General features: G+C 44.0%; 1 protein-coding gene and 1 long non-coding RNA gene across 5 annotated transcripts; both read right to left on the bottom strand.

The window, feature by feature from the left end:
- Positions 1–23,078: 23,078 nt before the first annotated feature.
- On the bottom strand, positions 23,079–24,729 carry LOC147891406 (uncharacterized). Its single transcript, XR_015542551.1, has 5 exons — positions 24,652–24,729; positions 24,391–24,479; positions 24,041–24,186; positions 23,831–23,955; positions 23,079–23,172 (listed from the first exon to the last, which is right to left on the bottom strand). It is a non-coding gene; the product is annotated as an uncharacterized LOC147891406 (long non-coding RNA).
- Positions 24,730–38,950: 14,221 nt separating this feature from the next.
- Positions 38,951–109,136, bottom strand: LOC147891405 (uncharacterized). 4 transcript variants are annotated; one of them, XM_087389566.1, is made up of 5 exons: positions 108,904–109,136; positions 93,080–96,280; positions 78,142–78,216; positions 49,202–49,369; positions 38,951–39,944 (listed from the first exon to the last, which is right to left on the bottom strand). In XM_087389566.1, the coding sequence occupies exons 1-5, from the start codon at positions 109,126–109,128 to the stop codon at positions 39,759–39,761; spliced, it is 3,855 nt and encodes a 1,284-aa protein (XP_087245692.1). In that variant the 5' UTR covers positions 109,129–109,136; the 3' UTR covers positions 38,951–39,758. The 4 variants fall into 4 exon arrangements, 3 of the variants coding, with proteins under 3 accessions (XP_087245692.1, XP_087245693.1, XP_087245694.1); XM_087389567.1 differs by having other exon boundaries at positions 93,080–96,220; positions 108,933–109,027; XM_087389568.1 differs by lacking the exon at positions 38,951–39,944 and having other exon boundaries at positions 49,226–49,365.
- Between the last annotated feature and the right edge of the window lie 534 nt (positions 109,137–109,670).

Below are 109,670 nucleotides of genomic sequence, written 5' to 3'. Positions count from 1 at the left end.
TAAGATTCCACTGCAGTGGCCTCCTGTAATTAATATGGATGGAACCCCGGACTCCAACAACCACGGTGGCTCAAATTTTATAATATATACACGTGCGAGTTAACATACGCACATGCAACAAGATTGCTTTGTTGAATAGCAGGATCATCTTATCACCTATCAATCTTGAAGCCAATATCAACCTTGTTGTGCATCTACTTTCAGCTAAACAGCGACTGTAATAGCTTTACTTAAGGGTTGGCTTTGCAAGAAAAAGGTAGGAACAGCAAGGTTGAGCACGGAATACAGAACTGTGAGTTTAAGATACTAAAGTGTATGTCAGCCTTGTTTGCTTGATATGGCTTTGCTTTACTTTGAGAACAAGCATGCAGCCATGCTTTGCCCACCATGTCTTACAATTCTGAAGCCTCCGCCCAACGGCTCAATCATTTATTATAAAGAGTTGAACAATTGCTATCATAACATAGGAAGACCAAAACTTTGCACATAGAAAGACCAAAACTTTGCACTTTAGAAATGAAATAATCACCTTTCATGACTACACTTCTGCTTTGAATAGCATATTGTACATAGTAATGGAAACCTAACTACCACCAGTCTCCAAAATTCCCACAAAATCAGCCATCTCCTCTCATACATTCAGGGAACTGTATCCCAGCTAACACAGAATAGCTGTATCAGCTCAGTTTCTTTTTCATTTTCTCCTCCTGCTGAGCAGCATTGAGAGTATTTTAAGTACACCATGTCACTAACTTCATTTATTACCTGCACACATTAGACTGATGCCAATGCTTAGAGGACTAGCACATTAAAAAAAGAGACAGACGTGTTACTGGAAGGCCATTGTCAATGAGATGAATGGCATTGTAGTAATCAGTATAGACGTACAAAATTCAAATGCTGAAATTAATCCAAATTAGGCAAGCCGATATCACTGGTGAAACTGTGTTGACAAAACAGAGCCGTGTGAAACAAACCCTTGCAAAATTATATCATTGTACCCCTACCAGAGGGTTCCAAAACCTTTTAGCAACCTATAGGACACTATCACATGCAGAATCTGGACAAAAAAACTACTGCCAAGATTCTCTCTCTCTCTCCCTCTCTCTCTCTCCAAGCCTGCCTCCTATGCGCTCCAGCACAATCAAGAGCCCGCCTGTGCCTGCATCCATATAACCATCCTGCCTCCCTCCAGCCTTCCCCCCCTGCCTCACTCCAGCCGGCCCCCGCTTTGTTGCTCCAGCCCACCCTCCCTTGATCCATTCCTCCTCGCTCCAGCCTCCTTTGCTGTAATCTCTACTCCTCCAACCGGTCTCCCCTGGTCCCCAGCCCCTTACACCTCCAGGCCCCTTCCACTAGCTCAACTTATCCCTAGCCCTTTCGGGCCTTGCAGCCTTGCTCCCTATAGCTGCATTCTCTCTTTCTCCCTCACTGCCCGAGAAACGGACAAGTGGACATTCTCCCCTCCACTTTATCCATGGACTTGGACTCTCCCACAATGGAAAAAGAAAAGGGAAAAAGAGAAGCCTAAGGACGAAAGACAAAGACAAAGAAAGGTACAGGGTAGGGATAGTACCAAGACCAGTACAACATGAGGTTGACTTGTAGAGCAGGGGAAAGCGCCACCACATACCATGATATGGCGCTCTGGAGTTCCAATATGCCATCTCAGCCCACCCACCTCCTGACGATTCCCCTAGTCCTAGGGCCCCTCAGAAGGGCCCTCCTCGCTCACCCAGACTCCAACTCTGTCCCCTCGCCCACTCACACAATGTGTCTCAGATGCCACCACTTTTGCAACCTCCACCCTTGGGGTACAAAGCATCACATTGAAGGGGCATGGCAGGTTGGACGAGATCTCACCAACCCCTAGTGATACGTTTCAGAGACACACAAGCTCAACTGGCGAGATTACCCACACGTTCACATGAATGAGGATCTTATTGCTCTACAAGTAGAGGAGAGATGAGTCATCCTAAAGCAGCAGGTTGCCACCCGCATAGAGGGAAAGTGAGCAGCGGTACATGAGGGACACCTCTTCACTGATCCTAGATAAAGGCCCTTGACGCACCTGCCTCGAGAGTCGATGTCTATGACATTTACACAAAGACTCATCAAAACCCAAAGCCTAGTCATCTCATTGGGATATCATTGTGGAGCAAGGCGACCCACGTGGCAAATTCGCACATCCTCGTGCGATACCTTCATCGTCACACTCTGCTACTTTCCTCGGACTTTGCCAAGGAGCTCTGAGAGGAGGTAGAGGCACCTCCGTTCTATGTATAGATATCAGGGACTTCTCCATTCAAGAGAAATTTCCTATTCTTAGAGACTTCAACAACAGGACCGCAAACTGCAAGGTACTGATCACACTGATTCAAGCACGGCACAATCCCAATGCATGACATTCACTTAGATGTGGTACACATCTCTCGAGTTTCCAGACTAACGATACCCAATCATCTCATATGGGCAGACCTTCATAAACATGGTCACGATGCATGATCTGATTATCTATAATGTGTCTCCGATGGGCTCACTTGCTTCCCACATGGAGGGTCTAATCGAGTTGACTATCATGGGATCCACTGCCTTTGTGTCTCACATCACAGACTTTTCCATCCCAATTCCCGTGCCTTTTTTGACATCCAAGCTATTATTCATGTGTGATCTACCCCCCTCCCATCAGCTCATTGATAGCCTCTACATGTTGCCCCGGGAGTTGATCATACCTACCTATTCTTTAGCTTATCCATCTCACTCCCACCACCAAGCACATCCCATCCCACATATACCACTCATCAAGAATCAAGAGCCAACCCCCGCCTATACTGCCTGCCTCTCTACTATGCTTGCTTACTTCCATGATATCCCCTATTAGAGGATAGAGCCACTACTATCACCCGCTACCTCCATGATGCCACCAAATCCACCTGCCCAGCACGCCACCGTTGGATCAGTCCCCTGCAATAGCTGCTATGATGAGTGTATAGTCTTGCATTGTTAGCTTTGATTCGAGACCAAGCATCCCTTCCAACTGGGAAGAAGGACTTCATTGCAACCAGCTTATGTTAAAATACGGACAGTAAAAACAAAGCTTAGCAAGTATTATCCCACTGGCAACACACCCACAGCAAACACAATAGCACAAGGGAGCTAAAATGCTCCTGCTCAAAACACGGCACATCGATTGGTCCCAAATCAGCTAGTGCCCCTTGCGGTATTCCTTTATTATTTATTCCACTAAAAACAAATTACAACAAATTCTGAATCCTTCCTACACACGTCGAGATAACAGTGTAACCTCTGCTTCCAGCAAACTCAGCCAACCATTACAATATGGGCATCCAATCCTAGGGCAAAACCCTTCTGACAACCTGCCTCCAGCTCTCACAGTAGAGATTGCCCAACAATCTCAACCCCGGCAAGCTGTTATTACTGCATCAATCCCTTGGAATGCAAGGCTGGCACTCAGCCCTTAGCTTTTACCGTGCCCCTCGACTAACAACCAATGGATTGCAATGTGCAGCAAGGCTCCATAGCCAACCAATTGTGAGTAACCTCACCGCACAATCACCTAAGTGCAAGGATTGATCTGCACTCAGCCCTTAGCTTTTACCATTCCCCTCGACTAACAACCAATGGACTGCAATGTGCAGCAAGGCTCCATAGCCGACCAATTGTGAGTAACCTCTCCGCACAATCACTTAAGTGCAAGGATTGATCTTGTAGCAATCTTTTTCAAGATGATTGGTCTTCCACAATGCTTGCATGCCTTGTACTTGCTCTTTAATGAAAACTTCACTGCAAGTGCTTGTGTGTGCTCTTCACCCGACACTTGCCTTCCCTTTACCTTTGGTTGTGGTGTATTCACCTTCTTGTGATGATTGATTCCCTGGCTTGACCAAGTCCCACAAATTCTTCCTCATAAGCACAAATTTGATTTTCATTTGCCAAGGGTGAAAACCTTGGCCATTGAACTCGTCTATCTTAAAGATCGCCATGAGAGGGTCTTACCTTTATAATCAGGCAGTGTCTACTCTCTTACAGATGGTCAATCTTTCTGAACAAAGAAGTCTTCCTCACAATACAAATGCAAGTTATTTGCTAAAATCCTAAATTCTTGGTGTAGAAATATCTAGTAGGCTTTTCCCAAAGTCTCTTGGAAGGAGTTTTCTTTACCTTGATCTTTTCCCTTCTTGTTGACTTGGACTTCTTCACATAGTTCTCATTAGAAGAACCACAAGAACAACTTGGTCTTTAACACCTCACGCGTAGTGCTCCGTCGACTCAGCTTCACTTACCGTGGTGAGCCATTGGAGATAGTGCAATCCTACACATATTTGGAAGTAGTCTTCACAAGACCCATTTTCACAATGACCCATGCAGCCCAAGCACGACTCACACGGGGCGGAGTGCTTTGGCTCGCCTGCTTCCAGGCACACTTCTAGGACCCACCAACAAAGAGCTGGCTTTTCGATATACTAGTGTGACCTACTGCCATGTATGCCGCACCCTTCTGAAGAAGCGATCTACTGATGATAGAGCGGAGGAAATTTGAGCGGCTACAGATGATTATGGAGTCCACGATGATTCGGAGTAAGCCCTCAGTTCCACATCAGATAGTACATGCAAAGTTTGCCATGACACCTCCACATTGTGATGGCATCTTTCAGACAGTGACATTCATATGGGTCCGGAAAAGACGACCCCAAGATAAGGATATGATGAAACTACCTCAACAGGGGACCCATCAAATGCAAAATGCTCATCACGCATGATGGCTCGGGATGTATTAAAGATCATAACCTTGGTTTTACGCAAGTTGACCTTCAAATCATGAGACTCACAAAAGGGCTGTAGTGCGTCAAGGTGTATGTGCCCCTCTGCTGAGGAAGACAAGAGAGCCACGTCATCTACGTAAAGCAATATCCGGATCAGCGTGTCCGCGAGAGAGCAACCTACCCCACCATGTGCCCGCATCATTGTCTCGAGCTCGTCGATGTAGAGGCCAAACAAGGTAGGCGATAATGGGCACCCTTGTTTGACCCTGATAGTGCTCATGATCTCGTATGTACATCCAGATCCTATCCGGACTATGGCTTAAACTCACTCATAAAGTGCCAAGACAGCCCAAATGATCTCATGGTCGTAACCCTTTTAAATTTAAGCTTTCAACCTCCTTTCTCAAGTTCGGATAGGTTTCGAAATGTTCTTGAATATATACAAGGATAGGGGCAAATGAGATATATTAGATTCCAGCTTACAGTGAACAAATAGAAATACAAGTCAAGATACCTAAAAAGAAAATTCAAGACACAAACACATTCTTCAAATTTATTTAAATTCAAGCTTCCGTTCTCCTTTCTCAAGTTTCAACGTTAGATCATTTAATATTTATGGAGTCAAAACTTAAAAGAATATGGATTCTAGAAAAAACGGGGCTTTTCATCGTGTCGAGGTCCAACAGATGTGACTATGGTTACTTTGTCTCCCTGCATCTATCATCCGAGCTATTTGACAATTTGGATAGGTAATGATCTGCTACATCTATGGGAAAGGATCTTGCCGCAAACTCTACTAGGATGTACAAATTGGACTCAATTTTTGCACAAGGCCCTTGTGCCTCAGGGTTAATTTCAGGTTATTTCAGCTTCTGCATTGTGCAGGATGCACATATTCATATATAGAAGGTAGTTGCTCCTTGAGCTTGGATCAATGAGATCCTTTCTGACCTCTTCATCATGCTTGCTCCTGAAGACAAGCTTGATGGCACCAAGTGGTCATACATGATCCATCATGTGTTGGTGGCCAAGAACTTCTAGAATAGCTGAAACCAGCCTTCACTAATCAAAGGGTGGTAGAATCCACTTTAACCATAGCATACACGGTAAATAATCAAATTATTAATCACCAGAGATTAAATCACACGAAGCTAGAGCGCTCCTACTCAAAAACAAAGACACCGATTGGCCCCAAACTCTGGCGCCCCTTGCAGTATTTCTATAAGATTCATGAGGTTGATTACAAGGTCTCCTCAAAGCTGCACCATAGGCAAACCACTACCCGCAGACTCCCAAAATGTTGCACACCCTGTAACTCCTACTCAACTTTATATGGCGAATATGCATCCAATCACTAGCAATCACACACTCTTCCTGCGTGCAACAGATCCCAAAGGCATCAACTATCTCTCTGTCCTCTGCACCCGCACAACCAAGTGCCCAACCAGCCAAGCATGGCTAAACAGTTGCAGAAAAGACAAGGACGTCCAAAATCTGGCACAACCGACCAAGGAAACCCTTCCAAAACAGTTCGCCCCAATCTGTAGCCATTGCTTAACAGCATAAATCAGCCTTTCGCTGCCTGAAAACAATACCAAACGCAATAACCATCCCACAACCAGTCCGGGAACGGCAATATTAGGCGAAGACCAGCTTCCTCTGCCAGGAACCCTCAAAAAACAAGTCTCGAAAACCCTTAATCCAGCAAGGCACTGAAGATTCACCCCTGGAACAACATGAAAGCAACACAGAATAGGTTGCCCCACCTAGAAAAGGTCCCAAAATCAGCAGCAATTAGAAGGAATCAGCCATAAGGTATTTCGCCCCATCTTCTAATGCCTGTCTGCAACCCAGGAAGCCACCAGATGAATCGCCTCTCCTCCTGGTGCCCAAAAATCAGTGAAAACTGCACGTAGGAGAAATCGCCACGACCCTGGAACCCAAAAATAGCAGAATCCAGCCAGTGTCCTTCCTGGTCAGCTTCCAGCAGCAGAAATAGCATCCAAACAGGTCGCCCACCAGCCTGGAGGTCACCAGTAGCAGCAGAAGTCCAGAATCTAGCCTAAAAACAAGTCGCTTAGGAAGGCTCCATGGAAAATTGCGAATTTTCTTCTCTCTTTCTACCCTTCTTTTCGGCCTCTTGCATGCCCAACAGGTGTCATGTGCTGATTTTGGAGCCCTATGCCAATAATAGCAATTAATTACACCACTTTTTTGCCCCATTGTTGCACACTAGTCCTAGGAATTAATTGCCTAGTAATTGGCTTGCACATTCACAATTTCCAAGGGCCCGCTAGGAATTTTAATTTCCCAAGTCCCGCACACGTGGCCAGACTTCTGCGCCCCAGAGGCCCAAGGCAGTCACACGTAAATTATGGGAGTCACAAACCAAAATTCCCATAAATTCAATGCAATGAAGGAAGCAGGGGCTGAATTTGTGAAGGCCAGAGATGGCAGGAAAGGGGGAAGAGGAGAGGGGAGAGGAGAGAGAGAGAGAGAGAGAGAGAGAGAGGAGGGAAAGAGGTAGAGGGAGAGGAAGAGAGAGAAAGAGAGTGATGGGAAGAGAGATAGACAGAGGTTGGGAGAGAGAGTGTAGGCAGCACATAGGTGGGAGTAGATAGGATTAGATGTCACATCAAAAAGTACACAAATAGTGGTGGTGGGGACTTATATAGTCCCTCCACATTTCCCACCTGAGAGGTCTCTAAAGGTCCTCTAAATTGCCCTTTTTTCCCCATCATTACAGCCATCTCTTCCCATACAACTTTGCCCTCAAAATTTCACAGCATGGCTGTCCCAAAAGAGTGCAACAAACAGCAACTACTAATCAGCCTGGTAGGAGATAGGGGTGGTCCTAGACAATGCTTTCTAGCTGCCATGAATTTCATCCTTGGGGAGTCCCCGCCACTTGATAAGATACTCTATGTAGACATTGTTGCGGAGTACATGGTCTCTAAGACCCACAATGCGCTCCTCATCCATACCTGGCAACTCGGAAAGAACATTGACATGCTGTCCCACATGTCGTTTCAGCAAAGACACATGGAAAACATCATGGATCTTGGAGGTACTAGGTAGCTCCAACTGATATGCTACCTCTCCAACCTTGCGGGATGATCCTGTAAGGAACGTACTACCTATGAGCAAGCTTTGTGCATATTTCTTCTACTTGGCTTGGGCATCCTGCATATTCTTTTTTGCCAACTGCATAAGGGCATCCATCCTCTCCAAGTCATTCCGTGCTTGCTGATTTTTCACAGCCATGTCAGAAATTGAAGAAGGCATCCCTACCTTGCATCCGTACATTGCCTCAAACGGGCTCATACCAATGGAGAGATGCTTGGTACTGTTGTAGCAAAATTCAGGAAGTGCCAACCATTTATCCCACGACTTCTGAGTATCATGACAAAAGTGCCTCAATTATTCCTCCACCCATTTATTCGCCCTTTCCGACTGTCCATCAGTCTCAGGATGGTAAGCAATGCTTGGTACTGTTGTAGCAAAATTCAGCAAGTGCCAACCATTTATCCCAAGACTTCTGAGTATCATGACAAAAGTGCCTCAATTATTCCTCCACCCATTTGTTCGCCCTTTCCGACTGTCCATCAGTCTCAGGATGGTAAGCAATGCTAGGTGTGAGTAACATACCCACTGCTGTAAATAACTCCTGCCAAAAGTGACCCATACATTTTGCATCTCTGTCACTGACAATTTCCTAAGGGAAACCACGATGCTTAAAGACATGCTCAATGAATTGCCAAGCAACTTGTGATGCTGAATACCGGGTCTTAGTGGGTATGAAATGGGCTTGCTTTGTCATCCTATCCACTACAACGAAGATGCTGTCCCATCCCCTCTCTGTAGAAGGCAATCCTGTGATGAAATCCATTGCTATGTTCATCCATTTGCCCTCTGGAATGGGTAATGGCTGCAAGAGACCTGCTGCTAACTTGCTGTCCACTTTATCCTATTGGCAAGGCAAGCATTCAGCCATGTATTTAACCACATCCCTCCACATTCCTTCCCAGGTAAAGCTCTTCTTGATTTTCGTGGCACCTATATGTCCAGCCATGGGAGAGGAGTGCATTTCTTGCAAAACCAGCTGTCTATATTTTGAGTCTGGCACTAAATAAATTATGTCCTAGCACCACCACAACCCATTACGCAATTTGAATTCCGGATGACCCTAAGTAGAAGGCTTCAGCAAATCTGAAAATATGGGAGCTACCTTAGAATTCTGCATATCCTCTTCTTGAATGCCATGAATCCACTCCTGATATATGGTAGAGATAGCTGATAAATTGCATGCCCACATCCTGGATAAGGCATCTACAACCACATTTTCCTTCCCTTTTCTGTACTCAATGTCAAAATCATAGCATTGGATTGCAGCCAACCACCTCTTCGACAAATTTGACTGGATAAGGAAGAATATGAGTGTCCTATGATCTGTTTTCACCTTAATTTTACTCCCGTACAAATAGTGGTGCCAGTTCTTGAAAGCATGCAAGATAGCCAACGACCACCGAAAAGCATCCTTCTTCAAGAGTCAGTAAGAGGAGCTGCCCTCTTGGCAAATTTGCGAATAAAGCATCTGTAGAAGTAAGCAAGACCTTAAAATCCTTTCAACAACTAGGTGGGGTTTTGTGGTTATGGCCAATCTTTGATGCATTTCACCTTTGCGAGATCCACCCGAATGCCACATCCACTCACAATATGCCCAAGGTACTCAACCTCCTTTGCCATAAAAGTGCATTTGCCGGCTTTTGCATTGCATCCTCAAAATTTCCAGCACCTGCTTTGCATGCTCAATGTGCTCCTAAATGAGGATATCATCAAAGAAAACCAGCACACATCTGAAAAGAAGTGGCTGCAATATCTTGTTCATCAGCGCCTAGAAGGTGGCCGGTGCATTAGTTAATCCAAAAGGCTTCACCTTGAATTCATACAAGCCTCGTTCTATGCGGAAGGCCGCCTTGTGCTCATCTCCTTCTCTCACCTTGATTTGATGGTAACCAGACCTCAAATCTATCTTCGTGAGAAACTGAGCACCCTTGAGTTCATCCAACAGGTCATCTATGTTGGGGATCGAAAACCTTTCCTTGATAGTGGCCTTATTTAGATCCCTGTAATCAATGCACATGCAGTGCGATCCATCTTTCTTCTTCACCAGAAGCACTAGGGAGGCAAAAGGAGAACTACGAGAGATGACATTCTTCTCAATCAATTCCTACACATGTACTACCACTTCCTCCCGCTCAACCTTAGAGAGACAGTATGGGGCTTTGTTTATGGGCTTAGTGCCAAGCTCTAGAACAATGGCATGACCCACATCCCTCTTGGGAGACAATTGGGATGGCATATCAGCGAATTCCGACAGCAATTGCTGCATATCACAATCCTCAACACAACGAATGCTACCCCCCTGAGATACCGACACATTAAATGCATAGAGGGCATGCTCCTTCGTGAGCTCTCTTGCCAACTGCTTTGCTGAAATGACCTGCAATTTAGGAGTCGCAATGCCATGCAATGCTATAATTCTACCCTTGTGGACAAAGCTGGGTGATAAGGGCATTCAAATCCATGCTTATTTTCCCCAAAGGTTTTAGCCAATCGTAGCCCAGGACAGCATGGCTGGTTGCTTGCTCATCCTTGAGCTTTTGTCTGCCCACATCCGTGGATGAATATATATCTGAGTTTTGCCATCTTTCTCTCCCCTTCTCTTTGAGTGTTGTTTGAGCTGCGACCGGGAGTGTGAGGAGTGAGTGATTCTATATATATATATACCTTTGTAAGACTAGAATAAGTCCAATCATACAAATTTAGAATTTTTGTTGTTCTAAAGACCAAAAATCTACACAAAAAATAAAAGAGAAAATGAAAGAGAAGAAAAAATACCAAAAATCTACACAAAAAATAAAAGAGAATGAAAGAGAAGAAAAAAGAGGTAAACAAAAACTTTTATAAAAAACAAAAGAAAGACATACTTAACAAGAGAAGCAACACTTACGTTGTCATCAGTGCCCAAGCATAAGCTGCTATACTGGGTTTCTAAAGACCCACGGAGTCTCTTGCGCAAACCTAGTGCTTACTAAAATACGTCAAATAAACAAAAGAGAAAGAAAACAAGATATAAAAGAGAAAAGGAAGAAGGTGACTAAGCAAAAATAAACAAGCAAGTCAAGAAACAAGATCTTCCAAAAAACTAGAAAAAGCTCTCTCTCTCTCTCTCTCTCTCACTCAAAACATAAAAAGTTAAATGGACCCTTTACACTTATGTAATGCTTCCTACAAAGAGGCAAAATTACAATCCTAACTTAGAAAGCACAAGCATACTCAATCAAACTCTCTTTTGAAACTAAAAGAAAAACGGGCTATTCAACTCCCCGCTTTTTGTTTTCAGCTTATGTTCAATCATTCTAAACATACCTAAGGTCGATACACCATAGATAAAAGACTTCATATCTAATATTGTGCGTACTTTTCTGCCGCCCCGGAGGTGCTGAGTATGGAAAAAACCCAGAAAAGGCTGAAAGAAAGAAACTGGCCTGTTCCAGAGAAACCCGGCTCACTGCCCAGGGAATCTCTAGAACTGGGGCTAGCAGCCAAGTGGGAGGACTATACAGCCAGCGAATCCCTCGCGGAGTGAAGATGTAGAAAACACCTACAAGCCAAGCCTTGCAGAAACGAGTAGACCTCTCAATAGTCGCCTTGGAGCCTGGAGTCGCACGCTCCCAGGTGGACCGTGGAGTATAGATGATATCCTGCCAAATGGCAACTAAGGTAGCCGAGGGTGGAACCGGGTGTTCTCCCATCACAAGACCGTAGAGCCACCCAAATGTTCCAAGCCGTGATGCTGGCTACCACCTCCCAAACACATATATCAACCTCTAATCCTATGGTAGATTTAGAAAGTCTAAGATTTAATAAAACACAAGAATCCCCTCTTGAAGTGCAGTTGAGTTCACAAGAATCACAAGGATAGATTCCTTCTCCAAAAGCACAAGCGTCTTTGTACATAAAGTCTTGAAAGTCAGGAACGTATGGTACAAATAAATCATTATAAAACGCCTAACATGACTAAGCTTATGTAAAATTATAAGGTAGGGGCAGGTATTGATAGAAGTAAGGCGTTGCATAAACTCAAATTCATAAGTGAAAAGATAAAAGTTTGCTAAAAAGACGGCACAATTAGTGCCCATGGGGATTCTTATAATTTGTTGAAACAAAGAATCACCTATTGTGATGTAAAGAGTATCTAAAAGAAAACCTATCCAAGAGCAAACATCTTCAATACTTACTTCCTTTGTGTATCTTTTCTTTTTAGAACCGATGTCATGATCTTTATTATTTACCCACAAAAAGTCAAAGAATAAAGCTATTTTCTCAACTTTTAGCACTTTGCATCTATCTTTGTCAAATCTCAGCTTGAAAAACTTCAGCCACTAGCTTTTTGATTCTAAACTTCAGGTCTTCCAGCTCGATCATTATGTAAAGCGTGGTGAAATCAAAGGTTTGAAGGAGAATAGGAGACTCTTTTTCCTGAATGCTTTGAGAGGAATTTAAAAATTTTACAACAGGATTCACTCCTACAGAGTCATTTAAAATCCAGCTCGAGTGCGAGGGGACATTTGCCTCCTTTAATAAGTCCCTCCAAAGTTCATGGACACTAGCCATTTAGAGACATCCATCAAAGTAGTCTAACAAGCAGCTGCAAAAAGTGGATTTTTTAGAGTTTTGTGGAACTTCCAAGCAGCACAAAGAAAAGGGATACTTAGATTCAAATCCAGAAGACTTGCAAAAACTCGGGTGTTTTGAGATCAAATCCTTTTGAGAAACTAAGGTTGGTTTTGACAGACGAGTTCACTTCTCTCAAAAGACATTCTAAGTGAAACTTTTTGCAAATAGAAACAAAGTTATTGGATCCCCTAATTCCAACGCAAGGAGTCGAGGAGCATAAGCTATATCGGCTCAATGCTCTGTTGATGCACGAGAACCATGGCAGATTCAAATTGTGGCATGAGCGGTTCGGTCACGTCAATTATGGCACTCTCGCCAAGATGCAGAAGTCAAAGATGGTGGATGGACTTCCACCGATTGCAGGCAATGATCGTGTTTGCAGGTACTTGGAGGGCAAGCAACATAGGGACAAGTTCCTATAGGAGGCCTCATCACGGGCCAAGAAGCCGCTCGAGTTGATTCATGCCGACATCTGACACCCAATGTCGACTTCGCAGGTTTGCGGTATTCTCTTTTATTAGTGGATGATTTCAGTCACATGATGTGGGTATTCTGCCTGGCCAAGAAGTCCTAGGCTTATGAGAAATTCAAAGACTGGAAGGCCCAAGTAGAGAAGGAGAGCGGGGAGATAATCAAAGCCTTCCGCACCGACAGAGGAGGAGAGTTCACTTCTACCAAGTTTGCAAGAAGCACCGGATCAAGAGACAGCTCGCACATCTCAGCAGAATGGAGTTGCTGAGAGGAAGCACAAGACCGTCACAGAGACAGGTTTGACCATGTTACGAGTGAGGAATCTCTCGAAAGCTTACTGGGGTGAAGCCGTGAACACTGCCGTTCACATCCTCAACAGAACCAAGACCAAGGTTGTTGATGACAAAACTCCATATGAAGCTTACTATGGTAAGAAGCCCACGATATCTCATTTACGGGTTTTCGGTTTTCATGCATTTGTTCATGTGCATAAAGATTAGCGGACGAAGCTTGATTCCCATAGGCGTAGATGTCTCTTTGTGGGATACAGTGAAGAATCCAAGGCCTATCGTCTTTTTAACCCGGAAAAGAAGAAGATCCTTATCAGCAGGGACGTGATTTTTTAGGAGTCAAAGCCACAGCCACAGCCTGCAGAAGAGGTTCCTGAACTTCCGTCATTACCCCGCCCAAGGTCACCATCCAAGAGGTGGAGACAGCTAAAGACCCCGAGGAGGAGGAGGAGAAGCATGATGTTCTAGAGCCGGCTCCCAAGGCGACTCCAGCAAAGGCACCTCCATCAGAGAAGAAGCAACCTCAATGATATTTGAAGACCAACCAAGCGGAAGGTCATTGGGACTAAATGGGTGTACAAGCTAAAGTTCAAGTCAGATGAGAAATTGGACTAGTACAAAGCGAGATTGGTGGTGAAAGGCTATGCACAGTCAGAAGGACTTGACTTCGACGAGACCTTCGCCCCCACAGCTAGGATGGTGACCATTCGAACAGTCATTGCCTTGGCTGTTGGTATGATGCCATCATGCATGGGCCATGAGCATGCTGGCCTATTTTTCAGATGGATGTCAAGTCTGCATTTTCGAATGGAACCCTGGAGGAGGATTGTGGCACAGCCACCAGGATTTCAAATTCCAGGATCCCAATCAAAAGTCTGCAAACTGAAGAAGGCCTTATATGGGCTGAAGCAGGCCCCCAGAGCTTGGTACTTTCTTTCAGAAGATCAAGCTTCAGCGGAGTCCATCAGAGGTAAATCTTTATCTCAACACAGAGGGGGATTTGCGGCCGGTATTGATTCTCTATGTGGATGACCTCATTGTTACAAGGGATCATACAAAGAAGATTCTGCGGGTCAAGAGACTTCTCATGGAGAAGTTCGAGATGACTGACTTAGGCATACTTCACTACTTTCTTGAGATTGAGGTGAAGCAGGGAAAGAGCTATATCTTTATTTCACAGGAGAAATATTAGGAACTACTCAAACGCTTTCAGATGGAAAATTGCAAAGCAGCAGTGACTCCCATGGAAACTGATATGAAGCTGAGTGTGCGTGATCCATCTCAGCCGGTTGATTTATCACTGTATCGACGCATGGTGGGGAGTTTGCTTTACCTCACCAATAAAGACGAGATGCAGGGTAGGTGATAAAGGACACCCTTGTTTGACCCCAATAGTGCTCATGATCTCGTCTGTCCACCCAAATCCTGCCCAGAGTCTCCCTGAGACTCTCTCATAAAGTGCATGACAGGTGTCATGTGCACGGATTGGTATCCGACGTGTACTGGGTACACAAGACTAGCTCATGTAGCCTGGGGAGGCTTAGAGCTAGGCAGGCTTGATTCTCGGGTTGAGTGGCAAGGGTACGAACCAGTTAGAGGTCTTTGCTATTTTTGGCGCTTGGGGCCCGAGTCTATATAAGGGGCCCAGAGGTTCAGTTCTCAGGGAGCCGATGGGAGCAAGTTTTGTTCCCAGGTGCTAGGTCTGATCCTGGATTGAGTCGCGGACGCGCGCCTGCATCATAGTGTAGCCCAAGGCCCAGCAGCAGATCCCAGGCTTCACAGCGCCACTTGGTGGTACGGGACACCAGGCTAGTTAGGATCTGATTGGGAGTTCGTGCTAGTAGCTCAGCTCGTGGCTCGGAGGGGACATCTCCTAATTCGGGATCACATCTCGTAGATGTCATGGTTGGGTGGTGAGCAACCTGCTTAGCTTCCTCATGTTGGTGTATTCTTGTGTTTGCTTGCAGTTTGCTTGCAGATTAGAGGTTTCAGGAGTGCTGGGGACGTGTTAGTTGGTATCAGAGCCAACTCCTGAGGTAGGAACTTCTGTTGCAAAAATTTTGGACGATTTTTTTTCCTCCAGGTATGCCCTAATTTCGAAATTCATGTTCATTACCCTGCAAGTGCTTGTTTGGTTCATCGGTTTTGGGAAGTGGTTAAGACTAGGGGAAGAAGGCAGGAGAAAGCAGAGGGTGAGTGAATTCGAAGTTGAACTGAGGCGTTAGGTGAGAGAGAGAACGAGGTGTAGCTTGGAGGGCCAGAGAACAATTGCAGGGGAGAGAGATTGTAGGTGAGAAGCGCTCGTAGGAGTGACAATATGGGCTGATCATTGGTAAGCGATGGGCTGAGGCGGAGCTTCAGTTGCACCTAGGTATGGTCGGACTAAGCAAAGACCCGGAGTGTGCCATAGGCTGGAGCAATTCGTTAGAGCAGTTCGCAGCCAAGGGGTGAGATGTGGGGTGCGCCATGGATGGGAGCAGGTCGCAGGCAAGGCTGTGCTGATTCGGGGGGGTCTGGATACTAAAAAAAGCACCACCCCTCCAACTTAGGAGGGTGGGCTTTTTTTGCTAAAAAAAGCACCACCCCTTCAACTTAGGAGGGTGAGCTTTTTTGCTAAAAAAAGCACCACCCCTCCAACTTAGGAGCGTGGGTTTTTTTTTGGCAGCTGAACTCTCTAAGAGTTGCGCCCACCTATTCTAGAGCATAGCGCAGCAGCAGCTCCTCCCCTTATCATGACCCGTGCGCAAGTCTCTACCCCTCTCCGCCCCTCTTGATGATTCCACTCTCAGGTACCGCCTGCTGCCGATTTCTGTGCAGGCCAGCAAGGAGCTCGGCTCCTGGATTGACAGCCCCCGCCAGCCCCTTCTTCTTTCGACCAGCCAGCCTCTTTCTCTCATCCCCCTCTGTTTCGTCAGATTTTCTCTCTGTTCCAGTCTCCTAGTTTCAAGCCCACCTGTCCCTTCTCTTCTCTCAGCTTATTTTCTTCTTTCCAGATCAGATTTCAGTTATGGCTGATTATGTAGACCCTGAGCTTGCAATGGGAGACCAGGATACGAACTACCATGCGGAGGATGACCAGGGTCTCTACGATGATCTGATTACGAAAAAAGCCTTCAGTGAATTCACCACTGCTCTAGATGGAAAGTTTGAGCAAGTTAACATGAATCAAACGGGGTCGACACAGCAACTCCAAGGGATTCAGACTACACTCACACTTTTGACTAGCGTTGTTCACGCGCTCACGCATGTGGATGCCATGGCTTCAGTGTTAGGTCCGAACATCACTCCAGATCCTTTTCCCAGAGACCAGAAGTCTCGTACCAAGGAGGTTGTTGACACTTGGTTGCACAAGTGGCAAGTACACTTCCAGTTTCACCCTTATCCCGATGACAAGAAAATACAGCTCGCAGCCGGGTTTATGTCAAGAAAGGCTTTATTGTGGTGGAAGGAACTCCAACCCAAGCCTGCAACATGGATAGAATTCGAAGGGGTCTTCAGGAAAGAGTTTCTGAAGAAGAAGGAAGATTACAATATCGTAGGCAACAAGCTCAAAGCCCTCGATATGTCCAAGCTGAGTTTGACTTTTGAGGTTTATCTTCAAAGGTTTCGGGATTTGCAGACCAGAGCTACAAAGATGGATCCAGTGACCTTATTAGGTTTCTTTGTGGATGGTTTGCCTGACTCGTACAAGTTACAGATCAAGAACAACAAGTGTACCACGTTGCAAAAGGCCATGAATTACGCACGCATTTATGATGATACCATGGCCAGTGCAAAGGGAACCACAGTTGCCGACACGGGTGGGAAGAACAAGAGAAAGTTCTTCCAGTCTACCACTGGTACCGGGGAGTCGAAGTCTATAGACAACGCCTCCAAGAAACATTTGACTCAGGCAAAGAATGGTCGTGCCCATTTCCTTCGTACCTTGAAACTAAAGAAAGAGGGACGTTGTTTCATCTGCGAGGAGCAGGGCCACACTAAGAATGATTGTCCTAAGCGCAAGAACCAGAAGCAAGCGCCGGGACCGAAGCTCCAACGGGTCCGCATACCAAAGCTAAGGGAGCTAATTAAGTTTCTTTTTTTTTTCAAGAAAGAGACTTCTATTAAGTAAGAGAAAAAACCCGCGAGAGCAAGCTCAAAGCGGAATACATCATGAAATCATGAGCATAAATAAAACCCCTTCAGAGTGAGGTGGAAAACAACCAAGGCTAAGGCTGAAAGTGCCACCTCAACCCTATAGTAGTCTCAGAGAAGAAAGAAGAATCCTTCCATTCCCTGAAGAAAGAAGCCCTCCTAGCTGAGGCTGCACGGGAGTCTCCCTGCATACTCGTCCATACGGCCATTAAAGTATGTACGGTGTCTGTCCAGATACTAGCCAATGTGTGCGAGGGATGAACCTGAGTACCCTCCAAAGTCTCTGTGCATCTGGCTCTCCAGATATGCCAGGATGCTATGCTCGCTAGAATCTCCCAAGAAGTATCCACAGAGGCATGTACAGCTGTAAAAGGAAGGTGTGGTACCACATCCAACGAACAGGACTCAATTTGATGACGTCGAACCGAAATGGCTAAAGAGAAGTCAAATCTCTCATAGAATACCTGAGGCCCTGTAAGAGAAAGCCAAGCCACTGAGCCCCATGTCATAAAGAATGGGGAGTGGGCAAAGTGACTGAAAATCTTGGCTACCCCCATCCAAATCATCCTCGCCTGTCTGCAATCCCATAAGCAATGCTGAATAGTCTCCAAAGCAGAGAGGCAACGAGCGCAAGTAGGGTCGGCTCCGAACTTGGATCTCCAAAGGTTCACTGCAATCCCGCCATGGATAGAGAGCCAAAAGAAGATAGTGATCTTTCTATTCCTGTGGGATTTCCAGAGTCTCCTCCAGAAGCACCTCTGTAGATCCACAATGATATCAAATGTCTCCCAATGAGGAACTCTAGAAGGTCTCCAACCTCTACTACTGAGCTGAAATCTCCTGGCATTATTGACCGTGTAACAAAAGAAGGGGATGCTCTTCTCTCGATGCCCTGCATCAATCCACTCCCACTCTCCGGGGTCCCACTGCAAATACCTGATGGGAACTCCCCCATAGAGCCAAAGCCTCTAAGACCCAGTGGAGAGTAGCCGGGAGTCTGGGTCTAGGAACCACTCTGAATCTGATCCCTGCACCAAAAGACCTACAACCCTGATAGGCTGAAAAGCAGACTCAAGCAAGATGTCCTCTGTGGACCTGAGCAATCTGCCACCATCCTGCACACTAAAAACTAAAGCATCCTCATGTGCATCTCGAAAGGCCAAAACCTGAAGCGGAACACCACCTCTTGTAAAAGTACCTGCCCAAGTGGAGCAAGTGAGTGGCATATCATCTGTGTCTACCCAAACCTCTGGAAGGGCTGCCTCAATCTACAAGATCCTCCTTGCACTCCCTCTGAGATGTCCTGTCAACCTTGATTTGGTCTCCTCTGGAAGCCTGCAGAAAGCTTTCCAAGACCCCATAGATGATGCAGGTCCCCTCTCCCACCTGAACCACTGCATGTAGAGTGAGGCACCCAGTGGTCTGCCATGATCATCTAAAATATTGTCATTCCACATGATGGGTTGCCTATCAATCTCTTCACAAGAGGAAGGAGGAATCCTCCAAAGAGTGCTCCTCAAACGGGCCCAAGCTTTCAGAATGGCAACCATGAGAGGGGACAAAGGTGATCTGAGGTGTGCTATGGTGAAGATCCACCTAATACTGCTCATCCAGTCTCTTCCTGAAGAAGGTGTGCACCTCTGTATGCTGCTAATAAGAAAGTCCTTCCACGGTTCCTGCCCTGGCATAAGTCTCCGCATCACCATCTTGCATAATAAAGCTCTGCACTGTAAATCTGGATCAATAATACTCCTAATCAAGTTTCGATGACAGGTATTTCTGTAAATGTCATTACTTGCCCACTTTCTTGTAATTGCACTTTTAATACTTTGTTATTTGGTTCCCATGATCTTTTCCGAGTTTATGGAGAAGTTAGGGACCAAAGAGTTCACATTCTTTTTGACCCGGGCAGCTCTCACAACTTTGTTGATTACAAACTTGTGCAGAAGATGGGGCTGTCCACGATACCTAGCGATCACACCTATGAGGTGCAGCTTTCAGCTGGGAAGCAGTTTTGGGATCGCAAGATTGAAGTGCTTTCTATCGGATTCAAGAATACACAGCGGCTCTTACGTGCTATGTCATGCACTTGGAGCATGTGGACTTGTTAATCGGAATAGAGTGGTTTAAAACCCACAATATTCGGATTGGATGGAAGGACCATACTCTTTCTTTTTTGGATAAGGATACCCAATTTTGTATTCAGTGTGATAATATTCCCTCTTCTTAAGGACCTATTGTATCTGCGATGCCACTTCGGAATATATTAAACACTTCTCATTATGATGTCTATCAGTGTGTTTCGATTCCGCTTTCTTCATTTGTTGTCTCTGTAAATAACAAGAATGATTTAAGTGTGTTTGAACATCGAGAATTGAGAACGTTGTTAGATGATTTCATGGATGTATTCCCTACTCAACTGCCGGAAGGTTTACCTCCAGAACGGGCAGTAGACCATCGCATAGATTTAGTACCTGGGGCTCAACCTATTAGTGTTCCACCTTATAGGATGAGCCAGCTTGAGGAGGATGAGTTAGCTTCACAGCTACAGGATTATTTGAATATGGGCTATATTCGCCCAAGTAAATCACCTTGGGGAGCACCTGTCCTCTTAAGAAAGACGAACGATACTTCATGGAGAATGTGTATAGATTATAAACGATTGAATAAAGTGACAATTAAGAATCGATACCCTCTACCCCGTTCCGATGATCTAATAGACCGTTTAGCCGTAGCGAAGTATTTCACTAAGATTGATTTGCATACGGGTTATCACCAAATCCGTATCTATGCTAAACACATAGATAGAACCGCATTCCGAACTAGGTATGGCCACTACGAGTTTCTTGTATTACCTTTTGGTTTGACCAATGCTCCTGCCACCTTCCAGCAAATGATGAACGATTTGTTCCGAGATTTTCTGGGCAAATTTGTTGTAGTGTTCTTAGATGACATCTTGGTATATAGCCGAACGCTAGAGGATCACATAGGACACCTCCGGATTGTCTTAGTTATTCTAAGACAGCATAAGCTCTATGCCTGGTTTGCCTCGAACGCGCAAGGGTCATGACTCCATTTGGGTCATAGTCGACCGACTGACAAAAATGGCTAGATTCTTACCTACAAGAACAAAAGTATTTCCATGGATTTTATTACTGGTTTGCCTCGAACGCGCAAGGGTCATGACTCCATTTGGGTCATAGTCGACCGACTGACAAAAATGGCTAGATTCTTACCTACTAGAACAACTATTTCAGCTGTTCAGCTGGCTCACAAGTTTGTGGACCACTTGTTTAAGCTATATGGTTTGCCCTCTGATATTGTCAGTGACAGGGACTCAAATTTTACAAGTACCTTTTGGACACTTGTTTTTGAGAAGTTAGATACTACTCTAAGTATGAGTTCCTCAGATCATGCACAATCCGATGATAGTACCGAGAAGATCAACCAATTGGTTGAAGATATGCTTCGGGCATATGTTTCTAAGAGACAGTCTTCATGGAAAGATTATCTACCTATGATAGAATTTGCTTATAACAGTGCAAAGCATTCGAGTACTGGTTACAGTCCTTTTATGCTTATGTACGGGTTTCAACCTAATTCACCAGTTATGGCTGGGTTAAAGGGAATCCAAAATGATGCTGCAAAGACCTTCTTGCTAGACATGTAGGAAATGTTGCAGTTTGCCAAGGAGTCTATTAGAAGTGCCCAAGATCGGGACAGATTTTATGCTAATAGACATCGTTCACCTAGAGAGTTCTCTGAAGGAACGATGGTATATTTGCGAATCCCAAGGAGTCCAAGAGCCTAAGTACTAGTTTGGTTCCGAAGTTATCCCCCAGATACTGTGGTCCGTTCAAGGTTATTAAAAGAATTGGACCAATTGCATATAGACTAGAATTGCCTCCTGATGTTAAAATACATCCAGTATTTCATGTCAGTAGACTGAAAGAAGTATTGGGTGCAGATGATCAACTTGTTTCTCCTCAAGAAATAATAGAAGTTACAGATTTGACTTTTATTCCACACGAACCTGAGTGCATTCTTGAATTTCGTGAAAGACAGATTCGTAATAGAACTATCACGGAATACAAGATCACGTGGAAGGATCGTTTTGAGGAGGATGCAACATGGGAGACATTACAGAACCTCCAGAAGACATTCTCGGGTTTTTTAGCGAACTCAAGAGTGAGTTCTTAGAGGAGGGGAAGTATGTCATGTGCACGGATTGGTATTTGACGTGTACTGGGTACACAAGACTAGCTCAGGTAGCCTGGGGAGGCTTAGAGCTAGGCAGGCTTGATTCTCGGGTTGAGTGGCAAGGGTACAAAACACGGATTGGTATCCAACGTGTACTGGGTACACAAGTTGAGAGTTCGTGCCAGTAGCTCAGCTCGTGGCTCGGAGGGGACATCTCTTGATTCGGGATCACATCTCGTAGATGTCATGGTTGGGTGGTGAGCAGCTTGCTCAGTTTCCTCATGTCGGTGTGTTCTTGTGTTTGCTTGCAGATCAGAGGTTTCAGGAGTGCTGGGGACCCGTATGAGGTGGGCTCTTGGAACCGTGTCAAATGCCTTGCAGGGAGAGAGAGAGAGAGAGAGAGAGAGAGAGAGAGAGAGAGAGAGCTTGGGAGAGAGAGGCAGCACATAGGAGTAAGGAGGTGGAAGTAGATGCACATCAAAAAGTACACAAATAGTGGTGGATGGGGACTTACATAGTCCCTCCACATTTCCCACCTAAGAGGCCTCTAAAGGTCCTCTAAATTGCCCTATTGTCCCTTGTCCCCTTCACGTCCTCATGACAATATCATTGCAGGTTTTGCATCACATGCACCTGCACCCATCACTAAAGGTGGTGGTAATGCTCTTTTAGCACTATTGCTCCTTTCCCTCCAACTCAAGATCAGTCTAGATGGGATGGCAAAGAGTACAAGTTCATGCTGATAGCAACGTCTATGAAATCCCTTACATCAAATCTTGCAGAACAGCAAGGATGCTTGGGATAAATTTGTCTCTTTGTCAATGAAGCAAGAGTTGCATATTTGCTCTTCCAGACATCAGGAGTGGCCTCTGTGGGGCTGTTCTGAAATCCAAGGCATAACAAATGTGAATGCCTCCGGTGCCTGTTTCAGAATGGACTGACAAGAATTTACCCCACCAAATCCGATGAAAAGTGCTCTGATACCAATCTAGCTAAGCCAGCTAGCAGCCAGCCCTCATTCCACTAAAAAGGCTAACTCTAGAGTGTAGCAGCCATTAGAAATCTGACAGAACAGCAACTACACATGAATCAAAGTGCAAATCATTAGGAAGATACCTGGAAACCCGAGGTATCCAAAGCTTGTGACAAGCAACTGTTTAGGAAAGGGAATCCTAGTTCAGTTTCTTAGAGCGAATAGGCTCAGCTGTAATGACTGTACATTAAGTGGTATTCAAGTATGAGTACAAGGTACAGCAAGGCCCCCTTTTATAGGAATAGGCCTGGGAATATGCTTATAAGGATGCCACGTAGCAATCCTACTATTACAAAGCCATTTAAAGGCTGAAAACTACTAAGTGAATTGGCCTTTGTTACAGAAACACATGAACGACACAAGAATACGACTTGCCAAGGCACACCAAGCAACAAATGATATTAAAGAACAGTTGCTTCTTACTATTGTGCTGGAAAACAAAAACTCTGGCACCTGAACCGTGCGCTCCAGCGACAATTGACGAGTGATTAAGAGAATCACTAATTAAAAGGCCCCCCTGCACCAATATCAATCAATGTAACACATAATCATTTCAAGATCCAAATTTGAGCTTGTGCCAAAACGGGTAACAGGAAAACACTCAGGACAGGTTGAAGCAAAACAAAGCTAGGCCTCCTATAAGGATAAGCAACAACTAATTATGAAATAAGCTTAAGGCCATAATTTCCAGTAATTCTAGAATGTTAAGCAAAGCCGAAAACTTCATCATAATAAAATAATACATGTGACATGAAGATTTTAAGAAACAGACTTGGACTTCGCAGATGAAATTTAGAATTTGGACTTTGAAAAAATAAAAGAGAGGGACAGCTTGTGTCCCATTCTCATGAGATAACACAGGAAGAGTCCTTTTTTTGAGCTAGGCAAAGATCTAAGAGATTAAGGAGAGAGCTCTGATTGCATATGAGAACAAGAAGCCTAGGCACATGCTCCATCAAGGCTCTTACAAAAGTGTATGTGAAATGGCACATATAACTTAAAATTGCTCCCATAGCAGTGTGTATGTTTTAAGGTACACAAAAGATCAACTGACTAAGCACAGGGAACATTACAAAAGTACAATTCTCCACACCCAAAAAAGCTCCACTGCCAGAACATTTGAAAGCGATACATTCTTGAAACATTGAAATGGATTAGAATATGTGCAAGATTACCCTTCCTATCAAAGAAGGCAAAGTTGTTGAGTTGGTAGCAAAACCCATGCCGTAGACCACTGCTGCAGGTTTTCCAACAAATTTTGCTATCAACGCTTCAAGCTCCTCATGCAATATCGTGTTTCCTGTCACGTTTAAACCACATACACATGTGTTGAACATGGATCACACAGAGGTATTTTGACAGTAGCAGTGAATATCTGATATGACCACCATCCACTCGGCTGCTGCATGTGCTCTGAGAGAACGTTTGCAGTGATTGGATCACTCGCGGTGTGCAGTACTCATCAGAAGCAGCAAAACCAAGATAGTTGTACGAACCAAGATTCAAACATTTGCGTGTTCTTTCAGTTCGACTGCGTGGAACACACATTCCAGTTCATTAGCAAGTCACGCGTGGAAAAAGCATGATATGATCTAAAGAAAATCATTTTGATTTTGATTTCTCAACATATGAATTTAGCTGGAATTAACTCCACAGCACCAATAATGGTCATCCAAAACATTTATGTATATAAATTATAATATTTGATACATCCCAAATGAAAAGCATCACTTACATGAGAGTCTTGTTGTTGTCGTTCGAATAACGCTCTACCACATCAATCCATGCATCTGGTGGACTTGCAATGGGCCGATTAAAGCAATCCTACACACAGCAACAAAATGTAATCAAACGGAGAATACTGTATTCCCTGCTGCTAGCACATTGGCTTACAGACAACAAGTTTAACATAACTTTTGTTTGAAGATGGGGTGTAAAATGCAACATTCCCTCCCAGCAATTGAGTCATAATACTACACTCCACACAGAAATCAACCTGCAGGTGTTTGTAATGCCTTCATCAATCTGAGAGCCTTCAAGGCATAAAGAATCCTAACACGTGGCACCAACTGCTCAAGAAAAGCAATAGCATCGTAGAAAAAACAGGTGTTCGTTAATCGAGAAAAGACTGACGGACAACGGTACCCATTTCTAGATATATTCTAGAAATGCATAGCAGTCCTAAAATTACAAATAAACCAAAGTAGCACCCGACTTTAGTGTTTGACTCAGTCGGAGCTTCAGTAGAATAAGTCCAATCATACAAATTTAGATTTTTTGTTGTTCTAAAGATAAAAAATCTACAGAAAATAAAAGAGAAAATGAAGGAGAAGAAAAAAGAGGTAAACAAAAACTTTTATGAAAAACAAAGGGAAGACATACTTAGCAAGCAAAGCAACACTTATGTCATCATCAGTGCCCAAGCATAAGCAGCTATACTAGGTTTTTAAAGACCCGCGGAGTCTCTTGGGCAAACCCAGTGCTTAATAAAATATGTCAAATAAACAAAAGAGGATGAAAACAAGAAATAAAGAAGAAACGAAGCAGGTGACTAAGCAAAAATAAACAAGCAAGTCAAAAAACAAAAACTTCCAAAAAACTCTCTCTCTCTCTCTCTCTCTCTCTCTCTCTTATTTAAAACATAAAAAGCTAAATGGCCCTTTACACTTATGTATCGTTTCTACAAAGAGGCAAAAATACATTTCTAACTTAGAAAGCACAAGCATACTCAAACAAACTCTCTTTTGAAACTAAAAGAAAAACGGGCTATTCAGCTCCCCGCTTGCTATTAGTGCTAAATAAAAGATAAAAGTTTGCTAAAAAGACTGCACAATTAGTGCCCATGGGGTTCCTATAATTTGTTGAAACAAAGAATCACCTATTGTGATGTAAACATTATCTAAAAGAAAATCTATCAAAGAGTAAACATCTTCCACACTTACTACCTTTGTGTATCTTTTCTTTTTGAAACCTACGTCACGATCTTTATTTTTTAGCCACAAAAAGTCAAAGCATAAGGCTGTTTTCTCAACTTTTAGCACTTTGCATCTATCTCTATCAAATCTCAGCTTGAAAACTTCAGCCACTAGCTTTTTTATTCTAAACTTCAGGTCTTCCAGCTCGATCTTTGTATAAAGCGTGGTAAAATTAGCCTATTTGAGTACTTATGACTGCGGAGACCTAAACAAATGACATTTGAATTATGTTAAGCACCAAAGCGTACAACCAGGGTTCAGTCTTTGGATGTATCCCCTACTAGCCCGGCTGTTTCAACTTGGTGGTCCAATAAGCCAACGTGCTAGAAACACATATACTTGTTTCTTCAGGTGAAAGATCGTGAGACATCGGCAGGTGTCGCTGCTTCAAATTTGATAAAGTTTGTTTCCTCTCTCCAGTAATGCTATCTCGAATTGGAGCATTGATACATATCTGATAAGTTGTTTGTTAATGAGATCTATTGTCAGGCATCTAATGTAATTATGCTACAATGATTATAGCTTCATCCCACAAAGGATATTGCAAATGTCATACTCCTCCACCATGGCCCTACTTTCAAAATATATGTATATGTATATGTATATATATAGAAAGATAGATGTCTGTTTGTCTCTCCTCCCCCTTCTCTCTCTCTCTCTCTCTCTCTCTCTCTCTCTCTGCTCTATGCACTGCATGACCTAGTGATATGTGTGTGTGTGTGTGTGTGTGTGTGTGTGTGTGTGTGTGTGTGTGTGTGTGTGTGTATGTATGTATATGTATCTGCACTCGCCATGATGAATTGCATCCAATGGTTCAAATTTCTTGTGTTTAATCCAAGGTCCTCTATTCCTCCCATGGTATGTGAAAAAAGACAGGTGCTTCCATGATGCACCATGGAGTGTGTAAGAGTTAGTGCACACGTACGGCTGCCACGTCCTCTATGTGAGCTAGAGGCACTTAAGTAGAGTCCTAAATGGTAGAATCCTGTTCACCCGATTTATTGCCATGGATGCCTTGATGGGGTTTACCACCGGCTGCTGGTTTGTAGTACAAGTCAAGATCCTCCCCTCCGAATCCCCTCTCCACAAGTGATACTTGAACCACTATGTGCTGCTTCTAGTCAACTTCGAGTGCAGCATTGGTGTTGGAATTCATCTACATGTTTATCTATATGTATATGTATATATATAGAAAGATAGATATCTGTCTGTCTCTCCTCCACCTTCTCTCTCTCTCTCTCTCTCTATATATATATATATATATATATATATATAGAAAGATAGATGTATGTATGTCTCTCCCGCCCTTCTCTCTCAGTCTCTCAGACTCTCTCTCTCTCTATGCACTACCCTCATGGTGCCATGTGGTGCTCCTCCTCTCCTCTCTGTTGTCTCTGCTCTCTAACCTTGTCCTCCATCCTCCAGATCTCCTCTTATCTCCCTGAACCTCCTTCCTCCTCCCCTGAACCTCTAGAATTCTTCCCCAAAACTCTAGGCTCTACTCCACATGGAAGGCTTGGTATTAGTCTCCTTTATATATAGTAATATGTTTATGATTTTATAACTTTTCTATAAATTAATATAAGCTATATATATATACTCTCTCTCTCTCTCTAGGAACACGACGCATTTGATTTATGAATAAGGAAAAAGTGTACAAAAGAATATGATAGAATTGAAGGGAGGGATCCTAGCCAAAAGGATACGCAGGTGAGCAAGCCGACACAAAGGCAAGGATCGAGCCATTTGTGCTATAAAAAGAGTTGAACACTATAATTAGAAACTTTTCCTCAATTTTTATGCCAAATCAAGTTTCTTAAATGCTCGTACGTGTGGATGGAACTAGCAATTGTGACACACGCGTGATTTAATAACGTCTCAACATTTGTGCAATTAGAAGACATAAGAGCCGCATCCTCCCCAACAGATCCTTATCGAACCTTGCCACGTCCATCACTCCATGCACCTGATGCCCGCCACACCATGCCTGCAACCGGTTGGCCACACCATGCCACACTACGCCACACCCTTAAGTGTGCAATGGAGAATGCTACAGAAGGTTCCCCTCTCTCTCTTTCTCTCTCTCTATGATGACAATTGTGTGTACAAAAGAATGTGATTTAACACACCTCCAAATCACGTTCTTTTGTACACATTATTGTTTTGCTAAAAAAGTGATGAGAGTGATAGAGAGAGAGAGAGAGAGAGAGAGGGGGGGGGGGGGAGAGGGGTCATCTTCCATGAGGAGTCAAAATCAAAGAGGAGTGAGGGAAGGGAGGGGGATGGGTTTCTCACTCTCTCTCATGAGAGAGAGAGAGAGAGAAGAAGAAGAAGAAGAATATATTACCATCCTATGGGGGCTGAAATACCGACCCATGGGACCCATAAAAGTCACGATACAAGTGTCTCCTTCCTTTTATGGAAGAGAGAGAGAAAGAGAGAGAGAATCGACTTCAATCTTGCAGGTCTCTAGGTTGGAGGGAGTCTAATCATTGCGGGGTATTTATGAAATGTTGGACTCATCCCCTTCACACGTGCGGGTAATTATGAATGTTGATTCGGTGAAAAAATCAAGGGATGCCTTCTATTTACAACATTTATCACCTTTTATAGGGGCAACGGCTAAATCATCCCTGCGTGTCCTTTGTCCCAATCATACTCTTTGTGTCCCCTCTTCCCCATCAGCCTCTTTGGCTCAATCATCCCTTGTGTGTCCTTGGTATCTGCACACGCTTCCGTGCTATCTGGCCCCACTTGAAAGTTCTGTTTAGATAGGTACCTCACCTCTCTGACCCTCTATGTGTGTGTGTGTGTGTGTGTGTGTGTGAGAGAGAGAGAGAGAGAGAGAGAGAGAGAGGGGGGGGGGGGGGGGGAGGGGTATATGTCACATAGTTGAGGACACCCTTAGTGCAAAAATTGGCAACCGAAGCAGGTGTACAAAAGAATGTGATTTGGAGGGTTGGGCATTTTCGAACCCTCCAAATCGCATTCTTTTGTACATTTATTTATGGAGAGGGTTCTACACAAAAGTGTACAAAAGAATGCAATTTAGAGAGAGAGAGAGAGAGAGAGAGAGAGAGAGAGAGAGAGAGAGAAGGGGGGGGGTATACATCACATAGCTCAGGACACCCTTATTGCAAAAATTGGTGGGCCAAGAAGGTGTACAAAAGAATGCGATTTGGAGGGTTGGGCATTTTTCAACTCTCCAAATCACATTCTTTTGTACATTTATATCTGGTGAGGGTCTACATAAAAGTGTACAAAAGAATGCAATTTAGAGAGAGAGATAAAGAGAGAGAGAGAGAGAGAGAGAGAGATGGGGAGGGAGGGGGGGTATAACACATAGCTCAAGACACCCTTATTCAAAAATTGGTAGGCCAAGAAGGTGTACATAAGAATGCAATTTGGAGGGTTGGGTATTTTCCAACCCTCCAAATAACATTCTTTTGTACTTTATTTTTCCTGGTCAGGGTCTACATAAAAGTATACAAAAGAATGCAATTTAGAGAGAGAGAGAGAGAGAGAGAGAGAGAGAGAGAGAGTTGAGAGTGAGAGAGTAGAGAGTTGAGAGTGAGAGGGAGAGAGAACTGAGAGTGAGAGAGTGAGAGAAAGAGAACAGAGAGAGAGAGAGAGAGAGAGAGAGAGAGAGAGAGAGAGAGAGAGAGAGAGAGAGAGAGAGAGAGAATTAGGACTTATTTTTATGTTCTTCAATGTGCAGATTAGTATCACTTCCAATGGCAAGGATGAAGGCTACTGCTAGGAAGAAGGACAAGGGTCCACCCATAGCAAAATTGCTAGCATCAAAAGGACCAAATGCAAATCCAAGAAAAGGAAAGCAAATGCATCTTCTCTAACAAGCAAAAAAAAAGATTTACACAGAAGGTCAATGTACTAATGGAGATAAGAAGGGCTTAGAAAGCCATGGGAATGTGTATTCCCAAGGCTCCTTATCAAAGGCTAGTTAAGCAAGTTTGTGACGATATGAACTTTGGGGGCCTTGGATACTAGTGGCAAAAAATAGCCATTTGAGCATTGCAGGTGAGTGCTAAAGACTTTTTCATAGAGTTTTTCCAGGATACATTTCTTCTTGCAGCACAGGGTGACAATCATGGCAATGTATGTGACTACTTTAAAGATGGTGAGATGGAGATATGACAAACTCCTCTAGGCTTTAGATATGACAGACATCAAGATGAGAGACATTTTGTTGATACCACCTACACGAATGCCAAAACAAGATGTAGTAAAGATAGAGGAAGTGACTCATAGAAAAGGAACAAGAGCAAAAACAGCCTTTGAAGAATTGCAAATGTTGAAATTGAAGGACACTAGGCCTCTTTGTACGTCTTCCAACAATATAGATACTACAAAGCTAGAATTATAAGTTTTGTGGTGTCTAGATACACTAGGACCTACTATAGATATACATTTTGAGGATGCGGAGTCATTAAGAGAGTTTACCCAACATACGATTGTATGAAAGCAATAAAAAGTAGAGCATGAGAAGTCACCGACACAATCGTCCTTGCAGGACTCTCATAAGTTTTTATTTTTCTATATCACTTTAGACAACCAATTATTTTGAATACTATTCTGAACTACTCTGTTGATTTGCAACTTACTAAAAAAAAGTTACAAGAAGAGATTCAAGGTCTGGTAAATATCGTGGACCCAGCTATCTCCTTCAAGTTAAGGGATCTCAGGGAACCAGTGGACTAGCTTGCGAAGTGGTTCACATTTTGCAATTTTGAATTTGTGTGCCTTATTGTCATCCCTTACCATTCAAAGTAAGTTATTATTCAAGTACATTGCATAAGGAGCTAAATTGTACTTTTCAATCCACAAATTCTAATCTTTATAGGAATTGTCGAATGTAGACGACATTGGAGTTTAGCTACAATATATCTACTAACAAATCATGCTTCTGCTTCAATTCAGTTACACATACTCTTTGAGAGATTGATCTATAAGTGACCCTGCATTGCCCTAAAGAAGTATCTTAATTTTTTGAAATAACATAGGATATATTTTGTAGAAAGCTGTTGACATTGACATATGCAATCTATAATGCTTTGAAGAGACTAGTTTTTGCACTCGATCATTTCCCAACAAATACATCTAAGTTGGATGCAATTCAGTTGATGCACTTGAAGGTAAGACAGAAAATCCTTTGCCGTATCAATACTTTTTTAAAATTAATCTAAAGAGTTTTAAGCTTACAATCTACTAAATATAAACACCAAGTACATTATCGAGTCTTTTTTTTCCAGAGAATACACCGGCTCCCATAAGCACCATTGTTAATTGATTTAAAATTCATAAATAACATTAATCTTAACATTGTAACTTGAAACTAAATTTTTGTTTGTATTTGTGCCAATGACTGAGGATAGATATGATGATCAATATGTGTTCAACTTTAGAGCTAGCATGATCATAGATCTCCTTCGATATGCCTCCATTACACCACAAGCAAAAAGAGGGGAGGAAGGAAAGCTCTAAGAAATTAGATCGGGGACAAAGTTAAAAAATGATGGAAGACATCACTCAGGAGCAGGATGAGGATTCTCAGATCGGACCTAAGGACCCTGAGGCCCTACCTCAGAAGCCTCCACCATCCCCTGAACTTCCTTCTCTAACTATTGAGTTTGGACATGAGGACCCTCATCCAATCCCTCAAACTACTGAGCCTCGACCTGAGGATCTTGAGCCCCTTCCCCATCCAAATACTGAGCTTGGACCTGAGGATCTTGGGCCCCTTCACCATCCAAATATTGAGCTTGAAGCTAAGGATCCTAAGCCCCTTCCCCATCTATATACTGAGCCTGGACCTGAGAATCCTATAACTACTTGAGAGCATCCTATATGAGTTGAGGCAGATTGTACTCTCTTGCAAGTTTGTAATAGATAAAGACATCTTCTAAAATCCATATGTGTATGAGACTCTAGTTTGTGATACATAGAGCGAGAGAGAGAGAGAGAGAGAGAGAGAGAGAGAGAGAGAGAGAGAGAGTTGACTCATGAATATAGATGTATCTATGAAAAACTATTTATGACAAAGTGTATACAGTATGAGAGAAACTGAGTTTCCATTTTTGTTTATAACAAGATAGAGGAAGTGGTGGTGGATGAGAAAAAGGCACATGAGAAGCTTGTTGATCAAACTTCTTCATAGGATCATCTTAGAGCACTGGATGCCGACCCTTCACAACATCAACCATCACTTGAACAACAACCATTGCCTAAGAATCATCCATTTTATTTGACATTATAATGTGTACTTTGCATTCGTTGCCTCACATTTGTATACTATATAAAAAATCATTTTGTAACTATATGCTGTATTAATACAATATCTGTAATCATGAGTTATGAATTATCTCGATAATCCCATTTGGGATGTCTCTACACAGAATTGTCCTTTCCCTTCTTTGCAACACCTATAAACATGTAGTGTTAATCAATGGTGTCCGTTAAAAAGCAAAAACGTCTAGTCTTGCTCTTCTTTGTTCAATTACAAAGAAAAAACATTGAATTACATTAAACTTTTGGTTTACCTTCTTGTTATTTAGAATGAATGAGAATCCTTTAACAACACTGCCCTTTGTCTCCACCTGAACATCCTGGCATAATTGGGTGAGTGTGCAACATTGTCTGAGTGATATAATTTTCATTCTCGTTAATAGTAATATCAAGTGCTTCATTCTCAGGAGCAAAAGAGTTCAAATCTTGATACATTGGAACCAATTGGTTCCCAATCACTCTACTGCATCTATAGTAAAGGAGAATATGAAATTGTGAGTGGCAATCATGTACTTAAGTTTAATGGAGTTGTGCACAACCTCACAATATACTTGGTTGGATGTTATCATGTCCCAACCATAATCCAATAAGTCAAGAATTCTTTCAGCACCCTTTACATTATAAGTGAGCATAGTCTTTCAAATCTTGATAGAAAATTTATTGAATAGCCCTACAAATTACTGGCCAATCAATGGTATTCCATGCTGTGAGAGCTAGTTTCTTCAACACACCATGCGTGTTGGCTTTATGCAATAGTTGGCATAAATGATCGTAGAAAAATGCTCCTGAATGAGCTAATTGTGTTGCAGATCTACCTTGATATTGCAATTCTCCTATGGACCCGTGTAACACATCCATGAATTTAGGCCTAAAATGCATTGGTAGGCTGCCACTGCTCATAAGATGAAGGATATATATCTGAAAATAAAAATCAAACATTGAGGTTCAAGTATAAATCTTAAATTCTCTGATTATGAAATATGAATTCTCAATGAAGTCACTTAAAATTTGGTTGATGTTGTGGAAGATATTTAAATAATTCTCTCACAACACAAGCTCTCTATGCATGTATACATGTTGAACTAATATTTCCTTTATTGATTTCGTACTCTCCTTGGTTCTAAAATATTTCACCCTACCCTTCCAAGATGCCAAAAAGGGATTACTTGAACGTGGCTTCTTCCTTTTGCCTGGTTGCATGAGCACCCAACTTCCTTTTGATATAGTCAATATTTTCCAACAACCATCCACAGTGACCTTGTTGGCAACTTCGATAGAAGATATAGAGGAAAGAGGTCGACGATGGAGGGAGCTCACATCTATAGCTTTGTCCTCGAGAGTCTAATCAACATGAGATTTTGCACAAGAACGGTTATGATTATCGATGGATGCCATTGAAACTAGTATCCGAACTTATGCTCGAACACCTAAAAACTCAATGGACATGTCAAGGAGCACACATTATATTCTAGTATGCATCATTTTGATGTAAACACACCATCTCGCATAAGCACAGTCTTCTAATTGAAAACTTAAAGAATATTATCAAAGAGAGAGATTGACAAAGCAACAAAACTACTGGGTTGCCCTCCCCATGAAACACTTTCAGAAGTTATATTCTAGTGTATAACTTTTTCATAAACACACCATTTCGGAAAAGCACACTCTTATTCATCAAAATCTGAAAGAATATTATCCAACCTAAAACTTTAACTTTTGAAAAATCAAAGAGAGAGATTGACAAAGCAAAGAGCTTGCTCTTGTACCTTGCTCTTTGATATTATGATAAACACATCTTCTCATAGAGCGATGTCCCGTTTTACTGGTTTGTCATCCCCATGAAAAGCTTGCAAAAGTCAAAGAGCTCGCTCTTGTACCTTGCTCCTAGAGGTCCTTTGAGTTACTAATTTGCCATCACCACTGAAACTAGCAAAAGACAACCCAATCAACAGGTTGAAGGAACGCATATGAGGAAGCAACAGAGAGAGAGAGAGAGAGAGAGAGAGAGAGAGAGAGAGAGAGAGAGAGAGAGAGAGAGAGAGGGGGGGGGGGGGGCGTACTTTGGGAGGGGAGAGTAGTTTGGGAGGGAAAGCACATTTTAGTTGATGATATTTTTTGAATAAGACATTGTTAGAGATAGTAGAATCGTGTCAGTACCTTGAAAAAAAGAAGTTATTGTGATAGTTGTACATGCATAAAATATTATTTCTTGCTCTTACATTCCAGAAAATTTTCAAGTTTTTAAAATTACCCCATGTTACAGTGGCCCTATGGCCATTGGTTGAGAGCTATTTTTCATTTTGGCCAAAAGGCCCCAAAATGAGCTCTCTTTTTTCCTAATGCTATTGTCCAAAGTAGAACTGCAAGCTGCTCGGAACCCTGGTAAACTCAAGCTCTCGCCATGGAATCTTGCCCTGCTACTATAATGAGCTACTCCCAAGTGCTCCTCTCCCCAACTGGCATTTTTGCAAAAGAGGCTCCTCCCTGCTTATACTCCATGAACTAACAATCCATGAGTCCACCTCTGACAGGCAATCTATGAGGTGCCGCCAAAAGGTCAGATGATGTTGTCTGTGAGCGGGAGCATACACATTCAGAATACCACTCTCAACCTTGCCTACCTAAAGACTAATCCACATTGCATGACCCAGTGTGAGCTCTCTCCCTATGCAAATATCTCTGGGGCCATCGCATGGGATACCAATATGCACACCCCATTCACTCCTACCAACTATGCGGGACCAAACCTTTGGGCCCCTCCCCAGGAAGAGATGGTGACAACGTGTGATATCTCATGAGAACATGTGCTCCTAAATCAAAAGGGAGTCAACTACCCTACATACCAGAGCCCGTTGCAATTCTTGATGAAGAATTGGGTACTGCGGATGACTATGTGCATGGTCATGAAGCCCATCCATGTTCCAACTCACCACTATCAAGCTCATGGAGATGGGGCAGTGCAGTGAACAAGGCTCACCTATGCATAGGAGCTTGCTCAAGGAAACCAAAATTGCCAACATGCATGCGAAATCCTGAGGACTAAGCATCTCCACCCCCCTGTGGAGGTATAAGAGGAATAGGCTAAACCATGCGTGTCCATAGAGCCAGCCTACTATGGAGGAGAGGTCGGTGGGGTGGCTTTCGACTTGCCCTGTAGAATCGGGGAGGGTGCACGAGAAAGAGGCTCCAGGTGAGGCTGAATCTGGATGAGGAGGAGGAGGGGGGGCAGTTGGTGAGGGTAATCACTGTAGGAGGGGCAGATAGAGGAGACGGGAGCTGGAAAGGTGTGGAGGGGTACTGCGAGAAGGGGACAAGCTGATCTTGGAGGACTAGGGGTGAAGGGTCTGAGGGAGGCAAGGCTGGGTGGTATCTGTCTTGCTACTGAAGTCAAAGGACGCTATGGTGGGGGCATTTGAGACCCTTGAGACTCCTCCTTCGCAGTCGAGGGAGGATGAGTCCTCTTGTGTATGTTCTTGTTGTGATGGAAAATCTAGTGGACCTGAAGACTCACCTACGAAGGGGCCTAGAGAATATCCTGAGGTCGAAGGCCCCCTCTTCGGATCACATGGTATGCATGTTTGCAAGCCTCCAACCTGGTCTCCCTGTGACTCCACGGCCTCCTGTTCTCTCTTCTTACAATTGGTCTATCGTCGATGGTTCTTTCTAGTCCATTTACTCCGCTTCTTCTTCCTCACCTTGGTCCACCTTCCTTCGGAAGGCTCGACCCATGGAGTATGGGACAAACGACCACTAAGGTTGTTTGAGGTTGGCTAAACATCCAATTCCAACCCCTAGGTGCCGGGGGCTTGCTTTGGAGATCACCTTGACACCCAATGAGCCTTCAACACCTCCTTAGTCGAAGCCAGAATGCGAAGAGGATAGCCAACCTATTGGGCGAGCACCAAACAAGGAGTGAAGGTGGTCATCTATCAGTGCCCCCGCATAGAGCTGCAAATGAAACTGATGCCCTGCATGTATGGTGGGTAGGGCCTTAGCGGGCTTTGATCTTCTTTGCAGCGTGAGCAGGGCCTAGTTGGGATGCAGGGGGATCAGACGGGAACGAGGGCTAGAGGTGCCTAGAAGGTGTGATGGGGGGCACACCCTCCATGATTGGCCACTGTTACTTGTAGCTTGCATTACACCATGATTTCATCGCCCTAGAAGAAGGTACTGACCAAATCTGCATGCCTCCTTTGTATGCTCAATGTGAGCTCTTCTGTGCCAAGTGAGAACTCAACATGAGTCACCTATTAACCAGAGGTTAACAGTGTGGCTTTCACCCTTCTATTTAGATTATTCTTTGGCTCTAAATGGGAGCTAAAATTAACACTTCTAAGAAAAAAGCTATTGACTAAAGATAAGCTTCTATAGCAAAAGAGCTACCCTCAAGCTATCACATTTACATTTAAAACATTGTTGAATGCCTCCACTACTAGTCCTCACAATAGTTCCAAGGGTTGAGTAAGATTTTTTGAAGTTTGACTATACCTTACTAGCTAGAACATAGTCTTTGCTCAAGTGCCCCACTCCATGGTCTCTAAAAAAAAACTGGAAAGGCCTACGTAGGATTGTGATCGACAACTGTCTACATATGGGGACTTGAATAGTTGAAATTTTTTATTGGTATTCAGTATTTCTTATCGCATTAGTGAAGAAGTAACAGTTCAAGGACTTTATATGTATTGTCCTACATCATCCTTGGTGAAATAGAGTAATGATTATTGTTGTGGAGCTTCCATGATTTATTTAAGCATCTATTCTTATTCTTCCCCAATGATCTAAATATGATACAATTAACATGAAGCAGCGTTGAGTTGCTGCTACTACAAGGGCAAAACAAGAGGAGAGAGGGGGTGTTCATCAATAAGTAAAATACTCCTTGGGTTGCCTCCCTATATGGGCTTGGCATCCTAGAGTCATTTGAGTTTGAAATTGTAGTTATCCATCTAATGAGAAATTGCAATTTCTTTGATGAAACCCACCATGGGGGGGGGTCATGGTTGTCACAGCTCACATTGGGTTTTTTTAGTCCACTTATACAATATGCACCCTCTATAGAGGCAAAATAATTTAAATAATTACCTATCTTTGCAATGTCACTACATGTACTTGGCCATCTTCTCTCACTAAACAATGTAGTTCTCCCTAGGGGTTCCACCATCACAGGGGGCCGAAGAGAGAGAGAGAGAGAGAGAGAGAGAGAGAGAGAGAGAGAGAGAGAGAGATCATTAACCAATTCATTTAAGAACCACTCAATACCATGTGAATGGCTTGTTGCATGTGCAAAGCGCCAATATAAATGATTCAATTGTATCATACGACTTGTATAAAGAATATGGAAAGTGTTATAACCTCAACATTTTGTGCCATTTAGTAAATCCATCCTTTGAAGAATGATTGGAGCTATCAAGGGGGTGCATGCTAGAGATTTAAATTTTGGCATGTGTATCCTCATTCATTATAGCCAGAGATGGTGCATTCGGTAGCCTTTTTTTTTTTTTGATGGATCAATCTTGGGCAAATACTTCTCTTTTTCCTCATCTTCAAGCTAGCTCCTTATTTTCTTATCACCCATCAAATCCTTCCAAAAAAAACAAAACCACATGTTTGCTAGCTTATACAATCATAGGAAATGCGCTTTTAAAATGCTTTTGATATGAATTTAGAAGGAAAACAACATATGCCATTCACAAGTTTTTGGGCACAATCAATCCATTTCTCTGTCCACTTACTTAATAGGATGATCGGAAGCACTTCAATTGTGTTTGGCCTTCCAAAATTCTCATGAGGATGATAGGAGAGATTCTTACTGCTTATGTAGGCCCAACCACACCTTGGTTACAAATTTAAAGCCAACAAATATGGTACAAGACAAGATGTGTCATCTTCATCAACATCTTCATGAATCATCCTACTAAACATGTTTCTTACGTCATCTTAATTAGCATGCTCTTCCTTAAGTGCACATGTTTAGTTTTGAGTGAGTTGTGATTCATAGTATGATGGTATACTCGTAATAATATTCACACACACACACACACACACACACACAAATTAATCCAAAATTATATAGCTTTGAAAATACTTTTTCCTCCCAAAAAATTGGTTGGCCTATAAAGTCTAAAGGATAATACGAGGTACGTAGAAAATATTGGTGGACAAAGTTTAAAACTTTACTCATTTTTCATGAAGTTGTAATTTTCTGCATAAAGTCTAAAGGATAATACAAGCTTGCAAAAAATATGCATTTTATAAAATAATTAATAAAAATATTTTGAACATTTAATCATGACCGAATCGCTACTTAATGATTGCTCATCTCTTATATATTCGTGGGAATAAATTTAAATAATCAAGATTACATTTTTCCTCTACATTAGTGTTAAAGACTCTAGTGTACTCTATTGGCAAGTGCTTCATTTGTTTGCTCTTCTTAGTGCCACTCACAAGGATGCATTGGGCAACTCAAGAGACCAATCTAGAATTTCATCCTTCCCACTCACCAAGGAGGGCTCAATATCATTGATCCAAATATTTATTTCATGTAAGCCAAGATAATCGTGCATAGTCCTATTAAAAATTTGCCTTACCCAAAGATTTGATAAATTGATCTTTACTTTTTCAATTGTCAAGGGTTTGATGCTGGGAGGATTTTTTATTGCATGGCTTTCACTCTTGTAAGGCTCTTCAAGATTGGACACAGCACCTTCTCTAAATCCCCCTCTAGCTTAATATGGCATTTTCAGCCACCTTCATGGCTTTATGGTATTGGTTTCTTTCATACTTAATAGACTTATCTTTTTCATTTACAAAAACTCATGTACAAAAGATTGATTTGACAAGTTTTGGCAATTTAACATGATCACACTATATCTTTTTGTATTCATTCAGGTCATTGGAATTATTCTACTTTACAAGGCATCTATTTTAATTGCTCTAGTGTAGTTTCGTAAGGCGCCATTATACTCCATTTTTAAAACTATAGAAAAGTAGAAAATAGACTCTTAATTTCTTCCAATTGGGAGGCTGGCAGAGGTTCGCATTACATCTGGATTTGTTTGGTGAGCCCTAGGATCATACCAATAAAGTACGATTGCAATTTGTTCTCTAGGGATCTTTGGAATTTAAATGTCCTGCATCAATATATACAATCTTGACATAAAACAATACAAAAGACAAGATTAAACAGTTTTTGTCGTTCGCCATGTTCAAGTGATCGAGCTGAGTTGCCTTCTAACAATATTAAAATTTGTCTTTATGTCGAAAAACACGTTGCAATTCTTTTCTTGTGAGCTGACACGTTTCAATATTTAATAAAGCTAGAAAGGGAAACTATGAATGAAACCTTACCCAGCAGAATGAGAGTATCTGTTGGCCACTCCTATAGTGTGTATCTGAGAAGATATGATAGTTCATTTTTACACCCGCATCAAGGTACGCACTTGTACCATGCTCTGTACTTTTTGCATACTGTTATGCCCCCATCACGTCTCCACGAACGATCTCTGAATGTGCCGAGTTAAGGGCAACGTTCATTTGGTAACCCCTCAAAAGGTGGCGATATAAAACAAGTCACGAGTTGAAAGACAATCTCATGCAGCTGTCCCTTGCGGTGACACCTTCGACAATTGCATTTGACAGGAGTTCTTTCCCCAATGACATAAATTAATCTCTGTAGCAAACACTTTCCATCTCGTCGTTCTGGGACTTCCGATGCTAGATGGCAGATCAGACAAACATTAGATGCAACTCGCCTGCAGCAACAAGAACAGTGAGTGTACCCACCTGTCCTGGTATCAGAATTGTCAGACGTCATAGAATCTTTTCATAGAATCTCTTCATAGAATCTCTGTAGGAAACGCTGCTCCATTGCATCAATGTGGGCCTTTCGGATGCCAGGTGGATTATGTACATTCAATGCAGGTTGCTGCAGAAACGAAATCAACAAGCTTACTCGTGTCTCATCTCCTGCCTTAGTATGCATGTGTATTAGAAGCTCCAGGATGGGCACCTGTTCAATCAAGAACATGTATTGACATATGAACCTTATGAAATGGGCTGTTCCGGAAAGAGATGTGTAGCTGCTGGCCAGCAAAAATTCCTTGTTTGGGTTCAATGGAATTTTGAATCCGGTGAGCACATATAAAAGTTGAAAGCATGACCAGATCAAAATGCTATTTTAACACAGATCACAGCTAGCCAACCCTTGATCTGGAATTAGCACATATCCACACAGAGAATACATGCTTTTCATGGATCTAAAACCAAAGAGTGGAAACACAAAGTTTGAGAAGAAGCAAGCTTAGCAATCTCTTCAGGCCGCAAAAGCGATCCACTTCCTTCTAACTTTGAAAAATGCAAACTGATGGAGCAGGCCGATTCCAACCTTTAACCAGTTTCATTAGGTGTGAGTTGATGAAAACGAATTGGTCAAGAAGCAATTCACAAAACTTGTTCAGAAAATGATCTTGCTATCCACTAACAAAATGGGAGAGAAGGCAAACAGAACCACATTACTTCCCCCCTCATTGTCAGGCTCCTCACATCAGCGTGTAAAATTCTACCAAATTAGACATCAGATTGGGAAGCAACCCAAATAAAAGAATGCTCTCCCAAATTTCTGGTGGCCTTCCTGATATTTGAATATTCTTCACACTGTTGGCAATACATAGTCTCAAATACATAATCTCACTCAACCAGATCCAGTCCCATCCAGCAGATTGGGTTGCTTACCATTCACAAGGACTCTCTTTCATAACTAGACAACAAATTTGAATGTGAAACTTCATCAAAATTCTACATACATTTTTCATGAGCTTTGTCATTCTGATTTTACCAAAGAAAGATCCGCCATCATGTAGATGGAAAAACAAGGGCGGAATCCATTACCACTATAACCAAGGAGAAAGAATCAGTTTTCAATTCCAACCAAGATAAAACTCCAGAGAATGCATCCACCTGAATGGCACAACAGAAAGAAGCAACCCTAGAAAGCATTGCAAGCGAATGGCTAAAAGCAAATCAACCCATGGGTGCTCACATAAAAGTGAAAGCATGCTCACATACATAACTGCTTTAGGTTCTTGAGCCAGTTGCATAGAGGTTGTACAAATACCAGAGGAGAACCCAAACATGGCACCGATTGTTCACTTGCTAAATACCACCGGTAAATTCAAGAAAAACTACCAATATTTTTTGTCCTCATGAAAATGTTACTTTTTGGGCAGTACTTCTGGCAATTTTTGATGCACCGGCGGTAAACGATGGGACTTCGCAAATGACATGGCATCCACCCCAAACATGGACCAGGGGCTTGAGGATATCAAGGCCTGGTTGATCCAAAACTCTCCATGTATGGCTGCAATCTATAACTGAAAATGTCATAAATAGAGCTATTGTTTTGCCCTTTCCCCTTGTGTCCTCTTGTGTAGCTTAAGTATGTTTGAGATCAATGTATACTTAAACCTCACTCAGGTTGACCCTACTGGTCATGTAATACTAGTCTCACTCAGGTTGACCCTACTGGTCATGTAATACAAGTCTTCATGTGGCTAAGGTTCATATATTAGGCTGTTGTGCGGCCTTGGATTACCGTGCATGTGTGGAGAGCGTGTGGAGCCTTGTTCTCCTCCTTGCAATACCAGTTGTTTTTGTTCTTGTTCTTCTGTAAACCTCTCATCTTGTTCATGTGTTTGTGTCTCTGCATTTTTAGTATGGTATGATAGCAGGTCATGCTTTAGCTCAGACTAGAGCTTGATGTCCTAGATTGGTGATTTGAGGAGTAATATATCGTCCCCTAGCATGAAGGGGGAGATCTACAGTAGACTTGTCATTGTGGCTGTGAGAAGACATGCTGGAGTTCCAAATCACATGTTTTTTGCATTACAAAGTGACCAAACTAGTGTGGTTAGTTCTCAATCAGTTGAAGCAACACAAGTCATGATATGTTCTTGTTCTCTTATTGAGGAATTTAAAGGTTTAACTGCACTTTCATGGACGCTCTCAAAGGTATGATGCGTAAGACTAACTAATACAAAGAGTACAATAGATCTCATGCAACAGCCAAGGTTTTGCTCATGTGTATGTATAAGGTTGAAGAAGAACTTGGCAAACAGTTGAAAGCTTGAGTCCTCGGCAAAATCTGGCATGGTGATCGCTTATGGTCCCTACAGCTCGTGGGATATGACCAATTCAACTGATGCCATTTGGTTGCTACTACAGTGTAAGCCACTTAAGGCCTCAGTATCTATAGTGCAGCTGCTGAGGTGGGGTTTGGCCATCGAAGAACACCTTGTTCAAGGGTTCTTGGGCTAAAACTGAAGCTTTAGGGTAATAGTAATTTTTTGTCAATTAAAAGTCAAATTGAGCTAGTAACCGAGTATTAAAAATGGGGGAGCTTTAACCTGTGACACAAGTAGTTTTTTAAAGTATAAAGCCAAGTTCTAGTAATCAAGTGAGAATCTAAAAGGCTCAGATCAAAGTATTTACGGTACGAGTTAGCAAAAAGACCCAGGTGAAGACCGCATCACCTCAGGTTATCATGTCAACTGAACATATGCTTCATGAGTCAACCGAACTTGAAGGTGCTTCTAACTATCCGTATGGAGATACAAGATGAGAAACATCCATGAAGACAAGAAATTGTGAAATCTAGGTTCAGGTGATGAAAACCCATGGAGAATATTGCAACTGAAGATTAAAAGAAGGCAATTACCAGGTGATTGAAAACTTATGAGGAGACGAACACTTACAATGCTGAACCTGTCAATAAAGGATAACATCATCCCATATCTGCAGGAGGTCAGGTGTGTATGTGAAGCTATTGCAGGAGGTGTTTCAGACAATCATTACACCTAGAATCCCCACACTCAAGTCTCGTCTATCAACACTCAGAAAAGAAGGACATCTATCACAGATCACATATCTTAAAGATCAACTTGTTACACGTGGTGATAAAATCAGCGACAAAGATCAAGGGGATTAATCGTTAACAGTCTTTCAAAGTCTTTCAGAGTATTTATGATAGGCTTATCAACATATTCTACTGCAAGAGGAACAAAGAAATGCGAACTTCGACATTTACAAGTTACAGGGTTTGGATCAGGCTCTGTAAACTAAAGGCAGCGGCAATAAATGGAATGCCAAACATTCATCCACATCATGGAGAACCATAGGCAAGTCAAGCGATGCATGTGAAGGTACTGGTGATTGAGCACAGGAAAAATTCTTCCAGAATGAGGGTAGGTAGTATCATAACTCGGGCCATAAGGATACGGACTTTCCTATACATACATACAATGTATGTATGTATGTGTATGTGTATGTATATGTATGCAAAGATCGAGACAGAGATTTCCTAGGCTTCTTTTGGCAAGATTTTCTGGCTGTTTGGGATCTATCCTCGACGGCCGGATTTTGATTTGTTCTTTACCTGGGTTCGCTACTAGGCACTCTGGACTCTTCGGAAAGATAGAAACCACTGAGTCTTTGGTGATCCATTTTTTTATACTTTTTTTTTTCTTCTGTCGTTCTTTGCAGCAATCGCTCTTCAATTGTCTGCAAACTCCTTGCATAGATCATGATGTATATTTGTCCTACATGGAGATTTTCTCTTGATGTAATCTTTCAGCTTACCAGTATATATATATATATATAGCAATTGCTCTTCGATTGTCTCCAAACTCTTTGCATAAATCATGATGTATATTTGTCCTACATGGAGATTTTCTCTTGATGTAATCTTTCAGCTCTCTCTTGATGGATATATGTGTGTGTGTGTCTCTCTCTCTCTTGTTCAAGTAAAGGTAGTCCTATGAAACACTGAAAGTTGGAAAATAATCAAGTAACTTTTGTTAACGCTCTTGGAGTGTCACATACTAGCTTAGGCATCAAGTATGTGGTGGACCTTTCCTAAAGGGGTGGTACACAATTTCTTGAATTCAATCATGTTGAGTTAGACGCTCATAACCTTACCTAGGGGAAAACTGTCATGTATCATGTGTCCTAACAACTTGTTACTCATGTAAGCAGTATCAATTGTCATGTATCATGTTATCAGGTATCAAATATCATGTATAGGTAGTCAACTAGTTTCTGTTAGCCTTATGGGACAAATATCCGTTGAGGAGTATTGGAGATCAATTTATATTTGGTTCTCAATCGAATTGACCCTACTGCTCATGTAATACTAGTCCCTTTTTTCCAAAGAAAAGAACCACTTTTAATGCTTGAAAAACCAACCATACAAATCAATCTGAAAGGTGTTGATCGTGGGGAAAAGAGAACGAACTGGCTGTCAGAAAATACAGCCTATTTCCAGGTAACACAGCTCACTGCCTAGGGAATCTCTCGAACAGGGGCTAGCAGCCAAGGTGGGGTCTATACATGCAGCGAATACCTCGCCCTGTAAAAACATAAATGATACCTACAGGCCAAGCCTTGCAGAAACGCTCTTGCCTTTCGGCAGTCGCTTTGGATCCCGGAAGTCCCACGCCCCCATATGGTGACGAGGGTGGCTGCAGGGGGGAACTAGATGGCCTCCCATCACCAAACTGCAGCGGTGGGCAACTCAGATGTTCCAGGCAGGGATGCTAGACACCTCGCGAACACTATCCTTTGGCAAAGGCAAAGGGTATGGGCATGAAGGAGGTGTCACATCCTATGCCTCTATCCTGAGGACCCGTTGGCCTTGAATCCTATAGGTTGGAGAGGCTGGATCAATGGAGAAGGCATGACCCCTCTCTAGCAGACATGCAGCCATCCCTCAAGTGAAGTCTCGCTGGATCCTTTGCGTGCTGGCAACAATCCTGAAGGCACCCAATCAGATCCTCTTCGCTACTGGGAAACCCCATAGACGATGCGGAATCATCTCCACACCTTGCGCCGGAATCCACAAGAAATATGAGATCTTCTATGGCCTACGGCTGGTCCAAAGATGTTTGTGACCAAAAACAAGAGAGAACCTCCTAGGGAACCTGCTGCTCCACCCGATGATGCTCCTGCAAGGGAATCCAAGCTGTTGCCTCCAATTGAAGTTGTCGGCCAATGTGCGACGTGTACAAGAAGAAAGGCACCTCCTCCACCCTGTACGACTACCCTACTCATACATGCCAAAACCACTCACCTAAATTCCCCTAAGAGGTTGGCCCTCCCATAGCCATGGGTGCCACTACACCCCCTCTTGCCCGCCAAGACTGCAACTACGTCAATCGTCCAGTCCTTGCCCAAGTGGCCCACTATCATGATCCGTTGTTGCCACTCAAGTGAGTCCAATGCCTTGTGAACTCCGGGGTCCTCCACGCTCTCGGACTATAGAAGGCCTCCAGGCCCCACTCTGTACAGTTTGCATCGAAAGAATCCGAGGAACTATTGTAAAAACTAGATCTAGAGGGGCACCCTGGTCTGAGAAAACTGTCCGTACCAACAAGGGGGATTTGCCTCTAGGATCGTAGCAGCGATCTCCGCCATTGAGGTTCTTGTCCCTCTTAGATGAGAGTGCATCCAACCTCATGCATTTGCCTCCAAGAAGGCAGCTCCAAGACCTGAAAAGAACTAGTTGGGCCACTATCCGGTTGAGCCCATCCTCTGCCCTAACATAGTCTCTCCTAGTCTCAAACCTCTGGATGCCATATGAGTGGTTGACGCTCAAACTCTTCCCGACACCTTGAATTGGTCCAAATGAGCCCTTCGGACAAGCACTGCCAAACCCTATGGAAGCTCCTCATCAATCCACCTGTGGGACTACAACCATGACCGTGGTGTGTTCCTAAGAAGCCCTCGCCGAAGCAAGAGCTTTTGGGGCTCGGAGCCTAGGGTGAGACCGTGTACCACTAGCTTGCCTAGAAGGGCTCTGCTTTGCATTTGGGGATCAATGATGCCAAATCCTCCCTATGCCTCATGCAAGATCACCGTCTGCCAAGCAACCATGGCTCTACTGTTCCTTGTACCATCCAAACCTGCCCACAAGAAATTGCGCACTAGGGGCCTAAGCTGACCCATACAACCACTTAAGCACCAGCAAGAGGCTATATACCAAGCTATAGCTAGGAGCCTGGTTTAGCCACCACGGTGTTGCCTACTAGAGAGAGTTTGGCCAAGCTCTTGTACAAATCTTGTGCCTCACTCTCCAATACCAAGGAAATCTCCTACTCTACTGAAAGGTCAATGCCCACTTGACAACCTAAGTAACTCGATGTCTACCCACACGGAATCCACCAGAAGGCAACAAAAACACCCTAGTCCCGGATCACTTGGACTTGTGAAATTTAGTTCACTTGATCTTGGCCCCCGAGGCCAAACAATATGTCACTACAGCTCCCTCGACCCCTCTAGGATCTCCAATACCCTCCACAATCATATGTGAACTCCCAGTCCAAGAGCTCCTCCTCTTGACGAATCGAAAGTTGCATCCCAATGAGGCATGTTGCCTGAGAGCACAAAAGGTAATCCAAAGCCTCTGCTACGAAGAGAAAAAGAAAGGAAGCAAGGGGACAGCCTTAATGAATTGAGCAAGAAAGAGCAAAGGCCTCCCCCAGTAAGACCAATCAATAAGCACTTGGCTCGCACTCCCTTCATACATGATCAAAACCTTTGAAATCCATCTATATGAAAAGCCCAACCTTTGCATGGTGCCCTCTAGAAAAGACCACTCCACCCTGTCATAAGCCTTCCTAAAATCCAGAAGAAGGATTTCCATTGGCTGTTACTCCTCCCATGCCAAATCAACTGCCTCCTAGAAAGTGAAGATGTTGTCTAAGATCTTACATTCCTAAACAAAACTCGTGGATGATATCCGTGAGGTGGGGCCGCAACTGCAAGATCAAGACCTTGGCTAAGATCTTGTAAGTGTGTCCAACATAGTAATTGGTCTCCCCTGTCGAATGTTTTAACCTTTCCCCTCCCTTCGGGATCAAACAAAGCCAACGGTGACTCAAGGATTGTGAAAGAGAGCCGGAGTTAGAAATCTCTTGAAAAGCCAGTTGAAGGGGGATGTGAATGAGCTCCCAAAAGCACCTATAGAAGGATAGTTTCAATCCATCCTCCCAGGGCAGTTCTGAGGAGGAAGGGCCTTGAGAACTCAAGATGTCCTCATTCATGAAAAGTGACTCCACTTGCCTGCTCATACTTTGAGACTCCACTGTTGAGATATGGGCCCGGACTACCTCTCACACTGCAAGGACATGGGGGGGACTTGTCCTCAAACTGGAACAATTGCCGGTAGAGGGTTTTGATCATCTCTAGAAACTTTGCGGACCTGGACAAAATAGCTTGCTCGCATCACGCAGCTACTATGTTGTGCCCCTACTGACCAAGGACCAGAGGTTTGAAAATTTTGCTTCATTATCTTGTCTCCCTACTGTACCCACCATGCCCGGGAAGAATGATACCAAAACTCTACCTATCGGATCTCTGTGTCCTGGAGATTGAGCCGTGTGCTTTCATTAATGGTTTGTAAGCCACTGTGTGAGACTAGGACCTGCTCTCTGAGATGCTCTATGGAAGCCGGGTCTCGTCCCCATGATCTCTTGCAGTCTAAGAGCCTAGGATTGGAGCTCCTCACTACTACTATGAATCGCATCTACCACCTAGGTAGCCCGACCATCTCTAGGAGGAATCTCTGACTGCTACAGCTAAATCTCTGCCATGACTTGTTGCACCTCCTCCTCTTGAAGCAAAGCATCAAAAATTCGGACCCCCTTTTGCAAGAGTCCATGGGGATGCTCTAAGTGAAGTAGAATCGTGGACTGATCTAACATTGTCATACCTGCCAAAATACTAGCGGAGCTGCCCCTCTATGGAATGCCCAATCTCCCATGTAGACCCTGTCAAGATGCTCTAACAGGTCAGCATGCATCCCTGACCAAAGAAGAAGCGAAGACTATCAAAAAGTTTGGAAAACTCCACCTCTCTCCATGGGTCACGATCCCACTGATCGCCAAGATGAACTACTTCTACGTGCTCCTCTCTAGCTTGGGAATCCCGGAAAAAGAGGCTCTGCCTTGTTTGTCCTCCTTGAACTGTAGGTTGTTAAAGTCACTATCCAAGAGTCGACAGCTAGGAGGCTCTTAGTAAGCCACCTCCAAAAAGGAGGATGCTCATGTCTACAAGCAAGGCATACACGTTCAAGATCCCTATCGTGGAGTCACCCGTCAATAAGCCGATCCACACTACCTGCTCTGTGATAAGCTCCCATTGATCGAACAAATCTAGGGCCAATGCATGGGAGACAGATATATAGACCCCTCCACTCCTATCTATTGCAAGGGACCACACCTCAAGGCCTCTCCTTGGGAGAAGGTGGTGCTGGTGACTAGCATTTGCTGCTCTTGAATCAAGAGACGATCAATTGTCCGTCCTACCACAGCCCTCTGCAACTCCTGGCGAAGTATCAACTCTTGTGGCTGTTGCTGCGCACGACCGTGAAGTCCGTGTACGTTCCAACTCTCCATGTTCCAACTCATGGGGAGGAGAGGGGTTGGAGAACAAGGCCCTCCTATGGGTGGGAGCTTGAACAATAATGTGGATTTCTGCCATTTCGACGGGGGTTTGGATCGGGAGTAGTCAGTGTCCGTGCGACTGCGCACCAAAGGCATGACATGCTGAATGCCTAACTTCAACACCCAATGAAGCAGACCTCCACACCAAGTCGGCTAGCGTACTGTTGTAGAGTCTAGTGCGTAACCTGCTTGAGCTGAACCCCCGGACCCAAGCGGATCACAGCTACTACAAGGCCCAATCCCCATCTCTCTGTCAATTGGAAGACAACCGAGTCATGGTGGGAGATCCACAACTCCCTCCCCTAGGGTCCCAGCCACTCCGCCATCATGCAGAACGTCTAGTCCCTCATCATGAGATTAAAAAGCACAGGGGTCCACTTTTCCTCTCCGTGGAGGTGAAGTTGAAACCCCAAAGAGGACGAGGGGGAACCAACGGCTCCAATGCACCCCCCTTTTGGGCTTCAAAACCGTCGTAGTAAGGCAGAAAATATCTGCTTGAGGATTAGTGTGGTAGACACCCCATATAGATCTTCTTAGGATTCCAAAACTTAAAAGCTGTGAAACAGGACCAAAGCTTTAGGGGTATTCAAGTATGTGTTTCGCAACTGCTTTGTGGTAACAAGAAATTAAACTTACATTAGGATGATGGAAAATAAGAAAGATGCCTATGTTTCCTTCTACGCACCATCCTTTTATAAAACCCATGTACCTTATCATAGGCAAGTAGACACTTGAGCACAATGAGGGCATGAGTAAAAAACACATTGTTTACCTCCCACAAGCATTCGGCATATAATTCCATGTCTCGGTCCATTATCACCAAACTCTCTTGTAGAATCCGAAAAGCCAAATCACAGTCCGGAATAGGAAGGCATTGGCACAGCACAGCTCCTTGTAAACCACATCCAATAGCTCTGCAAGCTCTTATCATCCTCCCTATCTAACCAAATCACAGTTGAAACAAAAAAAAATTGCCTCCAAATTAAAATAATGAGATTAGGAAAAGAGCATAGGTTGGTCAATCTTTCTTTCCAGCATCACAATTTAAAAATGTTTACATAAAACTGCACAAATAAACATCTTCAACTGACTAGGTATATAGTGATCCACATTACAGCAGAGTCTACCAATGTAGTGAAGAAATCCCATTTCTCTTGTTAAAGGTAAAAGAACAGGGTGGCTAGGAAAAATGAACTTCTGAAAAACACTGCCTCTAGATTGATCAGATCTTGAGAAGATTATTAGAGGGCTTTGTAACTGTGCCATAGAAGATGCGACGTTGGAACTATGCTCATAAGAGAAAGGGAAGCAGGGCGACTATGTATTGAGCTGGGGATATGAAGAAGGTTAATCTTTTTCCTTTTTTTCCTTTTAGTTTTTTATTATTTTATCCAAGTAATCTGTTTCTACAAAAATAGGAGTCTTTTATTAGGCTTTGAAAAATAAATAACACCCAGCTGTCCACGAGGGCACTATGCAAACAGCCCTTACAAGTTTGCTTCCAGGGTTTTTGGCTCATTGTCTATAAGAACCCATGAGACGCTGCATTGGAAGGCTAGACAACCAATGGATACCTTTGTATGTTATAAATGTAAAAGATGCTTAGAGTCTAAGTCGCAAGCTCCGCTGTCATGAGAGATCCATCCTGACCTTGATCCCAAGTAGAGTGCAAGGTATATATAACAGTGAGCTAGATGGCACCCACAAGACAAAGCTGCAACAGCACCCAACTGTGCCACGTAGTTATATTAGCTGTGGTCTCCAATTGTGATCCTCAGAACAAAAGAAAACTCTTTGCCAAGATGTCAGGGTAATCCATGTCATCGCTAACTGGACAACAGAGGCATCTTATATCAAACAGGCCAGGGATTTAGTAAATCATGCAGGAAATCCAGAATCACTTGCAAAAAATCCTTGGGAAGCAGGAAACGCTAGACACTAAAAAGATGATTACAAGAGACATATGTCATTCTGTTATGCCAAGAGGGTATCACCTTTGATGATGCTTTTTTGGAAAGAGATATAGCATTTGAGGAGCTCAAAGGAGCAGTAGATCTCATGGACAAGGGTAAGACACCACTAAAAGATGTTATGCCTGTGGAGTTTTACCCTACTTTCTTTCTTTTTTTTCAAGGTAAGGAATTCTATAAAGTATGAAAAATACCCCAAGAGCAAATGCTGTTGGGGAGTGGGAGAGATGGAGAAGAGTGTGGGAACCCAATGGTAAAATGTTCCATTGAGTTGAGAGGAAGTCCTCTCTTTTATAGAATGGGAGAGAGGGTGGCCTAAATCAATGGCACCTCTCCTACATCAAAGAAGGTAACTCCTAAATCATAGGAACTCCACCATCATAGGTACCACCCCATGTGGGGGGCCTTACAATGCATCACCACCCATGTCATGGTGGCCTATGGCACTAAGTGTGCCTCTTCTACACACACATACACACAACCATATGACTGCTAGTGGATGCACACATGCACCTAGCAAGCCCTTGATCACACATATCCCAACATACCCCCTTCCCCCCCAAAGGTTTGCCTCTTGCTATGTCAAGGATACATCTTGTTCCATAGTTTCACAAGCCATCTCATGGTGGTCAAGGATAAATCTATGGCTAGGATCTCATGTTAGCAGAAGTGCCCAAGGGTCAGGGTTTACAAAATGGGATAGACCCCCCAAATGGTTATCTCCCTTGCAGGTACAAGAATTAATCTTAGGCATTTGTGTGGACCTAGTTTCTCATGTCTTCAAGAGGTACCATGGAGGCAAACACATATCACATGGCCTACATCATATGGTGACCAGAGGTGATTTACAAAAGACAAAACACCAAACACCAAACACATCACATTCTTTTTGGAGTACTATTCCAGGTAGAGAACCTCAAAAATTGACCAAGTGATGATAAAAAAAGCTCAAAAGACAAAGTCTTTATCTTCTACCACAAAGTCTCTTTCATAAGTACAAATTTGATTTTCATTTGCCAAGCGTGAAAATCTTGGCCATTGAACTTATCTACCTTAAAGGTGGCCATTGAGAGGGTCTTACCTTTATAATCAGGCAGTGTCTACTCTCTTACAGATGGTCAATCTTTCTTAACAAAGAAGTCTCCCTCACCATACAAATGCAAGTTATTTGCTATGTACTCAGAAAATCTCAAATTCTTGGCATAGAAATATCCAGTAGGCTTTTTCCAAAGTCTCTTGGAAGGAGTTTTCTTTACCTTGATCTTTTTCCTTCTTGCTGACTTAGACTTCTTCACATAGTTCTCATTGCAAGAACCACAAGATCTAGTCATGGTTACAACTCAAATGCTCATCAATAATCATAGTGCATGTGTATCATCTTCAAATCAAAGAAGATAATCACAATGGAATAAAATACTATAAGAGAGTGTTTGAACCAAAACTCTAGTATTAACTGAGAATATGCTGTCAATGAATCATCCCTAAGCTTGCATCAAGCATTCAACAACCAAAAAATGTCCAAAATTGTAGAGTAAAAACAGAGTAATTTGGAGGGCTTGATTCAAGCTCTATGAAGCATAACTGAAAGGGCTTTTCATGCGCAATTAACACTCTTATACCAGAGAATGTTCACCTAGGAGGGCTGCCAAAAAAACGCGCAGAGTTACTCATGAGAACAATGCCTTCTTCGACTAGTCTTTGTGTGATTTCTCCTCGTTGCAGCAACCATTGGTCCTCAAACTTGGATACAAGATAGCTCATAGTGTCGCCCACCCGTGGCTAAGAGGAATTAGAGTATAGTTGAGCACATCGTTGAAATTATGCGACAGATCGGTGCACTGTATTCGTGTCGACACGTGCAGCAGAGACGACCTAAGCTTAATTCCTTTGGGTAATAGTTCACCCCAAGACAAGTTATCTCCAACCCAAAGGGTTTGGCAAATGGTGCTGAAGATGAGGAGAACAAAGCTAAGAAAAATATGGAGAGAAAGAGGGCAGAAATGAAGAAGAAGGTGGAGGGTGGAGAAGAAGATGATGAGGTGGCATTTCGGAGCTAGAATGGGCTAGGGGCTCAAAGAGGCTCTGATACCACATGTTGGGGAGTGAGAGAGAAGATGGACATTATGGAAAAGAGTGTGGGAACCAAATGGCAAAATGTTCCATTGAGTTGAGAGGAAGTCCTCTCTTTCATAGAATGGGAGAGAGGGTGGCCTAAATCAATGGCACCTCCTACATCAAAGGAGGTAACTCCTAAATCATAGAAACTCCACAATCATAGGTACCACCCCATGTTGGGGGCCTTGCACTGCATCACCACCTGTGTCATGGCCTATGGCACTAAGTGTGCCTCTTCTACACACACTCACACACAATCATATGACTGCTAGTGGATGCACACATGCACCTAGCAAGCCCTTGATCACATATCCCAACAAATGCTCATGGCAAAAATACATCAAGCATAGCATGAGAAATACAATACCCTAAGTGGGCAAACAACTTGCTCATCAAGAAGAACTAGTAAAACACTAAGGTTGACACTGAAATCCCCATCTCAGAGAAAGCCAAGCCACCGAGCCCTAGGTCATGAAGAAGGGAAGGGAACAAAAGTACTCAAGAGACTAGCAATGGCTTCTAGATAAATCTCGCGTTTCTGCAATCCCTAAACAATGCTAAATGGACTCAATATAGAGGCAACAAGGACAAGTAGGAGCTGACCCAAACTTGGACCTCCACAAGTTCAATGCAATCCCTTCATGAATAAAAAACCCAAAATAAAATATTGATTTTTCTATTCCTAAGAAATTTCTAGATTTTTCTCCAAAAGATTTCTGCAATTTCGTAGAAATCTGAAAATTCTCCCAATGAGGAGTTTTGGTGGGCTTCCAGCCCCTAAGACTGAGCTAAAACCTCTTGGCATTGCTAAGCGTTCAAAAAAAGGGAGGCTCTTCTCACGGCTATAGTGCAAAAAAGAAGCTGGCCTGGAGTCGTCATCATCCTGCTCACCGTCATTCACCCATGCAATGTTGGGCAAGCTTGCTTTGATCTTTGTCAATATATCACTATATGTGTCCTCCTCTTTGTACCAATCGTCTGGGAGTCCCCCTATTCAATCTTTAGAGCATTATCACATCTAGCTTCGTGTTCTTTAATCTCTGCTTGTATATCACAATTACTTGCTTTGTTGTCCACTTCTACAATCACTTCTTTCTTAGCAGTTTGTACTTCAACGTGAACAAGATCTTTGACTGTAGAGACTAGCTGCGGGGTAGATCCTTACAAGATTTTACAGCCTCATCAATTACTGCATGCTTACCAGGCCCTTCTAGAATGTGAAGTCGGGCCTTTACTTCTACCAGCTCCAATCGTAGCTCTCTCACTGCCTGTTGCAGATAAAAAATCTGATCTTGTTGCCCGAGGATGGGTCGTTTTGAGCCTTCTTGTTGGTAATTCCGTGCATATGGAGAGGGTGTCATGGCTGCAACTGTAGAGTGTCGAGTCATGATGGATGTTGAAGGTGTTGAGGGAGTTGAGGGGGACTTGGAGGAGAGGGTAGGCCAGTCCATAGTTGGCTGTATGTTGAATCCCCTAGCTTAACCTAACCCCCGGGTTGGGTTGGGGGTTTAGCCCAACTCTGGGTTAGGGAGGAGCCCAACTCTGGGTTAGGGAGGACTAGGACTAGGTGCGGATGGGACGAAGAGGTTGAGCCACTGTACGGGGAGCGGTTGTATTGAGAGGCTGAGCAATTGGCTGTACGGAGGTACTGACAAACAGGCTGAGTGGCTGTACGGAGGTACAGACGGAGAGGATGGGAGGTACAGAGGTACGGACGGAGAGGATGGGTGGTACGGAGGTACGGACGGAGAGACTGAGCGACGGTAAGCGACGGTAACGGAGGTACGGACGGAGGGGTTGAGCGCGAGGAGCTGAGCGGAGGGCAGAGGGCAGAGAGAGAGAGAGAGAGAGAGAGAGAGAGAGAAAGAAAGTGTATTATTGTCCACTAAAGGCCAAAATGGGCCCATGGGACATCAAGAACTCTGCATACAAGATAGCACAAAATCAACTAAAGGCCAAAATGGGCCCATGGGACATCAAGAACGCTGCATACAAGATATTATTGTCCACTAAAGGCCAAAATGGGCCCATGGGACATCAAGAACTCTGCATAAAAGATAGCCAAAATGGGCCCATGGGACATCAAGAACTCTGCATACAAGAGAGAGAAAGAGAGAGAGAGAGAGAGAGAGAAAGAAAGAAAGAAAGAAAGAGAGAGAGAGAGAGAGAGAGAGAGAGAGAGAGAGAGAGAGAGAGCATCAAAGACCAAGGCATCCTTGTCTGTACCTCGTCGAAGTCCCATGACCTAAAATGGTATACGTGACCTCGTAAAAGCCCCAAGCCACGAAGAGCAATGGTGAGGCTTGCCATTTGTAAAAACCCAATCCAAGGGCAGGGCCGCATCAATCTGCTAAATTCTCTTTAACTTCCTTTGATGTGACTTACTTAGCTAAAACTTACAATCATCTAGAAGGTTTTTAAAAACCTTCTAAGAACCCATAGAGGAAGTGGGTCCTCTCTCCCATCTGGACCACTGCAGGTAACGAGAAGCACCAAGAGGTCTGCCACGATCAAGAAGTATGATGTCCTTCCACATGACAGGCTGCCTATCAATCTCTTCTAAAAACAGAGAAGGGAGGGGACTCTTCGGAGATTACTCTTGAAGTTTCCCCAAGCTTTCAAGATGGCAATCATAAGAGGGGAGGAAGGAATCTTAAGATGCGCTCATGTAAGAATCCACTTGGTACCATCCATCCAATCCCCACCAGTTGAGGAAGAGCAGGACTGTATGCAACCAATCATGATATCTTTCCAAGCTGGCAAAAGCCCCTTGACCACAAACTTGTAAAGAAAGTCCCTGCAATGCAAGTCTGGATCAATGCTATTGAGGCCCACTTCCTAGCTTTGTCTTCCGAACCATCTAGGCCACTCCCCAAGGAATTCCTTATAGGCCTTTTGAGCTGAGTGATGCATTCCCTAGAGTGCCCCCAACAAGAACAAAATAAACCAGCCTGTGGCTAGCAGTACTTGGTTGATAACAATCACCCTGGAAGCGACGTCAAGTCTAGCTGAACTCCAAAAGAGGAGTTTCCTCCTTATACTCTCCAATACAGAAGCAAATTGTTGTGAAGGAGAGATGCCCACACCCCAACCTGGCAGCCCAAGTATCCGATAGAGACATCCCTCTGAATCCAAGTAAAACCGAATCAGCCCCCCGGGATGTCTCATCACTAATCTAGAAGCCATCCAACTGATATGTGCAACAACTGCTTCAGAACAAAATAATCGAAGGCTGCCCTAAAAGAAGTGAGAGTCTATGGAGTGGCATCCGAAAAAAACAGCCACGTCATCAGCAAGCTCACTGTCCAAGATCTTTTCATCTTGCCTCAAGGGAGGTCTCAGCCCATAATGTCAACCTGAGATCTCAAAAAAATGTTCATTGCTTCAGCCACAAATGAATACAAGAAAGGAGCACGAGGGCATCCTTGTAGGACTGATCTGGAAATCTGAAATCTCTCTCCCATGTCCCCTCTGATAAGCAACTAGCTATGGGCTGATTTGTACAATGAAGAGACACCTCTCATCCAAGCATCTGAAAAGACAAAACTAGAAGGATACCCTCCAAGAACCCCAATCTACCTGTCATAACCTTTCTAAAAATTCAAGTGTAGAATGGCTAACCTCTGGCCACTCTGCATACCCCATTCCGAAGCCTCCCAAAATGGAACTATAAAAAATGCTCCAGCCATGCACAAAGCCCGTCTACGTATTATGAATGAGATATGGAAGAGCAGGCTGCAAACACAAACTGATAACTTTGGCCAAAATCTTACAAAACGGGTCCAAAAGAGTGATCGGCCTCCATTGAGAGCTCAAATTTCTGCAACCCCCTTCAGGATAAGATGAATGAGACCCTTGGTCCCCAAAGAAATCCCAAAAAGCAATGAAAAAGAAGGGTGTCCAAAAGTTTTTGCCACTGAACTGGAAAAGAAAGGCATCCCAAGCTACACTTTTAAGAGAGTGAATGCCACCTTCCCTTCCCCCCTTTTTGTCTGAAGGTAGTTCCACCATATTGAAGTCACCTCCAATAATCCATGGGGGCGTAAAGGTTGAGAAGACCAACCTTACATCCCTCAATCATAAGAATGATCCACTATGCTCTAGAGGGTGTAATAATACCATGTTTGACCACAAGGGGAACAAACAAAAATGTACGCTCCTCCCCTAGTGCCCAAGGCAGGAGACCAAAATGTATGACTAGAAAGCAATTTACATGACTTTGCACAATGTGTAATATCGAACTAGTGTTCTTGAATAAAGAGAATATCAATAAGACTCCCAGTGACACCTCAATGAAGCCGATTATGAATTTACTACATTCGGCGGTGGTGAGCTACACCACCAAGGTCTTGAATTGCAGCTAGCAATCCCCATGGTGGGAGGAAGTAGACTGGAAGACCTTACCCGACCTACTGGCATAATCACCTCCCTCCTATAAAGAAGATCTCCTAGAGTAGTGGAGAGGAGGAAAACCCACAGGGAAGAGGACCCCCACCCCTGTGAAAGAGGACGCTCTATTTGTAAAAAGAGAAAGAACAACATCACCCCACAAACTTGCCATGGTGCAAAATGTACACTCGCGGCAAATACTTCAAGTCGACAGGGGCGCTTCAATAGTATTGTGTGTCCAATGGCATTCTTCATCAAACCACAATTCATGGCACACCATCCCAAAATGGAGTTGCTGAAAGGAAAATTTGCGCTCTGATGAGGCCACCTGCACCCTTCTAGCCAATGCTACTCTTCCGCGCACCTTCTGGAGTAAAACTTTGTGACAGGCACTTACATTCAAAACATAGCCACATTTCCCAAAATCAGTCAGCCACAAACGCTGGACGTGCAAGATGTACCGATGGAGTGCTCTGACAAGGAGGGGACGCACCAGAAGACTTCTTGGGTCTTTTCTTCTTCTTTGGGCAATGTCTAGCAAAATATCCACAGGTCTTGCAAATCCGACAACCCCGTGAAGACTGCCCCTAGGTAGTTGTAAGATTGTACAATCTTCATTGGCTTAGCTAGATAAGTGAAGTTGCGTCGGTGAAGTACTGTCCATTGCCAAATGAGACTGTCAAGTCTCTCTCTAGAAAACACCTAATGAAACCGGCCTCTAATCACTCAGAGGGCAGTGGAACTAAACCTTTAATCACTTCAGCACTTATTTACAGCTCACAAAGCATATATCACAACCATTAACCATTGCATGATCACCATTTGGCATTTACCCATTTATTCACAAACAAAACCACTGAAAAAGGGATGGAGGCTAGAATGCCCCTGCTCAACAAACATAGACAAGTGCACCCGATTGGCCCCAAACACCGTGGCGCCCCTTTCGGTATTTCTTTATATTTCACAGTGAAATGATTACAAGTTGCATCTGGGAGACCTTCCCTACAACTGAGCACGCAGCCTCAATTCACTAAGCCTTCGCAAGGCTTTCAAGCATAGAACACCATCACATAAGTGCACTTAACCCATAGGCTCAATCCAAAGGCATTCTCTTTTCCGAGTGCAATTCCATTGGCTGTCGAGATGCAATCACACTACACCCCAGCTGCACTCTCTTTGAGTGGTTTCCAGATGGCATTCACAAAGCTTTTCAAAGCTCCAAAATAAAATCAGCAAAGTACCCAACCAAAGAATGACTCATGTAGCACTGCTTGGGCACCTGTGAGCCAAGAAAGAGGCGGCACACGAGGCCAACCAATAGCTTATGGCAAAAAGAAATCGGAGCAGCAAAATCACAACTCACCAAGCCTTGAAAACTCGAACCAAGTCCTCAATCGCCAAGAGGACATAGTAGCCAATGCCCAATTGCATTCTCAGCCAAAGAGGAGTGCAAAAGCATGAAGAAAGAGCATTTACAAGAGCCGACCAGCAAGAATTCCACTGAAAAATGCGAAAAGAAGCACTTCTGTCGCGAAGAAATGGGAGTTCTTGGGCTCAAAAGAAGTGTGCTGCAGAGAGGAATGCATTGAGAAGGTTTTGGAGAAGTTTCATCGCCGGAAAGTCCTCCAAAACTGAGAAAAACCAGTCAACCAGCGCGTGGGACCACTCGAAATTCAATAGAAAGCTGTAGCTTTGCAAGAGGAGAGGCCCAGGAGGCGGTAGAAGCAAAAAGGTCCAAAAAAAGCCACTTTTGCAAATTCAACCAGTAAAAGAAGTGCTCAACTCTGCCCGTTCTACCAAACACACGGAGGGAAAAGCATATCACTACGAAGGGGAGGCACAGGGGAAGCCATCGGGCCAAACGGAAGTCGAGGAATCCAAACAGGTGAGGAGTTATGAAGAAAACGGAATTCAGCTGAAGGAGGCTGAAAAACCAGTCCAAAATCTCAACAAAGGGAGAAGATGAGAGAGAAAACCACACATGTGAAGTTTAGAAAGCCCAGGAAGGTCCAGGAATGGCAAAGGAGCATGTAGAAGGCACTAGAGCCACCTGGAACTCTAGGGGGGGCCACTGAAGGTACATGGCCCTCTAGGGGGCCCATTAAAAATGCCACATCATCATTTCCCAACAACCACTCTTTTAATTCCTTGGAATGCCTTTGGGCCTAGGGATTACTTACGCTTATGTGCTAGGCACCATGCTGCGTTTAATTACACATTATTAAGCCCATGCTTGGACTTTTGAAACCAAAGTTGTCACGGTGTTGTAGTACATTAAAGTACTTAGAATTTCACGCCCCCGTGACATACCCCTCTCTTGAAACAGCAAACCACAGTTTGCTGCCCCAAAACACAAGAGTGAGCATGAAATATAGCATAAAAGAGTATACAAGAAAGCCGCAGCTATAGTATACAGAGACAGTGAAAATATGGCTAGGAGAGGCATGCATCCATCCATATACATTGCTCAAAATCTATGTGATCCTCGGCGATCAATAGTCAAGATGCATCAATATCATGAAGTCTCACAACAGAAATACTGTCAGCTCAGTATCTCGGATGAAACATACAGTGTCATCAAGTGACCTCATGAAATCACAGTGAGCCCGTCTGTACTGAGGGAGTGGAGGTGCTACCCCCCTCTCGAACACCAGGTAATGCTCCATACGCTCGCTCTGCTGAACTACCTGTATGAGCCCGGACCGCAGTCGGCTCTAACTGGAAAGCATCAAGGTAAAGCTGCAATATCCCAGGTGAATTTGCCAATTCACCTTCCTCCATCCATTTCGCATCAAGTGATGGGTAATTTTGAAAATTTACCTAGTAGCGACGGATAACTTTACCCTTGAGCTTTCTATCTCTGTGTGCCAAAATCTGCTCTGGGACAAGAAGTTCATCATGTTCTTCCACTTCAGGTTGCATCTCATCAGGTAAATCCTCAGGAATATCTCCATGATATTGCTTTAATAAGCTCACATGAAAGGCATTATGTATCTTCCAATGCGGAGGCAACTTCAGCCTGTAAGCTACCTCGTTTATCTTTTCAGAAACCTGGAAAGGACCATAGTGACGCATGTTCAGCTTTGTGTACAACCTTTCCTTGCCTTTCTTATTTTTCAGCCTTGCCTTTTGAAAACGCAGCAAAACCCAATCACCTTCTGTGAATACCAATTCCCTGCGGTGCTTATCTGCTGCTCTTTTCTGCTTGTCCTGACTTCTTTGCAAGGCATATTCGATCTTCTTGTAAGCCTCTTCAAGGCTTTCCACAAAACGATTAGCTTCGAAGATTTTCTCTTTTGTATGAAAAATGGGAGGTATCTTCCTGGCACCTTCCACTATTTCAAAAGGTGCTTTACCTGTGGATGTGTGCACCGTATTATTGTAAGCATATTCCAGCAAAGGCAAATAATGCTCCCATTTGCTTTTGTGGTTTGAGACATAGCATTTAAACATATCCAAGATGGTAGAGTTTTCCTGCTCCGATTGTCCATCAGACTGAGGGTGAAAAGATGACGAAAAATTCAGCGTAGTGCCCATATTTTCAAACAGCCCCTCCAAAAGAGGCTGGTCAATCCTCAGATCTCTATCACTGATTATGGATTCACGCATCCCATGATACTTGAAGACATGCTGCAGAAACAATTTGGCCATTTGATCTGCTGTAATTTTCTTTCTTACTGGCACAAAGTGGGCTTGTTTGCTAAACCTGCAAATTATTGTCCACAATCCATCATGTCCAGTAGGAGTATGTGGAAGATCAAACACAAAATCCATAGCTATGCTTTGCCATGGTCTATCCGGAATTGGCAAAGGGTGTAACAACTCAGGTGCCTTCTGCCTGTCAAACTTTACTTTCTGACAAACCATGCATGTTCTCACATATTCTTCCACATCTTTCCTCAAAGATGGCCAATAAAAGTATTGCTCCACTGCTGTAATTGTTGCTGTAATTCCCCTATGTCCTGCGTATGGAGGAGTATGACTTTCCATTATGACTTTCTGTCGCATCTGATTAGTGACACAGAGTCGTCCATGCATCAAAATGAAACCCTCTTTCAACATATAGTGATCATGCCTTTGACCATCAGAAAGCTGATCATAAATAGTTGAAAAATTAGCATCATTCACATATTGATCTTTCATTACATCTAACACATTGTTGTAAGCAATGCTCACTGCTGAAACACTGGGTTTCTTGGAGACTGCTTCAGGCTGTGGTTTCCTGGAAAGTGCATCAGCCACGACATTTTTGTTACCCGGCACATGTACAATTTGAAAATGAAACATTGAGAGGAAGTTAGCCCATCTCATGTGCTTTTCAGATAATTTTCTCTGCGTGAGAAAATATCTAAGTGACTGATGATCTGTCTGCACATAAAAATCAGCTCCAAGAAGGTAATGTTTCCATGTGGTCAAAGCATGTATCACTGCTAACATTTCCTTCTCGTATGTCTGCAAGTACAATTCAGCATCTTTGAGAACTCTACTCTCATATGCAACCACTCTGCCATCCTGCATCAAAGTGCCTCCTATGCTGTTCCCACATGCATCACAAGTTACAGCAAAGGGTTTTGCAAGATCTGACAAGATAATAACGGGTTCAGAACACAACTTTTGCTTCAGGTCTTCAAAAGCTGCATTTTCCTTTGGTCCCCACCGAAACGGTACAGCTTTCTTTTGTAAAGCATGCAAGGGAGAAGCAATTTCTGCAAAGTACTTTATAAACCTCCGATAGTATGAACACAACCCAAGAAAGCTTCTGACTTCATGCAGATTTTTCAAAATTGGCCAACTCCTTATGGCCTCAACTTTTGCAGGATCCATCTTGACTCCATCCTTTGACACTATATAACCGAGAAAATGAATCTCATGCATAAAGAACTCACTTTTCTTGGTGTTTATTAATAGCTTGTGTATTTTCAACTCTTGAAACACAATAGTGAGGTGTTTCCTGTGCTCTTGCTCATTTTTAGAGAACACAATGATGTCATCGAAGAAAGTGCCCACAAACTTTCTGTGTGCTCTAAAAATTTTGTCCATCATTCTATTGAAAGTGGCAGGTGCATTAGTCAAACCAAAAGGCATCACAAGGAACTCATATAAGCCAAATGAAGTGCGGAAGGCAGTCTTGTAGACATCTTCAGGCTGTATCCTTATTTGATGGTATTCACTTTTAAGGTCAATACGACTGAACATTGAGGAACCTTCCAACCGATCCAATATATCATCAATGCATGGAATTGGAAAACCGTTCTTAATTGTGACTTTATTCAAAGCCCTGTAATCAATACACATTCTCCAACTGCCATCCTTCTTTTGCACAAGCAACACAGGGGAATAGTAAGGAGAATTACTTGGCTGTATAAATTCCTTTTCCAAGAGTTCCTTCACTTGTGACATTATCTCTTCCTGTTGTGCCTTACTGACACGATAGGGAGGTATATTAGGCGGTGAGCTTCCTGGAATTATATCAATTTGATAATCCTCGGGCCTCTTGGGACGTAATTCTTGAGGAAGTGCATCTGAGAAACAATCCTGAAAATCTGAAATAAAAGCAGCCCTTTCTCTATCTAAAGCAGAAAGAGTAGAGCCCTTTCTCTATCTAAAGCAGAAAGAGTAGAGCTTCCTCAACTAGTTGGCTGTCCTCTTTGACAAAAATCAAGTACGCTGAAATATGACGCTTTATTACATTGGAAATACAAGAAGCTGAAACTACAGGGATGGACTCCCCTTTTAACTTTACATCAAGTACATGATTTTTGCCTCTATGAGTTAAAGAAATCTTCTTGTTTCTCATCTGCACATCAGCCCCCACCCTGTACATCCAAGGCATCCCAAGCAAAGCATCACACTCTGGCAAAGGCATAATGTAGAAGTCCTCTGCATCCTAATATCCCTGGATATGCATCCTCAACTTGCCAATGATAGGAGTGACAGGTGTGTTGAGTTTAGGGTTGGCCATATCACACATGCCGGATGGCCCCATTTCCTCAGGCTTGATGCCAAGCCTTCCTGCCATATCAGGAGTTATGAAATTCGCCTTTGCCCCAGAATCAAAGAAAAACAAACAATTCTGATTTCTGATTTTTCCCCATGCTCTGCACATCTCATTCTTTTTCGTTTCCTCTTCATCATGTGCATGTGGCAAACTCCCAATCACATCTGGAAGAAGTCCTGCGGAAGGTTTAGGCCTGTTGCCTTCCGATCAGCCTGTTTATCACCATTCTTATCATCATCTGACCTGTCTCTTTTCTTGGATGGGCAATCATAAGAGCGATGTCCCTCTCCTTTGCATATAAAACATTTGTTTTGCTCCATGAGTGACTTTTTCTCTTCATCAGATAACTTGGTACGGGGCTGTTTATTAGGCTGTCCACGCCTTTGACCAGCTTTGAATTGGGCTTTTCCTCCCTTTTGAAACGGTCGTTTGCCATAATTTTTATTTTCAGATTTGATGTCCTTATCCTGGTGTTTGGCAGCCCGTTTGTTGTCTTCTTTCTTGCTGTCCATAAAGCCCAAATTCTTCTCCTGCATCCATGCATATGCTGTCCTTGCATTCTCAATTAATTGAGTCATAGAACCAACCTTGGTTTTGATGCAATAATCACGTAGCTCACTAAGCAATCCACAACAGTACCTCTCTATTTGCTCTTTCAAAGAAACATGCCTGTAAGAGCTCAATGGCAGCAAAACATCCCAAAACCTCTAGGTGTAATCATCAAGATTCTTGCAAAGTTTGTATGACAAGTCATGCCAGTGTAAAAGTACTTCAACTTCAAAAGTTGGAGTAAGCCAAGTAGAAGAGAACACTTGCTTAAATTCCAGCCAAGTAGCAGGTGCATCTCCATGAAGCATAAGGTTGGTGTACCACTTAAGTGCATTGCCTTTCAAAAATGTGGCAACCTTCCTCATCTTGGATGCTTCTGTAAACAAATCCCCAAGAAATGCAGCATCAAACTGTTGAAGGAATGTGAGGGCTTTGTACCTGTCCTATACTCCATTATATGTCTCAAACTTGACATGAAAACCACCATCCTTAAATTCTTTATATACATTTGATATTGGCTGTCCCAAAGATGGCTGTATATTTGCAGCATTCCCTTCACTAGGGAGAGCCATGCTTGGCTGAACATTAGGCATGGTAGCATATGCTGTGGCTTGCATGCCTGGCTGCATTCCCACATTGTCATACATGGCTTGCTTTCTATGCCCAATTGGCGGTGAAATCAACATAGCATCAAAGATAGAATCTGTACCAAAATATTCAGGTTGCTGCCTCAAATATGGCTGAGGTGGTTGAGCCACATTTATGGACTGCACATTATTATTTTGAGGAGAAGTACCCAAACCAAGGTTTTGTGCTGGCTGCTCATAATGTTGCACTGGCTGTACTTTTTGTACCTCTTTCTCAAGTGCTCTTTTGGGTGATTCCTCTCTCTTGGAAGTCACTTTCTGAGTCATTTTTGATGGCTTTCCCTCATGGGAAACTGACGCATGAGTGTGCGGTCCGCCATGAGAAGCTGATGCATGTGTGTACTCACTCTTTCCGTGCTTGTGCTTTCTTGATTTCTTCTTCTTCTTGGCATTTGTTTGCACAATCTGAGCCAAATTTTGAGCCAGCTGAGTCAAAGCAGTCAGTGCACTTGCAAGCTGTGCATTCAACATAGTAGCATCATTTGACTCACTGCTAGAACTAGTATCACCGTTGAGCTCAGTTGTAGCTTCATGTGTGGCCTGCTCAAAAGGCATTTGTTGTGCTCCCTGCAGTTGCCTGCAGTTGTACACTAGCTGGATCATTAAGGCTTTCCTGCCTTCTCCTTTGAGGAGTTGTGGAGCTCTCTTGCTCATAGGTACTCACCATGTTTATGGTTGTAACATTCAGCTATCAAAAAGTGCAGCAAAGATATCCTTCCACCAAACTACCGAGGCCCACCTCTTGAGAAAGAGTGTGTGGTATCCCGGCAATGGAACCAATGAAACCGGCCTCTAATCACTCAGAGGGCAGTGGACCTAAACCTTTAATCACTTCAGCACTTATTTACAGCTCACAAAGCATATATCACAACCATTAACCATTGCATGATCACCATTTGGCATTTACCCATTTGTTCACAAACAAAACCACTGAAAAAGGGATGGAGGCTAGAATGCCCCTACTCAACAAACATGGACAAGTAAACCCGATTGGCCCCAAACACCGTGGCGCCCCTTTCGGTATTTCTTTATATTTCACAGTGAAATGATTACAAGTTGCATTTGGGAGACCTTCCCTGCAACTGAGCACGCAGCCCCAATTCACTAAGCCTTCGCAAGGCTTTCAAGCATAGAACACCATCACATAAGTGCACTTAACCCATAGGCTCAATCCAAAGGCATTCTCTTTTCCAAGTGTAATTCCATTGGCTGTCGAGATGCAATCACACTGCACCCCAGCTGCACTCTCTTTGAGTGGTTTCCAGATGGCATTCACAAAGCTTTTCAAAGCTCCAAAATAAAATCAGCAAAGTACCCAACCAAAGAATGACTCATGTAGCACTGCCTGGGCACCTGTGAGCCAAGAAAGAGGCGGCACACGAGGCCAACCAATAGCTTATAGCAAAAAGAAATTGGAGCAGCAAAATCACAACTCACCAAGCCCTCAAAACTCGAACCAAGTGCTCAATGGCCAAGAGGACATAGTAGCCAATGCCCAATTGCATTCTCAGCCAAAGAGGAGTGCAAAAGCATGAAGAAAGAGCATTTACAAGAGCCGACCAGCAAGAATTCCACTGAAAAATGCAAAAAGAAGCACTTCTGTAGCGAAGAAATGGGAGTTCTTGGGCTCAAAAGAAGCGTGCTTCAAAGAGGAATGCATTGAGAAGGTTTTGGAGAAGTTTCATCGCCGGAAAGTCCTGCAAACCAGTCAACCAGCACGTGGGACCACTCGAAATTCAACAGAAAGTTGTAGCTTTGCAAGAGGAGAGGCCCAGGAGGCGGTAGAAGCAAAAAGTTCAAGAAAAAGCCACTTTTGCAAATTCGACCAGCAAAAGAAGTGCTCAGCTCTGCTCGTTCTACCAAACGCACGGAGGGAAAAGCATATCACTACGAAGGGGAGGCAGAGGGGAAGCCATCGGGCCAAACGGAAGTCAAGGAATCCAAACGGGTGAGGAGTTATGAAGAAAAACGGAATTCAGCTGAAGGAGGCCGAAAAACTAGTCCAAAATCTCAACAAAGGGAGAAGATGAGAGAGAAAACCACATGTGAAGTTTAGAAGGCCCAGGAAGGTCCAGGAATGGCAAAGGAGCATATAGAAGGCACTAGAGCCACCTGGAACTCTAGGGGGGGCCACTGAAGGTACATGGCCCTCTAAGGGGCCCATTAAAAATGCCACATCATCATTTCCCAACAACCACTCTTTTAATTCCTTGGAAGACCTTTGGGCCTCGGGATTAATTATGCTTATGTGCTAGGCACCATGCCGCGTTTAATTACACATTATTAAGCCCATGCTTGGACTTTTGAAACCAAAGTTGTCACGGTCTTGTAGTACATTAAAGTACTTAGAATTTCACGCCCCTGTGACAACACCTCTAGGACATCTAGGTGTCTCTGTAAGCCTGCTACTGAGGAGGATAGAAGGACTATGTCATGTGCATAGAACGGTATCTGTATCATCAGATTGGCCAGGAACAATCCCTCACCTCCTAGGCAACCAATGAAAGTCATGATCTCATCAATAGAGGGCCCAAATAGTGTCAGTGAGAGGGGGGCATCTTTACTTCACTTCTATCATGCTCTCGACCAAATCTGACAAGCCTCCAGGGACATGCACTCTCCCTCAAATTGACTCATACAGACTCGTCACCCCTCAAATCATGACTCCTGGAATCTACATCTCCTAAAGTCACCTAATCATGAGAGATCGCGGGACTATGTCGAAGGCCTTTAGAAGGCTTAGACTTTCTGGGGTCTCGATCTCGCCTCCTCGATGACTGTTTGTAGAGTGAAGGTATAATCAAGAGTGGAATGGACTCTGGAAATGTCCCAATGCTCGCTCCGGTGTGTCTCTGTGTACGAGCTGATCTCTCTCTCTCTCTCTCTCTCTCTCTCTCTCTCTCTCTCTCACCGAGCCATAAATCTTGGCCAGTGTATGAAAAATCGTGAGAGTGCGGTAGCTCCACTATCCATGGGATCTCTTGCTTTGTGTATCGGCACAATGGTGGTGGTACTCCAAGCAAGGGGAAAGCCGTGACATATAGCGTGGTTGAATATCTATGCTAGGATCAAGGCCAAGACCTCCTATCCATGTGCGAAGTGCTCAGTCCATAGCCCCTCATGGTCTTGGGATCTCCGATTGTGAAGCCGGCGTGGTGCAGCTCGCACACTCTATGCAGTGAATAAAATGCAAGTGGTGGTCTTGAAGAGTGTGGACATATCAGGTGGTGCCTGAGCCGGGAAGTCATAGAGGCATGTCCCATAGGTGGGTCACACATCTGGGTCTATGATGGGAATAGGTGGCTTCCCCTCCGATAGGAGTCCTTATGCAAAGGTTGGATCACTTCCTCGAAAAGATCAAATCACCTCATCCAACCTATGTGAGAGAAACGCCAGCCTCTTACGCCGTGCCAAACGTCGTGATCAGAATACGTCAAATATCCCAAAGCTTGCTCTTGTATGAGGTGGGATCTCATCTCCCGGCACTCATCGTCAAACCATGGGTTTTGTGGCATCTTCCCAGTTGAAGAGCATATTGTAGACCTGGTCATGGGGAATGATCGAGTAACAACATCATGAATCACTGATACTATTGTGTCTGAGGTATGAGCGAGGTCTACATGATCTCCAAAGGGGGTCACTAGCCCGAAGGAAAAGTGGCTGCATCAAGAGCATGATCAAAGTGTACTTGAATTTGGATGGGGGCGAGGGGATCAGGTACTGTGTCTAGTAGTGCAGTCAAGATGCTAAATGAAAAATAGGGGGGAGGGACTATGAAGTCATGTATCCAATGTCACAAAAGCAAGGGAGCCTAACAAGTAGTCTATAGTGCTATTGCCTCCTCCGTGCGAGAAACAGGTAAGCCCTCCGAACAACGGCCATTGCTGAACACCGTTGTATATGATCAGGTCTTGTATTGCACCCATCCCTAGTAGGTGTCTCCCATATCCTATCACATGTGGTGCATCCTCTGAATGTCTCACCATCCCGAGCTCTACTGGGTCCATCTCTGGCACTCTAAGGGGGTTTGAAGCAATTCCACATGTTTGTTCCCTGTGTGTGCATTGAACTCACGTCTGAGGAGTGCTTGGAGAACTCCATGATCTCATCATATAAGGCTCTGCTTTGGAAGTCTGGATCTATTACATTGAGGCCTCCTTCCCACGTGGGGAGGATCAAGGTCTCCCAAGCCACCCTAGCTTTGGTCTCTGCCAAACCATCTAGTCCACTTCATAGAGAATTCCCTTATCGGCCTTTTGAGCTGAGTGATGCAATCCCTGGAATGGTACCAACAAGTACCTGGTTGGCCACCACCATGATCAAGTTTGGCTGAACTCCAAAAAAGGCCTGATACTCTCCAACATAGGAGCAAATTGCTACGAAGGAGAGATGCCCACACCGACCTAGAGACCCAAGTATCTGACAGAAACACCCCTCTGCATCCAAGTAAAAACACGATCAGCCCCCCAAACTGAACTATCCTTGTCACTAATCCAAAATGCATTGGATTATTCCAATTAATATGTGCAGCTACTGCAGAGCAAAATAAATCGAAAGCTGCCTTGAAGAATTGGGATTCTCTGCAGTGGCATCCAAAAAAGCAAAAATATCATCAGCCAGCCCACTCTCCAAGAGCTCCTCGTCCTCTCTCAGGGGAAGTCTCAGCCCAATAATATCTGCTTGAGATCTACAAAGTATGCTCATTGCTTCAGCCACAAATAAATGCAACAAGGGGGCAAGAGGTGTCATGTGCACGGATTGGTATCTGACGTGTACTAGTTACACAGAACTAGCTCAGGTTAGCCTGGGGAGGCTTAGAGCTAGGCAGGCTTGATTCTCGGGTTGAGTGGCAAGGGTACGAACTATTTCTAGGTCTTCGCTATTTTTGGCGCCGGGGCCCGAGTCTATAAAAGAGGCCCAGGGGGTTCAGTTCTCAGTGTGCAGTTGGGAGCAAGTCTCGTTCCCAGGTGCTAGGTCTGATCCTGGATTGTGTCGCGGACGCGCGCCTGCATCTTAGCGTAGCCCAAGGCCCAGTGGCAGATCCAGGGCTTCACAGCGCCACCTGGTGGTATGGGACACCAGGCTGGTTTGGGATCTGATTGGGAGTTCGTGCCAGTAGCTCAGCTCGTGGCTCGGAGGGGACATCTTCTGATTCGGGATCACATCCCGTAGATGTCACGGTTGGGTGGTGAGCAGCCTGCTCAGTTCTGATGTTGTGTGTGGTTATTTTGCAGATCAGGGGTTTCAGGAGTGCTGGGACGTGTCAGTTGGTATCAGAGCCAGCTCCTGAGGTAGGAACTTCTGATGCGAGAAATTTGACGGATTTCTCTTCCAGGTATGCCCTAAAATTCGAGATTTCCTGCTGCGTTTTTGCTGTCTACCTGGGGTAGAAGGGGTGAGGAAATATCTGGAAAAGGAGGAAGAAGAGGAGTGAAATTGAATCGAAAATTCTGAAGGCTACAGAGAGAAGTCTGAGGGAGGAGAAGGAGAGCAGAAAGGAAGGAGAGTAGGGCAGGAAATTGACAGCCTGGGAGTAGAGTATGCGGGGAGTAGAAAGGACGCAGTTAGGCGAGGCTGTAGGGGCAGGACAGCCTGCGCAACAGGCTGCGAACAGCCTGCGCCTAGGGCTGCGTGCAGCCTGCGCAGGAAGAAGGGCAGGAAGAAGGTGCTTTTTTGCGAAAAAAGCACCCCTCCAAAGTTGGAGGGGCTCAGGTGCTTTTTTCGCAAAAGCACCCCTCCAAAGCTGGAGGGGCTCAGCCTTCTTTGGAAGCCTAGCTTCCAAATTAGGCCGCCCTGCACCCTATATAGATGGGGGGCTGGGTGCTAGACAACACACCAGCAGCCCAAGTTTCGAGAATCCACCTCGAGATTCGTACCAGCCCGCCTCGCCCTTCAGCAGCGCCCAGTTTCGATCAGCTCCTCTGCTGCAGCCCCTGCCTGCGTCAGCCCAGCGCTACTCCCAAGGCTCCCGTACCAGCCCGTACAGCTGCAGCTACAGCCGTACAACCTGTACGGACTGTACCGTCAACTTCGGTACCTGTAGCTGCTCCGTACAGCAGCTGCGCCTGCACCTACAGCCACCGTACGGACTGCGTCAGCAGCCGTACAGGCCACGTCAGCAGTCCGTACAGCCTCTATCGTTGACTGCGCATCCGGTTGCAGATTCGGGGAGGCACCAGGGCTCGTGGTCTTCCAGATTTCAGCATCCTTTCTGTCAGATTTATCTGGGACGGTTTTCTTCTACTCCATCTCCCTCCGTGCTCCGTTTCAGTTATTTATTTCTCTCAGCCTGTAATCGAGTTAGTATTCAGCCATGTCTGATGCTCCGAATCCCGAGTTCACTATGGGAGAGCAGGAATTAGATTACACTCCAGTGGGAGAGGATGATCAGGGTCTCTATGACGACCTGATCACTAAGAAAGCCTTCAGTGAGTTCACGACTGCTCTAGATGGTAAATTTGAGCAGGTCAACGCTAATCAGTCGGGGTTGACACAGCAACTCCAAGGGATACAAGCTACCTTGACTCTTCTGGCTAGCACGGTTCAGGCACTCACGCATGTGGATGCCATGGCCTCCGTGCTAGGCCCGAATATCACTCCGGATCCCTTTCCAGGTGACCAGAAATCAAGAACAAAGGAGGTGGTTGACACTTGGCTGCACAAGTGGCAAGTTCACTTCCAATTTCACCCCTATCCAGACGAGAAAAAGATTCAGCTAGCAGCAGGGTTTATGTCAGGTAAAGCCTTGCTTTGGTGGAAAGAACTTCAGCCTAAGCCTGACACTTGGACAGAATTTGAGGGTATCTTCAGGAAGGAGTTCCTGAAGAAGGAAGATGACTACGATATCGTCGGCAAGCTCAAAGCCCTCGATATGTCAAAATTGAACTTAACTTTTGAAGTCTATCTTCAGAGATTTAGGGATCTGCAAACCAGGGCCACTAAAATGGATCCTGTAACCTTGTTAGGTTTTTTCGTGGATGGTTTGCCAGACTCCTATAAGTTACAGATTAAGAATAACAAGTGCACAACATTGCAGGAGGCCATGACATATGCGCGCATATATGATGATACCATGGCCGGTACCAAGGCAACCACAGTTACCGAGACGAGCGGAAAGAACAAACGCAAGTTCTTTCAGCATGCGACTGGTATTGGGGAGACGAAGTCTACGGACAACGCCTCCAGGAAAAGCTTAACTCCTGCGAAGAATGGTAAGGCCCGTTTCCTTCGCACTCTCAGGCTCAAGAAAGAAGGCCGATGTTTTTATTGCGAGGAGCGGGGCCACACGAAGAATGAGTGTCCTAAGCGGAAGAACCAAAAATTGGTGCTAGGACCGAAGCTCCAGGCAGGTCCACGTACCGCAGCCAAGGGAGCCAACCAGGTTACGATGACAGGTATTTCAGTAAATGTCATTACCTGCCTCCTTTCTTGCAATTGTACCTTTAATACTTCGTTGTTTGGTTCCCATGATCTTTTCCGAGTTTATGGAGAAGTTAGGGACCAACGGGTTCACATTCTCTTTGATCCGGGCAGCTCTCACAATTTTGTTAATTACAAATTTGTGCAGAAGATGGGGCTGTCCACAGTACCTAGCGACCACACCTACGAGGTGCAGCTTCCAGCCGGGAAGCAGTTTTGGGATCGCAAGGTTGAAGCGCTTCCCATCCGGATTCAAGACTACACGGGAGCTCTCACATGTTATGTTATGCATTTAGAGCATGTAGACTTGCTGATCGGGATAGAGTGGTTTAAAACCCACAATATCCAGATCGGATGGACGGAGCATACCCTTTCTTTTGAAGACAAAGGCACCCAATTTTGTATTCAGTGTGATAAGATTATCCCTTCTCAGGGGCCTATTGTATCTGCGATGCAGCTTCGAAATATATTGAACACTTCTCATTATGATGTCTATCAGTGTGTTTTGATTCCACTTTCTTCATTTATTGTTTCGGTAATTAACAAAAATGAATTAAGTGTGTTTGAACACCGAGAATTGAGAACGTTGTTAGATAATTTTAAGGACGTATTCCCAGCTCAACTGCCGGAAGGGTTACCTCCAGAAAGGGCAGTAGATCATCGCATAGACTTAGTCCCAGGGGCTCAACCTATCAGTATACCACCGTATAGGATGAGCCAGGTAGAGGAGGATGAGTTAGCTATCCAGCTTCAGGATTACCTGAATATGGGCTATATCCGCCCAAGTAAATCTCCTTGGGGTGCACCTGTCCTCTTAAGAAAGAAGAAGGATTCTTCCTGGAGGATGTGTATAGATTATAAACGACTAAATAAAGTTACAATTAAGAACCGCTATCCTTTACCTCGTTCTGATGATTTGATAGACCGTTTGGCCGGAGCGAAGTATTTCACTAAGATTGATTTGCGTACGGGTTATCACCAAATCCGTATCTATGCTAAACACATAGATAAGACCGCATTCCGGACTAGGTATGGTCATTACGAGTTCCTCGTATTACCTTTTGGTTTGACCAATGCTCCTGCTACTTTTCAGCAGATGATGAACGATTTGTTCAGAGATTATCTGGGCAAATTTGTTGTAGTGTTCTTAGATGATATCTTGGTATATAGTAAAACGCTTGAGGATCATATAGGACACCTCCGGGTTGTCTTACTTGTTCTAAGACAGCATAAGCTTTATGCCAAGATAAGTAAATGTGACTTCTTTATGAAGGAGATCATTTACTTAGGACACAAGATTTCTTCTGAAGGTATTAGCATTGATCTGGATCGTATCCAGAAGGTTTTAGAATGGCCTATCCCTCAGACTGTGAAACAACTTCGCTCTTTCCTAGGATTTACGGTATTTCTTCGGAAGTCAGTCCGTGATTACTCCCAAATCACGGTACCCTTGACCAACATATTGAAAGGTCGTGGACGCAGGTCTACTCAGCCGATTCCTTGGAATGATGCAATGAACAAGGCTTTTGAAACCTTGAAGTTATCTATCAAGGAAGCACCCGTTCTTGCATTACCCGATCCTACCCGGCCTTATGTTTTAGAGGCCGATGCGAGTGATTATGCGATTGGGGCAGCTCTATTCCAAGAGGGCAGACCTGTAGCTTTTGAGAGTAAGAAGCTAAACGACACTCAGTATCGTTGGCCCACACTCGAGAAGGAACTTTATGCGGTAGTGTATGCTCTCAAGGTTTGGAGACACTACTTGTATGGTTCAAAGTTCCTTGTATTGACTAATCACCAGTCAATCAAGTATGTGTGTGATGGATCAGAATTGAGAGGAAGGAAAGCAAGATGGGCAGAGTTAATGCAGGATTTTGATTTCGAAATACGTTATCGTAAGGGTTCCTTGAATAGTGTGGCGGATGCCTTAAGTCGAGTTAAGTTTGTAAATGCTTTGTCATTTACGGAAATATCCTCAGACCTATTTCAATCCTTGAGAGGGCTATACGCAACTGATAGTCATTTCAGTTCTTATTGGCAGAGAGTCCAGGATGGGAGCTCCATGGTTGACCAGGACTCAGGGATTGTGCCACCTAGGATACAGGCGGCGGGAGGTCAGTGGATGATTAGGAACGGCTTGCTGTTCCGGAATGAAACGATTTGTGTGCCTGATGTTCTGGACCTTAAATCCAAGATTCTCTGGGAGTGTCATGATGCTCCTAGTGCGGGACATCCAGGTATACATAGGACTCTGTCTCTTGTGAAGCATACCTTTTATTGGCCTAAGATGCGTGCATTTATTGAAAACTATGTAGTAGGTTGCCGGGTTTGTCAGGTTACTAAGGCTGAACGCCTTAGAAGCGCGGGCTTATTACAGCCTTTACAGATTCTAGGTAATAAATGGGAAAGTATTTCCATGGATTTTATTACTGGTTTACCTCGAACGCGCAAGGGTCATGACTCTATCTGGGTCATAGTCGACCGTTTGACAAAAATGGCTAGATTCTTACCTACAAGAACAACTATTTCAGCTGTGCAGTTGGCTCACGAGTTTGTGGACCACTTGTTCAAGCTGTATGGTTTACCATGACATAGTCAGTGACAGGGACTCAAAGTTTACAAGTAACTTTTGGACACTTGTTTTTGAGAAGTTGGAAACTACTCTAAGTATGAGTTCCTCGGATCATGCACAATCCGATGGCAGTACAGAAAAGGTCAACCAGTTGGTTGAAGACATGCTTCGGGCATATGTATCTAAGAGACAGTCTTCATGGGAAGATTATCTACCCATGATTGAATTTGCTTACAACAGTGCAAAGCATTCTAGTACAGGTTACAGTCCTTTTATGCTTATGTACGGGTTTCAACCTAAGTCACCAGTTATGGTTGGATTAAAAGGGATTCAAAATGATGCTGCTAAGAACTTCTTGCAAGACATGCAGGAGATGTTGCAGTTTGCCAAGGAGTCTATTAGAAGTGCCCAAGATCGGGACAGATTTTATGCTAATACACATCGTTCACCTAGAGAGTTCTCTGAAGGAACGATGGTATATTTGAGAATTCCTAAGGAATCCAAGAGCCTAAGTACTGGTTTGGTTCCGAAATTATCCCCCAGATACTGTGGCCCATTCAAAGTCATCAAAAGAATAGGACCAGTTGCATATCGACTAGAATTGCCTCCTGATGTTAAAGTACATCCAGTCTTTCATGTCAGTAGACTGAAAGAAGTATTTCTCCTCATGAGATTATAGAAGTTACAGATTTGACTTTTATTCCTCACGAACCTGAATCTATTCTTGAATTTCGTGAAAGACAGATTCGAAATCGTACTATCACGGAATACAAGATTAAGTGGAAGGATCGTGTTGAGGAGGATGCAACATGGGAGACATTACAAAACCTCCAAAGAACATTTCCGGATTTCTTAGCGAACTCAGGAGTGAGTTCTTAGAGGAGGGGGAGTATGTCATGTGCACGGATTGGTATCTGACGTGTACTAGTTACACAGAACTAGCTCAGGTTAGCCTGGGGAGGCTTAGAGCTAGGCAGGCTTGATTCTCGGGTTGAGTGGCAAGGGTACGAACTATTTCTAGGTCTTCGCTATTTTTGGCGCCGGGGCCCGAGTCTATAAAAGAGGCCCAGGGGGTTCAGTTCTCAGTGTGCAGTTGGGAGCAAGTCTCGTTCCCAGGTGCTAGGTCTGATCCTGGATTGTGTCGCGGACGCGCGCCTGCATCTTAGCGTAGCCCAAGGCCCAGTGGCAGATCCAGGGCTTCACAGCGCCACCTGGTGGTATGGGACACCAGGCTGGTTTGGGATCTGATTGGGAGTTCGTGCCAGTAGCTCAGCTCGTGGCTCGGAGGGGACATCTTCTGATTCGGGATCACATCCCGTAGATGTCACGGTTGGGTGGTGAGCAGCCTGCTCAGTTCTGATGTTGTGTGTGGTTATTTTGCAGATCAGGGGTTTCAGGAGTGCTGGGACGTGTCAAGAGGGCATTCCTGGCAAGCTGATCTAAAAATCTGAAACCTCTCTCCCTTGTTTCTTCTCGTAAGCACTTGGCTGTGGGTAGACCTATACAAAGATGAGACCCCTTTGATTAAAGCATCCGAAAATCCAAAGCATAGAAGGGTACCCTCCAAAAAACCCCAATCTACTCTGTAATAAGCTTTCTCAAAATCCAAGATTAGAATGGCAAGCCACTAGCTGCATAGCCTAATGTGAACCCTCGCCAAAATGAAAAAGTTTCATCAACAATGCTTCTACCATGCACAAAGCCTATCTGCGTATCATGAATTAGATCTGGAAGAATGGGCTGCAAACGTAGATTGATAGCTTTGGTCAAAATCTTTTAACAGGTTCCCAAAATAGTGATGGGTCCCCATTGGAAGATTAAATTTCTGTAGCCTCCCTTTGGTATAAGATGAATGAGACCCTCTGTAAATGAATCGGACATGGTACTAGAGCCCCAAAAGCCTTGTAAGGCTAAGGTAACATGATCCCAATCATGTCCCAAAAAGCAATAAAAAAGGAATTTGTCAACCCATCTGAACCCGGGCATTTGCCTTTGTGAAGGGTGAGAACTAAATTCCAGATTGGTGAAAAGTGCATCAAGTAAGACTCTCATGTCTGGTTTCACCTATGCTCAAATACCTTGTCAAACCCTCATGTCTCGTTTCACCAATGCTGGAATACCCTGCCAAACTTTGTGTCAGGCATCATTTCTAGCAAGTGTGTCAAGATCTACTGAAAGAAGGGAGGCATAATATTATGTAGCTATACGCAAGCCTGCAAAACCCTGTCAGAATCATGTCTCGGGTGAAAAAGTTTTTATTGACTCTTCCTCCCATGGAGTAAAGCGCTCATGAATCCAAGTATCTGTAGGCCATTTCTGTTCTTCCTTCTGTAGGGCTGCTAACTACTATCCGAGGCCAATCTCTTGTCTGAGAATCTCACGTCTCTTGGTGCTAGCAATAGTATGGTAAAAATCACTAATACCAAAGAAGGATGTTGCCACATCTGAAAGAGATGACACTCCAGGGGCCTTCGACTCTACTGACTAGCAAAGGATCAATGTGGTTGGCCATTTGGGATGGAGCTGGAACATCAGCGTGCTTGGCGGTTTGGGACGGAGATCACACCTATGATTTTGGGAGTGCAGGCCATTGTGCAAGGTGCAATGGGGCCGTGGGGAGGGGGGTTATGGACATCCTAGGTTGAGTACTCAGAGTAGATAGTAGAGGTGCCTTTCTTCTCCTAGACTACCAGTATTGGCAAGCTGGATGCTTCGGCTTGGAGGCCTTCTCGGGATTGACATTGGGGCGAGCTGCAGTGCCACACAAGGTCCTTACCAGGTTTTGATCCTGACTATGGACCCACCTTTGCCCGAGGAAGATATCATACTTCTTCTAGCTAGTGGCCCATGGAGGTCTGCCCATATGAGCATGGCTACAGCAGAAGAGGGTAGATGGGGTTGGGCTGTCGAGGTCCTATGATAACCCATTGCCTATGTGCTTGACCAGTGGCAGAAAAGATTTGGCAATGGCCACTTAGGATACGACAATTGCAGTGGTAGGCAGCCAATATCACTGCCTCAAATATCTAGATAGCACACTGCAGCTTACTCAAGGGGAGGCAGCAGTAATTTCATGTAGCCACCCTTGTCAATAGCTAGCATGATATCATATTCACCCTGAGAGCCACAGAGTAGGGTAGGGAGGGATCTAGAAAGGCTGTTTAAAGGTGGCAGTATTTCTGCAAGGCATGGCCTGCAATACTTTCTACATTTGCATGGATCAAAGAATCTGCTGATTGTACAGCCCTCCACCCGGGCTGTTGGAACTTGTTTCCAGGAAATCTGGGATCCTGAGAAGCAGGTTGCATAGCAGCCAGCATTTTTATTTGCTTTTGGTCAACGCCTCATGGGTTGCTGATCTGTATTGGGTTTTCCCCTTTCTATAGACGGTCCTTTTCTCTGGACAAAAAAACTAACAAGAGTGACCAGTATAGAAGCTTAGTACTAACTTGATTTGAATTTGCTGGCCAATGACATGAAACCTACAGTGTTAAGTCTTGATCATTAGCAAGTCTGGTTAGTCCACCAATGAACTTGTGCATATCAATTGAACTTCCAGCCAGCCAAGTAATGACCATGTAGACCATCACAGCTGATTGGGCAGACTACGAATAAGTAGCCCCAGTATCCACTGTGCCAGCAGGCTCCTTAGGCTATTACCTATTCTCATAAGTCTAGAACAGAGGCACATGCTGCCCTCCGAGCAAGCTTTGGGAGATACGAAAACCAGGAACAAGAGAGAGTTGATCCTGCCGCAATGCTACAACAGGCAGCATTTTATTGTAAATAAGGCAGTGAGCTGCTGGGAGCCAAGTGGAAACACATTCAACCGGGCCCTTGAGGTCCCTCCCTGTACTCTCTTCATCTATTACTCCTGCAGTCGCCTCAAATGCAGCATCCCCACCTGTTCCTGAACATTTCCATCTGTTTTGTAAAACATAGCCAAGCCCACATTACTAAACACAGAATTCTTACCCTATATCATAAGTTACACACATGTTCCAGTATCTCCCCTATGTAACCTCAGAAAAATCTTATTAATGAGATACTTACTATCCATGGGGTGAAAATGTCACGTGGCATTGAACACCTGTAGTCCCAATAGCATGCACTTCGAATTGCACCTGCCTGCACCCAGTCCAAAGTTGATATTGAAAATCACTGTGTAATCCCTAGACATATATATCTTATTTTATATCATAGAAAGGATACCCTACTTTTCAAGTCTTCACTATAAGGAAAGATTTTTCTAAAGTACAAATTTTCTATTATCCTGGCTTAATAAAAATTAAACCCACAAAATGACACCATAGGATGCTTAATCTATCATTCTAGATAAAGGGGGGAGTGATATAGACTGGGAAAAATATCTTTCCCATTTAGACACCCCCTTTTGTTGAGAAGTTCATTGCACTGCATCCTCCTTCCATGCAAGTATTTTTTCCATGAACCACTGCAGGATTCTTTGAAATAGCAGCCTTCAGTTTTGTAGGTGCAACTGGGATGCACGCAAGAATTCGCTAAACTCAACACACCACAAAATAAGGATAACAGGACACAATGTGGAACCAACATAAAGACACAACAGCATTTCTGGCTTATATTTTTTTCAAGTCATGTTATTCAGGGACAATATAGAGGACTAGGATTTGGATTCAATAAAGTTCCAATAGTTGAAGAAGAAATGACGTAAACTCTACCAATACACCGCTATTCAAAATGATCATATGCAATAACATTTAATAGTCATGAGAATTTTTTTGCAACTGTAACAAAGAATCCTGACCGTTAATATCACAAGCTAATGAAACAATGTGAGGTCACGTTACCACGTAGTAAATACACATTGCATGCCCAACACACGCAATTGAGCTTTGTCACAGACACAATCTGCCAGTAACAGGCCAGCTTGGGCAGCCCTTGCCCTGATATCTGACATTATATGACCATCAGTCCCATCAAGAGCCTTTCCATGAGAAAAACGACCTTCCATGAGGGTGTTAAATTAATTGACTGACAGCAGACTGCCACTGCCCGGAGCACCATCTGTCTCACACTTGTCATCTGACATGATATGACCATCAGTCCCATCAAGAGCCTTAGCATGAAAAAAAAGACCTTCCATGAGGGTGTTAAATTAATTGACTGACAGCAGACTGCTCCAAGCACAATCTGTCTCACTCGTTCGCCACCCCCCAACTTTCTCCTTGTTATTAACTCAGGTATTACCATCTATGTTATTAATAAGCTTTATTCATACAGATACTGGTGCAAAATTGAGAAACCATAATACTCCAGAAGATTAATGACCATCTATGTTATTAATGAGCTTTATTCATACAGATACTGATGCAAAATTAACAACCAATAATACTCCAGAAGATTAGATTAGTAACACGACTGTCTGCAGTTAAGTTTGACAATTGTCTCCAACAGGTTGCCGAGGATTAAGTCATGCAGCTGAGATTACACACCACAGCATGGCTCAAACACTGCAAGATCAAATCAAAGGCTCAATCGTCACCATGGTGGTCCCATATCACTATAGTGGTTACTTGCATACATGAAGATCTGGAAGACTTGATGAAGGATCAAGATAGACATTGCGAGGTGAGTGGTTGAAACCAGGCCATGAACATAAGCATGCACTTCTTTCTTTCGATCTCTCTCTCTTCCCCTTGATCTCACTCTCTTTGCCCCTCCCTCTCCCTCCCTTGCTCTCTCCTCTCTTACACTTCACACATCTTCTCCCCTCAACACCCCCCCCCCCCCCCCAAAGTTGCCGCATTTTTCTCCCCCTTGTCCATGCTGCCCCGCCTCCTTAATCCCTACGCCTTTCCCTTCTAGCTCTACAGATTTCCATTCTTTCTCTGCAGAGCTTTCCCTTCAAAGAGTCCTGTTTTCAACCAAGGCCTCCTTTAATGAATCGTGGATTCAATTCTATTTGAGAGCACATCAAGTTAGAGATGTCTTATACATATTTCCATACATTGGAACTGCAAGCAGTGCGTGCGCATTCGCTCCTATTCTTCTGGTCGAATAGGAGATTGCAGATGCTCATCCATGCACGGTAGACTGATTTTATGGTGATGATTGCTCGGATCATTTTCCGGTGGTAATGGGGATTTCTAAAACTCACTTGAGACACCACTCTGCCAGTATCAGGATTATAGATGCATTGTATCCAGATGGAGGCCTCATGGAAGATGTTTTGCAGATCTGGGTGTCTCATTTGCAGGGTGGAGTGGCATCTCCTTCACATGTGGCAGAAACCCTCTTTGGTATTAGTGATTTTTATCATACTATCGCTTCTAGTGCCAGAAGAGCTGAGATCTTGAAGGAACATAGTGGAGTAGGGAGAGGAGGTAGGGTAGGAAGGGAAGAGAGCTATGGAGGACGGAAGCAAAGGAAACAACTAGAAAGTATGAAAAACATAATAAAAGAGCATGACTCAAAAGAAAGTACTCACATGTAGACCAAAGTGCTTGTAGGTTTGATTAGATTAAATGATTTGACAAGTGACAAGTACAAAAACAAGCCTTTATAGGATAGGCATACACACTAGAGTGCACAAATGTATATGGAATATCTCCCAATATGACACGTGGCACTCACACATAAGACTCTACTAGAACTCCTAGTAGAACACACTAAAACACACTCGACTTCATGTTCTAACACCCCCCCATGAAGGAAAGGTGAGTATGGCATATTTGGAGATCCAAATGCACCGACGCCTTGGATGGTTCCTAGGTCCACTATACATATATATCGGCCAGTACATGGACAAATACTATACACACCACCATTCGGGTGAGCATGCATGGATCTTTGCGTGCAGCTTCTGTCATGGGGGCGTGAAATTCTAAGTACTTTAATGTACTACAAGACTGTGACAACTCTAGTTTTAAAAGTCCAAGCGTGGGCTTAATAATGTGTAATTAAACACGGCATGGTGCCTAGCAGATAAGCGTAATTAATCCCTAGGCCCAAAGGCATTCCAAGGAATTAAAAGAGTGGTTGTTGAGAAATGATGATGTGGCATTTTTAATGGGTCCCCTAGAGGGCCATGTACCTTCAGTGGCCCCCCTAGAGTTCCAAGTGGCTCTAGTGCCTTCTACATGCTCCTTTGCCATTCCTGGACCTTCCTGGGCCTTCTAAACTTCACATGTGTGGTTTTCTCTCTCACCTTCTTCCTTTGTTGAGATTTTGGACTGGTTTTTCAACCTCCTTCAGCTGAATTTCGTTTTTCTTCATAACTCCTTACCCGTTTGGATTCCTCGAATTCAGTTGGCCCGATGGCTTCCCCTCTGCCTCCCCTTCGCAGTGATATGCTTTTACCTCCGTGCGTTTGGTAGAACGGGCAGAGCCGAGCACTTCTTTTGCTGGTCGAATTTACAAAAGTGGCTTTTTTTGGACCTTTTTGCTTCTACAGCTCCTGAACCTCTCCTCTCGCAAAGCTACAGCTTTTTGTTGAATTTCGAGTGGTCCCACGCGCTGGTTGACTGGTTTTTCTCAGTTTTGGAGGACTATCCGGCGATGAAACTTCTCCAAAACCTTCTCAATGCATTCCTCTCTGAAGCACGCTTCTTTTGAGCCCAAGAACTCTCACTTCTTCGCGATAGAAGTGCTTCTTTTCGCATTTTTCAGTGGAATTCTTGCTGGTCGGCTCTTGTAAATGCTCTTTCTTCATGCCTTTGCACTCCTCTTTGGCTGAGAATGCAATTGGGCATTGGCTACTATGTCCTCTTGGCGATGTGGACTTGGTTCAAGTTTTTTGGGCTTGGTGAGTTGTGATTTTGCTGCTGCAATTTCTTTTTGCCATAAGCTATTGGTTGGCCTCGTGTGCCACCTCTTTCTTGGTTCACAGGTGCCCAGGCAGTGCTATATGAGCCATTCTTTGGTTGGGTACTTTGCTGATTTTATTTTGGAGCTTTGAAAAGCTTTGTGAATGCCATCTGGAAACCACTCAAAGAGAGTGCAACTGGGGTGCAGTGCGATTGCATCTGGACAGCCAATGGAATTGCACTTGGAAAAGAGAATGCCTTTGGATTGAGCCTATGGGTTAAGTGCACTTATGTGATGGTGTTCTATGTTTGAAAGCCTTGAGAAGCTCAGTGAATTGGGACTGCGTGCTCAGTTCCAGGGAAGGTTTCCCAGATGCAACTTGTAATCATTTCACTGTGAAATATAAAGAAATACCGAAAGGGGCGCCACGGTGTTTGGGGCCAATCGGGTGCACTTGTCTATGTTTGTTGAGTAAGGGCATTCTAGCCTCCATCCCTTTTTCAGTGGTTTTGTTTGTGAACAAATGGGTAAATGCCAAATGGTGATCATGCAATGGTTAATGGTTGTGATATATGCTTTGTGAGCTGTAAATAAGTGTTGAAGTGATTAAAGGTTTAGTTCCACTGCCCTCTGAGTGATTAGAGGCTGCTTTCAGCTTCTACCAAGTGGACTGTTTTCCGTAGGGAGTGGAGTGGCTCACCATTTTTCCCAAAGAACTCCGCATGGTTGACGTGGACTTTTAGCCTCTATCTTGGATTCTTTCTAGTTCTCATGCATCAGCTTGGCTTTGCCCTTTTAGGGTGTCTTTTCTCATGCCTTGCATGATGTACTTCTACCATGATCTTTGCTTTTGAACCTTCTTTTATACTTAATAGAAGTCTTTTCCTTGAAAGAAAAAAAACATTGATCCATGATAGTGGAAAAGGTGCCTGTGTGTCTTCCTGAATTGGGTGAGATGTTGTGGCAGTATTTGGCGACATCCTCTTTTTTCCCTTTTGGGCCTGCTTGAGCATTCTAGGGTAATCCTTCCACCTCATAGGTCATCCCTGGAAGACCCTTTGTCATGGTGAGATCCGCATCAGATAGGTATAGTTTGAGCAAGTTGAGGTCTTTGACATCCTCCTTGCCATGTTAGTTGTGAGCTTCCACATTGCGTAGAGGGTCTATGACCCCTCATGGTCGTCTAGTCTAGTCGTTGTCCCCTCGGGTCCATCATCATCAATGGGTGTCAGTTGACCTTCTTTTGTATCACAAGGGTCATCCTCCTCTTTTGTATCATAGGGGTTGGTATCATCGGTGTCATCTTCCTCTGTGGTCTCATGATAGTTGTCAACCTCTTCGATACCATATATGTCACATGTGTCCATGGTCTCATCATCCACATGTAGTTGACCCTTGAACTTATGGGTTTCCACATGAAGTTTGTGGAACTTTGAACCGCCATGGCTGATGTGGCCCCTCTACCCACTCTAGGGCCAGAAGCATTTAGAAAATTGAAGGAGCCCCTAATTAAATGGGAGTAAGTGTAGATGCCAGGGAGACAGATGGTGGGGAGGTCATCGTTTTGAGACAGGGACCATAAGGGGAGACCACATTGGTGCAAAAGTCACTACCAATGGAGGAGACCACACTAATGTAGAAGTCACTACCAATAAAAACGTAGATCAGAGTACATGGAAGGCGCTGAAAGTACTACCGATGCAAATTTAGATGGAGAGTACAAGGAAGGTGCTGAAGTCACTACAAATGCAAATGTAGATGGAGAGTACATAGAAGGTGCCGAGGTCATGGGGCATGCAAGGGTTGTTATGAAAGAGAGAGATGGGGTAGAAGCTATGATGGCATAAGTAGTCGAAAAGGACAGACTCTGGGAAAGGTATAGAAGATGAGAATGAAATAGGAACAGTCATGGATGATGCAAAGGACATGGCTGAAGCAAAATGAGAACCACGGGGTGTGGAGTTGGAATTGACATTGTAGATCACAGGCAAAATACAAGTCGCTCTAGTTTGCTTTGTTGAGTCACGTGCTAAATCTATCACCAACCTCGACAAAGTGGTTGCTGACGTAGTTGTATGAGAGGACTTGTTCTTTCCCTTCAGAGTCGCAACTTGGATCCAACCAACACAAATCTTGTTAGTCCAAGTCTGCAAGAGCTTTGATGAGGCCGGTAGCTGTGGCGCAACTGCTCGAATGTGTTAACTTGTGCTCAGCTTAAGACTGTATGTACAGCTTCTTGTATCATGTTTGTTCTACAGAAAGCCTTCTCTCCACTCTCCTTACATACGTTTCAACTCTCTTACGTGCTCCCTCTAGTTTGTCAAAACTACTCAGCATAAGATATCTCTCCCTTAAGACTCTAGGACACCAATTCACTCTTTGCGCCTAATACCAGAAAAGTCCAACTGCGATCACTAGTAATTTTTGGCGGGGGATCTTCTCTTTCGAAAGTATTGCTGGAGACCTAAGGCCATTGGTACAAGGAGACTACTTCCTACTTTGTGACACCGATGAATCTAGAGCAATGCAGTACAATTTTTGTGGAATGCACGGGTATGGGAAGTGATGTGATGTGGTGTGGGGTGGGTAGGGATGCTGCGGGGTGAATGCATAGAAGGGATGCAATGGGACACCATGGTGCGACTTACAGGGAGTGTAGCAATACGACGGTACTTGAATACAAAGGTGCCATGGAACGAATGCGAGAGATGGGAAAACGTTTGGTATGTACGAGAGTGAGAAGAATGTACAGAGAGAAGAAAGAAAGAAAGAAAAAAAGTTCATTAAAAGTCATCGAAAGGCCGAAGGGTCTATGAGACTGAAAGAACCTGATACAATGAGCTGAAAGTGTAGAGCCTCTAAGCGGGCAACAACACCCAAACATAACATAATCGTAGAAACACCAACACATAAAAATCTATGGTCCGTGAAAGCTATGGTGTGGCATCACTATGATGATCCTCTAGAAGCTGGTTGAGGGGTCAGGCTTAAGAGGGAGCCTGGTGATGTATGAGGCTGCAGTGGCATAAAACTTGTGATAGAGCGCAGGAGTGATCTGTATATGTGGTCCACTATGGTCTCCTGGCTCACCCATCGTCGATCGTGCCTCTGATTTGGTGAACATGGAGGGAAGGTCCCCAAGCCTAATTTCAATCCCAGGCCATTCTACAGTGTCTCTTGCTCTGTTCCTCAAATTTGCCATCACCCTAGGCCTGGTCTGTGTTATATCTGACTGAAAAAACACTCAGTGATCATGCTTTGAGTGGAGTCTGGCTGTACACCATGATCTTGCCTATGTGTGTTAAGCAGATGCTCCTTGCGTCGGACGGCCTCATGAATGAAAGTCGCCAGGCACCTCTGATGTGGGTAGGATAAGAAATTGGAAAGGGGCCCAAAACCATCCTTGAAGAGACAATGATAGCGACCTTGGATCTCACATTATATAGGGCATTTTGAAGTTAAGTGCTCCTCCAACTCGATCTCCTGCTGATCACATAAAGTACAGATGCTACCCTCGCTAGGTATGTCCTTTGCCCACCCACTTTCAAATGGGAAGTCGGTGTGATGAGACACGAAACTGTCTGCAATCAAGATCCTCAAGGAGTGGGGGAGGTGGATCAGAGTGTATCCTCGTGGGTTAATGAAGCCTTCTTTTGAAATCCGCAAGTAGTGGTCCCTATAGAAGCTGAGCTTCAGAGGACGCTCTTTGGGTGCCAACCAGGTCCTAAATGTGTGTTGATGTAAGAGATCCTCTTGGATAACCTGGTTCACATTGTGATATGTGAGCCGGACAGAGAGGGCCTCAATGGTATACTGAAAGGGAGGTAATCCATCCACGTGGAACCCCAAACTCTCAAACCATTTGTGTGTACATGCATACCAACACCTTCGATCACCCTCGGCTGCCAAAGCCATGGATGAAGATAGGGCCAGCCATGGTAACCTACATCGACTTGTTGTGTAACAGGCATAATCCCTGACAGGTTAAGGATACATGATAACTTGGCATCAAGCTACAATGGGGATGCTCCGAACTCAGCTAGGACTATCTAATATGGGACTGACATCTTTCTTTGGATCATCTGTGGAAGCAAGAGAACCTGAAGCCTCTCCACTCGAGCCCAATCTATCTATGGATTGGTTTGTGGCCCCCAATAAGGGCTGCCATACATACCGGCTATTTGACCAAGGAGTCATAGGTTCCTAGAAATGAGAGTGAAAGCACTACCGCTCAAGTCTAGCAAGTGTGGCATATCCCCTGCTCAGTTGGACCTGCATTGCTGGTCGTATCGTGAAAATCAGGTCACAGAGAAGAACTTCCAAGTATGTACAGGATGCAACAATCTCCACCTGTAATCCATCTAGCTTGAAATGCACTCTGTGCGTGGCTTCCCGGGACATATTGAAGATCATGACCTTCAAGCCATGTGTCTCACAGAAGGTATGAAAATGCATCCACGTGTCGCTGAAGCCCCTCTGTTGGAGGATGAAGTAATGCCACATCATCAGCGTATAGGGGGATTCGGATCAAGGATCCAGTGAGAGAGAAGCCTGCCTCCCCTAGAGTCCCAATGAAAGTCTCAATCTTGTCTATATAGAGGCCAAACAAGTATGAAGAATTATTAAACAAGTATGAAGACCTAGTGCTTCCAAAGACATAAGTTAGTCACATTCGCCAATAAACACTACACCTTCACCAATACACTACTACATGGCGCTCTAGCCTCTCTGCACTCCTTTGCTTAATGATGCTCCCCTCCACCTCTACCTTTGCCTTCATCTTGGCTGGTTGCTATGTACTATGTTCTTTGAGGATCTATAACCGGAATTGATCTTTTGAAGTTGCAACTAAGATAAATGAGGCATGTGGTGCTTCCTTCTTTGTTAACAAGTCGAAGGGTAGTGAAGACGCACTAAATGATCCGTTAAATGCATTCTAGGCCATGCTATAATTTTGTATCAATGACAATGCTCCTAAACACCCATGTTTCAGGGTCCTCACCCCAGCCAATTCTTGCTAACCACCATATACCTTATACAATTTACCTTTGAGACATGCCGAGACAATGAAGAGGTAGGCAAAGTGACTCTTTGTGGGCTTCAACATCTGATGGGTAGCACCTTTTTCTAAATTTCTAATTTCTTGTGCTGTTGTGTAATTAATGTATGTGCTCTCTCAACGATGCCATAAATGAAGGGCAACGAACTTCTATCTTCCAGAAGAAGATCTACGTATGAGAAGCATATGAGAAGCATAGTATGTCCAAGAGGTATGTGTCATGCGCATGTAATCAGGAAAAAAAAATTCGGGGGGGATTTTGTAAAGTCAAGGGTATTATTTGCAATCATTTGCACAACATTTCAAAGTTCCAACTTTACGAATGGTAGTGTAGATGTGCTTTCCTATGTGATGGATAACAGGATCAGATGCATCAGTACTTTAGAAAGCATAGGCCTCGTGCATCACTCCCTTTTCAAATCTAAATCTTGATTGTTGACTATCTCGAATCCCTCATGCGCAAGGTTGATGAAGAGGGAGGCTTAAATTTGTCTCTGCCATTGTGTGAATAAAAGCTTGAAAAGAAGGGATTTGGGAGTTATTGAAATATATGTCACACTTGTTAAAATTCTGACATGTTCTATGAACTTGCACTAGGTACTAGTCCAACTAGAGGCTTGCCTAGGTACATGGTTAGTGGAGGATGCTCCATGTGCAATAGAGAAGGATCCATGTGGTAGTTGGAGTGTTCATTTTAGGCAAACTGGTCATTTAGAGGGAGAGACTTTAAATATATCTTCTTGAGTTGTAGCTGAATATTTCCGCTCTCCTTATTTTTGTGTAAGATATCAAGGTCCCATCCCAAGGCAAAAACCATTGGGAAGACCTACAAGGCATCCCAAGGTAGCATGGGTTGAACAGGTTACACTGTTGTTTAAGGGTGCCCCGGTTGAGGGGTATTTTCCTCTAGAAGATACTCCCACACATGAAGGGTTAGGTGCAAGGGAGCCAAGCAGCTCCACACCAACTAGCATACCTCAAGTGGATCATACACGAATTGGCAATATCTCAACATAGGGACTGAGGGGCAACCTTCTTTCTTAAGGTAGCTAGTTCGGTTTGAGAGCAAGATTATCTTCTTGCTGCACTGACTATTTTTTCAAGAATACGTGGATTTCTTTGCGTGGTCATACAAAGATCTAAAAGGAGTCCCAGCTGAGGTCATGGAGCACTGCATCATCTTTACCCACACAAACCCATTGATTAGACCATACTGCATGAACCAAGCTGATATCGAAAAGATGGAGCAAGAGGGCTGATCTAACCAAATAGACGATTCCAATTGAGTAAGTGGAATTGCCATCATTCCAGAAAGGGAGGCAGGCAAACTTCATGTCTATGTAAACTACGGGAGTTTGAATGTGGCCACAAGGTCTTTGAAAAAAAAAAATAGTTGGCCACAAGGTCATGTTCCCTTCGCTCATAGGCTAGAGATGATAGCTGGTCATGCTCTATACTCTTTCATAAATGGTACAGTGGATACAAACAAGTCACAGTTCAAGTCCACTTTGTGACCCATGGGGAACCTATGCTTAAAGAGTGATGCCCTTTGGCTTGTGCAATGAACCAGCAAGATTTCAATGCCTAGTCACCAAACTTTTTTGAGAGAACATTGGGAAGTTCCTTAAGGTCTTTTTGGACTTCCTCTCTGCTTGGTGCCTCACACCTCGACCATGCAGTACAAACAGATAACTCGCAGAAGTTGAGATGGGTTTTTGATAAGTGCAAAGAAGCCCATTGTGCTTGAATCTGGCCAAACAAGTGCTTCTTTCTGGCAATCAAAGGAGTTATCCTTGGCCACATTGTTCTATTGATGGAATGACTACAAATCCAGCCAAGGTGGAGGTGATCCTTACGTTGTCAATCCCATGCAACCCCAAAGAAGTGAAGTTCGTTTCGGGCATGTGGGTTACTACACAGGATTCATTCACTTTTACATTAACATAGATGTAGCACTTACAAAACGTCTTCACCAAGAAAGGTCCTTTGGGTCAGAACCCCAACAACTTTCAATTCATAACCTAAGAGGACTTCTGGTAAGAGCACGCATTCTTCATCAACACAATTGTGTAGTCATTTATGTGGATGCTAGTGACTTGGCCCTTGATGCAGTTTTGGCCCAACCCAATGAACTTTACAAGGTGGATCTCCCTGTGTACTTTGCAAGCAGACAACTACATGGAGCCGAAAGAAACTAAAATACCACTAACCAAGAAGGGTTGGCCATGGTATATGCTATGACCAAGTACTAACACTATCTCCTGGGTAGTTAAATCATTGTTATCGCTGATCATCAAGCTCTAAAGTACTTGTTGAGCAAGCCCACTCTTGAAGGCCAACTTAGCTAGTGGATCCTTCCATTTCAAGGATCTGGCCTTGAAGTTTTGGCCATCTAGGACACTTGCACCAGCGAGAGAATCATTTATCAAGGATATCTTCGGGGGAAGCTGCTATTGGTGTAAATGATGAATTGCCTAATGCCAAGCTTTTTGAAGTTACTATTGAACTAGATGCATGTTTGTTTTTTGTGGAGCGTTGTCCACCATGGTATGACGACATAGTTCAACCCTTGTCCACAAGGGAACCTCCAAATGGGTTCACACAATTAAAAACCCAAAAGGATCATTCAAGCCGCACCCTTCACATTGAGTTGCCCAACAATTGGAAAGAGATCACATCCTTCCTCGTTGTGTACTTCCACATGAAGCCACAAGAATCCTTGAGAAAGCCCATGCTGGGTCGGATGGATGTTCAAAAAATACTGCCAAGAAGGTCATGACAGCTGGTCATTGGTGGCCCAAGCTATTCTAGGATGTGTGCAAATGTGATCCTGGCAATGAGTGGGACACAAACCCACTAGACATGAGTTCTCCCTTTCAAACCTTTCAATCCAGTTCCACTTTCTAACGCTTGGGTCTTGTTGTGGGACCAGCAAGCAAAAGGGAACAAGTACATACCATTGCCACCGACTCTGACATTAAATGGGTGGAGGCTCAGGCATCATTTACATATTTTGCACAAGTGGTGGCTCCTTTGTCTATGATTAGATCGTTTCATAGTTTGGGTGTCCAGTACAATTAATGACTCATCGAGGCATACACTTAATAAATGATGTCATTGAGGCATTGGTGCAACAATTGCCGATTGTCCACAAGACTTGCACGTCATATTACCCTCAAGAAAATGGTATAGCGGATAGCACCAACAAAATTATATGTGGTGCTCTAACCAAGTTGGGGTGTCCAGTACAATTAATGACTCATCGAGGCATACACTTATTAAATGATGTCATTGAGGCATTGGTGCAACAATTGCCGATTGTCCACAAGACTTGCACGTCATATTACCCTCAAGAAAATGGTATAGCAGATAGCACCAACAAAATTATATGTGCTGCTCTAACCAAGTTGTGCCTTAGTTATCTAGGGGACTAGGATATGTTGTCCCTGATTGCTTTGTTTGCTTACCATACAGCATACAAGGCTTACTGGATATCCCCCTTCCAACTAATGTATGGATTGGAATCAGCAATGTGTTTCCACATGAAAGTGTAGGCACGTTGGCCCCCCTTGCACCTCATGGCACGTAATTGATAAATTGAAATAGAGAGAGAAAGAAAGAAAGAAAGTCTACTAATGTCCACGGGAGACCAACAGGTCTATGGGACAGCAAAAAACCATCTAGTACATCTGCTTAAGGGAGGGCACATGGTAGCTCCCAAGGAGTGCAAAAGCAACCCCAATTATTTAGAATACCTACATCATAGTCTGAAAAAGTAATCAGCCATACATTAGTTCAAGACTGAGAGTCTTTTGATTTGGATTTAATCTCTTTGATTAGTGCTATGCCTTCACGATAAACTGCCCATTTTCCATCCTTCCTAGCAGCCCTAACTTTAGCTAATTCCGTTGCCTTGTTCTTCAATTGAGCTTGTCTAAGTTCCTCAGCTTTCCATATCTTGGTCCCTTTTAACTTGTATAAGATTGTCGAAGAAGCTTGATCCGTAAATCTCGCGACTTAAGTGTAAGAATAGTATGTCCTTTGGAGTGCCGCGTATTAGTTGCCCCGTCAACATCATCATCATCATCATTATCATCATCAACCTTAGGCATGGCTGCTTTGACATGTGCTAAAGTCTCATTGAAAGAGTCATCATCTTTGAACCATCCTTGAGGGAGCCCCCCCACTCTAATCTTCAATGCATTATCACGTCTGGCTTCGTGTTCTTTGATCTCTTCTTGGATATCAGTCTTGTTTGCCTTTGTGTCAAACTCCTCAATCACTTCTTTCTTGATCGATTGTACTTCAGTATGGACCATATCTTTGACTATAGAGACTAGTTGAGGAGTAGGAGGAGAATTCTTACATGATTTCACAACCTCAGCAATTACTGCCTGCTTGCCACGTCCCTCTAGAACTTGAAGTCGAGCTTTTACTTCTGCCAACTCAAGCCTTAACTCTCTGACTGCTTGCTGCAAATAATAAATCTATTCATGTTGTCCAATGATAGGTCATTTGGACCCTTCTTGCTGGTAATTGCGTGCATATGGAGAGGGTGTCATGGCTGCAACTATAGAGTACCGAATCCTGATAGTTGAGGTTGATGGAGTTGAGGGGGATTTGGAGGAGAGGGTAGGCCATTCCATATTGGCTATTTCTTTAGAACTCCCTAGCTGAACCTAACCCCCGAGTTAGCCTAGGAGTTTAGCCCAACTCGAGGTTAGAAACCCTAGGAGCTTGTTGCGAGAAAGTACAGGTACGTACGATGGATTGGTACGGGTTGTACGAAAAGGGTACGGAGAACTGTAGTACAAGGCTGTACGACGAGTTGTACGGGGGGTTTCAGGATTGTACGGAGAGTGTACGACGAGTTGTACGGAGAAGTTACGGAGCTGTGGGGGGGGTTGTAGCAAGCTGTACGGAGGGGTTACGGAGAGAGAGAGAGAAAGAAAGAAAGTGTATTATTGTCCACTAAAGGCCAAAATGGGCCCATGGGACATCAAGAACTCTGCATACAAGATAGCACAAAATCAACGTGCCACAAAGAAGAGGCATCGTCGAATATCATCTAAGTGCTACGCAATACAATGCAAGTGAAAGTACATAATGTCAAATCTGAGCCTAAATACAAAGTAAACTAGATGCAAGGAAACCGCCCCTGGGTGCAAAATGGGGGGATGAGTACAATATGCCAATGAGAGAGAGAGAGAGAGAGAGAGAGAGGTGCGGAGAGGCTGAGCGGTGTGGGAGGGCTTGAGGCGGAAAGGCAAAGCGGAGATTAGCGGGTGAGGGAGGAAGGGAGGCTCAGCGGGTGAGAACCTGAGGAAGGCCGGGGAATTTGATGAAGAGGGATGTGCCAATAGGGTCAAAGCCCAAATTGAAGGGAGCCAAAAAAATATTTTTGTAGCCCAATTGCAAATATCCCTTTCTGAGCAAAGTGCTCACAATCTTTGGAATGTCGAAGACTACCTAGAAAAAACCTCTCCCCAACAAGCAAACATCTTTAAGTCGAGGGGTGAGGTTCGAAGGTAAAGCCGCAAGCATTCAATCTTTGGCTTGTAACCTGGAGGGGTGAGATCCACAAATGCATGCAAAAGAGTGGTAGAGCTCTCGAGCTCTACATCTTTCCTGAGCTGCTGCAACTCATCTTTTGAGAAGGTGACTATTCTCGCAGCCGGTGGGAGTGGGTGAGGATTGGCTGAATGGTGATCCATTCGCCAATCAAGGATGGAAAGGCCGATTCAAACACTTAAAAACTCCGTCCGACAAATCCCTCCTGCACGAAGGAGAGGAAAATTTCCCCTTTTTTTTTCTAGCTGCTGTACAGGTTTACTTGCCCTTTCTTATTGCCCCTACATTCCCCCTCTCTGCCATTGTACATACGTGATGTTATATTAACCTACAAATTTTCGAGTGTATTTTAAAGGACCATCTAAGCAAACTTTTCAGGCAGTTTCTGATCGATTGTAGTGCATAGCCGCTACTGGACAAAATGAGAATATATAACAATCGTCAATCAGCTAACACAAAATGCAAGGATACAAAATATAAATCTATCTGCTGGATTCACAAACAAAAACAATCATATGCCAAGAGTTAGAGTATTCATTGGGGAATTTTGATTGAAAGGGAAACAAAAATTACCTGCAAATAGTACTGAAGAGCTTTTACATAGTCACCATCTTCAAATGCAAGATCAGCAAGCCCTTGCAGCCAACAATGACCTTTTTCCATGTCCAGTTCAACAACATTAGGAAGGTCCACTATCCTTTTCAAAAGCATCCGAAAGAAGTCTCTTACTACATCAGGAGATACACAAAGTGGAAAATTTCTGTACATTGACGCCGTCGACGATCCAACAGCTGAAGATGACGGAGCTCCAGCCATGATGCTAGCCAAAACTCCATATCTTTCTATCTCCAGCGGCCAAGATGTCTGCCTCGCCTTGTGACATCTTTGCAGCCAACCTGCTGCCAATGCTGCAAGGCACATTAATACTTGGGGATTTGAGACCTTCAAGATGAGAGAAAGAGCATTGGTACCAGTGTATGATGATGAGTGCATCATAGTTTTTTTATGAAAACCCTGTGCCTGTGATGTTGAGATATCTCTTGATGTTGTCCCATCAACCTCAAAAAGATGACACAAAAAATCTTCAAAAAGCTGTCGCATAGAAGGCATAAGGTCAGCAATATCTTCTCCAAAAGAATTGGCTTCCATAGTTGCTTTTGATGAAGAGCAAAAGCTAGCAAGCTTTCCTATACAAGTTGCCACCATCAAAGAGTGTGTCATTTTCCTAGCTCTTTCATTGACTTTTCCATGCTTAGAAGACCCATCATGTTCAACAAGGCTTTCATTGAGAGGCGAGGCTAACAATTTGCAGAGTTCAGACAGCTCTGTCCATAATTCCTCATCAATGAGCTTCTGTAAAGCAAAATCCAACAATTGTAAAGGAGGCAAAACCTTCAATCTTTGCCATTGGGAAAAATCTAGGCCATTCACCTTGGGCCTTTCCCCTTGTTCTGTAATCAACTTCTCCAGCAACCACACAATTACATCACAACTATTATCTCTGGGATCGAGCACTCTTGCCAGGTCATACAAGTGTGTGGCAAGTTTATAGTCCTTCCCATGCCTCACTGCATCAAAAGCTTTTCTTCTCAAAATAGAGGCCCCACATTCACTTGCGCCAGCATTTTCTCTGGACAAGCTTTTGCCTGCATCACTCCCAGAAAAAGGTGTCTGCTCTGGCACAACCTTCATAGCATCGACATTCAACATCAATGGACTTGTCTCTTCCGAATCTAACTTGCCAAAAAGGTCTGTTTCATCTTTCAAAAGGGATTCATATTCATACAGTTTCTCTGCTTGCATTAACTTTAAAAAGGCTGTACTATCTTCCTTTGCAAAGGCCTTTGGCAATGAAAAACATGAAGAACTTGATCTTCTGGAGACATTGAAAATCTGGTGTTGCTCTTCCAGTGCTAGGTCTAATATCTGATGTGAGGTGCCCACTCTCAAGTTTCCAACTTCCACATCAGTCAACAAGCAAAAGTCCTGAGCAATTGCCCAACACCAAGGCTTGTCGATCACACAGCAAAAATATCTGACAAACTGCTGTATACGCAAAATCAGTGCTTTGTTACTGATAGAATTTGTGTCATGCAGTTGCCTTTTTTTGCCCGTATATGGTGCTGTTTGACACTCACGATCAATTCTATTGATTTCATCTACTACTGCGTTACTGTCCCCTCCTTTCAACCACCTCACAATTGTAGCTATCAACGTCAACATGAAGTCAACCCCCTCTGTATTATAGTCTAAATGCTCACTAATTCTTAGGAGTGATTCCAATGGCGCTCCAAGGAGAATGTTTTGAAGTGTGTTGCATGCTATCAATTGGCAGCGAGTCAAAACAGGAATTGAAAGATCTCTTTCCAAAGAAAATCGATAGCCCCATGTCAAATGCCCTTTTAGAAGGTCATTCACAAAAACATGAATAAGGAATTTCTGAGCAATGGCCTCAGAAGGAAACATCTGCTGCTGACCTTCTTCAAAGATACCATTGGTATTAAGGGAGGAGGGAATTATCTTCTCTGGCGAACTTTTGGCGCGGTCATCTCCATGAAGAGGTTCTAAATCACTGGCAAGGACATAATCCATTAAGAAAGAGGCAATATCATCTGCGGTAGTCATCAGATTTTCAAAGCTTTCCAAAGATGGAACATAATGTTGTTTCAGAATGCTATGATCTGATCCATCCTGACCTTTGAATAATTTAAATCCATGCACAACTGATGCAGGATTGACAACTGACCCATGTATGGAAGTATTGACAGGCAGCTTAACTGAGAAAGCCCTGCTTCTTATCAGCAATCTCATCTGCTCACAGGCAATGACGGCATAAGCTGTGGAAGAAGGAGATTCCAGATATGGCAAAGGAGGTTCTTTCATGCCAACTGCTGGAAAGAGTGCAGCTTTCTTCTTGTTTAGGGCATTGAGTATATGCATTCCCAGAACCATTTTACATGCAATTATGAAACCAGCCAGTCTGTCCCTTGGCACAAGATTAGGACTGTATGATTTGAAACTTTGAGTAAAGTGGACATTTTTACACCCCACATTTTCAGCACATGCATTCTGTTCTAATAACTGACCACATTTTGCAAACATATCATGTGCTTTCCAGATTCTTCCTCTCATGAAATGTACTTCCCCTATATCCAACATTATTTGGCACTTGTAACTTTCATTTAAGGATGATGAAGAGCCAGCAGGTTCCTCCCCAAGAATATCTCCATTCAAAGATGAAGAGCTTGCAGATATCTTTTCATGGATACCTTCATGAAAACATATGTTATCAACCTCTGAGTTCTGCACTGTTGTTTGCTCACACGAGTCTTGATGATCACCGAACTGTGAACAGGCAATGGCAGCTTCCAAAAATACAATTGAGTCATTTCCCTCTTCAAAACTAGCACCAACATTACCCACGTCCACTGAATCCCTTGCCTCGGCTGTTATGATAAGGTTAGAATCATCAACTGGCAACCAAGAGCTTAGAATAGCAGCAGGAGATCTTGTGTCTGTTGACGAGAAGCCAACCAGACGAGCCGCCTTGAGCAGGTTATGGATGAACCATCGATGTAGATCACACTGATGAACCAATGATCTGAGTTTATCATGTCTTATTAAAGACTTTAACAGAAGGAATTGCTGTTGCTGAGAGGGAATAGACTCTATGTCAGCAAGAGTTAGCTGAGAAGCCACTGCCACTTTTGCTGCCTGTTCACACAATACAATAGCGGTTTTCCCCACCAAGTTGCCAACTGCAGTAGAAGCCTCCTGAACACAATGTAATTCATAGTTTTTCCCCAAATGCATATGCAGAAACTCTTTCCTCATAACATGTTTCACAAGTATATTTCATTCAATATTCTGCTTCTCACGTTGTTCATTTTTAGTTTTTAAAGAGTTAACAAAGAAATGAGGATGAATCAGGAAATGGAAGAAATTACAGAAGCAGTGTGGCTCATATTGTTAAAATTTTGGAAATTACAGAGATTTGGAAGGTCATCTATTGTTACCATTACAAAATGAAAAACTTTACCCTGTGATCAAATGCCAAAAAAGCAAAGATATTTGAGAGCTACAGAAGCTAGAAAAAAGAAAAGAGAAAAAGATCAATCACCAACATGGTTACTTTTTAGAGGAGCAGATTCAATAACATCATATCTGTGCACCTAGTGCTAGATTATCCATGTGATGGCTAGTGCCCTCCATGGAAGAGTACACCATATTAAAAATGTGTGGATGCCGTTAAACTGATTAGAAAGGTTTTGCCATAGTCATGTGAATGGTCAGACGATCTAGATGAAGCTATGGAATTGCTTATCTATTGCATGGGGTATTGAATCTCGCTCATGGTCACAAAAAAACGTGATTCATTGATTCTGAAACATTTCAAAATGTTTCAGAGTCTGAAACGTGGCAGCTTTCCATCAAAAAATAAAATACCCACTAATCACCTTTAACGTTGACTTTTTCATGGCTGCCTCCAAGTGGAGAGGTTGAGACCGTTGGTGGCTTCTTGCTCATGGGTGCACAAGGTCGAGGTCTTTGGCTGCTGCTTGCTCATGGGTGCAGACAGGAATTTGGAGGTAAGACTTCAGTTTTGTAAATTGTGTTAAACTGTGTTTTGTAAGTTGTTATCTCCAGAGTCCATATCTAGATCCTAGCCCATTGCTCTTGCCTCTTCTCATTCTGTACTGAATAGTACTATTGAGTTCAAAAAAATTGCATGTTTTGGACCCCTTTAAGCCATATTTATGTGTTCCCTAGTCCTATGGGGTATCACAGGCATATTTGGCACTTTTTTTCAATCCCCAACATGACAGAAGTTGCACGAGACCTACCCTAAATTGGACTGGATCTGGGTCGAAAAACTACAAAAAAACATTGCATATCAACAATGCCATGGGATGACTCTTGTATGCCCCCCTCCCATCGATGCATCTTGATTCTGTATGGGGGATAAGCAGATGTATATTCTCTAGGACCAGCAGAACAAGCACCCCAACAAAGTTAACATCATGGTTATAGAAGGCCCCAAATTGTATCAAGAGTTTAATTCAACCAATTCCCCAATGCTTGCGACCAAGGTCGGGAGATTGGTCATTTCCAAAAGGCAATGCCCAAAGAAGAAGAAGCCTGAACCGGCTAAGACTGAGCCAGCTAAGATTGACTCAGGCAACTGAAGCATCAGGGATGTTTGCTGAATCGATTACCCAGGACTCTTGAATTAAGGGACAGATGCCAAAGCAGAACTCCAAGCAAAGCAGAAATCAGTGTTGTGAATCTGAAAGCGGAAAGAAGAGGACAAGGAAGGGTTCCAGACCGTTGGGCAGGGGAAAGGTGAGGCTGCAAGCAGCAGATGCCGACCCCTCACTCAGCAAATTCAAAAAAATCAGCTAATGGCAAGCCGCAAAGACATTGGGAAGGAAGGGTGCCAGTGACAAGGAATATTTTGTTATCAGACTCTTTCTGACCTGTCAGTTCTAACCAATTGTCTGCCATGCAGAGACCCACACATGGTGGGATGGGTGGTAAGAGGGATTTCTCTTTAGTTTCAAGGAATGTGCAACAGATATGTGCAGCTAACAAAAGAGATGAAGTCTCTACAGACCTTAGAAGACTCAAAGCCACATGTATTTCTCCTTCAACTCGGCAGGATACTCTATCACCAACCACTTTGGTACTCAAGGAGAACGCTGAGACGCCTCCTGTTACAGTGGCTCATCACCGAATTGAAAACTCTGATACTGGCTAAGGCTGGGTGACAAGGACGAGAGATCAAAACAAATCCTCATAGTCATTTGGCTCATCAAGAAGCGGTGGCTCCTCTGCAGTATAAACTGAAGCATACTCTCCAAAGATGACGTCCCTGCTGGCAACAACCTCCCTCCTCCCTGGGTCATAAAACATATAGCCTTTGGAGAGAGAGTTATATCCCACAAAGACAAGCTTCTAGGACTTGGAGTCAAGCTTCCCCCTCTACTTTGGAATGTGTACATAGGCATCACTTCCAAAAACATTGAAATGGGACACATCCGGTTTCTTACCAAAATAAGCCTCAAATGGAGTTAACTCAGGAACAGTAGTGGTTGGAGATCAGTTTAGAGTATGGACAGCTGTCACCACAGCCTCTCCCCAAAGTGAATGGGGAAGGTCAAGATGCTCCAACATTGTCCTCGCCATCTCCACCACAGTCTGGTTCTTTCTTTCAACTACTCCATTCTCTGAAGGAAAGCCTGTAGTGGCAAGCTTCAATTCATGGCCTTCTCTGCACAGAATCTCACAAAATCATTGGAGCATAACTCTCCACCTTTGTCAGCCCGAACATTCTTTACCTACAACCCAGAGTTCTTTTCCACCGAGGCTTGAAACAATCCAGAGTTCTTCTCCACCTTTGTCAGCCCAAACATTCTTTACCTACAATCCAGAGTTCTTTTCCACCAAGGCTTGAAACAAGCAAAGGCTTCATCCTTGTGGGATAGAAAATACACCCATGTAAACCTGTTGCAATCATCCACAATCAGCATGAAATACAATACTCCAGAGTAGAGATCTGCATAGGTCCGCATAGATCAGTGTGAACCAACTCTAGTCCACCAGGAGCTTGATTCAGAATAGACTCCCTATGCTGCTTCCCACGAATGCAAGAACTTCAATGTCCTTGCTTGCTACCAAAATCTGGCAACCCCGTCCACCATGTTGTCCCCAAAAGCCCACCACAGCATATCCACATTCACATGGCCATAAAGGAAATGCCACAAGTCACAGAGCTGAGAACCCATAAGACAAGAGAGGGCTGAGAGTTTGTATATCCTCTTGTCAACTACTCCTTCCCAAACAACCTGGCTGATTGCTTTGTCCCACATAACAACTGAATGCTTCTCAAAATCCACCTGCACGCCAGTCTTGCAAACCTCCCAGAACATCTTGCGGGGAAGGAGTCATGTGCCTAGAAGGCTGAAGGACCACTCTCCATAATCCACTCTAGAGTATCCCCAACGGCGAGACTAACCGCGTCCCTGCTTGAAGAAGATGAAACATTGGTGTCCATGATCTCCCTATGCACAAAAGCCAGAGTCGTTGACTGCAGCTAAGGAACCTGTATCCTTCTTGTGGCTCCATTGAGGACATTTCCTCCAGTCGTGACTCATCTAGCCACAATGTCCGACCGACCTTCAGGGCATCACAATCCGAATAAGACTTCTTCTCGAAAGACTTTGACTGGGAAGACTTGCACTTATGCTTCTTGTTGACTACGGGGCAATCAAGGCCACAAAACCTCCCACCTTGTGGAGGGTTCAAAAACCGCTCCTCCTGGTCCAGGACCATCGGCACAAGCTCCTCCCAAGTAAGAGTCTGCCACTAGCGATCAAAGAGAAATAGAAGGCTGAGTACTGAGAGGAGAGATGAGACAACAAGGTAATGGCCATGTCCTCTGATGATATCTCCTTCCTAGACTTCCAAGGAGAATCTCATCATGGGTGATACCCAGCTGTACAAAGAGGCCAAATGCTACCAAATCCCTTTGGCCAGCATCATGTGTTTCGTGTGATTGTGTTAGAGTATGGCATCTCATACTGAGAGAGGGCTTCTTTCTGGGTGTGCCGCCCAAATTGCCAGTGGTATGGATGCCTGAATGCCTCTCAGTTGGGTCAGATCAGAAGGGGATGTCTGAGTATGCCTTGCCAATTGGTATTCTAGTTTGTTTCTAAGTATTGTTAAGTGGTTGAAGCTTTCATTATGGCTATTCATGAGGTTTATGTTTGAGTAGACGAAGATTACTGCCCTTTAGTTTGTTGAAGGCCGGTTTCAGTGGCTCCATTGCTAGGATCGTCACCATCTTCCTACAAAGGTGAGTACTGGTAGTGTTGGGTGAAAGATACCTTCATTGCAATTGTTGCTATAGACATCAATCTTAGCAAGCATGTTACACCATGAGAGATCACTGACCATCTCTGAGCAGGAGGGGCAAGAGGAAGACACAGCATCAGAGAGCTTTGAAGAGGAGCACAGCATCAACGGAGGTGATGACCAGCAAGACAGTGGGGCATAGCCTGTTTCTCCTGAGCATGCCACTAAGGACTCACAAGATGAGATAGATGAGGCAGAGGAGCTTGATCCCAATTCCCTTTTTTAGCTGCGAATGCAAAGTGTAGCGGGAGCCCTGTCGCAGTTACAACATGTTGTCACGGAGATTATGCAAGCTCCTCACCCTATGGTTGCTCCCCCTGGAAGCAAAAAGACAGCTGAGAAGAAACATAAGAAGCATAAGAAGACTCACAGGCATGTTTCTTTCAGTGGACAGCCTTCAAAGATGCCCTCGATCACCCCTGTAGCGGGTAATGCCAATAACTTTCATTCAGTCCATCAAGGACAGCAAGCCCTTCCTCAGCCCACAATGCATCTAGGAAATTTCGGAGGGGGATCGGTTTTCCAGGCAATGGTGGCACCACCTGTAGAGGGACCCGGAGCCCGGAATGCAGAATTTCCAGCAACCTATGATGGGTGGAATGCCCCCTGCAAATGCAGATGATGGTTGGAACGCCGCCTACAAATGCCAATATGATATACTTGAACACTAAGATGCAACCTCAAATGCAGACACGAACGCCTAGGATAATGGGCAATACTTGGATTCTGTCACAAATGCATGGAGTGGGACCTGGAATGCCTAACCCCACCATGGGTACGGGTGGAATGGCTCAAAATGCAGGAGCAATGATGCCCCCACTATTTTTACAACCCCCCGTTTATGACAATCTCACCCCTAAAGGCAAATTGAAAGATTACAAGGGGGGAGGGGCAACTGTAAAGTTTGAGACCCTACTCGGGTGGACACTTTACAGAATCTTCCAAAGTCCGAAAGGCGGACACCTTTTTGAAGGGCAATGCGCTCCAATGGTGGACCAACCTCCTCTTGCAAGGTAGGACACCTACCACTTGGGTCGAATTCAAACAGGTTTTCTCCGCAGCATGGCTCACTACCACTTTCGAGGTAGATATCATGACCGCCTGGTACAAGTTAGATGCTGCAAATTGCAGAAATTTGGAGAACTACAATAAGAAGTTTTGGGAAGCCCTGTTGTCAGTGAATTCTTACAAGCATGTACCGTTGTCCAAGCAAATTGAAAGGTATTATTGCAGGTTGCCAAAGGAGATTCGAGACTACTGCACAAAGACAAAGGTCTCCAATATGTCCCAATTGGTTGAGAACGCCACTATCGCTTATACAATAATGCAAGGGAAAGCTTATGGGTTCAAAGGTAACTCACAGGAGACATCAAGGTCAACGGGCAGTAAGACGGAATCTCCTAAGAAGTTCAGAAAGTTCTCGCAGCCCATGAAGGCAAAGTTTGTTGTAGGACAAAGGCAAGTCTCGACCTGTATGTCAGATGAAGAAAAGCAAATTCTTTATGATGCCAATAAGTGTTATATTTGTAAGGAGGAGGGCCACAGGGCTTTTGAATGCCCACATAAGAAGCGGAAGTTCCCTCCTACTGAGCAGGGTGAGCACAAGGAGGAGAAGAGGACTGATCAAAAGAATAAAAATCCCAAGCCCACTGCTGGTAGGACTCACTAGACTATAAAACACCCCCTAGACACCTAGTACACTCATTTTTGACTCACTTTGGCTTCATATTCCAACACCCCCCCATGAAGGCAAGGTGAGAGACTACTGGAATGGAACCAAGAATAGAACATGACACTGATGGTCATCAAAACTGTGCATGCCGGTCTAGAACTAGACATGGTTCCCACACAATCTCAGAGGCAAGTGAGCATGGCTCAAAGGCTAGTGAGCATAACATAGAAATCTCATCTAGCATGGCTCAGAGGCTCATCATGCATGGATGCATGACCAACTCAGAGGTCTAGGAGACCAATGCACCAACATCTTGGAACTCTCAAGTTAGGCCTGATAAACAAATAGACCTATCAAAGCCAATACATATGGCTCCCACAGTACCACCCCCCTTGGCTTCATAACAGGACATGTTAGGAAGCCACATACCAAAAAAATAGGAAAACCAATACATCTTTTTAGGAAGACTATCCAAGGCAGAGGACCTTTAGACTCAATGAAAACCAAACACTCGCTACATATCAAGGGGGACTACCCAGGGCAAAGGACCCCAAAATACATCAAGCTGTAGGGATAATAAAAATAGATCTCTTAAGGAGTAAGAGACGTCCTCCAAGTAGCTAATGCACATGTGTGCACATCCCTGCAAGTCGATGACAATGTCAATGAAGCACTAGGCATGGATGCCCCAAAATATGTGTCGGTGAAGTCCATGGGGTAGCTATATGGAGTGACTCTCAAAATGGATGAGTGAGGGTCACCGATGTCAAGATAGATGCCGGAGGTGTCACGAACACTTCGAGAAGCCAATCAATGTAGATTATGGGCACAACAAGCACTCGAAGAGATAATCGGAGAAGTAACTGTAGTTCACATCAAGATCACTTCAAGAAAGTATGTTTACCAAGTCCAATGGAAGGACTCCTAATCGGGCAATGCACCTCACAATGCCGGCAAGTCTCGGGAGTTATTCAAAGTTCTGAGCAGTGAGCTTTTCAAAGTTGAACTTGGAGAAATCCATCGATTTGTTTGACAATGCTTGCTGTGAGAAGCTTCTGTAAATGACTGGTAGGCAGTTTGCACAGGTGGCAGCTTTTGTTGAAGGAGGCGGCTACTATAGGAGACGACTCTGTTGAGACGGGCTGTCTGCTGTGGGCAGTCTCACAGCAAAATGTGCGGGCAGAGGGCTCAGAGAAACTGTTTGCAGAAGATGGCGACTGTGGGACAGCAGCAACAGCAAGGAGTCAATGTGGGCTGGTGGATAGAGCTGCGTGGGCAGCAAGTGAGCAGGGAAGGCGACCTTGTGGCGGGCAGAAGAGAGCTGTAAATGGCAAGCAAAAGGGCTTCAATATGGCAGACAGAAAAGTGACTGAGGTAGCGGCCAGTTCACCTGAGATGGCGGGCAAAGAGCTGGACTGTGTGCAAGATGCTGCTGCAAGTGAGATAGGCCAGCTGCTTGCAGGCAGAAATCACAAACATGGCACCCAGTGTTCGTGTTCGTGTTCGTGTTCGTGTGCGTGTCAATATCGGTGAAGGTCACGATCTTCTAGTCTCCATGATGGCTCCAATGCCGGTGGGAGAGCTCCTCTTCACCTTCAATGTTGGTGGAGTATGATCGGTGAGGCTAGGGTGGAGGAGAGAAGAGCTCAAGATGGAAAAGAGGAGAGCTCAAGGGAGAGGTCAAGTGGAGGAGAGGACCTTCCAAGGAGCATGGTTGTAAGACACGTTAAGACACGACACGTTAGACACGCTTCAGACACGAGTGTCTAAAGTGTCTCAAAGATAAGACACGTAAGACACGCCATTGTGGTTATAATAATAAATATTTAATTAATATATGTATAGGTATAAAAATGTACAACTTGCTAGCATAGCTAGCTGCTAGATTCTAGAAGTACAATAAGCTCTACTTAAATAATGCAAGAAGAAACAATGCACTTGTACAATGTAGTTAAGAGTCAAGACTTGTCACTCAAGACTTAAAAGTTAAAGTTTAGACTCACGATTGAAGAGCTTGCAAGTTTTGAATACTAAAAGGTTTAAACTGACAATTGAATCTTGTCACATGTGACATGAATGAAAACTGCATCTCGATACATATAATTGACAGAAAGCTATCTCTAAAGATTCATCCTAATCTGAATCTATGAGGTCACTGCCACTGCTAGATCCAAAGTCACCATCAATGATAGCATGGCTAAGTAAAACTCAATGTGTGTTGTTACTCCCCACCTACCAAAAAAAAAAAAAAAAACACTAGAGTGTCTAAAGGTGTCTTAAGATAAGACACGTGTCTTAAGTGTCTTAAGTGTCTTATCATAAGACACGAGTGTCTTAACAACCATGCCAAGGAGGAGGAGGGAAGGTAGCTTCATGGCTACTCTCTTACCTCAACCTCTTGGAGGTAGCTCTGTTACCATATGAAGAGACATGGCAGTAGGAGAATGCCAAGCTAACTAGGAACGGAATGGAAATATGGAAAGCATAATAGCAAAATGGAAAGCAAATGCAAGAACAAGTGCTAGGCAATGATAACCAAAATACTCACATGATATAAAGCTTGATGTTCACTGATATAAATGACTCAAGACAAGTACAACACTATATGTTGCGACACTAGACTCTAGAAAGCCATAGTGTATATGGGATAGCTCCCAATATGACACATGGCATGTCTAGGACTCACTAGACTATAAAACACCCCCTAGACACCTAGTACACTCATTTTTTACTCACTTTGGCTTCATATTCTAACACAGCGTACTTAGTGTTTGCATTTGAAAAGAAGTCAATAGAAGAGGAGTCTCATTTTTCTAAGTTGGAAAAGCAGCAGACAGATTTTCTTTTTCAGTTTAAGGAATGTTTTCCTGACTCACTTCCATAGGAGTTGCTCCCTAAAAAGCAGAAGACCATACAATAGATATAATCCCTGGTAGCAGCCCTCCTAACCGCCCTCCTTACAAGGTCAGTGCAGCCCAGCAAGAGGAAATTATGAACCAGGTCAAGGACCTGCTGGAGAAGGGGCTGATTCAGCCCAGCTCTTCACCCTACTGCTCACCCGTGCTCTTGGTCCAAAAGAAGGATGGATCCTGGCGGATGTGCATTGACTACAGAGCCCTCAATAAGATTACCATCGAGAACAGATTCCCTATACAAAGGATAGATGATATTTTGGATAGGTTACAGGGGTTTGAAATGTTCAACCCCATTGATTTGAAGAGTGGTTACCACCAAATCAGAATTCAGCCACGGGATGTCCACAAAACAGCATTTCATACCACATTTGGTTTGTACGAGTTTCTTGTCATGCCGTTTGGGTTAACGAATGCACCTTCCACCTTCAATAGAATGATGGACAGGATCTTTAGAGACCACCGAGCCTTTGTTGGCACTTTCTTCGACGACATCATCGTGTTCTCTCAAGATGAGGCTGAACATAAGAAGCACCTGGCAATTGTTCTTGAGAAGCTATGGAAGCATAAGCTACTTGTCAATGCCAAGAAAAGTGAATTTTTCATGCATGAGATCCATTTTCTCGGGCACATTGTTTCCAAGGATGGAGTTAGGATGGACCCCGCCAAGGTAGAGGCCATCAAGAATTGGCCACACCTAAAGAACATCCATAAAGTACGCAGCTTTCTGGGCTTGTGCTCGTACTACAGAAGGTTCATCCAGTATTTTGTAGAGATTACATACCCTTTACATGCCTTACAAAAGAAAGGGGTCACCTTTAGATGGGGTCCCAAAGAAATTGCAGCTTTTGACCTACTAAAGGAAAATTGGCATCTATGAGAAGGAGATGTTGGCTGTCATACATGCTCTTTCAGACCGATCATCAGTCATTGCGGTACTTTCTCACTCAGAGAAAGCTACCTGAGAAGCACATGAGGTGGGCAAATTTTCTTTCTATGTTTCATTTTCAGATTGTGCATGTGCCTGAGAAGCACATGAGGTGGGCAAATTTTCTTTCTATGTTTCATTTTCAGATTGTGCATGTGCCTGAGAAGAAGAATGTTGTTGCAGATGCACTCTCATGAAAGCCCACCCTAGATGCAATGTTTATTAAGCCACAATTTTCGGCCGTAACCATTGCATATCATGATGAGCTTGATGCCATGAGGGATCAATATGCCAATGATGCTGATTTTTCTCGGATTTATGATCAGTTAGTTGATGGTCAGAGGCATGAGCACTATACTCTCAAAGACCATTTTTTGATGATGCATGGCAGACTGAGTGTCACGAAACAGTTGCGGCCAAAAGTGTTGACAAAGAGTCATGCTCCACCCTATGCAGGATACAGAGGCATTGATGCCACCATCAAAGCTAAGGAGCACTATTTCTTTTGGCCATCATTGAGGAAGGATGTCGAGGCATATGTCAGGACATGCATCATCTGCCAGAACATGAAATATGACAGACAGAAGCCGGCTGGACTGCTGCCACTGGAGATCGCTTGGTGACACCGATTGTCTCACCCGAGATACTGCTTGCTAACAGTATTTCTGTTGTGAGGTCTCCATGATGGATGTTCGCGACACTCAACACAAAGGATGCATTGATGTATGTATGGACTCTCGAGCTCTCCTAGCCCATATTATCATTGCAGGTTGTATCTTACAAATGATGTATATTTTGGTATGGGCTAAAGGAAGTGCACACTTAGAAGTATATTTTGGTATGGGCTAGAGGAAGTGCACACTTAGAAGTTCCTAGGGGCAAAGTCTAGATGCACCACTAGGTCCTAGGGGCAAGGCAAAGGCTTTAAAGAGCTTTAAAGAGGGGTCTAAAAGTTGGGCCCAAGGAGAACCAACGTTGTCCTTGGTATGGTCGTTACGACTTTAACGAAGGGGAAAATGGCAAGAAAGAAGTGTTATTTGTCATGCATGTGTAAGCATGCCCTTTTTCCACCTACCATCTCTCTCCCCTCACACTCCTGAGGCTGGCAGGTCTAACAGAAGCTCCTTGCTGCATTTTTCGTTGCATTTGTTGCCGCCTCTGTGCTGTTGTTCTGGCTCTCTCCCCAGCTCCTGCATCCTCTAGAAGCAGGCCCCAGATGCTAGCACGCATCTCGAGACAGGCATATGAGGCAATTTTTGGGGTTGAATTTTGGCCGTGTGGATTGTACAGCTTAGCACAGAATAGGGCGGGGGTCCCTAGAAGGTCCCTGAAGTTGGTTGAAGCGAGGAATTGAAGGCCAGATCCCGGTGCTGAGAAGGCTCTGGGGAAGATCTACAAGCTTGAGATCCTCTTCAGCTCTTTCTTGCGCACCCTCCGCTCTCTATCTTCATTTCTCTCTTATCCTGATTGCTGGAAGACACCTGCACCCTGCAGGGAGCCTGGACGGAGGATAGGTGTGAGGAAGGAGCTCGCCCCTCTACCACAAACGGTTCTGTTTTTCATTGTTCTTTCTTACTTTGGAGCTTTTTGCAGTGCATGTGTGTTGTTTGCAATCCTTTCATGACTCCTGCAGGTTCTAGCAAGCACCCGGAGGCAAGGGTGTTCTTGTGGAAGGCCTAAGGACAGTGTGGATGCATGTGATAGCCTTGAGGCTGCCTTGAGCTCAGTTTGCCAATGGTATGGATGCCTGAATGCCTGTGAAGCTCCACTACTAGCATGTTGGTAAATAGGGTCAATGCCCCACTTGTTAGCCCCATATGAGGAGTGTAATAGGGCTTGATACTTGCAGAAGTATGGGTATACATTGTGCTGATATATTGCTGCAAGAAGCCAGCCATGGGCCTATGGAGAAGGGCCAATGGGCTGGGGAGGGCAGCAACAGGTGCAACTTTCGAGAGTTGCGAAAGGGCAATAAAAGGGACTGTTGGAACAGGCGAGCTGCAGGCAGACAAGAGCCAGCTGAAGGCAGGCCTATTTATAGGCTGCAAGGGCCAGCACAGTGCAAGACAGGCCGGGTCAGCCATATAGACATACTGCCAGGTTGGCAGATCTGCGGGCAGTCTGCTCCATGGGTCGGCTGACTACCTGACTGGGCGGCCAGTCAGGGGCAATTCTAGCCCTACAAAAGGGCCTCAATGCTGAGCCATTCCTCAGTTCAGTCTTTGGGCAATTTAGCCTCTTCTTGGTGCAGACCAGCAGCCTATTAGAGAGCAGAGAGTGCTTGTGTGCAGCAGAAGAGGTTCTCACAGCAATCAGTCTGCAGAAGCATTTGCACCATCTAGGTGCGCAGTGGTGCAAAGGAGGATCCATAAGAAGATCGGTAACAAACCCGCATAGAGTAGCCACTGAAGCCTGACAGAGACCTGCAGTGATCTAGGAGAATCCTACCACACTAGGAGTAGCAAACATAGTCTCAGCTTTGTGCCCTACCTCAGCGATTGTTTGCTGCAGGCGATGGTACAGATTTGACTAGGTTTTGTACCAGGGGCTTATTTGGGTTGAGCCAATTTTATACCTCCAGCCTCCAATTAATTGGTTCAGCTTAGATTTTTGGTCGATATGAATAAGCACAAGGATCAAAACACGATAGATAAATGGAACACGTATCAAGGTTAGACACTATGGTTCCTGCGAAAAAAAACACGTACTCGTATACCTCGTACACTTGTATACAAGCTGCATGGCATTGTAATAGTGATCTGTGTAAGAAGTTGTGATTGAAATCACTAGGAAATAGTAGATCGTGTCTAAGATATTTCTCCGACGAGAAAAAAGGTCCTGCGTATGCAAACTCGTCCATTGACACGACAGCTAAAAATATTCACTAGTCATAACTTTTGGATCGATAAAAATCAAGGATCGTAATTGCGATGAATTAAGCGATTAGAGGACGACGCAATCAAAAACTTACGACTTCCTTCTTCGTGGAAGAAAAGCTACCATAGGAGCCACCGGAATGGGCTTTATGGCTGACGAGAGCTTGCTCCAAGAACATAACAATGAGATCAATACATGACGGGGTTTTCACAGTCCCAGCAGCTAGCAAAGCCAGATGTTCCTCTAGTTTAGACGGCAGGAGTAAAAAGTCGATCCAGAGTGACCCAATTTCCTGGGAGCTCCCAGCCTCCCCTGCCATCGCCACCACGAAACCTTGTACAACCTTTTGGTTACATTCTAGGACGAAGCCATTCGAAATTGGGTAAATATTCTAGTGAATCTTTCAAATTTGCACGTGCCGTAACACGTGTTCGAATTGGATTCCTCAAGGCTCATTCACTTGGACTTTACCAAGTAAGATTTTTTTTTGAGTGATTAGGCCAAAAGTTAAGGGTTTGAAAAGAACTTTGGAGTTATGGTTCACTTGGAGAGAAATTTATATGAGAACCTTGGAGACATGGTTGACATGGAGAGAAATTTATATGAGACTTTTTATCATGCTTCTGGATGCACATGAAAGCATGGCAACTTTGAGCTTCTTACACCAGGGTCACGCGCAGACTTGTTAAACTGAGAGTCTCCATCAATTATTGCATGCAGCTGATTGGAAAGTCGGTTTTAGACTTGTAACAATTGCCTATTTTTGCTTATAGTTGGTTAGTTCTTCTTGCAGCTTGAGGCCTCTTTTAGTGTACCTAACTCATGCATGGGAGACTCAGCAGTAAGCAAGATGCTTAAAGA

The sequence above is a fragment of the Dipteris shenzhenensis genome, chromosome 18 (genome assembly GCF_047967505.1).
Source record: "Dipteris shenzhenensis isolate YYH24624 ecotype China chromosome 18, Dip_SZ_1.0, whole genome shotgun sequence".
Classification (NCBI taxonomy): Eukaryota; Viridiplantae; Streptophyta; class Polypodiopsida; order Gleicheniales; family Dipteridaceae; genus Dipteris; species Dipteris shenzhenensis.
The sequence above is the reverse complement of the archived record's forward strand: the minus strand, read 5'-3'. Positions and strand labels throughout refer to the sequence as shown.

Bases quoted from the DNA above. Each gene is read 5' to 3' on its own strand.
- LOC147891405 (XM_087389566.1), bottom strand. From the start codon at position 109,128: ATGGCAGGGGAGGCTGGGAGCTCCCAGGAAATTGGGTCACTCTGGATC. The intron at 49,370-78,141 runs GTAAGTATCTCA...TGATTTGGTTAG, and splicing joins ACATTTTCACCCCATGGATA to ATAGGGAGGATGATAAGAGC. The intron at 39,945-49,201 runs GTAAACAATGTG...TTGATTGAACAG, and splicing joins ATGCCGAATGCTTGTGGGAG to GTGCCCATCCTGGAGCTTCT.